Source organism: Rhipicephalus sanguineus, chromosome 4, assembly GCF_013339695.2.
Source record: "Rhipicephalus sanguineus isolate Rsan-2018 chromosome 4, BIME_Rsan_1.4, whole genome shotgun sequence".
Classification (NCBI taxonomy): Eukaryota; Metazoa; Arthropoda; class Arachnida; order Ixodida; family Ixodidae; genus Rhipicephalus; species Rhipicephalus sanguineus.
Genome location: NC_051179.1, coordinates 14,709,314 through 14,833,648, shown reverse-complemented (window position 1 = coordinate 14,833,648; position 124,335 = coordinate 14,709,314). Strand labels below are relative to the sequence as shown.

The 124,335-nt window shown below is 45.5% G+C and overlaps 2 protein-coding genes across 6 annotated transcripts; both read left to right on the top strand.

Moving 5' to 3' along the window:
• The first annotated feature begins 25,662 nt into the window (after positions 1-25,662).
• On the top strand, positions 25,663-93,768 carry LOC119389452 (transducin-like enhancer protein 4). Of its 4 annotated transcripts, none has more exons than XM_037656721.2 (21): positions 25,663-26,094; positions 52,727-52,876; positions 53,579-53,623; positions 53,709-53,771; positions 54,699-54,773; positions 56,286-56,315; positions 58,610-58,799; positions 59,736-59,752; positions 60,292-60,396; positions 60,792-60,833; positions 61,369-61,518; positions 62,290-62,416; positions 63,040-63,164; positions 64,780-64,865; positions 82,759-83,008; positions 83,927-84,028; positions 87,742-87,887; positions 88,460-88,571; positions 89,039-89,121; positions 89,754-89,934; positions 91,205-93,768. In XM_037656721.2, exons 1-21 carry the CDS (start codon positions 26,074-26,076, stop codon positions 91,310-91,312), a joined length of 2,208 nt encoding a protein of 735 aa, XP_037512649.1. In that variant the 5' UTR covers positions 25,663-26,073; the 3' UTR covers positions 91,313-93,768. The 4 variants fall into 4 exon arrangements, with proteins under 4 accessions (XP_037512649.1, XP_037512648.1, XP_037512647.1 ...); XM_037656720.2 differs by having other exon boundaries at positions 25,665-26,094; positions 52,712-52,876; positions 56,289-56,315; XM_037656719.2 differs by having other exon boundaries at positions 25,665-26,094; positions 52,712-52,876.
• A 1,695-nt stretch (positions 93,769-95,463) lies between these two features.
• On the top strand, positions 95,464-122,953 carry LOC119389450 (E3 ubiquitin-protein ligase RNF115). 2 transcript variants are annotated; one of them, XM_037656715.2, is made up of 10 exons: positions 95,464-95,623; positions 96,203-96,273; positions 96,952-96,997; positions 103,960-104,147; positions 107,159-107,199; positions 107,280-107,307; positions 109,373-109,445; positions 110,321-110,414; positions 115,592-115,707; positions 121,848-122,953. In XM_037656715.2, exons 1-10 carry the CDS (start codon positions 95,531-95,533, stop codon positions 122,208-122,210), a joined length of 1,113 nt encoding a protein of 370 aa, XP_037512643.1. In that variant the 5' UTR covers positions 95,464-95,530; the 3' UTR covers positions 122,211-122,953. The 2 variants fall into 2 exon arrangements, with proteins under 2 accessions (XP_037512643.1, XP_037512642.1); XM_037656714.2 differs by having other exon boundaries at positions 109,370-109,445.
• The last annotated feature ends 1,382 nt before the right edge of the window (positions 122,954-124,335 follow it).

Genomic DNA, 124,335 nt, shown 5'->3' with positions numbered 1-124,335 from the left:
TCCGCGAGATAAGAACCGGCAGACGAATGAATAAATGAGTCAGCGCAAAATAAAAAGAAAAAGGTTGGGAAAAGAGGCAGGAGAGGGGGAAAAGGCGAAAAGATGGAGGCCTGAGAGCAACCTAAATGATGGAAGGCCCGAGCTTCATTGTGAAACAAAAAAATAAAAGCTGCTTCGGAAGCACCGCCTTTTTCTCCAAAAAGACAAGGGGGTGAGGGGTGGCGCGGGAGATGAAAAGATAGTGCGGGATGGACCAAGAAATTGAACGCGAAACACCGTCGCTGCCGCAAGCCTAACAGAGCGAGAACGCGGGGAGCAGAGAGGGAGCGCGGCTGCTCTGTGTATACGTGCTTGCGCGTTGTCGGCCTCGACAATTGGCAAAAGAGCAAAACCAAAAGCAGCGGCGCTCATCAAAATGAAAGCGGCTCCACCCGACAGCAGCGGGCGAGGGGGCAAGTGCCGAGCGCGGAGGAGAAAGAAAAAGAAAATCATGATAAGCGCTGAAAAGCGGGTCGTAAAGCGCCGCAGCAAAAAGTTACTGCGCTGCACGGCTGATGAGACGAGAGCAGGCGTCGATCCCGTGCCGTTTCTCGCTGCGTCGTGCGAGGGGGGAACAGTAATAAAACGCACACCGGCTCAGCGAGGGGAAGGCTTCCAAGGCACAAAAGACAAGCAACTCCTATGGACGGGCGGGGAGCAGCAAGAGAAGAAAGGCTCTTTCAGTCCTCCCGCAGCTCTCGGCTGCACAAAGACCCCAGCAAGTACAGATAAATGGAAGGGGAGCCAGGAACGTTTTTAATCCCTCCTTTCTTCTGACGCTTTCTCGACGGGAAGCAGCGGAGTAACGAACAAGAAAAGGCAGAGAAGAACACACCCGCCGCAGCGAAGCAAAAACGCGCAACACAGACAAGACGAATGAAAGACAGGCAACACCCACGAAGCCGGCGCAAGACGGTGAAAGCAAACAACGCACAAAGAGCTGGGCTGCCTGTGCTGCGGCGTGTGATCGGGAAGCGGAGAGAAAGCGGGCCGGGATACAAGAGAGAAAACGCGCAGGTGGAAAGAAAAAAAAAAAACACAAAAGCTTCTCGGAGTGGAGCGGCGTGGTAGGGGGGGGGGGGAAGCTCCGCGTGTAGGCACATATCACCCTCGTAGCACCGGAATAATAATAACGCTCTATCTGCGCCGGCAAGAGAGGCACATAAGCAGAGGACCGGCCGGCAGTGCAGCAAAAAAGAAATGTCTCAAAAGGCAGGAAAACACGACTCGCGTCGACAGAGAGGAGCTTTTGCTCTCCCCCCACACACCCGTCTTGCTCCTCTCTCTAGGCACACTCCTCCCGCCGTTTTTTATCTGCGGCTCGGTTAGTCTCTTTTCCCCCTCGGCACACTTTTGCGCTTTGTGCGCTTTCCCCCCACGTTGTAGTCAATGTCTTCTTTTATCGCCGCTTGTCTTTCTTTTATCTTGCTGGTATTGGCGCGTCGCCTATTTACGTGTTTCCTGTTTTTGTACGTGCTTGCTCCTTGCAGCTGTACGCGATGCCTCTCCGCGCTTGCTTCTTTTTCGCTTAAATCCGTCCCGGTTGCGCGCTTCTTTTTAACGGCGTCGAGGAGTGAGAGCAGCGGCCGCGCCGACTTGGATGAAACACTCGCTCGAGCCCCACCTTTGCAAGTTGATCCCGCTGACAGGAGCACGTCAAAGTCACGTGGGGCGAGGAGGGCGTGGAGGTGAGGGAAGCAGCCGGCGGCGGCCGTTCCATTTCCATAGACAATCTGTATGCTAGGCAGCGAGCGAGTGTGCTCAGCGTGCGTGCGTTGCGTGTATGCGTCGTGTCTGGTCGGCGGCGCAGCGCGCTTTTGCTGCGTGTTTGGCTTCTATGAGTGTGTCTCGTTCGCAGTTGCGTTTGCCGTTGCTTTGTTTTGTTAAGCCGCCGCTGCTGGGAAGAAGGGGGCATCGCTTCGCTCTTCATTCCACCCGAACAACAACATCGTTTTTCTGGGGTGGTTTCCACCCCCCATTCCGCCGCGCTTTCTTTGTTCAGACGTTCCGGCTTCGTTTCTTTCTTTCTTCGACGGCTATTTATTCTGGGCTCCGCGCGTTCGTGTCTGGCCGACGCTTTATTGTTCCCCAGCTTTTCTTCGTCTTTCTTTTTCTCGCTTCCATTCGGAAGGCGTGTTCCCTGGCCGCTCGGCTGTGTCTGCCAGCGTCCGCGAGAAGGGAGGTGGGTTGAAAAGGGGGGGGGGGACTGACGACATTGTTTGGAGCCATGTATCCCTCTTGCCCGCACGCCTTCGCCAACTCCTTCGCCACCTAGCGAACTCGGTAGAGCGGAACGCAAGCCGAAAGAGACGCGCCGCTGGCGGCGTCTTTCTTCAACCGAGGCCGCGAGCGAGGCTCCCTCCGCTGTCGCCCCGTCGCCATCTTGAATGATACCGAAAATGCTCGAGATCACTGCATGCGCGAGATTGATATACTCGCTCGAGAGGGGGGAGCGCGCGGTAGCAAAAGAGATACAAAGGGCCCCGGCGCAGTGAACAAGGAGCGAGACAGGCTGCATGGTGGTGGTCGCCGGAGCGCGCGGAACGCATTCGCCGGGGTTCGCACTGTTTCGAACCGGGCTTTGGTTGGGAGGGAGAGTGGGCCGCCGTGGCGTATTATCCATTTGGTCCCCCCGGTCGCTTTTGTCGGCTAGATGGGCTGGCTAGATTAGCGCCTGTGTCACGCGCGGTGGGCCCCTCGGGACGGGTACGGTGTCAGGCGCGGGGAGAAGGGGCCTTCTCTTGTTGCCAGGTCGAGGGATTCGTGCGGTCTGCCCTTCGTTGCGGCGGCGACACGCCCCGCCTGTCTGCGAGCGCCGGAAATCCATCCCCAAGGGGGAAGACCGGGAGCAGTGGCCAGATGGCGCCACGCGTCGCATCATGCTAAAGCACCGTGGCCCCGCTTTGTCTGCGGTATGGAAACGGGAAAAGACCGGTCTGACGAGCGTCCATGACGGTGGGCGAGAGCCTTGTGGCATAAACCCCACTCCGCCGTAAAGACCGCCTGAGAAGGGAAACCGGGCTGCGGGTGACATGACACCGGCGACTGGCATTCCCTGGAAGTTTGATTTTCGTGCTGCGCAGATAGCGAGCGCAGCTCGACCCGAGGCTGTGAAACCATCTTCTGTCGGCAACTTCACGCAAGCACCGACATGCCTGTTTGACAAGGAGTCTGTCGTTGTCAACCCCAAATGATGTAACGTCGACTCGCGTAGAACTTGTCGGGACAAGGCACAAGTGGTCACTATGACTGCGAATACATTGTCCTTCCATGACACATTTACATGCGGAAAGTAAGAAGTCGCACGGATACTTCATCGTTATGCTTGTTAAAGAAATCGCAGGTTTCTTGAGAAGCATTTTTCGCCACAATGGGCATTCTTATATTACCATAAGTCGCAGTCATGCCAGATCCAGAACAGAAGTGTCATGACACTTAGATAGTCACCCTCTCAGTTTATTAGCAGGAAGTATTCGAGCTTTTCCAACTGCGTCTGCTCGTTTCGCGCAAATAATACTGTTGCGGCATGTACCGTCCTAAATGCAGCAAGTGGACGCGTTGGAAAGACTATGTATATGTAACAAGGCATCACTCATGTGCTGGTCAAAAACGTTCGATTTAGGTAAACCATGCAGTGGCAGCATGTGTTTTTCGTTACATGTTGATTCCTGTAATTACGTCTAGCATATATTAGAAAAGTGCCTACGAATTAGCTTGAACTTTGAGATTACATGGGCCGCACTCATATTAGTGATTGATGAGCCTTGTTGGCTCTCAGGGGCGAAAGCTGCGCGCATAACAGCGTACGCCTCCACACTCGAAGAATAATATGGTGGTTTGATTCTGGATAAAGTTAAAGGGACACTAAAGAAAAAAAAATATTTTGTTTATCCGACGTGGCTAAAATACGAAAAAGCACATCGACGTCTGAAACGCCAAGCTGACATTCATGTGCATAGGTTTCTGCGCGAAATTGAAATATGACACTTTGACCTTCATTGTCTCTTTATAATGAACCTATGATCGCAGAATTAACGATCGACAGTAAAGTTCTCGGAGAATAATTTATCATTTTAAACAGGATTTATTGCTTCATTTTAATGTCTCTTTAGGCAGGAATTAAGGAGCTCAGGATGACCATATCAACACACCACATGGCAAATTCAGAGTAAACGAACTAAAGGAGCGCGGTTGTTCATATGTATAGTCCACAAGTTTGACCAGAGGTTGTTTGGTCGGAGACCAATTAAGGCACAGTACACAGCTGACATTAAATTACGACATATGTCTGATGATCATACCTAAATGATCCTGCCTACCCGTGATTGTCACTATGAAAGCACTATAATTCAAACAGCACGAGTGCTTTAATATTTTTAGATATTATTTTCGCGGAGCGTTGCCAGATAATTGAGGCAAGACTGACACCTTTGTGCAAGCGGTCGTGGATATACACGAATAAGCTCGCGCTGCAATACAGCTTTCAAGTTACCAAACACCATGCGAAATTACTCGATGTACCGTACGTCCGCACACTGCACATCGCCTGCTTTGCGGGAGACGGAGCGGGCGTGGCAAAGCGAGTTCCATTGTGTCGTGCTTGCTTCAGGGCGTGTGGGTCATTGCTGCGACTTCAATAATCGTTGCAAAACGCGCACGGGTTGCCGAGAGGCAGATGGATTTTAATTGTGCTGCCCAACTCGGCCGAGCACTTTGTCGCGGCGCCGCCTTTTGACGAAGCGGGCCCCGCAACGAGCGAACGGTGCCGCACATACAACAGCACTCTTTCCGGCTGCGCACGTGTGCACTGAAGCGGTCGCCGATAATGCGGCCCACGTCGTGAAACAAAGAGCTCCCCCTCGCACGCGGCTTGCCCGACCATGTGTCGGCAGCTCGGCACGCTCGACCGACTGCAGCGCCGCGCCACGCGAGCGTGCAACGCAGGAAGAGAGAAAAAAAGTAGGGGTGTGCGAATATCAAATTTTTCGAATACGAATCGAATACGAATATCCACGTTCGAATATCGAATCGAATATCGAATATCAAAGGAAAAATGCCTGCACAGTAACAATATTTTATTTAACATGTAGCTATCTGAAAAAAAAAGACATTAACAGCCTGACTGGCAACACAACATACACTGCTATCTCCAGAACACAATGTCCAGGCTAGCACAATGCACATCACAACACAAGCAAATATCACGGCACAATTAAAGTAATGACTACATGTTATCATGAAGAAATATGAGTTGCTCCACATGATCAGGCAGCAGGCGCTCCCTTCTAACAGAGACAATCCCCCTACCCCCCTCTGCCACTGAAAAGGCACGCTCGCTTGGAACAGAAGTGGCTGGTATAGGGAGTTACACGGGGCAAAGCTTTGCCAGGCTGGGGTATCTGAAGGTGCGTACAGGCCGCCACCAGTCACGTGGGTCACTGTCTTTCTTCAGAAGTGGTCCCGCATAGTGAACGAGTGGTAGTGCGGCACGTTACGGCCGCATAATATTGAAAATGTACGGTTACATGATCGCCAACAGCGCTGCACGTCGGAGATGGACCAGCAATAAATCATACGTATTGGGGCGCTCGTCGCAGGCAGATACCGTGCCTCCGTGTACTTACGATGTTCATCGCTCCTCTCGGCAACGTTTTTAGCGATACGAACGCAGCAGAAATGTGGAAGACGAGTTATTTTATGCATGATAATCGAATCGCATATTCGAATTTTTCGAATATTCGAAGTTCTTCAATATTCGAAACTTTTCGAATACACGATTTTCGAATCGAATACGAATATTTCGAATGTAATATTCGACGAATATTCGAAACTTTCGAATATTCGCACACCCCTAAAAAAAAGTCATTCTTGCTGTTGTCGCCTGTAGCGCCGCTGACTTGAACCAACGGTGATACCAAAATACGACGTGCCACATTTGTGTGTCCTTATTATAGATGGATCACAGAAAGTATACAGTATGCACATATATGCATGTAGTAGATATTAGTGGCACAAAAAATGTTATTGTGCACCACATTCCTGGTGAAGCGTGTGTATATAGTGTATTTCAGCACACTTCCGAATTCATCCACCTTACACAATTTTGGCATCTTCTCTGCGTGGTTGGATCCAACGAGGATAACCTTCACAATGCCCTATATCCGACGAGTGCTTTGTGTATATAGTATACAATGCCCTATCCGGCGAGTGCTCGCGTGCTCAGCATAAAGTTCCTTCCTACATAGTATATATATAGCTCTACATTACGTCCGAGGGCCTGCCATTATGGCATTACGCGTGAGTGGTGTTCTGTTTCTCCCCCTCACACGCACGCAATATATATATATATATATATAACGACTACACTATACTACCTGTAGTATTTCGATATTGCCAAAAAAAAAAAAAAAGCTAGTGGTCTTGATCGTAAGGCAGATGCCTGCAGTGACCAAAGCCGCATCGCATAGTGAGAATCTCGTCGCACGAACGATAGCAGATTGCTCATGAGCAGCGTGACCGCCATGTAAATATCTAAGTGAAATTTGCATGCCTTCACCGTTAATTCTGGCAGCATGCATATCGTTTACCGAATGCCGTCACGAAAGTCGACCCGTGAATTCTGCCTCTTGTGTGATCTCACCGTCTTGACTTTTTAGAGACCCGTTTTCCAGCTGCTTCTCTATACAGAACGTTAGTTTCCATGCGCAGTGGCGTAAATCCAGTTAAATCACAAGGGGGACACACATGTTGCCATGGCGGCCATTTTGTTTTTGTTTTTATATATATCAAAACTAAAATCATGGTTTGAAAAAAAATTAAAAAACGAGCATGGGTTCCCAGCTCATGTAATTGCATTGTTCTATACATAGCTTGCACGTGACGTCATGGACGCACAACATAGCTCCAACATGGCGGCTTTGATGACGCCAAGGAAGCACGCGGCGATCAACCTGCTTCAGTGTGATAACGACGTCGCTGGGACGTTATTGGGCCTCTGTTCTTGAAAATCGAAGGAACCTGCACGCGAGGTACTGACAACACAAACGTGACGTCACAGAGTTCGCGTCCCGCCATGTTGGTGCTCCAGCCTGGCTGTTTCAGTGATGTCTATGCAATGCCTCATGCCCTTTACACAATGCCTCTGCGAGGCCTGTAAGGTATTTGTAAAAAAAAATGACATAAAGAATACTGAGTCTTCTCCGGAAGTGGTCAAGCGGCAGTTACGTTTTCAATAGTCTCACACGGCTGAAGGGTATTTGAACACAGGCCTGCACACACTGCAAAATAAACAGGCATTAACAAAAAAAGTTGACTGCACTATACTTAACTCTCAAGCAATTAAAATATATTGCGTTTGAAAGATAAATCTCAAGGGTGGGACAGTGCAACCGGTGTCCCCCTCAGCCTGAACACAAGGGGGGTCAGAACCCCCCTGACCTCCCCCCCCCTCTCCCCGTGATTTAGTGCAGTGTCCACGCGTGCTCTGCAAAGGCCTGCGCTTTCAGTGCACAGAAACATTTTCCCACTGCTGCATCAAATTAGCCCTGAAACAGGTCCAGGAAAGTTGACGTATATAAAGCACGGGATTAATCGGGAAGGTCAATGGGTGTGCAGTGAAAAGCCATACCGCGTCTCCTTACATAATCATGCATGGAAAGTATTCACTCAGCTTATATATAGCCTACACTCTTGGAAAAAAAGGTCGGCATATTCACTACCTAAATACTAACCATTTACTTGTCACAAAAAGCACGCCTCTTAGTAAGTGAAGGTATAAATGCAGGTTAGTGAAATAGTAAGTGAATAGTGCTGACAGTTCATTACTAAATTGTTAGTAACCGCGCTAGCAACTTAGTAACCGTATTAACTGTAGTAGACTACAATCAGCCAAGTAGAGGTTTATGCCTATTTTGTTTATATGGGCGTGTGTGTTGCCATGTCAAGATGAAACGACCTAGCATTGTCCTCGTACATTAACTAATGGCCGCTAATTGCTTAATGTAATTAACGTGGTAAGTACGCATTACAGCAACATACATGTAGAGGCATGAACGGATCACAAACGAGAACGCAAACGCACACGCGGAACATCAAGACTGTATACGTGATATCTCTCAGCAGCCTGAGGACAGCATACCGTGTACTCGTTAGCAGCCATAGAATTTAGAAGAATAATTGATGTTTTCTACACATCATCGTGCGCCCTTCTATTTGCTTATACCGTATACGTGGCACCGTGCACGTAGCACGAAACTTTTATTCCAAGGTGATCAATAAAATTAAAGTTTGTCTAAATTTCGCTAGACTGCTACGATTACGGCAAAATGTACTGCGGCATCTACGAAAGATCTGGCAGAGTAGGTGACTTAGTACTTACTTAGTTAAAAACACCAAGAAAGCTTCGCTAGTTAGTTACGGCAAAACTATATATATATATATAATATATATATATATAGTTTTGCCGTAACTATATATATATATATATATATATATATATATATATATATATATATATATATATATATATATATATATATATATATACATATATATATATATAGCTCGTTCGTTTCCTTTTAACTGCCCCGTATTTCGATGTGTCTCCAATGTTTACATTTTTTTGGACATACCGACAAACGACGCGCAACTCTTTGGGCGGCGTCGCCGTTAACAGCTATAGCGTCAAATTCAATTCCGTTCAACTTGGACGCACGTAAAACGACGCATTCCAGTCCAGAAACACGCTTGTGACATATGGCAAAGGTCCCATACAGCTAAGGGGCTTAAAAATGATTTACAAAAGGAGGTCAAATAAAATAGCTGCAGATGGAGAAGGTCGTTTGGTTTCTTGTAAGCATTGAAGTCTCGATGTCAGAAAAAAAAGAAAAGGATCTTGTACAGGTGTCCGGGGAAAGCTCCCACATGCATTTCGAATATCGACCCTGCAATTTAGCACGCCTCGCTGATGCTTCTCACTTAATTAGAAGTTCTCTCTTTTCAGGGGAAATGCTACCGCTACTCTCTTTCCTCTTCTTGCTTGACACAACTCGGTACTTCCTGCTCGTCTTAATTAACACGTACCTCTCCCTTCGAGCCAAGAAATTCCTTTGCTCCGCGGTTCATGAAAGCGTCTCGTGGAAACCATTGGTATATACCGGGTTGTATTAAACTTGTGCTGCGATTAGGACTATAGTCAGTCAGTGTCCTCGTCCACTAATTCAGTTGCCCACGATATGCTATGAAATATATATATATATATATATATATATATAACTAGAAGAATAAGGATGGGGATGGGGCTCATTCGGCAAGCATTATCAAATCATGAATGGTAGTCTACCACTATCTCTCAAGAGGAAGGTATATAACAGCTGCATCTTACCGGTACTTACCTACGGAGCAGAAACCTGGAGACTTACAAAGAGGGTTCAACTTAAATTGAGGACGACGCAGCGAGCGATGGAAAGGAAAATGATAGGTGTAACCTTAAGAGACAGGAAGAGAGCAGAGTGGGTCAGGGAACAAACGGGGGTTAAGGATATCATAGTTGAAATCAAGAAGAAGAAATGGATATGGGCCGGGCACGTAGCACGTCGGCAGGATAACCGGTGGTCATTAAGGGTAACTGACTGGATTCCAAGAGAGGGCAAACGCGTAAGGGGAAGACAGAAAATTAGGTGGGTAGATGAGATTAAGAAGTTTGTGGGTATAACGTGGCAACAGAAAGCACAGGACCGGGTTGATTGGCGGAACATGGGAGAGGCCTTTGCCCTGCAGTGGGCGTAGACAGGCTGATGATGATGATGATGATGATGATATATATATATAATGAGCACTAACACAATAATGCCAAGGAAGTATAGGGGATGTTATTAGTAGTAAATGTAAGGTAAATGTGAAGAAAGAAAAGTGGACGAAAAGATAACTTGCCGCGGGCAGGGACCGAACGCATTATTCGAAGGTCGCAGGTTCGGTCGACCCATGCGAAGCAGCGCATGGGTCGACAAAGTTCCGTTCATCACGGGCACCTTGCCGGATGTTAACGCGTCCTTGCAAGTGGAGCACACCATGAATTCACTGTAGTTGCTGTTGCTGTTACTCGTCCCGAACTCTTATTGGAGCACGCCACGCGGGTTCATCGCGCGTCTGCTGAATCTCGTTCGCCGACGCCATCACGTCATTGCTGAGAGAGTGTAAGGGGGAGAGGCCATAGCGTCTTATCCAGCCCCTTAGCCGTGCTCCCAATTAGAGTTGCAGAAGTTGCGCCTTTTCCTTTCCTCATCCTCTCCTCCTCCTCCCTTACACAGGCCCGAACGCGCTAGCGCGTGCCAGCACAGATGGTTCTCTTTAGTGGGAGATGAGCGGTCGCCAATGGAAGGACGGACACAGCCCCGAACAAAAGCTGCTTCGCATCTAAAATCTTCGGTCCCATTGAGGATCGAGCCCGGGCCGTTTGCGTGGCAAGCAGGTGTACTACCACAAAGCCATGCCACGATGTTACTTGCATCTGCTTCGGAAAAAAACACCACATAAATGCCATATAGTAGAAGGAGTCTCCTTAACGCATTTTGTTCGGCAGATGTTACGACGAAAATGAGCCCATTCGGCGATTTGTAGGTGCATTGGCGAGGCCATCAAACTACGTTTTTTGCTCGACGGCATGCTTCGAAAAAAGCCGGGATAGTGCACTTATCGCCGCTAAAAACACAAACTTGCAAACAGCTCCAAAAATGGACAACTATGTATGTCCATCTAGCGGAAAACATATCAAGCAAACAGTAAACATTAGATAATGTGCTGCCATCGGTGAGGCCATTGTGAGAAACATGTCTCGTCTCTCTCTCTCTCTCTCTCTCTGTGTGTGTGTGTGTGTGTGTGTGTGTGTGTGTGTGTGTGTGTGTGTGTGTGTGTGTGTGTGTGTGTGTGTGTGTGTGTGATAACACACATTAATAAGTATACACTTAGTGGTTGAAGTGCGCACTATAGGGCCGGATTTCGCTATCGCGTTCAACTCTTAAAGGCGAAGCTTAAGGGCCCCCCAGTTTTTTGTCGTTATTGGCAAGATCAGACTTTTGTTTACCCCCGCCTGCTAAGACTAACGTGCCGAGCATTTGATAACGGTCCATCAAAAAAGCGCAATATAGTCCCGAATACATTGCTGTCGAAGCGTTAGGACATAGGTCTAAACAAATACAAGCGTCAGTTTGGAACTTACGGGCCAGCGCACGACGACGACGTGATAAATTCGAGGCGCACGGCACATGATGCAGCCACGTTCTATTGTTTTTGCCGTCTGCTCATGGTCTGCTAAAGGCAAATATTAAGTCGATGTTGATTGTTGAACTAACGGTCCAGAAACGTCGTAGTGCTACTTTTGTGCCAAAGAAGTGCTTATTTTGAAATAGAATCACGTTTTAGTGTTCCGCATCGCGTTAGCGCACTTGAAATCACCCGCCTGAAAGCGGTGTTTCCCACGTCACTGCTGCCTTGCCCAGCGTTGCCCGCCTTTACTGCGCGGTGGCGTGCACTGGCGGCGTGCGCCATTCGGGCATCCGGCAACATCACATGCATGCGGCATTTTGTCGAACTTTCTGTCAGAGCGACTTTCACGAGCGCGCAAAACACACGCGGCAGCACGCGATACCGAAACTACCAGTGAGACGCGACCGCGTGAGCGAGGCAGGGCGCCGGGAGAAGCGCAGTTCGACGAAAACGAAACCTTTGAACCACGCGCGCCGTTCCCCATAGCAACGCCAAAGAGGTTCTGTTTTCCATGAATCAAACCGAAACGGACAAGCAGCATTTTATTACGTCTCTTGATGCACAGAAAGTTCTTTTTTTTTATTGCAGCTAGTTTGATTACGTGTTATTAATTGTAGCCGAACTCTCTCACGCCATCGGGATAATTTCCAAAATGCGCCTCTCGTGGCCCTCATCGTGTGATACATTTAGCTTAATTTCTCGGTAAGTATGGCACTGCTGTTGACAATATTGCTGTTTTAGACGTTCATACGTTGAGCTTTCACTCTGACATAAATTGTTATTTGCCTTTAGTGTCCCTTTAACGCCCGACGGGGGCGCGCAGACGCCATGGGGATGCTGAGTAGACGACGCGGCACGGATGAATACATCGCAAGGGATTTTCGCCTAAAGGACCCTGCAGCCTTCACAGTGCTGTGAGGAACTTCTGAGTGCGAGTGCGATATATAGAGTGCAAGTGGACTACATACAAATAGTTTGAGTTTAGTGGCTCGCTCAGCACTCACACCTCTCAGCGATCACTTGTTACTTACATGTAATAAAAAAGCCCCCCCCCCCCCCCCCCCGAGCTATTGATCGTTTTGATAACTGCTGTATATGGCGAAGCTGTGTGCGTTGAGGGTATTTTTCCTGTGCACCAACAAATACGTATATGTGTGCCACAGAAAGTGGGCAAACCCCACGGGCCACTGCTCGCTACTAAACCGGACAAGACGACTCATTTCGCGAAAGGGAACTTGAATGTGGCAAACTCAGGAAAGTATCGTACGCTGCTCAAAGGGAATGCTTTGAAGAAACATACGATAACTTCTATAAAGGGACTAGACACTTCAGATTTAGTTCATTTATTAAAGTTAACTTTTTCTGGTCGTCCACCTTCACAGTGTGGAAGAGCTCGCTATTCTTCTTCTTCTTCTTCTTCTTCTTCTTCTTCTTCTTCTTCTTCTTATTATTATTATTATTATTATTATTATTATTATTATTATTATTATTATTATTATTATTATTATTATTACTATTACTATTATTATTTCATTGATGCTGTTGTGTTCTGGGCTTGTTACTATATACCGGTAGATTTGACATGTTGTACTGGAGGAGGGACGGCGCATACAGGTAGGTTTAAGGCTGAAAGAAGTGGAATTCCCGGGAGAAAAGGAAAGCGCGCTCTATAGTTACTTACATCCTCTCATTGCGGTGCACGTTGTCGCTTGCGCTACGTGCGTATAGTTATACGTATGCAGTGGACTGCAGGGGCGTAGCCAGAATTTTTTTTTTTTTGGGGGGGGGGGCGGGGGGGTCAACCATACTTCATGTATATCCGTGCATGCGTTTGTATGTGTACGTGCATATATGTACGCAAGCAAAATTGAAAATTTTCGGGGGGGGGGGGGGGTTGAACCCCCCATACCGTCCCTTGGCTACGCCCCTGGTGGACTGAATGCAATGAAGTGGCCGATATAGAACACATCATGTGGCCCATCAATAAATTCTGCGCTGAATGTAGGAGGCTTTTGAACAACAGAGAGAAAGAGGGTTTCCCCGCGAGATCGTTGAACGGATTGTGTTCCCAAAGGCCGCGGATGGTGCGCAAAGAACTGCGTCTCATTCTTCCAAGTTTTGCCCGAGAGACTGGTATGGTGAAATACACGTGGGAAGAGGCGCTAGGCAGGATCAATTACCTGTCAGGTCGGCCAGGCTATATGTAACTCCATCTGTATCAACATCGTCACCACCACCATGGGCCTACCTCCCCCTTCGCCATGGGTGTTGGCAGGGTGGGTGCAATTGAGGAACACTTGCCCCTACCCCTCCTGTGCGCACGCATATGATGACCATGAAAGCCAACGCCTTTATACAAACCGTATTCATGACACAAGTACAATTAGATCCTATAGAGTAGTCATAACACCAAGTTTATAGCTCGGCTCATCCAAGTTTCAATATATATATATATATATATATATATATATATATATATATATATATATATATATATATATATATATATATATATATATATATATATATATATATATATATATATATATATGTATATATATATATATATATATATATATATATATATATATATATATATATATATATATATATATATATATATATATGGGTCATTCCATGCCAAGTGTCCCAGAGGTGGCGCGCACATCGCCGATTTTGCTGATAAAATTTGTGCCCTTTTCCTGTGCCACATAGAGTATTGTGGCAAAACAGTTTTGCTGGTAAAAAACTTTGACGATCATGGCGCCCCCTCGAAGTTCGCTTGTATTTGTTAAACTGTGCCTAATAGAAAAATGTGTATAAAATCTATTTTTGCGTGTTGAGCTTCGAAACCACGCTTACGTACGCTATCGCAGAGGTTGTGTTTAGTTGTCCTGTTGATTAATTCCGAAATTTGTGTGTTTCACTACGAGCTGCGTATCTTCAAAAACTACGAAAATCTTCAAAGTTCGTGATTTTTTTCTTGAGCTATCTGGAACTCTCTTTAACCAATCTCAATAATAGTAAGATTTTCAAGAAAGTGTATTTTAGTACAAAAATGTTTAGGGGCCAAATAGACTTCAAGTCTTCCTGAAAAAAATTGTGAAATTAGAGAAAATGTGCGATTTGTCGCATGTTTTACCGTATTTTTAATACTGATGCGGTCCAAGTAAAAATCCTCGTCATGCGGCTATTGATAGTAGACTACATAGTTAAGTAATGAAGAAAATCTAATCAAATAATTTTTTGTTTTAAGGAAGAAAATAATTTTTGAATTTGGCCCTCCGAAAGCGTCCTGCATTTCTTTTTGTTGGCGCGTCGCCGCAAAGCACGTGGTCGCCCTTGCAGCTGACACTCGTCACAGGCAGCGGCAAGATGCGAGATATATGTCAGTGGCTCGTGAGTGGTCGAAAGTGTTGTCGCGTTTATGTCAGGGCGACGAGTAATGAATTCGCGTTACGATGTGAGCTTGCTTGGCCGCCCCAATGGGAAGTATGGACGCCCGAGAGCAGCCTATGGCGTCGTTGGCACACAGTGTTAGAGGGCCGTCTGCACAACACGTATACCCAGACAAACAAGTATATGCAATGTGCATTATTTCTTTCAGTATGTGTATGCTAGTTGTGCTGACGGCCCTCTAGCACATTGTGCCAAGTTGGCACAATCTACTATCAAACGCCGCATACTATCAAACGCCGCATGATGAGGATTTTTACTTGGACCGCATCAATATGAAAAATACGGCCAAACATGCAGCAAATCGCACATTTTCTCTATTTCACAATTTTTTTTCGGGAAGATTTGAAGCCTATTTGGCCCCTAAACATTTTTGTACTAAAATATACTCTCTTGAAAATCTTACTATTATTGAGATTGGTTAGGGAGAGCTCCAGATAGCTCAAGAGCAAATCACGAACTTTGAATATTTTCGTAGTTTTTGAAGATCATGACGCAGCTCGTAGTGAAACATAAAAATTTCGGAATTAATGATTAGGACAACTAAACAGAACCTCTGCGATAGCGTAAGCGTGGTTTCGAAGCTCAACACGCAAAAATAGATTTTATACACATTTTTCTATTAGGCACAGTTTAACAAATACAAGCGAACTTCGAGGGGGCGCCATGATGGTCAAACTTTTTTTCGAGCAAAAATGTTTTGCTACAATACTCCACGTGGCACAGGAAAAAGGCACAAATTTTATCAGCAAAATCTGCGATGGGCGAGCGCCACCTCTGAGACACTTGGCATGGAATGACCCATATATATATATATATATATATATATGTATGTGTGTGTGTGTGTGTGTGTGTGTGTGTGTGTGTGTGTGTGTGTGTGTGTGTGTGTGTGTGTGTGTGTGTGTGTGTGTAGCATGTTTGAACAAATAGGCATGCATTATTAGCTTTGCCCCATTAGACTGACGGATGCATCTAGCTGTTCCTGATATAGTATATGTGTGTCGCACTGTAGTGTATGTGCGGCTTGGACGTGTCTTAGGTGTGAAATGACGTGTTCTAGGTACCTGATGTTGCACACTAATGCTGTGAAAGACACGTGTATAATACGTTGAAATACATGACACGTATCACGTCGCTGGGTATTCGCAGCAACGATTGCATATGTATTGTGTACATGTGCCACCTGACTGGAAATATGTATATAGCGAATGGGCTCGAATGCGATGTCTGCAGAAAACACCTCAAGTGAGGATTCATAAAAGTTCTGTTCATTATACACGGCTCAGGCCGTGTATAATGAACCGGCCGCATCACTTCACGCTTGTTCTACTCACAACTTGATATTCTGCCCTCGCTCGGAGAACGTAGTGGAATGCGGTGCACTTAACGTGAGTCGACGGTGCCCTTATTTTTCCTTGTTTTTGCTGAAACAAGATACCGATGAAAACTAATTGAGCTGCAAAAGTATTATGGGTGTTGCGACGTCAGTGCGCTTACTGCAGCTAGATACGTGACCGCAATGTTCGCTCACTTCAATTCCTATGTATACGGCCACCTGTTGCGATCACGGGCTGAAATAAAACCTCCGACATCTTGGTATACGCTTTAAACGGAACTTCACGACCCACAGCTGTATAATTACGGCGTTCAGAGGCGTCGGTTACACGGGGGAAAGAAAGGGGGAAGCAGAGGTGCTCTTGCGGACCGTTTCGAAACATGAGCTTACTTTTGTACGGCAATTAATAATGAAAATAAATTCAGGCAGTATCACGTGCCCAAGCCATGGTGCGATACTGTGTGCGGTATGGACGACAGTGCACGTCGTGGAGACTCCGGATAAATATAGTGGCTACATTAAGTTTCGTTACGCACTGAAAGTTGTACGCTGCCATTGGGGTGCCTTTTACTGAAGTAATTTTTTAAAATATGTTCAATTATTGGAGGCGGTAGAGGAAACTGAACTTTCCTAAATAAGTACACAGACAGCTCGTGCTACAGAACGCATATATATATATATATATATATATATATATATATATATATATATATATATATATATATATATATATATATATATATATATATATATATATATATATATATATAGCCACGGTCTTGACCTGCTATTCAGGGCCTGTGGGAGTATTCCTATAGTCTCCAAAATTAAACACTTAACATGAACAGAATACGTGTAAACTTACGGTGGGCATAGAGGGCGTGGAGTATATATCCTTGGGTGCTGTGTAGCATCCACATTGTGCCGACGGCCCATACGATATAGATAAGCACAAGTCAGTTACGCAGAAGGGACGTCGGCTGTTGCCAGACTGCAGAGTGCGCTGCAGGTGCTGTATAAGCGACTGCTGCCAGCGCATGGGGCTCGCGATTTCTACAAAGATTCAGGCGTACACGTCACCACAGGGGCGTAGCCAGAAATTTTTTTCGGTTTACGGGGGGGGGGGGGGGGGCTCCTCCTTGATCTGAAGTGGGGGTAGAGCAGAAAAATGTGATCGAGTGTCATTTTGAGCTCTATGTGCCATGGCAAAAAAAATTCGGGGGGAGGGGGGGGGGGGCACGGGAATGCGGAATCCCCCTGCGCGTCACCCAGAAAAGTCTGTCTGACAGGGCTGTCCAGCCGCTCACGGAGGCACAGTTATGCTGCATTTCGAGCACATTATGTATATCTGGACGCTGACACAGAAGGATGTCCTGAAGGTGATGGTGTCGCTCTTCCAAGTTACCTTCAGAAGGAAATCCTGGGTGGTTTACCAGCTGCTTACCGGGGAACACGACTTCTCGGAAGCCATGGACAACACATATAGCAGCTATAGCAGTCGCCTCTGCAACCTTGCTCTACTCGACCACCGCCAGAGGGATATTATGACAAGCTCTCACAGTCACTGAACAACTCCGCGTCTCTGCCTCGACTTGTCGACATGTGGCTGGGCTGACGCAGGTCAAACAGGGCTACTCTTCTTCCAAGCACCGTATATAAGTGTCTGGTGCAGTTATTCTATGTGGTGCAGGGCTACTCTCCTTCCAGGCCAAACGGGTGGCCCTGCACCACATAGAGAAACTGCACCGGACACTTATATACGGTGCAACCCTCCTGGTTAGGCTGTTAACCAGACGGTATACTCGCAGATATGGATATGGGCCGGGCACGTAGCACGTCGGCAGGATAACCGGTGGTCATTAAGGGTAACTGACTGGATACTCGCAGATGGACAGAACGCTCCAGTTCTTTGCGAGTTGTTTCCCAACCAACCACCGGACGCGTCCGAGTCGCTCGCCACCAATCAAAATGGCGTCATTTGCAGTCCAAAACAGTGAGTTTCCCGTGACGACGCTTTCCAATTGCTCTGCTCCAGGAGAATATACAGGATAAATGCCGGTTAATCTCATTGCCAAGGTCTTCCACTGGAATCAATTAATGTGCAGGAGTGACCAAGGCTTTTTCAGGAACTGCCATGGAGTTGACTGCATGGCTGTGACATACACGCTGACGTTCTAACAAACATGCAGGTGGGGTAAAGACCCTTAATTGCTTTCCAAGCAGAGCATTGTCCTGAAGCTCAATCTCGCGTGTCTTGAATGGTTTCGATACAGCTTCCTGGGGAAGTGGAGGGGCTTGCAAATATTGTATACCCACATTTGTCGAGGCCTGAGGTATGCAGCCGCAGACAAAACTAGGAGGTAACGCTCTTAGAATATATATTTTCTTCAAGTTGTTTTTTTCATCCTTCTCTGCTGGACAGGGGCGTAACCAGGAGGTGACACAGGTACATGGCGTTTGACCTATAGATATCCATGCTACATGAAATTTCTGCCCGTGGTGGCCTATAGCACATATATAGACGTGTCACTCTACTATAAGCTCGAGGACGCGGTTTCGATTCCAGGCCACGGCAGCCGCATTTCGATGTCGGTGAAATGCAAAGAACACCCGTGTGCTTTTAGAGATTCAAGTGTCGAAATTCCAGGTGGTCGAAACTCCAGGTGGTCGAAATTAATCCGGAATCCCCCTCTACGGCGTTCCTAATAATCATATATCAAGGTCTTGGCTCGTAAAATCCCAGTAGTGTTACGACCGCGTATTCGGATCCATCCCACCGCTGCCACCAGTTGTTACTAAAGTCACTGGAACGGGAAAAGTACCGCGTTCCTTTTCTCTTCGCCGCCGCGCCCTTTCGGCGGCTTCGCCACATAAATGGTCCAGGTCGCTCGCCTCGCTAGTGTCTCCCGGCCGCAGACGCACGGCGCTTTGGAGGGCGATTGTTTTTATAGGCTTAGGAAAGCGTGCAGGAACATTACGACATCCCGTATCGTTTTGAGACTTCATCGAAAGCCTACCGAGGCATCGAAGAATGCCCGGGTGCTGCGCTTTTGGGTGCAGCAACCGGCGGGAGACGGGCAAGGCCCTCTTTGCCATTCCCAGTGGGAAAAAGGATGCCAAGCGACGGGCTGTGTGGCTGCACAGAATAAGGCGGAAAAAAATTTTTCCCACGTCTGATACCCACCTTTGTGGGGTAAGCGCTTCATTGAGAATTCGCGAATGTTGTTTCGGGGAATGTTTGCGCCTTCCCTGAACTAGTGCAGCTTGTTTCGCGTGGTTGTCGCAGGCGGTTCATGCACAATAACATTGCCGGGCGGCTCTTTATTATGTTTGGCGTAAAATTGACGCCTTTGGGCTCACATATAATGATCAGCGCGCCATGAAAACTGACTCCTACAGATTGGTACTGCCTCACGTATGACGAGCACAAATAACAAGTGGTAGCATAAAAATAATGGCTGATGCTCTCGCGGCCGGTTCACTTGTTTGATATGCACCAAAATCGGTACTGCGTGACGTGACTGTACGACGAACATAAATACCCCGCGGTAACATGAAAGTAATGGTACGCATGTCATGTAAGGCATGATTTACATGCCATGCTCATGATGCTGTCGCGGCCGGTTCGCTTGTTTGATATGCACCAAAATCGGTATTGCGTGACGTGACTGTATGACGAACATAAATACCGAGCGGTATAACATGAAAATAATGGTACGCATGTCATGTAAGATCTAGTTCACTATACAATGCATGTTTGACATGCATACATGTTGAATCACAACGCGAATTAAGCGTACGTATATTCTGGTATATACAACGCATGACCTCTAATTTATGTTCGTCACGCACCCATGTCATGCCATACCAAATTTGCTATACATCCAGTTAACAAAACGGCGGGAAGCGCGCCAAGACAGTGTAATGCAAACCGTGCCGTAAATGTGCATGTTATTATTTTCATGCTGCCACCTGTCATTCATGTTCGTCACACAGTCAGGGCGCGCAATACCAATCTTGCTATATATCAAGCTAACGAAATGGCCGCGAGCATACCAAGAGCGTGCCATCCAAGTCATGCCATACAGACACACAAGTCATGATTTTCACGTTACCACTTGTCATTCGTGTTCGTCATACAGTCACCTCACGCTATACCAATTTGGGTGCATTTCAAGCTAGCGAACCGCCGCCATCGCAGCATAAGCGTGGCAAGTAAGTCATGCCGTACATGACATGGAAGTCATGATTTTCATGTTACCACCTATCACTAACGTTCGTCATACAGAAATAGATCAAGCTATCGAAGCGGCCGCGAGTGCACCATGAGCATGGCATGTAACTCATGCCGTGCATGGCATGCATGTCATTATTTTCATGTTATCACCTGTAATTTATATTCGTCATACAGTCATGTTATGCCATACCGAATTTGGTGCACATCCCATTAACGAAGCAGCCAGGACAGCACAAAGTCGGGGGCGGCTAGATAGATAGATAGATAGATAGATAGATAGATAGATAGATAGATAGATAGATAGATAGATAGATAGATAGATAGATAGATAGATAGATAGATAGATAGATACGTACAAAGTCGCAGAAATTCGCGAAGAAATGTTTCGCATTTAATAAATGCAGACAGCCGAGCGCGTAAATGCCGCGCAGTTACCATTTCTTTATCGCGTTAGTACGCGTGCGTGCGCATGTAGGCAAGTGGAAACTGCCGCTATTTCTTTCCTAATCAGTCAGAGAACAACGGTATGCTTCATTCGGGGCTGCAAAAGCGCACGCAATGCGTAAAACATGCGTTACTCCACGTGAAATCAGCACCGCACCGCCGCCGCTTCGGCCGCGCTGGACCAAATATGGCGGCGCGCAGGATGGTCGCGGTACTTTTCCCGTTCCAGTGACTTTAGTTGTTACGAGCGGCGACGTTGGCCGACGCGGACTCGTGGGGTAGCGTGGAGCTGAGAGGCGGGGGTCGTACCGCAGGCCCAGGGATGTCCAGAACAGCAGGAAGCCGAGGCAGAGAGACTGGCGTTGAGGAAACTTAACAGAGGTTTATTTACAACATCATAGAGGACAGGATCGTCAGAGCGACATCTAGTCCGATCGATCCGTCCCGAGCAGACGCTCTGCTGCTCCTTAAATACGCTTCATTCCCAAGATAGGGAAACTCCTTAATCGGCAAATGTCCAATCACAAACGTGCATGCCTTTGAAGCTGCATAACTAGCAAACGTCCAATCACAAGCATGCATGCCTTTGGAGGGTCCGTCTCTTCGACACATAGGTCACCGCCCCCAGGATGGCACGCCAGGGACCACTGCGCTCTCACTCTCCACGTCCGACCAGTTCGGAAGAAAAGGGGGGGGGGGACAGTGCCACCTCGGGGAACTGATAATCCTTTTACGAACAAAGGCACCAGCTTTAACCAAAAGCACACTCGATGCAAATACGCGTCCCACGGAGGGGACCCGCGTGTAGCAACCAGCTTCCCGCCGAAGCGCTCAGTTCAGGGAAAAGACAGCAGGTGTAGGTAAATCCGTCCTCCGAAATGAGGGGGGGGGTGTCCAAGAAGCAGCAAGACTCGTTTGGAGACAGCTGGCCCAGGACCTTCGTATCTGCTTTGTAACAGTAGTTATTGTTATTAAATATCAGTATATATGTATATGTATATAGGGCACCTCAAAACGACATGCAACAACACCCACCTGCCCAGAACCTATTCAAAGGCGCCTCCGCCTGTTCCCAAAAGAAATTCCTGGCAAAAAATTTGCTGTTGTACGTTCAACCGTGAAATTGTCGCGTTTCAGTGACGAACTGCTCAGCCCGTAAATGTATACGCCCTGTAATTATTTCTAGACACATGTACAGACGGGTCCAATATTAAACGGAGCACTTGCGTGCCGGACATATCTGGATTCCGTTCTCTCACACTGAGCATGGTGGCTTCGATTTGCATAATACTACTGGTGGTTGACAGTTCTGACTCCTTTTGACAGACTAGTGTCATGTACAAATGTTATTTCCACATCAACTTATCGTTGGGGGGCCAACAATATGAAAGGTACTAATCCAAGTGTTTTCTTTAACAGTGGACCGGACTGTACAGCAAGCAGATAAGGAAGAGCCAACAACCATTGAGGAACACATCCTGGAATGGGCCTTTGTCGTGGCCAAACGTCCTATAGTATAACGACTTCTGGTCTGTAAGAACCACACAAAAAGCATTCCTCAGAGGTGTACACGTGGAGTCTTGAAACACAAAGATCAGCGCTACAGCTTCTTGGTCAAGTTAATGGCAGTAATTCTTCTCAGCGGATTATATCAGTTGTGCGAAGTCTATATAGCTTAGGAGCTGTATAGTCGCAGAAGTCACCTTGCTTCTATTAATCAACTGAACATGGGTTTGTATTACGTCTAAATATGTTTTACAAAGATATCCATCCTCCTTTTCTATATTCATGGGACACGTAATTAGCAGATTGTTAGAGGTTCGCAAAACTGAAGATAAGTTTAGCAAAGCCTTCCTGTAATCCACCAAGCCAAGGAAACTCACCAACTCTTTAAATATGGCCTGCATGGTCGTTGGCATCAATGACGTGCTGCGGAAAGTTTTTTTTTTCCTTTTTGAGCAGGTGACGCAGACTACCTATATATGTACAGAACGAGGGCAGTGCATGCGGGAAGGTATTGTCCCACTAGGTTGTTTTTTACCAGGTTATCCTGGTGTGGGGCATAACTTCGTAAAGGGTAGCGGGCAAGTGTCTTGTGCCAGCCATAACAGCTACACAGACATAATGGATACAGTTACATAATAGACATAATACGCGTACTATACAAATAACAGACACTGGTAATTTTCCAAAACCAAGCGATATCGACCACTTTCCCCAGCGTATCGATAACGTGGGGGTAGGTCCACCCTTCCCACGTTTTTCACTTTGTACATGTATACATACACAAATACACACACGTACTTGAATCGGACCCCCCCCATCCGAAATAAGATCCTCAGTACGCCGCTGATCTATAAATGGTTGTATTTGTCGATGAAATAAATTGTACAAGTTATGACCATTTTTTTTTATCATGCTGTTACTTGTGCACTGCATAGAACTCATATGTGCATATTGTTTCGCTGCACCATGACGATGACCTTAAGAGAATGAAGACAATGTCATATGTTTGTGGAACACCGATGGCGCACATGGCGTCATTTTGATGCCATTTGTGATGTTTTTGTTTGTGTTTTGGAACATAATTTTAGTGATTCTCCGAGCTTGGAGCATACAGTGAAGTTTACAAGGCATCGTTCATGACAGCTCCATGCTCGCTCAGATGAATACCCTTTCGAATAGGGCAATTACTGTAGTATAGGGCAATTACCGAAAACATGTCAATATGGGATTGTCACGGACTGCGATTTTTGCGACCCGGCGTCACGGCGAATTAACGGGCGCCGCTCTTCCCCGCTGACCGGCGGGAACCGCGTACTCTTGGAAAGAGCCGGGAAGTGCTGAATGGGGTGTCCTTCTTCGAACGTCGCCGCTGACGATTGATCCTTTGTACCTACGGCGGCGGCGGCAGGATCTTGCAAAGGCCGCGAGGTACTCCGAACAAGCTTTTGACTTCAAGACGCTCCGGCTGAGAGCCAAGCAAACTGACCGTTCCCACGGGAAAAAACTTCTGGTGGACAAGCCGTATCACCCCAACAGATTGTCACCCTCGCTCAGTTGAGGACCCTCTCCCAATTAAAAGGGGGTGTGGTCATTGTAATTTTAGGGCGGAGTTTCGAACGATGAAACGCGCATGATTGGACCCAGGTAGAGGTCCCTTGTTCCCCCAGGAAAAGGATGAGGGGACACGAGGATGATTTAAGCGCAGGATTTGGCCCTGCTAAGCAGTCTAGTCGCTTACCAACATGGTGTAGAAGCAGATCAACAAGTATCCCTTCTGGAAGTTTTTAGTGTGGCTCTGTATCGGCTGGCCACCTAAACTTAGCCGTTCGTTTAGTTGTGACGAGAAATTAACGTCCGCATCGTAGACATCGGAGCTTCCTCTCGGGTTAGCTCAACCTGCCCGAGATCGCCTTCAAGCACTAGCCTCCCGGAAACACCAGCGTTGCAACACCACCGACATCGCAGTCGTGGCAGAACTCTCTCTGACTTCTCGCATCCGATCGTCGTGGACTCAACGCTGCCGGTCATCACACGTATGCCTTCCCCTGTTTATATCTTCGAACTTTCGCATCAGTAGTTTTAGTGTTTGTTAGTTTTGTGTAGTTTATAATCCTTCTCTCCTGTATCTGATTTATTGAGTTTGTATGTAGTTGTTAGTTTGTAATAAGTGCTGTATTAGAGTTCTTGTGCCGCAATATCCTTAGAATAAAGTTGTTTTGTTTTGTTTTCCCACGTCTCTGATCTCTTCACTGTCTCTGCTTACGTACGGAACGAACTAACCTGCTGTCATCCCGTCGCCGACTTATTTAATGGATCGTAACGTTAACGTAATTAACGTTAACGTAATTAATGGATCAAGGGCAACGTTTCATGCGTTATTGTAAAGGCGCACGCACAGTGCTCTGCGGTACTGCTGTTTTCTCGACCTCGCATTTGACATGAAATTACACATTTTCGCCTGAAGTTGGCGACAGCATTCGTAAGGGTACTGCAGCGACACCAGTCGTCGTCGTGAGCTCGACACTCTCCATTTGGGTCGTGTACAACGCCCATGCTGCCTTGCTCCGTGGAAACGCCAGTCATTATATAAAAGTTGCGGTTCGCGACCCTCCGCGAGCTTCTTGAGTGTCTCGGAAAAGGCTGGTTGTGAAGAGGGGCAGTGTTCAAGAAAGGCAATTTGGCGAGAACTTCTCTAATTGTCTGTCGCGCTGAACGACGCGGAGGCGGCGCGTCACCAGAGAGGGTGACACTTCACCACTCTGCTGGTGAGCGAAGCCGCCAGACACCGCAGAGGCGAAGCGAGAATTATGAAGAGTGCGCGCTCGCCTAGTCCGTCAATTACTCTCCATTATGCCGGCGGCGGCGCGCAATTAGTGCGCTCCCAGTGCCACCACAATGTATCACCACCTAAGTGGGTTTACAAGGCTCGCGGAGCGTGGGAGAGTTTATTTAAATTAAGCCCATGCGGCAGAGCGCGGAGGAGGAGACGCGACGCAGTGAGGGAGGAGGAGGGCGCATTCTTGTTTATAGTGGAGAACGGCGCGCGGTCGGCGCTTCTTCTTTTGAGGCCGACAGGAGCGAAAGACGACCAAGTTCGAAGGGCCGGAAATCTTGCAGCGGGGAAAACTGCTCGGGCCGGTTATCTCTCGCGGTTGTATTTACAGATCAGGGGCGCCGCGCGCCGGTCACGCGCTCCTGACGCGCGGCTGTCAGCGGAGGTGCCGAGCGGCGCGACGATTGGCGCGCGTCGCGCGGAGGCGGGCGCCCCACGTGCTTGCCGCGTCCCGCCCGCGAGCTCCCGGCGGCCGCCAGGGGAGAAAGTGGCGCTGGCGACCGGTCATGTTTGTTGATAAGGGCAATCATACTGTGAGCCATATTTGGTGTTCCGATTTGCCGGTGGTCGTCGGGTTGAGCCCCGCCGGGAGGGTGTCACACCCTCCTCCCCATCGCGCTTCTCTGCTTGTGGATTGTTGCGCCGCTGCGCCACACCGCGGCCCACCGAGGAAACAGCGCGCTCTTTCGTCGACCGCCGAGGCGCCTGCTCGCCCGCTGCTGTCGCTGCTCGCCGCCATTGCTCGCAGCGTCGCGGCCTTGTGTTGTGTTTTGGGAGACTCCACACCTGGGTCGCGTTGTGCGGTGCTCGCGAGAAAGCCGGATACCTTGAATCGTGCGGGATTTTGACTCCATGGCGGGCGCCTGAAGAGCCCGGTGCGTCTTCCGCGCCGGCGTGGACAGCAGCCAGCTGAAGGCGGCGCCCCCCGACGGCCGTCTCTGGCGGCTGCATCGATCCGCAATGTTCCCCAATAGGCATCCGGTGAGTGGCCGCAAATTGCTCTTCTTAGCGGCGGCGCTCATTAAAAACGCCCTCCCCCCTCTTGCCCGCTTCCCCTCTCGTGAAAGCCGCCGCCGGCAAGGCGAGCTGGCGGCTATAATGCCCCTGCTTCCGCCGTCTTCAGCGCGCGGCTAACTTTACCCGCCGTGGCGCCACCGCCGTCAATCCGTAAATCGCCGCCGAAAAAAGGTCGCCACCACGCCCTCGAAGCATTGCGAACACCATGCAGGGATCACACACCGATCGCCACCTCTGGCAGCGAAATCTGTTGTCGATGTATTGACTTAATCAATGAGCGCGAAATGGAGCCTTTTCTAGTGAAACTGTATGTACTATCATGCAGTGGTACACACCGTCATGTCTTTAAAACGTTTGTCTGAAAATTGTGTGTTTGAGAATTGTGATTATATGCGGATGATAGTGTTGTCGTCCCGTCACCGCACTTTACTGCTCTTGTCTATTCTACACATGACAATGCAGATCGACGAAGGAGGCGCCCTCAAACTAAAGTTGACGGGCTTTACAGCAAGTTCCACATGGAAGTTCGTAATTGAGTGCGCGCACAGTTGGCTAAGTTCTTTGACGAGCGGGGCCGACTTCCTTGATCATCGTCGCCAGGCGCTGTGCTTGCGTGTTGCCGCATTTCAAATAACAGCGCCGCGGCAGCCCAGCGAGAGCAGCGGTTTGTTTATTGTTTTCTGGCGGGGAGTTCAGCGAGGCTGTCCACCGAGCCGCGCGCTGCTGCCTACCCCCGAGGCGGACATTAGTCACGGTCCGATGAGCCGCGCTGCCGTTGCCGCCGCGTGCGGTGAGGCGGCAGCAGCCGACTCGCCCTGTCGGTTTCGAGCGTGGCGCCACCTCTCGCGCCCTTCCGTCACTGTTCGGTAGTGGTAGTGGGGAACGCCTCGCCCGGGAAACCGAGTCGGCTCATGCGCACCCCTCGGCGCTTCGATACTACATACTCGGCAGTTGGTTTGTATGTGGACTCATTGGAAGCTGCGCATGGCGGATGCTCTTGCCTCTCCCCTCGCGTGTTCTCACCTCTCCTTCTGTTTCTCTTGCGCCGCTCGCCATCGCAGCTTGAAAGGGGGCGACTGTTGTGAGAGCGCGCGCCTTCGACATTGCGTGTTCTGTAGCAGGCGCATGATTGTTTGCGTCGTACTCGCCTAACGATGCACACATAATAATTGGTCACTTAGTTATACTGCGAAATATTCTACGCTGGAATGGAGGGCGGTGTTGAGGCATATTTTGTTTTCTCTTTACTCCAACAATCAGTCGCTGTATGAACAAAATCTGCTAAAGGCTGTGACCGGTTCATTTATTATTATTTTTTTACGTTTTTGCTCTTACCACTTATGTAGCAAGCTCCAGAATACATAAAACTGAAGACATTTTGTGTAGAGAATCATGGGCAGAGAAAGAGGCGAATAAAGGGAATAATTGCCAGTCAGATTTCCAGCCTAGGACTTCCCCCTCAATGCCTAAATCAACCAACAGCTATCGTTTTTTTCGTTTCATATTTGAAAACTAGCTTAGGACGCATGAATAATGCTTGCCCTTTGACTCTGATTGGAACGATATCATATGTTTGCACCACAAACGTCTGCATTATAGAAGCAGCGCAAAAAGACGTAGACGAAGAATAAACAAGCACACTGGACGAGCGCCACATTTATGATAATCATCCTTGGTGCCGTTCGCTGGCACACGCGAAGCAACCTCAGCGCGTGCCAGTTTTTTAATTCTAGCCGAATAACTTCGACATTCGAGCATTTCAGACACCCGCTAAAATTGTTTATTCTCTTCTCTCGCCGATTAAAAATCGACAGCCACCACTTATGCGAGTTTTAGGAGGCGACTGTTGGATTACCCGTCCACCGGTGTTTAGAAGAGCGCTATTTCAAACGCGGTGCCAAAGTTTCGAAACGGCGTTTGTATGATATTCGCCGCCTTCGGTCGTACTGCGGCGGCGTGTACCGGCACAGCGCCGTGCCAAGGCGCGACCCGCGCGGAATGCAAATTTCCCTCCCGGGCACACCGATCCGCGGCGGCGGCGGCGGGCGTTCTTCATCTTGTCGCCAGCTCATTTCGAGCAGAGCAGGGGCGAGAAGAACCGGCGTCTGCAGCGGTGCTGAATCGATTGGCTGCCCTCCCTCCCCCCACCTTTATTCTTCCACCTGCTTCCGTAGAGCGCAATCGACTATTTGCGTCTCCCGCCTGTTATTCTGCGGGCTCGCCTTTCTCTTTTGCATCGAGTCGTGCTGCGGCGCGGTTCGATTCCGTGTCGTGCGGCAGAACGCGTTTTCCGTCGTCGGAATGTGCGAGAATTAAAGAAGGCGCACGTGCCGAGATTTCTTTGAATGATTTAAAAGGCTCGATACCTGCGACCACTCTTTCATCTGGAACTTTTTTTTTTTTTTTTTTTGAAGGACTCTCGAACATTAGAAGTGGTTGTAGCTGCCACACTCCCCGCAGCTGAGGCCCCCCGCCAGTATGAACCTCGACACTTTATTTGTTGTCCCCACCTCCGATGGCGCTGAGCCCTGCTCCCTCTGCAGGATATAGCGCCATATTCATATCCTTGAAGAACCGCTTATCTGCTAGCCAGCTATTACAACACGCTGTAAAATACCTCAAGGCGTTGCGTCCAGATGTGCTCGTCAGGAAGCAAGGTATTAGCTGTCCTAAATATGAATTAACGACGAGGCATGCTGCCCCCTCTGTTACTATAATCAATATTATATTGCGTAGCACATAGACGTTTCTTTTCCCGTGGACCCGTATTTCTCACTAGTGCAGCAAGTAGGCAAACCCCTTTGTAACGAAACACTTATGCCAGTCACTTCACAACGTAAATCAACCTTCGTAAGTCTTTGTTATCGAGGGTGAAAGTGAGGGGTATTCACGCGAGGGAGAAATCGGCGGGGGACACGGGGGATTGCGGATCACGTGACCACGTCGTCACAGATTAGTGAGTGGGCGCGAGCCCCCCGCGACTCCTCGGAGGAGACGGGGACCTTTTCCCCGACAGGACAGACGATCCCCCGGCGGTGGGGGATATGGCGGTATTTGGGCTCTTGTTTGGCCACATTGTTGCACTTGCTCCTGTACTATAGTGGTAGGGTGGCTTGTACCGCCACTCTGGTGGCGGTACAAGCTACCAGAGTAGTCTGGTAACACTGGTCTCCCCCTCCGTTCGCTTCATCCATGTCAGTAGGGAACATTTTTTGGGAATTCTCCTCGTGAGCTGACGTCAATAGGCTCCGCCTTTATCCCCCGAGGATTAGTCCCCTGTGTGAATGCCGCTTCCACGCATCTTTCAGCGGACAATATGCAAACGCGACGCGCCTTTCTCCTCCCGCTAGCGGGGGCGCATTTCACCAGGTGCTGAAAAAGCGTTAGTAAGAACATGGCTACCGAAAACGAGCGTTGCGCGAGACAGACGGTACGATTTACCATGCGATGCGACGGCCTACGCGGCGGTGCGGCAGCCAGAAGGGTATGAAAGGTCACCATTCCGGTTTCCCCACCGCCGCGTCGGACGTTGCATCGCATGGAAAATCGTACCGTCTGTCTCGGCCTTTAGCCAGTGAGATTCGTCGGTGGCGCTTCAATGGTTGGCGGTAATTAGCAAGGAAGAGAGAAAAAAAAATGCGCGTCCATGCAGCCTCCGTTATGTGTTTGGCGGTAGCTGAGTGGGCTAAACGCCCTTCAAACCGTCGTCGCGGACCGAGAGGTCATGGTTTCGACTCTTGTCAACGGAACTTTTCTGGAAGTTTTTTTTCTTTGCCATCTGATGGCGTTTAGCCGTGACGTATTTCCGTGAAGGAAATACGTCATGAAAGTCTCGGTTGACCCCGGCATAAAACACTTTCGTGTTAAAGAAAAAATCTAGGGACTTTAGGTGACAGCAGCTCTCGCCAATCTCAGTGCTCCGCCAACCAGAAAGGGTGAAAAGGGCCACTCCATACATCCGTGGATGAGGAGTATGATCGAGATGTGCAGTTGGGATCACAAGTGCACCGCACAATGAAGACATACCAGTCTCACGCCTCGAAGACTCGATTTGGTGAACACCAGGCGAGGAGGTTGATTCCGGAGGGGAGGTGTCATTGACTTCGGAGGAGATGACGGCCATTTTCTCGATCACCTGAAAACGCTTATGATTGCGTTAAAGTGAAGACAGGTCTTGGTTCTATGGCAGCCACTCCACCGGCTCCGTCCCACGTTGACACCGCGCCGGGTTCGTTATGGTACATCCTTCTATAGATGCCACGGCAGAGGATAGGCGACATACCATCCCGACATCCTGTACATTACTCGGAAGGCAAAACCAATGAAGACATTTTCAAACAACCAAGAGGCGCTGCTGTGTCTCGTTATTTTTTGCTCGGAGAAACGACGCTTACAGATGTACTGGTACATTTTCCATAGTCCAAGCGCGAGCGAGCACTCGCTCGTGAAAGGACTAGGCATGACGACCATATACCAACCGTTCGAAAATAATATTGATCACGGAATGCCGAATCTTTGTTTCGTTGTTGATGCTGTTGTTCGTGCACGTTGTCATATACTCCCTGCAGAAGCAATTGAATACATGAACGGCGCTTGCCGCTCATCGGAGTTTCGAAACGTCACAACAAGCACAACACGAATGTTTTAACTTAAGTTGATGGGTGTTCATGTTTGTCAGCTGAAGAATTTGTGGATGAGGCGCTTGTCTATATATATATATATATATACGGCTTCACAAGAACGTTAAACTAGACGCCTGCAGTGCAACATTTCAGCTGTTTAGTATTTCGCAGCCGAACGCGGGACAATCGTTGCGGTGGTTTTAGAAACAGGGAACCGAATTTATGGACGCCATAGCTGGTCTTATTGACGAAGCAGCTCTAAAGACAAGTGTAATGTGTGTGTGCGTGTGTGTGTGTGTACGAAACTATATACCCTGCAGCAGTGAGCCGAATCACCTTTTCTCCTTATTGCGCTCTTCTTTCGCGTTTGCTTGCGCGCGCTCTCTTCTTCTCTTGTTTATTGCTTTTGTGGTCGCACTTATAAAACTCATGGGACCTGTTTCAACCGTTCGCTTGTATTTTCCGCTGCCAGAAAGCACCGCGTGGTACACGGATTAATCTTAGACCGGACGTAGCGCTCCTGAGCTGGGCCGGAAATGTCACTTAACAGAGACGTCACCACGTTTTTTACCCCTAAAACGCCACTTGTCCTGACTCTCATTGGGAAACCGTGAGTGAAGAACTGTACAGTAAAAAGAAAGTATTGCGACAAACAGGAAATTTGATGCCGAGTTTTAAAAAGCAAGAGGCGGTGCGCAAAAAACCCGTCGTCAATCGTTGGGATAGCCACGATTTCGATGTGGGAACAGGATGCTGTGCTTGCTATAAGGCCGACAGCGGATAAGAACTCACGCTCGCTTCGAATTGAGATTGCCATGCTCTGTTACGTAATGTAATGAGACAGTCGCGAACCTGTTCTCAAGCATGGATGCTCGCTCTTTATATTTTTTCTTTGGCCCTCGGGTGAAGATCAAGCGAGATCCTCTTTCGCCTGCTTTCTTTGTAAGTTGACGAATCGTAAATTGAGTAATGAACCATTGCCGTTGAGCAAGTTTAGGACGAGGCTTAATTGCATCACGTGGCCACTGGAGTTTCTGGCACGCGTGTGCGTGCTTATTATACGCACGCCGTATCATAACGGAGACTGCTTCTGTTTGAGCGGGGCGCTGTAGCCTACACTAATAATAATAATAATAATAATAATAATAATAATAATAATAATAATAATAATAATAATAATGTAACGATATCTTGTTGTCGATTTGCTGGAAATTGGGAAAATTCACCAGTAGACATTATCTCTAGTTTAAAACTGAAAGAAAGTATGGTATCAGAATTTTCTAAACTACAAATAATAATACATCTGCGGACAGATTGATGTATTTAGGTAGTGGCCGTGGTATTGTACACCGCTCTGAGATACATGCCACGAAAACGTGAGCGAGACTGTTGCAAAAGTCTCGTAAACATTTATAACAAGTTAATATAAACTGTAAGTTATTGTGTAAAACTTGTCTTAAATGCTCGAACAGACGAAATTTTTTGAAAAACTTGCGCGCCATAAATGCTTCAGTATACGTACTAAATAAAACAGGTAATGTTCATTCGTTCAATGCATTCTCTTATGAGGTATATGAAATATTATGGGCTATTTTCGCCCAGTTTCCAGCGAGATCTACAGATCTTTGCGCGAGCAAAGGCGTGTGTGCGAGAGGGAGAAAGAAGGTCAAGCTATATAAGTGTGCAGTGCCAGCATAAGTTAAACGCGAATACTGAAGTCCAGAGCTATATATTCTAATGCGCTGTGGTAAAAATGTGGCCGTATCCTGTGTATGTGCAACCCGAAGCCGTACTCTTGGTATTTGTATGCTATGTAGCCACGGCACCTATACACTGACTACAACATGAAGGGAAAGGCCGGCGTCCCCCGATTTGGCGCCCAGTTGTGTGCGAGGTGTATTAACGCTTGGGGAAGCGCGCACGCACGCACGCACACACACACACACACACACACACACACGCACGCACACACACACACACACACACACATGTGTGTGTGTGTGTGTGTGTGTCTGTGTGTGTTTCCGCACGTCCTATATGGGCAACCAGTTCCGAACGTTGCAACTAAAGGGTGGTTGGTGTGCATTCTTTTTCTACTTTTCGTTATCCATATTGGTATGGATAACGAAACGCGGGCTCGACATGCCGAAACGCTGCTTCGCATCGCCTCATTGGCCCCTTTAGCGGGAGATGGCATGATTTTTTTATTCCCCTTGTACTGTCGTTGCCCTTAACATCACTGTCGTGCAAGCAAAGCCGCTAAGATATCACTTGCAAAGCTAGCACGTGGCAAAGTTACTCAATGACTCACGCAGCCCGAGCAACGTCTACGGACGAAGCTGAGCTACAGCACGGAAATCTTCCTGGAACTGCCACGCATTACTAAATGCAACACGTGCAGTTCGGCGATCGTACGTTTTACTTGCGCCCATCGCAAGGGGTTGTCTAACACACGTCACACACAAATTTAATCGTTTGCTCAACAATAAGCAGGCAGAATGACAAGAAAGAATGCATACAAACATCGATGGTGATGGCCCATGCTTCGATGTTTACGCTGGCTGGCCGCGCGAATCGCCCTTTCAAAACACTCCGTCGCACGTCCGTGCTTTCTGTCACATCGAAAACATGATTGATTCCGTATAATTCGTGCTTTCTCTTAACCTGAGGCCCCAAAAGAATCCTGCACTTCCAACTTTCTGAAAGCCTAGCCGTTTTATCAAATTTGTCGCCTTCGTGCGAACCGTGGTACTTGCATGCAACGCGGGCAGACGGAGAGACGACGGTGCGTGGCATACCAGTTGAAGATGACGTGGCCACTCGTGGCGCTGGCGGCGCAAAGGGGCTTTAATTGGTGCAGTGGACTGTTGCGCCACCTGTAGGTGCTGCACGTTTCCCATATACAGCGCGATTGCACGTCGGACTTCATGTAGTTAATTGCGCGGAGCAGACGGTGTGATCTCTTATTTTCTTTTCGCCTTGCAATTAGTCCTGACTGTACAGGCACTTTTGATCTCCAAGCATATGCATTTCATTGGGGGAGAGAGAGAGAAAAGCAAGTTGGGGGAGGGGTAAATCGAAAACTGCATGTCATGTAGTCGCAGCGGAACTGGCAGTCTTGCGTTCGGTCGTTTGCGGCTTATTGTGCAGCCGCAGGAAATGTTAAATGTCATAAGACGACTATTTTTCTAAAATAAAAAGTCTACTATGCCGAAAGGTGGAGATGACAGGTTTAGCACATTTTTGGCTTTCACGTGGAAGCCTTATTTGTTCGATGATTTATCTTTTCAATGAGGCCATATCGTATTCAACATATAAGCACATCCGTTGTGGGTCGCCGTCCTGCTGCTTCTTTTACACAAATTCTCGACCCGACGAAGTGTCATCAAACCGCCGTTGTATGAATATCAGCGTGTGCTACTGAGCTCTCGTTCTTCACGTTATAGCGACGAACATTTCGCGGCCTTTGAGTTGGTCGACGTGTTTCAGCCGTTCTTATAAGGCAAGCTCTATAGTTTCGCATGAGTGCAACCGTCGGCTGGAGTGGGCAGACGCGTGGCATATTGCTGCGAAGATTTGCAGCAGTCACATCGTATAATTAACAATGTAAAATAATACATTGTGCCGTAGGGTCATCGGAAAGATTTCTCACAAGATTTTTTTTTCACCTCGCGTATAGTCATTTAGCAGCTTTAGAACCATTTTTCTGACTATTAAAAACAAAAATTATCATTATGTTTTCTACGATGAGGATATATAGATCGGGCGGTTCTAACCAAGACTGTGTGCATATATATACGTTAACAAACGAAGACGCACCTTCTGTCTGTGATAGCACTCTTTTCCACTCTGCTAATGTCACTGCGATACAGCTAAATATTGTTTTAACACACCTTATGTCGTTTGGTTTCTGCTTGAAGGAAAGAAGCACTAGAACGTAAACGCACTAGAAAAATTTGCTCTGAAGCGTTCATAGCTTCTCAAGGCTCGTGCTTTCTCTCTCTTTTTCTGTTCCTTGGTAAAATTCATTTCTCGAGAGTTACGCATAGTAATCGCGGCGGGACCATGGCGTGCCACGTCGGTTTCTGCAGGCCGTTGCTGAACCGCCGCCTCGTGGATGAATCAATCTAAACGGATAAATTAGTCTTCGAAAACTCTACTATCGTTGAGTTCACCATCACAGGTTTATTAAAGGGACACTAAAGGCAAATATTAAGTCGACGTTGATTGTTGAAATAGCGGTCCAGAAACCTCGTACCGCTGCTTTTGTGCCAAGGAAGTGCTTATTTTGAAATAAAATCACGTTTTTAGTGGTCCGCATCGCGTTAGCGCGCTTCAAATCTCCCGCCTGAAAATACGACTCTCATACGTCACTGCTGCCGTGCCCAACGTTGCCCGCTTTTACTGCGCGGCCGCCGACACTAGTAGCAGCCGAGCGGAAGTAGCGGGACCCACAGTAGCAACAACGGCGCTGCGGCAAAGATTTGCTCGGATGGGCACATTCAAAGCCGTCACCAAGTTGCGGTTGGTCTCGTAATCCTCAGTACGAAAGTGCAGCGAGCACACACGCAGAGGTTTTGACTGTTTAGCACACTGGCGCAATGGCATGACACTAAGCCACTTCGAGCGTAAGGGTTCATTCCGCGGCACCCAGTGAAAAGACACACCGGTTTCCTTGCTGCAGCACTGGCGTTGTGCACCATTCGGGCATCCGGCAATATCACACGCATGCGGCATTTTGTCGAACTTTCTGTCAGAGCGACTTTCACGAGCGCGCAAAACACGCACGGCAGTACGCGATCCCGAAACTATCACTGAGACGGGCGAGGCACAGTTCGGCGAAAACGGAACCTTTGAACCACGCGCGCCGTTCCCCATGGCAACGCCACGGAGGTTTTGTTTTCCATGAATCAAGCGGAAACGAACAAACAGCATTTTATTACGTCTTTTGATGCTCGGAATGTTCTTTTTTTACTGCTGCTAGTTTGATTACTAGTGATTTATTGTAGGCCGACTTCCCTACGTCATCGGGATCACTTCGAAAATGTCCCACTCGTGGCGCTCATCATGTGATACATTTAGCTTAATTTCTCGGTAAGTAGGGCACTGCTGTTGATAATATTGCCGTTTTAGAAGTTGTCATACATTGGGCTTTCACTCTGACATAAATTGTTATTTGCCTTTAGTGTCCCTTTAATAACAGAAAAAATGAAAGTCAATGCTTTTGAAATTTTTGAAATTTTGCTTTGAATCTCTGCACATGGAAGTCAGCGTGACGTCAGAAATTTCGAAGTGTTTTGTAGCGTTAGCTACACTGGCCGAGGTGGAGCAGTTTCGCGTGGCAGTCCGAGAGCCGTGCTGCGCATGCGCGAGAAGCAGTGACGTTACACGGTGTACTGGAGCCGCCGCCGCCGCGCGCGCCTCGAAGGTCTGCGCATTCCAGTGGAGTGACGTCGTAGCCGCGGCAGACGCACTGGTGCCGGCCCGCGCCCAGCTGTGTGCCTCCGCTGCGCAGTGGCCGTCTGACGCTGCGCCAGAGCCGCTTGATATCGCCTCTCATTTTGCGCGCATGCGCAGACGTATCAGTGGGGGTATACATATAGCGGGGAGGAGGAAAAGAAAAACGGAAGGACGGGGAGGTAAGCCATTTGTCAGACCGGTTGGCTGGCGTTTGCCAGTGTAGTATAACCTTGGAGAAAGAGAGCGCAAATCCTGCTAAGCGGCGCAGAATAGCGAAGAAGCTTGACAACCAGGAAAGCAAGGATAATCAGCTGAACCTTAGCTAACGCTACGTATATACTGGCATAGCCGAGCTAAGCCACTGCAGACCTTTTTTTTTTTTTCATATTTTGGCCACTTTGGGTCAGCGATATTGCCTGATACTTGGTACAGTAAGTGTGTGCCCCCCCCCCCCCCCCCCCCCACACACACACAGAAGACAATGTACTTCATTTTACCGATTAAGGAATATGTAGGCCATAGTAGAACCCGTCAAAAATCTGTGACGTCACGGCGACTTGGTGCAGGAACTTCAACGTGGCGTCGCCATCTGCATTTTCTTTCGCCGCGTTTTCTCGCTTGCCAGGCGTCTTCTGTGGTTGTTGTTTTGGTATTACGAAAAGGTGATCTACTAATACGAGAAAAATCGTATTCCTCTTTAGTTGAAACATTATTGGGTGGTGAACAGGAATGAGTCTCTAGAAATTAAAAAAAAAAACAAGAAATGAGTGCGTGTCTGTCCTATATCTATAGTTGGCATTTGCTAAAGAACGTGTTAACAGATGGAAAGACGAAACGTGAGGGTGAGAAAACAAGAACAACGACATTATGGGTCGGCACAGCTGTGCTTACACGGGACATCGGTTTTCGTAGTAGTGCGGTCATGTAAAGGCTGGGGCTCTGCAGACTCTCTGTCATGAGGGTACGGCGCTAAGCTCCGGGGGTCGAGCGGCATTATCTTTGTTATAGAGCAAAGACTGTTGTCGCTCCGTTAGGCGTCACGAAGTTAAGACGAGGAGAATTACTCGACAGCGACGGGCTAATTCGAGGCACACAGAAATAGGGCGCTGAGGGAGACATCCGGGGCATCTTAATTCCTCGGAGCGTTGAGTGTCGCGAGCCTCTGAATTGCTTCAGGTCAGGGAGTCACTGCGACGGCGTCCTCGCAGTTGAAGCATAACGCATGCACTCACACGTATACTCTAGGAGCTGGCCAGTATGGCGTGTTTAGCGGATGCGCCGTCCGCATGGAGCAAATGCATGCACGTCGTTGTCTTCATCATCATCATTATAATTAACATAGTTAACTGAGTAATTCATTTGACTTAACGAGTGATCCAATTAAAGACCGCGATGTGTTGAGCCCCATCGCTGACGAAACGGCCTATTTTGCTGCACCGACTGTAATCTGCCAGGATAACAACTATCCCTTTTTCCCTTTAATTCGTGCCTCTAAAGCTTTTGCCTTCCCCACTCACGCTCTGTTTTCCTCCCTTTCTTTCTCCTGGTCGCCCCCTATTTGAGTCATCTTGAATTCGAATCATCATCAGCCTGACTACGCCCACTGCAGGGCTGGGGCCTCTCCTTTATCCCTCCAATTAACCCGGTCCTGTGCTTGCAGCGGCCACGTGATCCCCGGCCACCTAACTTTCTGCCTCCCCTTCGCACGTTTGCCTCCTCTTGGAATCCAGTCTGTTACTCTTATTCACCAGTGGTTATCTTGCCATCTCGCTACATGCCCTGTCCATTGAAATAATAAATGAACGAATATTAAAATATTACAGTAATAACAATGAAACATTCCAAGGTTTGCCACCTCCCCCCCCCCCCCCCCCAATCCCCTCCCTTTTTCCCCGTCACATTCCTGCATACATCTTCCCAGGTTGCCTAGCTTCGCGATTTTTTTAAATTTTTTTTCTATTGCTTTAATTTCCACTTCAGGTGAAGGGAGCAGCTGCTTGATATATTCGGCAGTCGATTACAGCTGACGTATTACATTACATATATTAGGGCTGACGTATTACATTACAATTATTACAGCGGACGTATTACATGCACAGGTGTCTGCCTTAAGCACCCTGTCATCTGCCTTTTGCTATAAACAAAGAGAGAGAGAAAGGGAGGGGGAACACGTGCACAACGTTGCAGTCCGGCAGTCTTGTGCAATATACGTCATCACTATCAGTCTACAATCGCTCGTGCAAGTAAATTGTCCTTAAAATTGTTTAACAATGCCCTCGTTGACTTAATCCTCGATGACTCCTCCATCCCTTTCCCCTGTGCCGGGTGGCATATCAACATCCCTGCCTTCCCTCCATCTCCAGTTTTCCTTACTTTTCCTATAAACAAATGCTGCAGTTGTACGGGTCTTTATTGTCGCTGAATTCCCGTTAAGACACGACAACTGTTTGAACAGAAAAGAAACTCGCGGCCGTGAGCACGAGGGATGCTCATGCGTGCACGCTGACGAACATCGGGCCGCGCTATATCGAGAGCAGTTTTAGAACGCGACACGGCGCTGTTACACGTATATAACTGACCTCCATTACACAGACGACATGCCCTCGATGCAATCGTTTAGGACAAAGAGGACGCGCCGTGCATGACAGTCGAGAGCACAGCGCGACGCTTTTTATTTTTTTCGCAAGTGGCACATCTGCCTTTAAACCGCGCGTTGTCAGGACGTTTACCCCTCCTCGCCCTTTTACTCTCTCTCTCTTTTTCTGCCTTGCGCTTGGTATTTGCTACCGTGATCGATCACCGTCTGCCTGCCATGTAGGTTGATCACTTTCCCCTGCCAATTAATGCGGTTATACGACTCGGCGCCTGTTGCTGCGTGCGCGTCCCGGGAAACGTGTGCGCGGGAAAAAGCGAGCGAGCGTACAAAATATAATGAGCGACCGGTCGAAGTTTTAGATTGGAACGTGGTACCTGGAATTTCGAAAGTTTATGACCTATAGATGCGGGGGATAGAAACGAATATTCTGCGAATAATAGACATAGCCACGTTGAGAAATATCTTTTGATAGAGAGGGTATTTTTTCGCACTGGCATTAACGATTGTACAAGGCGTCATTCATGCGTACGAGCGCCGTTTAACCAACAAAATGCGGCACTCCGTTCAAGCGAGAAGCCTTACGTATAACTCGCAGGTGGAGGGCATCACGTGGCAAGTGGACGGCAAGCTCATTATTGTAACGCTTACGCTTTGTTTTACGCTTTTTGCGCCTGGGTGAAAGCTAAATGTATGACAACGTCTAAAACGGCAATATTATCAACAGCAGTGCCTACTCACCGAGAAATTAAGCTAAATGTATCACACGATGACCACCACGAGCGGGACATTTCGGAAATGATCCCGGTGACGTGAGAGCGTCGCTACAATTAATCACTCGTTAACCAAACTAGCTGCAATAAAAAGAGAACCTTCCGTGCATCAAGAGACGTAATAAAGTGCTGCTTGTTCGTTTCTGTTTGATTCATGGAAAAAAGAACCTCTTTCGCGTTGCCATGGGGAACGGCGCGCGTGGTTCAAAGGTTCTGTTTCGCCGAACTGCGCTTCGCCCGGCTGCGTAATCGGCTAGCCCGCTCGCGCGGTCGCGTCTCAGTGGTAGTTTCCCTATCTTGTACTGCCTCGTGTGTTTTGCGCGCTCGTGAAAGTCGCTCTGACAGAAAGTTCGACAAAATGCCGCATGCATGTGATGTTGCCGGATGCCCGAATGGTGCACGCCGCCAATGCACGTCGCCGCGCAGTAAAGGCGGGCAATGTTGGGCTCGGCAATAGTGACGTGAAAAAGACCGCTTTCAGGCGGGTGATTTGAAGTGCGCTATAACGCGATGCGGACCACTAAAACAGATTTTATTTCAAAATAAGCACTTCCTTGGCATAAAAGTAGCACTACGAGGTTTCTGGACCGCTATTTCAACAATCAACATCGACTTAATAGTTGCCTTTAGTGTCCCTTTAAGGGTTTACATTAAAGAAAGCCGTGAATTAAAGCCGCTCTTGCTTCACGCAAACAGAGGTTATTCGGGGAAATATTTTTAAGGGAGCTGGATGTGTTAGCATATAGTGTAGTTCCTGGTATGCTGCTTCAGACTATTTAGAATTTAAATGAATAATGGAAATAAGAATTAACAAAAGAGCCGAATGAAGGTTAAAAAAAGAAACGGCGAACATGGGCGCCGAAAGCTGATTGTACGAGGTTGCAATACCCGGCCTTATGTACGCACGCCGGTCCCAGCTTTATATATAAAAAAAGAAAATAAAAAGAAAAACGTTGCTAGCGTTCGTTATTCAAGCGAACAATGATGGACAAGTGAGCGAGGCAGTCTATAGCCGACACAGCTGCTCGGCCGTCACTTCGGTCAGACAACTGTTTATGCGCGAGTCGAGTTGTATTCGAGGCCATTATTCAAAAGAACATGTCACGCTTTTGACAGCGGTGCTACGTCAGGCAGAACAGTCAACCTCTGAATCTCTGAGCATGTAATTTTGGGGAAAGTAGAGTCCCCGTTAATAGCCGTAGTAAACGCGGCCGTAAGCGGTCGATCGATGAACTCAAAGCAGCATATAATTGCCGATGAAAAGTACACTCGCATTTGTGTACAGAATCTTGATGAGGGTATCAAACTCCGCTGCTGCCTTTTTTTCCCCCCCGCGAAACACGTTTAGAAATTTAGGGGCTGTTGTAGGCCGCCGGTAAAAAGATAGAAAGAAGGTCTGCGTCCAGAAATATCTTAGTAATATGAACATCTATAATATCTTAGTCATTTTAATATACTGGTGCTGTGTGTAAATAGCATGCATGGGCGAAAGAATGGCCGAAAGGATGGGAGAAGGGGATATGCAACGCTCAGAAAATTTCGGGGGGTGTTCTTAGGGTCTCACCTTAGGGTCTCGGCGTGTCGGCGTGCATCGTGCATCGTCGTGTGCTGTCCATTTACTTGAGCGCAAGAGAGGGCGCCACCGCCTCAGCGCTCGCCGTGTGGCGAGAGAGAGCGAACGGCGCGCGTTGACTATGGAAACGCTCTTTCTGCGATGAACGCTGAACTACCAGCTCGCGAGGAACGAGAAAGCGCCCTCGCCCGCGAGAGACAACGCCGACGCAGGTAGCGTCCGCTAGCGAGTTTCTTGATTGAAAACATTTCTGCGTTTAAGTTTCCCAAATAAAAAAACCGTCTGCTCGCTCTGCACAGCCGTTCACCGGCCACCCCGTATATATATAGGCACTGGATCTTGACCCGCAATGTAACGCAGCGTGCTCGTTAAAAGCGGACTGCGGGTCTCTGTGTCTAATCTTTCTTCTGTCTCTCATTGTCCATTAGCAGGGATTTTGCTGTGGGAAACACCGGCGCACACTGCATGCCTCGCCCCTCCACAGGTTTCACGTTAGTGGAGCTGAAACACCCTTCCCTACATGCTTTGCCCCTCCCCATATTTCTTACCCTCCCATGTTCGATTGCGTTTTCGTATACTTCGTTGAGTGCGCGTGCGGCTTTTATGTGCAGCGAGCACACATTATGGTTGCGGCAAGGTGTCGCTGCCCTCGTCGTGTGTGCACCACCACTGGCTTCTACCCGAGCCTTCACGGTGTATATAGCTGCACGTCGGTGAAAGAGACTATGGAGACCGGTGGCGTGCTCAGTCCTCGCAATATATATATATATATATATATATATATATATATATATATATATATATATATATATATATATATATATATATATATATATATGTACTCAGCTGTGCGCTCACCGCCCTTCTCTTCACGGAGAGGGAGCTGTTTTGACGAAGCGCGGGTGTTCTTTAGTTCGCGCACTGTTTGTTCTTTCGCTGAAGAGGACAGGCCTCCGTTACTCACACTCCCCCCGTATTGTTTACCTTGCATATTTGCACTTACTGGAGCAGGGATATGAGTGGCAGTCATGGTCGATGTTTTCCTTTTCGCGTATATCATAGTTAAGGGGAAAAAACGGCGACCTCATCTTCTTGTGGCGAGCTACTTAGCGAGCATGTGTGGAAGCTGACTATTATCGTGGTTTATCTACGCACTGAGTTGACGCACTCAGCACTGTATCGGGTTGGCTAGTATTTTGAGTAAAGAACGATTGTCAGAGTGCAGTAAGGCAAGAATAATAATAAAAACTCGCACGATACCTTATCCATTCGCCTAAGACGACTTGAAGGTGAAAGCCATCTTCTTTTTCTTCGAAGTCGACGTACTGATTCCCCCCCCCCCCCCCCTCCAAAAGCTTGCTAAACCTAACATGGTTTTTGCACAGCCTCCAGGATCGGAGGCAGTGTAAGCTTTCTGCGCCCCACCTGGTTTTGCACTGCCTCCGTGATCGGCCCGCCTTTGACCAAGCGATGATGTAATGTGATGGCATCATCACGTGACGTGATGTGATGATGTCATCATGTGATGAGGATTTTTGCATCACTCGATCGTGTTGACGCCGCCGACGCGGGACGCCGACGGTCAATTTTCGCGTTTGATGAGGCAGCTAAGGCTTTTGCCTTAAAACAAGAAAAAAAAATTATCTTTGGCGGTTTTGGCCAAAGGTCGAAGCGTATGGTTGTTTAGCTTAGGGATCAAAAACTACATCCTTGGACGGTTTTTCGGCCTCCATTCGCGGTTTAAGAAGTGCACCGTGGAGTTATTAGGCTAAAGTTCATGAGAATTCTTTAGATAGCAATATTATGGTGAAAATTTTATTGCAGCTAATGAATTATACCTCTTCACGTAGCCTATACGTCTGGAAAAATAGCAGGAGCCTGGATATTGTGGTCTTGAAGAATTGGTCCTTGTAAGACGAAACAGCTGTTGTGTATCCGATTCGCCTCTGCATAACAAATAACAAAAATGCCATCCATTACGGTTCATGCTCGTAAAATAACATAACAAGTCAGCACAGGCATTTACGTTTCATGCGCAGAGTAACTGCTAAGCACCGATTAATCAGGAGGCCAGGCCGCGTGAACTAGCATACGCCTACGTGTTCGAATACCTTGCCGCCTGGGGCGTGATGGAAGTTGCGCGGATTTGGAAAAATTCCCTGTGCCACATTTTCCATTTGTTGGCTGTCTCCATTGTACTGACTGTCTTCAATGGCTGATTGCATGCAACACATCTAGTGTTTTCCCGCAGAATCTCAAACATGCATTTTATCCATTGGCTGCATGCTACAGACGGGCGGTTGTCAACGATCCCTTTCTTAGCCCTTATTCACCGCCACCTTGCGGCTTTCCGCAGAACCGATTTGCAGCACTCTGTCTCCATGCCCTTCGATTTGCCGATCAATTCGCCCTCGCGAATTGCTAACTTCCTTGTTAGCTCATTCGGGAGAGCGACCGCCCCGGGAAGGCGTGGGTCCCGGGTTCGATTCCCGTACCAGGACGAATTTTTCGGCAACTAAGAAGCTTTTTTTTTCCCTGAGAAATCCGCATGGATTTCCTTGTGGCTTCGTGCTACAAACGGGTGGTTATCGACTTCCCTTTCTTAGCCGTTTGTTAAGTACGATAAAGCAGCGTTGCGGCCACGCAAAGCCAGCTGCTGTACGTACATACGCGCGCAGCTGTATATTACGTCGCGCATGAGAAGAGAGAAGGAGTGTAGGAAAGGCAGGGAGGTTTACTAGACAATGCGTCCAGTTTGCTGCCCTACACATGGGGAGGGGGAATAGGGGAGTAAAAGAGAGAGAGAGAAGGATATACACATGTCACATCACACACACAGTGCTGAGTTTCACAGGCGGTCGCTCAATATCGCGCATGAGAAATTCTAGCAAGTTGCCTGCAGGCTTGCCTAAACCGTTGCAGTAATCGACGATTTAGCAGTTTCTGTCTGCTGTCATCTTCCCTTGTGTCCCCTGCTGTCATCTTCCAATGGAGCCCTGAATGCTTACGTATTTACGCGAGGAAATTTTCATGGCAGTTCGCGCAATACGGCTTTCCACGAAATTTTTGGAGTGATTCGCGGGTTGCCGCACATTGAAAAGAATGGTATCTCGCACCGAATACTGTTGGTCGAAGGCGCACTAAAACGTTTTTAGGTAAATATAATGAGAATATTATACTGTTACATTTCACCGTCATCGTCATATCTCTCACCTATCACATTTGTGCACGCACAGGTGCAGTGAAATGGAATGAGGAGTACCTATAGGGAGAGATCTAGCCTGTAATTTTAGGACCAACTCACTTCAATTTCTGTTTAATGTAGGTTGAATGAGCAGAAGAAAGTGTCTCAGACAGGCTGGCGGACGTTTCGATAGGAGGACCTATCGGACCCAGGGTCGTAGCCAGGCGGTGGCTCACCGGGCACGTGCCCCTCGCGAAATTTCTTTCTGCCATGCGATATGCAGAGCACAAAATGACACTTGCCTGCCCGCCGCCCCCCACTTCGGATCAAGGACATACCCCCACCGAAACGAATTTCTGGCTACGCCACTGATCGGACCCTTTGACCAGGGGCGTAGCCAGAAAATTTTTTCGGGAGGGGCGGAGTTCAACCATACTTTATGTATGTTCGTGCGTGCGTTTGTATGTGCGCGTGTATATATACGCAAGCAAAACTGAAAAATTTCGGGGGGGGGGTGGGTTGAACCCCAACACGCCCCCCCCTGGCTACACCCCTGCCTTTGACCTTAGGAGCTATCACACCTGCTCATTCAATTTATCCGCACTTTGTGTTTCCATCCGTCGGCTCGTCCTTTACTTTGTGCTTTCTTAGAAGCAACAAGACAAGGACAGTTAACACTTCTTGAGAACATTGTTTTCACGCTTTTTGGCAATAGCCTGCTCTTGCGCCATAAAAAAATAATATTAATAAAAAAAAAAAAACATACACATGAAAAGTTTTTTTCGTCAACTCGTTACGCTGCTCGGCCGCTGACTCGGGTTCGATCCTGGCGTTCGCATTTCGCATTTCCGGAGCCCTCCACTACAGCGTCCTTTATAATCGCATCGTGGCTTATGCACGTAAAACCACAGGAATTATTGTTATTAGTTTTCTGAGAATTCCGTATGGATTACCTGATATATACCTCCGTCATAAAAACAGGTGGACGTGTTTTTTTTGTTTTTGTTTTTTTTCGTGTCCTAAACCTTCTTCCACCTTGCGGTTTACAGCGGACCCGATTGATCATAATATATGTTCACGTGTATGTATGTTCTCCAACCCTGTAAATATGAATGTTCCGCAGCAGCGTTCTGATAATAATCGCCTTTGTCTAGGCTGTGTTTGCATGTATACGCCTCCTATATATATATATATATATATATATATATATATATATATATATATATATATATATATATATATATATATATATATGAAAGTCAATCTCTGCTGCATAGTAGAAGGCAGCGCGTTCACCGTTTCAAAGTCGTCGTTCACGCCACCATTTTATAGCGGCATGCATATGTTCACCGTAAAGGACGACGGGATGTGCGCTCGCGTACATGCAGCGCAGTGGCGTAGCACACCAGGCTCGTGCCCCCCCCCCCCCAAACAAATTTCTGTCAACTCCACTGATTCAGGGGTTGCGCATTTAATTTTCATTCCCGGTTGGAAACAATGATATAGCCGAGATGTGTATCATATTGAGTTCCCCAACTGTATAATGTACACTAGCGGCTAGCGAAACAGCGCTTCACGCGTGGTCATCCAGGAATAATCAATCGCGCGTCGAACAGTGTCCATCCCAAAACGAGCAGCAGCAGTCTCTTTCTCTCTCTCTCTCTCTCACACACACACACATTATATATATATATATATATATATATATATATATATATATATATATATATATATATATATATATATATATATATATATATATATATATATATATATATATATATATATAGTTGAAGGAGTGGTTGCCTTTGGTTGCCGTATAAGTATAAGTATGAGAGGTGGCACTTCAAGAAAACTTCATTTATTCGTCGACGTTTCGGTCAGAGCCTGACCTTTAAGGTCAGGCTCTGACCGGTCAGGCTCTGACCGAAACGTCGACGGAATAAATGAAGTTTTCTTGAAGTGCCACCTCTCATACTTATATATATATATATATATATATATATATATATATATATATATATATATATATATATATATATATATATATATATATATTATATATATATATATATATATATGAATAAAAAGAGAGTTCTGTAGGTCCGGTGCACATATAGTCAAGAAATGAAGTAGCACACTTACGAAAATAACCAGATATTTTACTGGCCATGGCATTTGGCAGAATGCCTTCTGACGAAGGCGGTGCCACGGCCGAGACGTTAACCAGTAAAAATATCCAATTTTCGCAAGTGTGCTACTTAAATTCTCGAATGAATGAATATATATATATATATATATATCATATATATATATATATATATATATATATATATATATATATATATATATATATATATATATATATATATATCACTGCACTGACACAACACACAAGAACACGAGACGGTGCATTATATGTAATCGATGAATGCGGTGATCTCACCGCAGTACGGTGACATCAATATCGATGCCCTGAACAGCGGTCGTTTTGAAACTCGTTGCTACCCACGCAGGCGTGCAACAATATATATACACATTTATCGACATGGTTTCTCGCAGCCCGTTGTAACAAAGCTGCTGACAGCGACGCCGACGATCGTTACATTGGAAGGACACTCGGCCAACTCGGCGCTGCCATCGCATCACGTTGTTCACGCGTGCTGCGTACATTGCAGCAGCGTCTCATTTCGCATCACCCCGTACATGATCAATGAAAGCTTATCGTGTTCCACCCAGCGAACCTGCTAAAAGAGGGTCTTGCCGGTTCCATCGAACGTGTTTTTTGTAAAACATTCGGCAGATCCCACGCGTTCTGGGCAGTTTTGCAGTTTTGCTTGCGTATATATACACGCGCACATACAAACGCACGCACGAACATACATAAAGTATGGTTGAACCCCCCCCCCCCCCCCCCCCGAAAAAAATGTCTGGCTACGCCCCTGGTTCTGGGAATCGGTTTCATGCGAAGCCGTGAGCGAGTACTTCTATGCTGTATTTTATGGCCTTGAGCCAAGCGTTACGAGGTGGACCGACGTTTTTGTAAGTGTAGTAGCCGCGTATGTGCACATCGTGGGCTTACCAGGCACGTCGACAATACTGGCGTTTTAAGGGTAACTTATGGTGTGACGTAACGTCAGCCCTCACGCTAGAGTACATACTTCAGTATTATCGAAACTAAGTGCACTTTATGGTGCGATCATGTGAATATCATACGTAACTTTCGCTAATGTATTCCTCCGTGGTCGAGCAATGCTTCAATATAGGTTGCTGAATCATAGGAACACAAATGTAATGTTTATTAGACTGCTATAAAAGCGGAGCCAACACGCCTGTATCGTAGGAGTGCATATGTAGTGTTTATTGCTTTCTTGTAAAATTAGATAGCCAGCACCACAACTACAATTGACGTTGCACCGACATTACGTATGCATAGGCTGTTTTTGCAAATGAGTTTATAGACCTGGCGTGGCTCTGTGGTGGAATACCTGATTGCCACGCAGAATGCTTGGGTTCGATTCCTGCTAGGATCCTGATTTCTATTCTTTCCATTCGTCAGGTCAACGCTGCTGATGTCGGTTTTTAGGGGCGAAGCTCCTATACAGGGCTGGGCAAAGATACTTTGAAATTGTATCGCGATACGATACAAGATACTCAGGCAAGAAGTATTTGAGATACAGATACAAGATACTGTCTCAATAATTGTATCCGATACGATACTTGGCAATTGTATCTTAAGATACTTCGATACATTCGCAAATTTGTTATAATGGATCCATATAATGTAGCCGCAAACGCCTATGCACGAAAATGCCTGCTTGAATATTTCTTAACTGTGATCAACATTGTTTCATTTGAGTGAAATGTCTGTTTGTATATCACGTTGCGCCCTTCATTCTCAAAGTACATTAGTCTCCTTCCGAAACAAGTTATTGGTGTTTGTTTTACCTTCCTAACAGCACAGCTCTGTATGCACTTCGCTGACAGCGGTTCTTTGTCATTTTTCCAATTGATGGGAGTCGTTGCCGAGCTTGACGACCAGCTAGAGGGTTGTCATCTAATCAGAAGGACTTTAATAGGATGCCTTCGCACAACGGCTCAAATACTAGTTTGGACTCTTACCTTGTCCATAAAAGACCGTTTGCGCAATACCGCATCACCGGACAGGAGCACATCAGCAACAACGCTGGTAGTGACATTTGTTTTGTTTTCGTTATTTCTTGCGACACATTATGTATACCAGGGGTCTCAAACACGCGGCCTGCGAACCTCTCAGCGGCACGGCCTGCAAATATGACTGTCTTCGTCCCATTGGTTTTTATTTTCTTAAGAAGTACGTGCACAAGCTACACAGACATGACTTGTCTCAAGCATTTATTTCGTGAGGATATGGGGTCACCATGTGTTGAAACATAACCGCGGAACAAAAACTCGATATTTCAGAATCCACGTCCAGGTACCTGTCGTTCTGTAGATCGGTATCGATGTTGCTCGAATCCTGACTCCAAATCCAATTCAGAAATGGCCTATATATGAGATATGGGGAAGGCTTATCTTCAAATAGCAACGTTAGCTGTTGTCATCTTGTTCAAGCCACTTCTCCCCCCCCCCCCCCTTTTCAACCTTCTTCACTTCACTGCCCTGGCCCTTGCGGGACTGCATTTAGTGAATGCAACCTGCTGGCTATAAGGTGAGATTGAGACCCCTGGTGTATAAGTAGAGGACGTAAAGCTGCAATGACTTTTCATATTCTACTTATTTGCTGGCGTAAATGATTATTTGTTGATATACTCACTAAGGTGCAATCCTCTAGCGATTTTTCTTTAACGAGAGAATATGTGCAACCCAGAAACGTCTCAGACGTATTCTATAGTTGCACAAAGCGTCACAACACACTGCCGCTATTCGCGCTCTTGCCACGTATAGCTCCGATTACGTGGCGATTAGTGATAGTTGCGGGGTTTCGTGGCAGCGGCTGGCCCAGAAACCCCTCAGCGACGAGGGTAAGACAGACTAGCAACCATCTTTACTATGCCAAGCCTCGGCCGCAACTGCCCGCTGCCAGCGGCTGCTGAGCGCGAGTAGTAAAAAAAAAATTAGGAAGGCCTAAAACATCAAAACAAATATAAGTAAAATATAAACGCAGTTCCCTATCAAAAATTCACATTGAATGAGTAAAGAAACACAATACACACGGCGCCCAGCTATGCCAATTAAGCATGAAGTATCGTCAACTCACTTGCTAAGGTGAGACAATAGAAAATTCAGTGCCTATGGAAAATTGCCTGAAACGGCTCGTTGGGACGCTCATGAGAAAAACGGAGCATTCGGTATAACAACGTTTATCGAATCCCCTTCGAAACATTTTTATGGTGGCTCCCTATAATTTCTGTTATTATAATGCGAACTCAATTTCACTATTTTTCTAAGGGTTAAGCAGAATTCTTTGTGCTGCATACTCAAGGCACTCTCACATAATTATATATTTGTCTTCAAAATCGCCTTGCCAATGTGTAAATGTGTAAACAGTATTGGAAATAATGCGTATACAGTTAAAATAATAAAGCAGGGATCTTATTTTGGTAGCCTGTTACAAAAGACATACTGCAGTGACCAGACCGGATGAAAACAGTACAGAGACTTATGCAATGTATGCGATGCAAAATGAGAGCTAAGAAAACACTTGTGCTAACAATCAAATTAGGATTTCATAAATTATTTGAATAACGATAGCAGGAAGGAAAAAGTACGGTATGCCAAGATATATTCTGTTAGGTAAATGCTTGCTCTATTAGATCCAGTATCAGTACCAGTGGTGCTAGAGTTGTTAGAATGTTATTTGCATATAGAGTCATTCATGTAAGTCAAACTTACATCAACGAGATCCTTCAAATCGCTGATATGTAAAAGCCACGAGACGCAAAGCAACCTCATTCTTGCGAGCATCAGATTTCGTTACGAAGCAAACGCAATAGAATCTTCAACAACGACACTATAGCAACATCAGAACTTGCGCGATAGACGCCGCACGCATTGGACTACGCGGCGCAGGACAGTGGCTAAGAGCAAGTGTCATGGAATTAGCGCCACTAAAAAGAAAAAAAAATCCAGAAAACTGTGTACGTGGGCTGGGCGTAGACGTCGGCGCGCTTGTTTCTGTCGAAACTGCGCGAGCGCTGGCACGTGACTCTGCTCATCTTCTGCGCTCACTGGAGGACTCTGGTGGAAAGATTAAAATTACTTCACAGTCCTTAGTTTTATTCAGATAACTTAGTGGCGCCAGCTTAAGGAGCGGTGTTTGGCCAGCGAATATTGTTGCGCATGGTTGTGTTGCAGTATCTTGTATCTTAAAATACACGATACATTATCGAATGTATCGGAAATACAGATACAGATACTCGTCTTGCGAGACGTATCGCGATACAGATACAAGATACCCAAAGAGTATTTAAGATAGTATCTAAGATACATGTATCTTCGATACTGCCCAGCACTGCTCCTATATAAGCATCACCTGGTCGGTCGTCGCTCCATGCGGCGTTCCCCCGCCGTCGCGTCTCCCGTGTCATTCAATAGATGGCGCTGTCCCATAGAGATGCATGCAAACTGCAGTTGGGTGACGATATACTAGATGGCGCTGTCCCATAGAGATGTGTGCAATATGTGTGCAAAAAAAAAAGAAAAAAAGAGAGAAAAAAAAAAGCAGCGGCACCCTGCAAGCTAGATGGCGTGCAGTAATCTAAGCGGCGTATCGCTTTGATTACTGCTGGGCGAAACCACTGAACATTTCACGGTGTAACCATGATTGCTTCAGGAGCTTCGCCCAAGCTCTTCATCATTCACTTGTGGATATGCTGTGATTGTTTTTTTAACGCTCTCGCATTTAAGTTACCAATGTCTGGTCTCGCCGTTCCTGGGTAGATATAAACTGCAATCACCTGTGGCGCATACCCGTATACCGCGGCCCGCGGGGGGGGGGGGGGGGGATGATTCTTAAAAGGAAGAAGGAAATGAAAATGGAAATTGGGTGTGGAGTGCACGATAACTGTCTCTCAAGTGAGGACACCTCAACCGATACACTCACGGGGGATTGGGGATTAAAGGGACAGTGAGAGTGAAAAGAGTATGGTAAAAGAAGAAAAAGAAAGGTATGAGTGGAAAAAAACAGTGAGGGGGTGGGGGGACGGGTATGTGCCACACGTGTCTGGGTGAAAGGGTTTGACGACGTACGCGAGAGGATTTTCGCGTTATTCATGTCATGACCAGACAGTCATATTCGTCAAATCCTCTTACCCTCCCATGCCAATTTTGGTCTACACCAAGTTAAGGAGGCGATCACGAGAGCACACAGAAGACGTAGGCGGCTATATAGATAGATAGATAGATAGATAGATAGATGGATAGATGGATAGATGGATAGATAGATAGATAGATAGATAGATAGATAGAAAGAAAGAAAGAAAGAAAGAAAGAAAGAAAGAAAGAAAGAAAGAAAGAAAGAAAGAAAGGAACGCTCAAAGTGCCTATAGGTTCGCTAAGAAATGCTTCGAATTTAAGAAAGAAGGAAAGAAAGAAAGAAAGAAAGAAAGAAAGGAAGAAAGAAAGAAAGAAAGAAAGAAAGAAAGAAAGAAAGAAAGAAAGAAAGAAAGAAGGAAACGCTCAAAGTGCCTATAGGTCCGCTAAGAAATGCTTCGCATTTAAAAGGCGCGCTTACGTGAAGCACAAGCCTGAAGTGCATGCACCGGAGCAGGGGTGCAGCCAGAATCTTTTTTTTTTTTTTCGTATGTGTGCGTGTATATATTGACATGCAAAACTGAAAAAAAAGGAGGGGGGGGAGGTTTCGACCCCCCCCCCTGCTACGCCACTGCACCGGAGGGCCACCACTGTAGTTTGCAGTTGAAAAAACAAGGAAATATCATGCTTTCATCTCTCCATGAAGCAAAGGAACGTTCTGATCTTGCATCATCATTGTCTTCGCGTCATTCTGCAAAGTTCTGGAGCCACTTGCGCGCAGTTATTATTTCCTTTGGGACATTCTTCCTATAGGCCTTGCAGAATTTGTTGAATTTCGATGAACAGCATTCTTTGGCAATTTCACAAGAAGTGTGACGTACATTCTTCGCTCCACCTCACCTCCCTTTCGTCGAAGACCGAAAACGGTATTACACATAAAGCGCTCGCATTCAGTTCCGCTTCGCCATACAGCCTTCCGACTCATATGCCACTCTTTACCACTTTTTGCTTACTGGGTGCATGAACTGTTGGGACGGTCCTCGTGCGTACACGAGATGGCACACGCATGTTTTGTGCGAGAGAGCTCAGTCTATACGGCGGATCGATCGAAATGCTTATCGGCCCCGCACGTTTCGTGCGCAGGGACCTCCGGCGCAGGCGGGCCAGCCATTCAAGTTTACCGTATCCGAGACGTGCGACCGCATCAAGGAAGAGTTCAACTTTCTCCAGGCGCAGTACCACAGCCTCAAGCTCGAGTGCGAGAAGTTGGCCAGCGAGAAGACCGAGATGCAGAGGCACTACGTCATGGTGAGTGATCCTCACTTGTCAGCATGTATCCCTGCTCACCGCACACATCGCGTCCTTCCTTATATAGGGAACGCACAAGGGAGAACGATAATGAGTGCGAAAAATTAAGGAACTGTTGTATTGGCTGTGCGAGTCAAGAGGCCTTTTTTCATCCGTTATGCTGTGTACAAGAAAACGTTCGCAGTATTTTCGGCCACTTGTCCATATCAATAAGTGTGCCTCTCGGGGAAATAACAGTGTTTTGTATAGTATGTTGTCCTTGGCAGTGAGTGGTCATGGGTGCGGTAACCGCTTGCATCGCACGCCCTCCAAGGAAAGGATGTACTACATGCGTCCTTCAGCGTTCGTGTGTGACGAATGAGCCAGCGATTGTTCCAATTATAGATGTATTCGAATCCCTCAGGTGCGCGAACTGCAACAAAAGCTTTGCAGTTCTTACTGAAATTTGCCGAAACTTGTGACTCAAACGAGAAGGTGTATGTATGCCGCTTTCTGAAAACGAAGAGGTTCACAAGAGGTTCTCGGTACCAACGTTGCTCGGTACTGCGTCTTACTTGTACACTCTAATGAAGGTATACCAGCTCTGTTCGCAGGCCGCACTGCTGATATTAAGTTCAGTCGAGGGTTATGGGATTTGAATAAAGATGGAAGAAGGAAGGCGTGAGCTTTTCTTTAACCCATGTGTTCTCTTACTTTCGGCAGTACTACGAGATGTCGTATGGTCTGAACGTCGAGATGCACAAGCAGGTGAGCGGAGCCTTTCTATATGGCGATAGCTACGCGCATTGTCCGCAAAGGTGCAGCTAAAAAACTTGTTCGGTCTTTCCTGCAGACGGAGGTGGCCAAGCGGTTGAACGCCATCATCGCCCAGATCCTGCCATTCCTTTCTCAAGAGGTTAGTTTATTCAGATTTTCGAAGGGATAAAACGGCCCATGCCGTTCAGAGACCGACGGTATCAAGTGGTTCTGTTCACGGATAGGTTTTGGGATGGGGTGGAGCCAGTCGTCTGGCTGCTAGAATTAGATGTCTCGCAAGTATACTATGTTATGACAGTGTTTCGTACCTGTCTCACGCGATTACAGGATTAATACAAAATGTATCTGCTGCTATATTATAATGCGGTAACGTAAGACGTAATGTCAGAGCGCTGATGTCATGTAGGTCAGAGATGCTCCAGCTTCAGTGACTGATTGCACCCCTTTGCACGTGCAGTGTGCTCCTTCTCTCTCTTCCTCTTTTTGTTCCCCATTCCCTTATCCCCAGTGAAGGGTAGCAAACCGGATGTTCGTCTGGTTAACTTCCCTGCCTTTCCTCTTCTCGCTTTCTCTCTCTCTCTCTCTCTCTCTAAGATTTTCGGGTGCATCGTCAAAATGCCCCCCCCCCCCCTTTTTTTTGCTAGTTTGTAAATGTAAAGGCCTCTATCTCTTTACACTGGCAGGTAAGCTCTACCGGCATGAATGAGGTCGGGGGCGTGCTTTTCTGTCCACTAAAGTGTTAGCCCTGCTTTGGGTAAAAAGATCGGTAGTATGTATCTGCCCACAGAGTATTTACAGAATGTAGTAATTGTTAAAAATCGACATCCGAGTGCAAAGTCAGCGCATGCAGTGCTTATTTTTCAGTCCACATGCGTAGTTCGCAAACTGTATGATCTTTTTCGGGGTCTCCGGGTTCAAGAAACATGTACACGAAGCGTGCGATGTTGTGCTGGCTGACGGTTGCGAGCTTGGTTGACACCAACAAGTGATGGCTCGGCCTCATTGGACGGCAGTAGTTGCTGCATTGCAGCTCCCTTTGATGATTCAACTCTTCTCTGCAACGCAGCATCAACAGCAAGTGGCGACCGCCGTGGAACGCGCCAAGCAGGTCACCATGACTGAACTCAACGCCATTATCGGGGTACGTGAGTGGTTTACGCGTGTTGTTGCTGTTAAGCCACTAAGGTCACCCGATAAGCAGCAGTCGATCTCATGGTCTACCAATTTAGACTACCACGAGAATAATGAATGCACAAGTGTCAGAAAGAGTGCGGTACACATCTTGCATTTTGCATTTATTTACCTTGTCAAAACTGAGCGCGCGTCATGTTTTAATAATGTCAAACAGTTTGTAGTGCGCTTTACTTTTTTTTTCACAAACGATGTTTATTGCATGTAATGACCCTTCTTATCACACTGTCCAAAGTTATAATGTTCTTCCTCTTTTTTTCCTTTGGAGGAGGACGAGTGTGTGTGTGTGGGGGGGGGGGGGGGGGTGAGTAAAATTTTTGTAGTTTCCTGAGAACGCGCCAACTCGAACCGTTTATCGTGAAACCAGAAACGAAGCCACAAATGCGCCACGCGCAGCACGTACTCTGAAAACCCCGTTTTTAAGAAGGGAAATTTTTTTACGAGGGGCTCGTTTCTTTTGGTAGACACAACCAAATGCATCCAACAGACAATTAGGCCAAGGAAAGCACACGGGACATTATTATTTTTAACGCAGTGTCATAATTGTGACATAAATTAAAAGGAATTAAACTGGACGACAAAGCACCCCTTCCGTCGGAAGGATCCGAACCCACAACCATCGAATTACACGTCCGATGCTCTACCAATTGAGTTTGTGATATAGTACACGACTCTTCAGATCTAAAGTTTACTCTACTTGTAGCAATCCTGCAACAGCACTCTGCCGGAGTAGTAGAGGCAAGGTAATTTCGCACAACCAGGTCACAAAACACGCTATAATAAGTGACGTACCGTGCCACCCATGCATATAGCTCTGACAAGCAGCTATCCTTGACACCCTTGTTGGAAGCGGCATACGCTGCCGCACTACGCAACTCCCCGTCTATAGTGAGATCAAACTTAGGGGTGCAGTACTTTGAAAGAGCCTAAACGTGCGCTACGTCCTCCGCAACCCTGATGCCCTCTCGCTCGTGTCTCCGTCGGATAAATTCGGCGGAAATGGGGCGAGTTGGGGGGGAGGGGGGGTCTTGCTCGGTTGTTCCATTGACATCGCCTCGCTCCCTCGACGGCTTGTCGATGTACGCGGAGTTGCGAGTGCCGGTGCCCCCCGATCTCTCCTCCTCGGTGAAGGCGCTTTGTGCCTCGCATGGGGAGACGGTGCGCGATTACCGGCCCCGCGAGGCTGGCAGGCGCGACCCGCGGAGTGGAGGGCGGCTCAGCCTTGCGCAATAGCGGTTGCGGCGGCGGAGGTGTGGAGGGGAGTAGCGCGCGCGCGCTAATCCGCCGGTGGCGGTTGGGGAGGTGAGGCATCGATCGCCCCCGGCGGCGGCGAGTGCTCATTACGCGGCTTGTCTGCCTCCCCCTGTTCCTCCGACGCGGCCGATTTAATTATCCGCGCGGCCGGCGGCCCCGCGAGAAGAGAGTGTGCTGCGTGGTGACCGGCGTGTTGGTCTCTTTTCAGCAGCAGCACACCGGCTTGGCGCACCTCATGGTGAGTAGGAGGGCTCCTCTCTCTCCCCTTGCACCTTCTCTCTCGTGGTGGGGGCGTTGCGCTGCTGTACGTAAACCCCCTCTGTTTCTACGGCTCCTATGAATGGGGTAACGTTGGCCGCGCTGGGATGAAACCGCTCAGCGGGACGCGCAGTCCAGTTGGAAATAGTGTTTGGATTGCACCGATGCTGGATCCCTGCGGCAGATTAAAAGGGCAAAACTTAGTTAAACAGCATGCACCCAGGGGGAGAAAAATGAAGAAACGGGAAATAGCTCGTTTTTCGAATCGACGTCGACCACCCAGCTAAGCCGATTTGAACAACACTGGAGCATTTAAAAGAAACCGAGATTATACGGGGCACGTTTCTTTCTGTGTGTACTCGATTATTTTTAGGAAAAGTGCAGTAAGAATGGTGAGCAAAAAAAGAAAGAAGTATCACCTTATTGATACCATTTTGCAATTCATGTAATTCGTGTAATTCATGCAGCAATACAAGAAGATATGATGATCACTACTGTATCAAATGCAGGACGAAATTCGCACATAATGCATCGTTTTGATGTGTCAATATAGGGCATGATGAATTTGTGCAGAGGGCTTTTGCACATCTGTGCACTGTGGTGGCTCAATGGCTATCGCTAAATTTCCACTGCCTGCCATAGTAGGTGGTGACGGGTGGAATGCAGAGGGTATTCGAAATTATTCGAGAGCACCCCGCTACTACATGGCACATCTGTTATAGCCTGTGTGTTGCTTTGCAATGATGAACATTGTAGTTATTGTTTTTTTCAGTATTGGCAAACATGTTGAGGTATCATTTAGATGCTCTAATACATATAATAGGGTGAATTTCAGTATGTGTATTGGTGTGTGGAGTTAGGGAGGTAATTGTAAACATGATGTTTACATTTTTCTTGAGCCTCTTGATTTCAATGGCAATTTATAAGAGCCTAAATGAAATGTATGCACGCAACAGTGACAGGAATTGAGCCATAAAAGAACCATCAAAGCTGATTTTTTAATTCAGTGTTCGAATTTCTTGTTGCACAACTATTTGAGCAGAAAAACCATATGTTTGACATCGAGTGGGGAGGGTGTTGTGTTGCATGCAGCACTAGATTGATATCTAAGAAGCTTCAGTGCTGAACAAAATAACTTATGGTTATATAAGAAAAAACAGCTGGTGCAGGTGAAGCTAGTTATTTCACCACCACTGATTCGTTAAGGGTGCAAGTGCACTGGCTAAGCAGATAAATGTGCTACTGCTAGTGAAACAATGCTGTATGAGTAAAATTCTGTAAGGACTCCAGATTAGTAATTTATAGATCTGACATGACGTACATGATTTTACACTTGACGTTTTGACGTCAAGTGTCAAAAAGGGATGACTGTCGAGGGCCTATTGGTCAGGTTTGCAAAATGGCGCCTCAGCTGTTGCAAAATAATGGCTGTCAAAAGCACATTTGCATGTCTTGTTCCCTTTATTCAGTGCAAGTAGCCTTCACAGTGATGTGACCTTCTGTGTCACACATTGCGCTGGTCAGCACCAGGCCCGTAGCCAGGGGGAAGCTCTAGGCCCCCCCCCCCCCACCCTCTGAAATTCTGATGGAGGGGGGTGTTTTACCGAAAATAAATTATGAAAATAGGTGTTTTTGTCAAATAATCAAGGCCTTCAGCAAGTGGGCCCCCCCTGAAAAAAATTTCTGGCTATGGGGCCTGGTCAGCACACTCACCACAGGTACTGAGCACAATATGTTTACAAATCCAGCATGTCTTATTAGTCCAACTGTGGCATTACTGGCATGGTAAAACCCTATAATTCAATGAAGCATCGGTTTAACATGAAGACGAGAGTATTAAAATATCTGGCTTACAGTTTTCTCTCCTGCTCTGAGTGCTGGTAGTCTATAGTGTCACCTGAGCTTTTGCAGGCACACATACACCACAGTCTACACCAGGGGTGTAGGCAGGATTTTGTCTTGGTGGTGCAAACCCATTTTGCCTCTTGGTGGGGGGCGGGGGCAAATGTTGGTGTGGGGGGGGAGTACCCCTTTTGTGCCCCCCTGCCGATGCCCATGGTCTGATGCTTCGGACTGTGCAGCACTCACAAAAAGGACAAAAGACGGAACAAGTTGTGAGCGCTGCACAGTCCTAAGCATGAATCCATACCAACTAGCTCAGTTTTCCATTCTAACCCATGGTCTGCACTGCACAGAATATACGCATGCACTGTTTCCACTGCACATTAACGATTTTGCCCCCCTCCCCCGTGACTTTCTTTTCTTCCACTGCAGCAACAGATGCAGGCTCAGCAGCTCGCACATGGGGGCCCTGGTGCCATGGGTCCACTGATGCCACATGCGTTGGCCCTGGGGCCCCCCAATAGTGCGGCCAGCCTGCTCGCTCTCTCCTCGGGGCTGGCGCCCGTGGCCGCACTCAAGGAGCACGACAAGCGGGCTGCTGCAGCTGCTGCTGCTGCGCAAGGTGTGTACATCTGGGCCACTGGTCTTGCACCGCCTCTTAAAGGAACACTAAAGAGAAAAACGATTCTCCTGAGATTAGGAAATTGCCCTTTCATAATACTGATAGCGCCACTTTTTCTGAAAGACGCATGGTAAGCGAGAATATGCACAAATTGATCACACAGGTAGATTACCTTGGGGTTCCTGCACCAACTCACAATGACGTCACAGATTTTGATGGGGTTTGTTGGGGCTGACATAATTTTTATCAGTAAAAATTAATTACATTGCATTGTAAGGGAGCAAGAAGCTTAAAATAGCAAGCGTTATGAAATTTTATTGAAACAGTTTGGCCAAAGCATGAAAAAAAAAGACATTGAAACCTGTGGCGTAACCATGATATTCAGGTGCTGAGATTTTGGCATGAGATTCAAAAGTCACACCTTGCCATTCATTTCATTTCTTACTAATGACCTTACAATGGCAAAATTAACTAGAATGGAGTTCTCGAAGAATAATTTCTTACTATAAACTTATTTAGCTTTTCACTTTTGTGTCAATTTAAGGAATAGAGATAAATGCAGAAGTTTTTCAGGAGGAAATACCTTGGTTATGTAGCCATTGTATTATAACTGGTGCAAGGAGCAGCACTGTCATAACCTGTGCATCACTGCAAATTATTATGAAAATGACTTCATGTTTCCTTACTCAGAAGAAGAAAGTCAGATGTGTTAGCAGCATTAGCTGCAACTTTTAACATTGATTGTCCGTAGTCGGTGCTCATTAAACTAGTGCTTCTTTTACGCATAAAGATTTCATGGCCATCTTAATGCACTAAACCTTTTTTTGCAAGTACCTATATAGTGTTTGATAATCATTGCCACACTAGACGCTCATTGCTATTTGAATTTTTTCTCCTATCCTTTTCTTTCAAATGGCCTTCCTCCTGGATCAACAGCCGCAGCTGATGATAGGGTGAGTGTAATACCCAGTGATCAAACTATGAGCCAGTATTTTAAGGAGTGTTCTCCTAACTGAGAAAATTAAGTGAACCGTGGGTTGATAGATGCATTACGGATCGGTTGACTAGTGAATTATGACTGCGACTGCAGTCACGTGACTAAAATATTGAGCACTAAGCAACTGACCCAAAACAGTCTCTTTTTATTAAAAGCAACTGTTAATGACCTCTTACGTGACAGCTTGCTTCGCAACCAACTTGGTTTTGTGACCTCTGCAAGTCGGTGGTGCAAAAGAGCCCTGAAGCTTATGCTTGAATGTCTCTATTAGATAAAGCTGTCATTCTAAGCTTGTTTCAGTTTTCATGGCATCTGTATAATAAGTTGTTTCATGAAAAGAGGAAATGGCTGTTTAAGTGTTAAATTGTTGACATGGTAGTGATTATTCATTATGCATTCGTGCACACAAGAGGAAGTTTATATGGATAGCGCATTTCTATCCCTGTGCTGCCAGCCCAGTATGTCTAAAAAAAAAAACTTTTGTCATTTGAACAGAGAAATTCGCCTTCTCCACGTGATGCAAAGTTGAGAACACGGACACCTGACACAGAATCTGACAAGAAGCGACGGAAAGAAGACAAGCACGATGTCATTGTTCATGTAAGCCAGCCACTGTTGTGTAAAGCCAGCTGGTTGTCAAGTTCACTGTCAGTCTTTCCTTCATAAACCAAAGCTTGAACAAGAATCGCACATGAACTTCTAGTCCTCTCTGATGCATGTTTTGTCCCGGTCTTTATTGGGATGCGAACATTAAATTTGGAGCAACTGTACACTTTCCCTAATGCTCCCATTGGAAATTCTATATTGAGCTTGTAACACAACACCCGCCATATTAAGCACTGGTTAAGCTATGATTCTTTGAATAGAAAGAGAATAAGAGCAACTCACTGTATGGTAAAAGATTAAAAGAAAGCTTGGTAATGCTTCTTTTTTTTAATTAATTTTTTCTCTTGCTTTAGAGCCTCATATCTGAAGTATGCCATTTTTAATTCCAGGACAACGATGATGAAAATCAGGAAGTTGACGTCGCAAATGAGGTGAGCATCTTGATGCATATAAAGGGTGGAGGTGGTGGAGTACATTTCCTTTTAACGTAATTTTTAACTTTATCTAGTTGCGATAGTTCAGTAGCTGAGTGGCTATAGCATTATGCCACTAAGCCTGAGGTCACAGATTTTATCTTGGCCACATTTTTATGAGGGTTAAATGCAAAAAAAAACTCATGCTCTTAAATCTGGGTGCACATTAAAAAAAAAAAAACCCAGGAGGTCTAAATTAATCATAGAACAAGGGACTCATACAGATAAAAAAAAATTACACTGATCGGTGACCTGTTTTCTGGTAATGCAGATAGTACTGGAATATCCGTGTGCCAATGAAATGAGGACTGCTGAATGTGTCCCTCCGACAACTGCATTATTAAGATTCCTGCAGGAATCCTAGGGCGTAGGCGTTAGTGTTTCTAGGATTAGGTGCACATAAAATCCAGGGAGAGGGCTCGCAAGTGTTTCAGTTGCCTTTGTCATTTTGAGCCTCTCCTACCATCGAGTTTGTCTTGTTGTGTTGTTTCAGGACCCTGTATCTCCTGCTAACAATGGAAGCTTGTCACCACGAGAGAATGGCAGCGAGCGCCCCATCAAGCGGGAGAGGCCACCTAGTCGCTCAGGCTCCTCATCCAGTCGTAGTACCCCGGTCTCCTCAAAGTCCACAAAGGATGGCTTGGTGAGGGCAGCCATGATTTTGTCAGGTGTATGGAACATGAGTCTTTTTTGGCAGATGCAGGCTTTTCATGTTTAGGAGCAAGATATTCACAAGCACTCGAACTTGTTTGAATGAACTGAAACGTTTAATTATTCGATTCGGATAGAGAATTTCCAAACCTTTCTATAATCATTTGATATGCATGCCTCAGTGTGTTTTCCTGGCTTCTGCACCAAACTGCTGCCACCAATCTACTTTTGTGAGAAATAACTCTTGCCTTTTGTAGTTGCTTACCTCTTCAAATTCAGCCATTTCTGTGCATGTATGCAATCCTATTTCTTTGGGACCATTTATTATTTAATTTGGAATAACTACAAAAGGAATATTGTCCCTGTGGATCCGAGTTCCCTAATGTGAATTGACTGTATTTGAGTGCTACCTTCCAGTACAATGCACCTGCATCGTCTGTCTTGTAACATATAAAGGTGCTGAAAGTCGTTATATTATACGAAGTTTGCATAAAGGTATGATTAACATTGTTTCTTTTTAAATATATTCTTCGATGTTCCTTACACAGAAAGGCTTGTTACAAACAGCCCGTTGGCCCAGCTGTCTTTTACCTTGTGCACCATTGTTGTTTGCCTTAGCTTGCAGTGTCTGTTTCCCTAACATGCCTTCTGCAGTAAACATTTCATTTCATGAATTTGATGAGAATTACTAGCTTTGCAGTCCCACTGCATCTGCCTTTTTGTGCAGTGTACCTAACTGTCTGCAATTTCTTTCTTTCCTAAGGGTGATAAATCTCCCACCCCGGTGTCAAAATCATTAACTCCCACAAGTTCAGGCTCTACGACTCCTGGCTCCAGTGGTGCAGCCAAGCCATCCCTGCCCGGTTCCTCTTCCAAATCAGCTGCCCTTGGTGAGCCATTGCATTATTACAAGTGGCCACGGTAACTTGTTGCAGGATTTTTAACAGCTAGCACTTACTTTTTGCACAGTAATGTAACTCTTATGTTTCGTTATGTTGTATTTTTTTATTTCAGTCTCTTCAAGACTTTTAAATCTCGTGTATACTAGTAATATTGTTAACATTGTTGTGGTGCCTGTATGCGTAGCTTCTTGCTAGAAATCCTAGTAGTTTTCATAATCTTGCTGCATTCCTGTGCTTTGTTCTTGCTTTTGGTCTTCCTTGCACCTACAATGCCTGAGAAGTTTCAGAATTTCTGCAAAGAGGCACAATCAGAATTTTTCTCTTTCAGTGAGATTGTGTTTAAGAGGGCTGGTTGGTACATGGCTCATGGAGAAAAAGAAACATTGACAAGTCATGGTTTGAAGGAATAATGCAACAAAAGCATGTGTTTCCTCCGTGTCTTCGTTTTTCGGTCGCCTCGTGCGTAAATAACGCTGCATCAGCTATACCCCATCGCTTGTTTCTTTGTGCTGTGTTTTCTTAGGCCTCTTGAATGTGCAAGGGGCAATATTGTTGTAGAGAATCACTTAGTGATGCTCCCCCCCCCCCTCCCCTCCTTCTATCTGTTGCAGGTCCCTACCCATACCCATTGGCAGGTGCACCACATGCATTGGCTGCAGCTGACCTGGCAGCCGCCAACCCGGCAGCCTTTCCTCAGCTGCACAGCTCAGCGCTCAGTTCCTACTCGCGATCTCTGGTGGGCACCTCTGGCGGCCACCCCATGAACCGGGCATGGCTGGACATTCCACGCCTTTGTTTGGCACCACAAGCTTACAATAGAGAGATAGGAACTTGTGCCTCTCGTTTGCACTTGTTGCTGCTTTGATTTTACTCAGGCTTCATAGCAAGGTGATATGTCTTAGTGTGCCTTATTTGACAGTGCATTACAGCCTTTTCTTAATTTATCAGCTGGGAATCAAATCTGCAACCTGCTGCTTAGTAGTGCGGTGCCATGATTGCTAAGCCACCACAGCGTGTCTAGGAAGCCACTGTTTGTGAACAGGGTTATCAGAGCAGAGAGCTGCTGTGGAAATGTGGGCAGGTTTGGCTGCTTGGTGGCAGCTAAAAGGTTAAGGTAAACGTTGATGTAGAATCCCTTTTCAAATTATGCAGATGAAAGAAAACATTTCTCTTGCAAAACTTTCTGAAAACAAAGCAGCAGAAAGCACTAATTATCCTTTTAATTTGTTAGAATAAAAATATAGTTTACTGTTACTAGTGCTAGAACCACAGCCTTCAGAGCAGGTTTGTGGGATGGGTCCTTTTTGGTTAACTGCATCTTGAGGCAATGCATTGGTGATGGTACAGGCATAAGAGATTGTGTTTGTTGTTTCAAAGGAGGAACAGGAGAAAATAAACTTGCCTGCCAACAGCTCAGCAGACAAGCTTTCCGAGATAAACTTCCCTATCCTAAGTGAGAAGAACATTCTTCAGTCATCATGGAAGTACATTCCATATAGCCTTATGTTGACTCTTGATTTTTAATTTATGATATAAAAGAGGTGAAAACATGTCTACTACAAATTGCAGTGCTCCTGCTGTTGTTCTAGCAAACTCATCTTATGCATTACTTATTGAAGCGAATGCTTGGTTCCACCCACATCTAATTGCTGTGGGCAAATTTTGGTTCTCATGTCTATTTGAATACATAAAAGTTATGATAATTACAATAAAACCATAATGTTTTTTTAGCAGGTGCATATGATGCTAAACAAAGCTTTTCTGTTACTTCTTAATCTCTACATGGCAGAAGCGTGAACTCTATGAATAGTGCTTCAGCTTTTACTGTCCCCTAGATTGGTCTTTGTTTAGCAAGTAAAGCTAGACTAGCTCTCTTATAGTTTCAGGTTGAGAACGATGTCTGAAGTGCTGCTAAAGTATTTCCGCTAAAGTATTCGCATTTCTGTGTCTTTGTTATTACCAGCTTGGGAAAGCGCATAGCAGTGTGTTTAGAAGTGTAGCCTGGATGTAGCACTAGAAAATCTCCCCCGCACCATGCCTTGAACCACAAAGGACTCACCCACAAAGCAAGTGAGGTCTAAAAAAAAAAAAGCCAGATTTCTTTATCTTGGGGCCTGATGATGTCTTCATTTTCACTCTGTCTATAGCTGCTATGATGCATGATGGAGAGTTGGTACTTCTTTTTTTCTTTTTTCTTTGATAATGAGTCGAGGTGTGAAATCGAGAGAGGAAATAAAATAAATGGAGGTATGAAAGATGTGCCATAAGAACTTTAGTAGTGGTGCCACTGCCTGGTCGTGGGGTCGGCCGTGTTTTGCGCGGAAGCATGGTTGACCGACGCTGAATTGCAGTTGTCCTTATCGCAGGTTGCAGGCTTTGATGCGCACCCCTCCTTGCGGCCACCACCTCATTTTGGCACCATTCCTGGAGGAAAACCGTGAGTGCATGTTTCAGTTGCTTCAGTCACCTTAACTAGTCACTGACCCACACGCCACTGTCCACCTAACAAAAAATAATTTCTATACATAGAAACACCAGTGAATCTTGTTCACTCACTTTTGTAATGTCATGATGAAGACTGACTTGCTTCAGTTTCGGTGCTTCTTCAGAAGCACGTTTTGGTGCACACAAGGTAGGTGCAGGAATTGCATTTTTGTGAGTGGAGTTTGTACTGAATCCCTGTACTTCTCGTCAAATATCAGAGTGCTGCATCAACTATTGCACACACCACGAATTTACAAACACTAGTGGTAAATAAAGTAATCCATAAATTCTCAAGAACATGTGCGGGTAGATTAATGCTGCGAAATTGGGTAATGCAGTAAAAGCTTGTTAATTCAGATTTTAAGGGACTGGAAGAAATGTCCGAATTAACTGAATGCTGAACTATTGAAAGTAGCGAGAAAACAATACACAAGTGTCTATTACATCAATGCATTAAAATTTTTTTTATGAATATGTAAATCCAGTACTTATTTTGCGTAAGAGCAGTGTAAAAGCTGCAATTGTCGTCATTGGTAACTTCATTCACAATGTGACTGTGGCTCAGAAACGTGCTCTGAATCTATCCCTTATTGTGTACTGCCACCACCAACACCACCACGTGCATGTGGCGATAATTTTTTTGCCGGCAAAATGGCGAGCAACTGATAGTTCGTCCATCAAAATGTGGCAGGCAAGTTTTATGCCAAGCATGCGGACCACGGCTGTAGCTATCAATGCGATCATAGATAGCGCCCACGCAGTTCGCGTGTGCCTAGTAAAATCGAAAACGAAACAAATTTGCCGCAGTCGCTGAAACCTTGGTCGCCAACACTGTGATCGTGGTAAGATTGTAGATGGCGACCATGCATTTCTGAAGACCCACGACCGTTTTCGTTGTTCGTGAACGCCGTTTTCGTTCCTTTGCATCAAACATTTGCGGCACTTCATGCTTGGCGCACTCCAAGGATCGTTCTAATTAACTGGGTTGCGGCCAAATAAGACCGAATTATCGAGAGCTTGATGCCATTAAACAATACATATGCTTTGTGGGACCAGATAGCACGTCCGAATGATCCGATTTTCCAAATTAACGGGGGTTGAATTAACGAGCTCTTACTGTATACCCACAATGATACTAAAAGAAAAACAATGGAAGATAAGTACCTTAGTGGTTGCTTGTGGCACCAGTGTGTGTTTAAGTAGTGGGCTTTCTTCTTTCGTTTTTGACAGTAACGATTTATATCAGACTAATCTCTCGAATGACCATGTTTTTTTCAGTTGAATTGATTTGACCATATGAAATATGGCGAAAAGTGAAGTATGACTTGCTGTTGTTGTCTGGTTTTAATAATTCTCAAATATGTCATCTCTGTGTGAGAACACTAAATATTTATCAAACAATCAAGTCCTGCCTAAGGCAGATATGTTACAATGTAATGGTGTTTGATAGGAAAATAGACGTTTGTAGTATATTTGACTGGTTGTGCTCCAACATCTGAGAAACCCGGCAGCAGTTATTTCCCTGGTTTTTTAATTTTATTTTTTTTATAGACTGGGATGTATGCAGATTGAAATGAGACGCAGTTCAAAATTAGTGGAAATATTTAACTTCTTCTAACAATGCTGTCACACTTCTGCGATGCACTCGTGAATGCAAGCAAGCTCATCAGAGAGAGCCTTCATTTGGATGTCATGTGTGGCCACCTAGTAAAAACCTGTCATCATGTTGACATTTCTAATGTAGGGGAAAAAAAGAGTGCATTACACATGGTGCCATCAAGGAGGGTGAAAGCTTAAAAAAAAACAAAACACTCATGTGGCTCTATCCATGAAGGCGCATACGTTGAAAACACAATCTCTACAATACTGAGTGTTTTTCAAATTGCCTCAAAATGAGAGTCTGGTTCATACGCCAAATTCTCGAAGGGCTGTCTTGGATGCAGGATTGAAGCATAGGCTTGCAGGACATATTGCCATTTACAATGTGGCTTGAGCTTTAGAGAAAACAAAACTTTGCCACACTTTAAAAAGAAAAATGCACATAGACATTAATAGATAATACAAATTTGTCTTCTTTCTTGTGCGTCCACCTAAGGCTTCCGACGTGGTTATCAAGTAATCGTTACGATGGTTGTACCAGTATTGGTGTTATTGGTTCAATCATGTTCCTAATTGTCAAGGAATTATTCTGGAGTTTTGCAAAGGTGCACTTTGGTTGCACCGTAGCCTTATAAAGAGCATGGTGACTGGAATTGTGCAGGTCAGCGTTATATTGCAGTGTGAATGAAGGGTCGTTGTTTGAAATCTTGCAGATGAGCCAGCCTCCCTTGATCACCTGTTCCGAGTCAGGTTGAAGAGGTTCTCGGTGAATACGAGCTTGAGCTTTTTAGGTGCATGAGGCCAGCTGTAAGGCACAAAAGAGGCCGTGGACCAAGAAAGACACCCTGTAAATTTCACTTGAAAAATAAAAGGCCCGGTTTTGTTGCAATTTGATTGGGAGTGCTTTATTTCGTCTCGGTGCATCTCAGTCTTGACCTTGGCAAGTCACTCCTGAAAGGGCCCCGGTGTCTGTTTGTGCCACGAGCCTCTTTGTGTAGGCTAGAACTGATAGGAAAAAGGAAAAGCTCAAAGTAACTAGGAAGTACTCAGTACTCCTCATGCAGTCTATAAATGCTGGGTATTTCTCCATGCCTTTAGTTATTTAAATAAAGGCAGCACTATAGTCACTACCCACTCATTCACTATATGTGAGTGTCTTGTTCAAAATTGGTATCAGCAGCTAAAAAAAAACAACAACCCTGACTGAGAGGTTCGTACCATGATTTGGAATTCTAACCACAAGCGCACACTGGCAGCATGTACTTCATCTGCCGAGGTGATAGCTCATCAGTACTCTGTTCCATGCACCAAAAGCTATGGGCCATATCAGCCAACCAGGAACTAGAAACGGTAAAATGTTCATCCATCACCTATTGCCAATACCCATCTTTGCTACACCAGCTGAATGGAATACTTGTAGGAGAGGCTAGTGGTGCTCTACTTCCTGTGCATTGAGCTTGCAGCTGCATCCTCTTTTTGATTGGCTGGAGTGAGAAATAGCTTTTGATGCTCTGCACAGAGCTAATAAGACAGACTACAGGCATCTTTTATGTGCCATTCCAGCATGTATACTGCTGTGCTACTGCAGGGCCAATGAGTAAAAACATAGCTGTTATATAGGCTGGCTTTCTATATAGCTACGTTTGGTTCTGTCTATAGATGGTCGAGCTTCACTATTGCAAAGGTCTAAACCGCGTTCCTCTCCAGTATCTTAGCTGCTGCTACCATAGAATAGTTACTTTCTTCCTGGTGTTGGTTTTTATCAGTATTTCCAGCACTTTAAAGGCAATATTTGCTTCAACTTTACCTTAGAGCTTCATTTTTGATATAGAATCGGGCACATTTGGCACTGAATAGTTATGTTTGAAGAAAGAGGTATTGTAAACTCGATCAGAGGAAGAAATGCAGAAAAAATTATGCAAGAAAGCACTATCTTCATTACTCTTGTGCATGCATATTGTTTCACTTGGATTGCAAACATGTTTGGCCTTGCTCCTTGTTAAGATAGCTTTAAAGGTTAGTAAGTAAAGAAAGATTGAGTTTAATACTTTCCTCCTTGCCAAAGTGACTGCCATCTGCATCGAGGTGTCATTGTGGTGTCTGGTTGTGGTGCAGAATTCTCCTGTTGAGGCGCATAACCCAGGCCAAACAGCAGCTTTTGGCAAGTTGTCTGTTCGCACACTTGCCCATTGGCTCGTGTCTGCTCAGCAATACTAACCGAAACGTACCTAGTGGCCCAAACTATTAGAAGCACTGGTCATTAAATGAAAGAGGTTGGATGTATGCCGCAGAGCAGGTAAAGCTACCAAAGAATGTTAATTGCATTAATAAAAAATAGTATTATTAGGAGAGCTTTAAATAGTGATTTTACCTCAAACGTGTAACACCAGAGAATATGCACTCCAGTTTGCATATGATTATGTTATCTTACTGCATTTCCTTCGCTTTGAATGATGGCCTTAAGAGGTTACTTCTTTGAAGGGTAAAACAGGTATTATTAGCAAAAACACACATAAGCAATACCTGTCCTTTTGTGTTAGGCTCAACACCTTTACAAGTTATGAAACTTTCCAGTTCTCTCTGATATGCATGTGTTAGGAACATAAAAAGTAGGGTGTGTGGCATTCGCGTGTGAGTATTCATCATCTACGCATGGGAATCGCAAACATATAGCACGCTTAAATTGGGCAACACACTGTCCTTCAAAAAATTTGCAGCGGCATGGCCTCTAAGGCAATAGTTGCTTGCCTATGTTGTGGTGTCCCTTGACATTCCTGGCATTTTGAAGCCCTGCACAGCTAGATCAATTTCTATAACACATATTTACACCGTTACAAAGACACACAAAGCAGAGTTAAAAAAACATAAGCAAAATGGCACTTCTTTTGTCTCTGCATTGTGTGTTGCTTTTTAGTGTTAATCATGTCTCATATCAAGTATCTACTAGGACAATAACAAATTTTATTGAAACAATTTTTATATTCTTGGAGCACTTAGAGGTCCTACCACGTATCACAACTTGTCTTTGGGGCTGTAGTCGGTTTCTCTCGAAACTCTAGACAATTTAAGGATGAACTGTTTTATTAAGGTGCTACACATCTTAAAAAATTGCACACTTGGCCTTCCAAATACCATACACACAATAAGACTACTTAAATGTCATCAGTATGGATCTGCTAAAAATAAATCTGCAGGACTGGCATTGCTGGAGCAAAAAGAGCACATTCTTGAGCACTTACATTAATTCTTGGAAGGCTGTACCAGCATCACACACCCACTGTGCCACAGTACTCTTTGATGCCTGCGCCATACACTCCATTAGCATCTGGGGCTTTTCATTCTGCTCCATTCAGTCATTGTACCAATCATCACCCAGTCCTTAAACAGTTTGTTCACGGTTGAGAGGTTCAGGGACAGGTGTCAATCTGCCCGATACGATTGCCAGCCAACCATGTGCTGATCCAAGGGAAATGCACATGTCCTCCTCTCCCCCCCCCCCCTTCGGAAGTTTGTTTGCACAGCACCAGAGTACTGCTCTTGACAAGCTCAAGAAGCCTTTCCTCCCCATTGCTGCAGTACTGTTAGAATGCTCACAGGAGTGTGAATAAATTTGTTTTTATTGTTATAATTGATCATAAGAATCATCTGACAGTTATCATCACCAACCACAATGAAGTCACTCACCCACCCCTCTTTCTCCAAAAAAAAAAAGCATGGTCTGTGCCTGTCGCCATATGACACTCAGCGCTGTCTGCGGCTTTCTTCACACATTAGATGATGTGCAAATGAAATCAGTTCATCACCAGCATTCTCTTTGGCTTTAGAAAATTGCTGGGACTCCAGAGCCAGATGAGGAGAAACTGCTTAATCAAGGACCGTCTGCTCAGTGACAAATCCTATCTCCTTCACGTGAACAATTACTCTTGGATGGAACTTTTCCTTTATGCGCAGTCTCCCACTTGAATATAATGAAAGGTGGAAGTCTATGGCTGTCAGCTATGCAGCACTGAATCAATGTAGAAAAAAAACAGCAGAAGCTTGGGCAAGTTGGTTTGGAGGGTAATGACAGGAGCCTGATGTACAAGACGTGCAGCATACAAGAGTAGAAGCTTGGACGAATTGGTCATGTATCATTGTAAATTGGTTATATCACTTATATGTGTTACTCGTTGTGGTTACGTTGGAACCACAATGTGCACAAGCTGCTTACCTTAACTAGTCCTATTGCCCGGCCTGTTGAACCACACAGGCTTGATTGATATTACTAATTTGGCCTAGGAAGAATGAGTGGTGCGGCCTCCAAGGGCTACCGCAATGGAATTGCACTTTGGTTAGTTTGTCATAAATAAATTGTACATACCATTTGTCAAAGCTGCATGGGTCACTCTGTGGTCTAAAATTTTCTAATAGCCTTCAGATGGCACCTAGGCAGATGACGTGTGCCCCTAGTAGTTGTCGAATACAAATTAAGATCCAGCTTGTTCTCTCCAAAATTGTACAGCACACTGCGCGCAGCTGCGGGCACCAGCTTATCACAGAGGGTATGTTGTGCATCACTTTTAGTGAGCAGCAATTGCACCTTTTTCCCCCCAACAGAACCGGTTTGTCATAGTCAGTGTTCTTGTGCTTCAAGTTGTCTATTCACCCTCGAGCTTCCACCTTCTAGCCTCCTGGTTTAGTCATATGGTAGACCGACTGCCTCAGAAAGGCGTAGATCCCGGGTTCAAATCCCTGACCGGGATGAACTTTGCTTACATTACATTACTTTGAATGTGATCGTGGACCATCTGTAGTCATGATGTCTCGCATCTAGTGTACTTGTATCAAATAATGTAGAGAGCTGCCGTGGTGGTACCGTAGTTACAGTGCTCAGCTGCTGACCTGAAAGACGCATCACTGTCGATTCCAGCGGTGCCGGTCGCATTTTTATGGAGGCGAAATGCTATGTGCAAACCCATGTGCAAACCCATGTGCAAAGAACACCAGATGGTCGAAATTTCTGGAGCCCTCTACTATGTTGTGCCTCGTAACCATATCATAGCTTTGGCACGTAAAACCTCAAAAATTATCAAATAATGTAAAGAAGCCTTTGCTACCGAAGGCTTCACGAAGCCTTTCATATTAACTTTAAAGACCAGCTGTGTCGAAATTTTGCACTCTGCAAAAAACCGATTTATAGGCAATCTAAGTGGAGACAATGCTACCTGCCAAATGGGGCCTTTGAAACGCTAGTGGATACCTAAGGAAAAAAGCTTGCCAATAACACTATTCTTGATACCAAAAGTAGAAAAAACGACTTCGTTACAGCTGACTGGAAGTGACGCAATCCCTGCCCGACAGACAGACCAATGCAGGCGAATCGTCTGCTTTGGGCTCCACAAGTATGTGTCACAGTCGTGCCCCAGAGTATTGTCTCTTGTCTGGTCATTGCTCGTGCTGCTGTTTGTCAGCTCCGTCATCTCAGCATTCATCATCGTCGAGCACCTCCCATTGTCAGCCTGGTTGTCGTCAAGCAGCTCAGTACTCGTCGACTGTGTGCTCATGCCCGTTGGAAGCGTGGACAGCTTCGACATTCACGAGTGCATTTCTTATGATCTTAATAATTCTTCCGTACGTACGAGCGTCACTCAGTGGCAGTTTAAAAGTGGAGCTCTTAAAGCCAGGTGTTAGGTGTGGGCCGTGGATTGGAAAAACCTCGCCGAGTGATGACGTCGCTGTGCGTCGCCTTGGCAACCAGGTGCAGCCAATGAATACCAAATCAATAATAAAAATGGCGCAAAACGTGTGGCTATGCTCGCTTGAGCTTGGATACATGTTTAATGCTGATGAATATCTAATCAACAGCCAATCAATACTGATCGATAACCAATAATTTATGGCACAATAATTTATGGAAATGCCGCAAAATGCATGCCTATGCTTGCTTAAGCTTGGATACACGTTTAATACTGATCAATGGCCAATCGATACACAATCAATACTGATTGATAACCAATGAATATCCAATAATTAATAGAAAATGCCACGAAATGCATGGCTATGTTCGCTTGAGCTTGGATGCACATGTACGGTAATATCAATCGATAGCCAATGGATACACAATCAGTAATGTTCTATACCAATAAATAGCCAATAATTGATACAAAATGCTGCGACATGTATGGCTATGTTCGTTTGAGCTTGGATACAGGTTTAATACCGATCGAGAGCTAATCGATAACCAATCACTGATGATTGATAACTAAACGATGCCGATTATGACCTCGATGAAACGAGATGAGCATTACTTGGCCAATTTGGACTTCTTTGGGCCAATCCATACCGATCAATTACCAGTCAATGTCGATCGATATGCAAACCTAATGGAACACGATACCGACATAGCATAGCCATATATGGTATAGTACAGCAAGAGGTGGGAAAGGGAATTGAGGTTGAGAAGGAGGGAAAGGAGGAGGGGAATGCCACCAGCTCTGCTCAGTCTTCACACCACTAGTGCGTAGCTGCCCCAATTGTTTTAGTGCCGCTTAAAATAAGTTCGGAAATACGAAAACCTCTTGTCGGTTCCCGCTGTTGAGTTTGCAGTGGCTGAATAATAAAGGCACTATGTCAGGCTTCAACATTCTTTGCCTTTTCAATGGCATTTGGGCGAAGGGAGCCCGGCTGTGCACGAAGCCATCTTTGAAGTGCGCCGTGCAAAGCACTGTACTCTTCCATGGCTCCCATTTATTTCTTCTCACAGCAATAACCCACGGTTTTCAGAGCTTATGCGTTTCGGAAAAATGTGACAGCTAGTCCTGGTTGTGGCATACATGTTCAAGCAGCCCACGGCCATGCATTTCGTTGGCATCATACTATGAAAGAGTGAAAAAACGCCATGCCTGCGCGGAAAGCGCAGCACAGTCACAGCGAAAGCTGGAAGAGCGGCTTTTCTAGAGCCCGTTATAAACTCTCCTGTGGCTACTAATACAGGTACATTAGCAACGTACCCACTACGCCACAAAGCGTAATTTTTGGGAAGTTGGGAAGCACCCAGCACGACATTATTCGTTGTTCTGCGGAGAAGCGAGGTACCATATGTAAGCGATTATGTGCAGTTTGTCGATGCGGCGGTTGATGACGATGAATAATTATGGTTGCGCCCTTTGTAATGGGTTGGAAGCGTTAAACGACCAACTAGTTACGTAATGCATATTGTGTGACGCCCGGTCGTTATTTAACTGTCCCACCACGCTTTATAACACACTTTAACCGGAGAAACGTAGAGCGAGAGAGAGAGAGAATTGACTTTATTGAGACCCTGAGGAAATGGATCATGGGAGCCTTATGGGCTTCCTTGGCAACCAACAGAAGTGCACTTGCGAGGAACCCACTACGCTATAAATCATTGTAATTTTTTGAGAAGTAGGGCAGTAGGCATTGTGCCATTTTTCGTCATTTTACAGACAGCCGTGGTACCTGCTAAACGCATGTAAGGCATTATGCGCACTTTGTTGATGATGTGCGTGATGACGATGAAAAATTATGGCAGAGCTCTTTGTAATGGGTTCGAAGCATTAAACAACCTACTCGTTGCGCAATTCGCATTGTGTGACGCCTGGTTACAGAATTCGCGTTGTGCGACGCTTGGTGCTTATTCTACTCTTTTACCACGCTATATTGCATATGCTAATGTGGTTCCTTCCCGACATGAAGCCTGTATAGGACCTTTTTGCAAAGCAGTTTCAAGCACCGGCATGGCTCAGAGGTTGAATACTGGGCTCCCACGCAGACGGCCCAGGTTCGAACCTCGTTGCATCCTGGAATTTTTTTCTTATTTAGTTTTTTTTCTTATTTCGAGCGATACTGGTTACGGACACCGGCGGCGGCGGCGGACAACTACGGCACATCTTCGGGAAAATGTGCAGCGCGGCACGGACGAAGGACAAGAAACGCACAACACGAGCGCTGACTCTCAACTGAAATTTATTTCGAGCGCAAACATAAAACAAAAATATTTAAACCACATGGTGATTGCCAGATAAACAAGAAAAGCGCGGGAACATGCCATTCAAAAATTCTATTTCTTTTTTGTGCAGTGCGATAGAGGTTTGGCTGATACAACGAGCGGCATCCACGTGCATATGATAAGCCTCGATTATCTCACGGCTTGTTTGATCCTTATTTTTGTACATCACGGCTGTTTCCTGAAACAAGGGTTCACATTTGCATGTTCTGCAGTGGGCGGCCAAATTAGAAGTCGTAGAATTTTTTACAGCACCGAAGTGTTCTCTGAGGCGAATATTCAAACATCGACCAGTTTGCCCGTAATACACCTTGCCACGAGAGAGCGGAATTGCATAAACTACCCCAAAGGAACAAGAAACGAACTTACGCGTGTGCTTAACCTGACACGATGTGATTGGCTTGCGCTTAGGTTTGTTGGCCAGATGACATAAGCTGGATAACCTGTTCTTTGCGGAAAATATGACTTGAACTTGATATTTAGATGCTACCTTCTTTAAGCCATGCGCCATCCGGTGTGCGTAAGGAATAACGGCGATTTTTTCTTTCTTTTCTCTTAGGGTCTGGTCATGTTGAGGATTGCCTTTCTTAAGCTTTTTCAGGAGCCCTTCACAAACGGAGACAACTGTGGCCTGTGGGAAACCCGCTTCTTTTAACCTGTCTAGCTGCCGAGAAAAGCTAAACTGCGCGACGTGGTGGCACGACTTTTTTTTTTGGACATTTTAAAACTAGGACCGAAGTTCTGCATGGAGCCTGACTTGAAACCCGTTGAAAAGATAGCCACTGTTAGGTGTGTGACTAAGCATGTTGAAGATGCGGAAAGGGCTCGATGTGTTTCTGAGTGCATAGACGTGCTGTGTAAGTTCCATGGAAGCCACTCTAGAATTGGTAGAACCTGTCGAATTCAGCCAGTTGTGCATTTCTTAAGAGAGAATAAGTTCAAATTAATGACAGCTGATAAGGAAGGTTTCTTTGTACTTTTGAACGAGCAACAATTTTCGGAAAAAGCTTCAGTCGCGCTGGCAAAAAACTTTACAGAGGTGGTCATCGACCCTACGAAAGTAAAAGAGAAAGGCAAGAAGCTGTTGCAAGATATGAACCTAGAACGGCTATCTAGGGGAGTGTCTCAGACAAAAAAACATAGTTTAGATGTCTTTTTCAATATAAAAACACATAAGCCTGAACTTCCTTTCCGCACCATCGTCTCAGAAAGAAACACTTGGCAGCATGTGGTTTCGGGATACCTGCAAAAACACCTTACAGGGCTTCGCATAGAAGATCCCTTCAGGGTGAAGAACGCAGATGTCGATTTTTTACGTAGAGCAGAGCTGCGATGTTGCACAGCCTTAAGCGTTGATGTTCTTTATTACTCCCTTCCGCAAGAACAGCTCATGTCTAGTGTCAAAGAGTGTATCGCAGAAAATGATGAGTTGAATTTCAGGAATGAAAGTGGTGTACCAGTGGAGTCCTTTCTTGAGCTCCTCTCGTTTTATTTGCAGTCCACTTTCGTCCTTTGGGGTGAAAAAGTAATGATTCAGAGGCAGGGTGTGTGCATCGGGTCTCAGGTAGCACCCGTTCTGAGTGAAATTTTTCTCGGCAAGGTTGACCGAATTTTGGAAGGCACAGCAGGGATAGTGAAAATCTTCAGGTTTGTAGATGACTACTTAATCATTACGCGATCGAACAATGGGTCTGGAGAAGTTAACACGATAGTTTCTTCCTTCCAAGAAGGCGGACTGGGTTTGGCATTCACTTACGAGTTGCCTTCTAATAATGAGCTCCAGTTTTTAGACTTGAAGTTAAAATTCAGTCCGCAGCACTTGTGTTGGGAATACAATCCTAGATCATGTAAGCCCATACTAAATTTTTCGTCGGCTCATTCCAAACTGGTAAAACGGGGCATAGCGGCGACATGCCTGGGTTCCGCCCTCAAAAAGTCGTGCCACCACGTCGCGCAGTTTAGCTTTTCTCGGCAGCTAGACAGGTTAAAAGAAGCGGGTTTCCCACAGGCCACAGTTGTCTCCGTTTGTGAAGGGCTCCTGAAAAAGCTTAAGAAAGGCAATCCTCAACATGACCAGACCCTAAGAGAAAAGAAAGAAAAAATCGCCGTTATTCCTTACGCACACCGGATGGCGCATGGCTTAACCCTTTGCGGTCCGTTGTCGGGCAGCGCCCGACAACGCAACACGGCCGTAGCGGTCCGCTGTCGGGCCCCGCCCGACAAGGGTGTTCGTGGTTTAAATTTTGCTGTTTTCTCACCGCGAGTCGCGCGCATTTTTTGTATACATGAAGGGCCATCTCTTGAGGAATAAGTGAGCTTTGTTTGTTGAGGTTTTACTTTTTTGACACTAGGGTGCAGCACTATGATCAGCACGGGGCCTAGAGCGTACCCACTCGCGCGCGCGGTTCGCTGAGAAGCATGGCCACGTTTTCACCGCGTGCGTTTTACGGCGGTGCTTTTAGCGAAAGCGAGGATGACTTTAGTGAGGAAGAGAATTACGTGCCTCCACCAGACAGTGATGACAGTGATTCGACAGAAGTGAGTGACGAAGACGACGACGGCGGCGGTGGAAACCTGCAGTAATAACCCTGGCCTGCACACAGGGGAATGATTCTTAAAGAAGGTAGCATCTAAATATCAAGTTCAAGTCATATTTTCCGCAAAGAACAGGTTATCCAGCTTATGTCATCTGGCCAACAAACCTAAGCGCAAGCCAATCACATCGTGTCAGGTTAAGCACACGCGTAAGTTCGTTTCTTGTTCCTTTGGGGTAGTTTATGCAATTCCGCTCTCTTGTGGCAAGGTGTATTACGGGCAAACTGGTCGATGTTTGAATATTCGCCTCAGAGAACACTTCGGTGCTGTAAAAATTCTACGACTTCTAATTTGGCCGCCCACTGCAGAACATGCAAATGTGAACCCTTGTTTCAGGAAACAGCCGTGATGTACAAAAATAAGGATCAAACAAGCCGTGAGATAATCGAGGCTTATCATATGCACGTGGATGCCGCTCGTTGTATCAGCCAAACCTCTATCGCACTGCACAAAAAAGAAATAGAATTTTTGAATGGCATGTTCCCGCGCTTTTCTTGTTTATCTGGCAATCACCATGTGGTTTAAATATTTTTGTTTTATGTTTGCGCTCGAAATAAATTTCAGTTGAGAGTCAGCGCTCGTGTTGTGCGTTTCTTGTCCTTCGTCCGTGCCGCGCTGCACATTTTCCCGAAGATGTTAGTACACCAACTCGCCCAGATCGCCGTATTAGTTCAACTACGGCACCAAAAACGGCCGGTGAAATGATCTCATAACAGCTTTCGCTGTAAAACCTTTCTGAATCAGCCGCTCGTAGAGGGATGTCACGCAGAAGAGGAAGTCATGTGGCGACAGGGAGTTCTCTCACGAGCGGTAGCGGTCTCGGATTTACGTCATTTCTGGTTGAGTCCGATTTGCCCGGGCACACTGCTAGACCTCCTGCTAGCTGGCAAATAGAGCACTGATTATAAATTAAATATGCAACTGCAAGACTTTTCACTCTGATTATCATTACATACCCAGTAAATACTAAATATTTCCAGCCGATTCGACCCAAGCCAAATTTTGTTGCAGTTGGCCTTTAAGAAAAACTAGGAATATTCCGCATTCAGTGGTCATTTTTGCCGAGTATTCATATTCAAACCAATATTGAAAATTTTGCTATTCAAATGCCCCTATAAAATTTTGTACTTTTGCCAGTACTTCGTACGAATATGAATAATGAGAAATGCGGGAAAGGGGTATGCAGAGATGGACATGTCGAAGAGCAGCAGTGGTGGCCAAGCGCGGTAGAGCACCTGCCTGCAATGTGTGTTGTACTGGGTTCGATTTCTAGTGCCACCGCGCACGTACCCACTAGTTTTCCTAATGGGGAGAGAGGTGCGCTCACCTGGTGCTCAGCGGTATGGGTGCCCGTGTCTAGAAGACAGCTGCTCTTTCCGCTGTCTTCAATTTTTCACTCTCTGACGACACTTTGCTGTGCTCCCATAAGGTTTGCAGCAATTAGAGTCTTTCCGAACCTCAAACCACTATCATCACTGCCTATAGTGGGTAGAGTAAGGTGGAAAGGCAGCTGTAACTATATAAACTATTGATAGTTATGTAGAAACTTTGATCACTGTTTCCCATGAGCCAAGAAGCCAATTAATTTTTTTCTTCTGACAAAACTAGCGCATACATCTTGTGTACAAGCCAATGACGCCACACAACGTCAACATTTCGTAAACCACTACAAATTTTTCCGAACTGGACTGAAATGTAAGTGCATTGAATACGAGCTGGACTGGTACTTGCATAATTTTCGCATCCTCAAAATATGATCCTGGTTATGAAATAAAAAAAGAAAGCTTTTTCTCACATATATTACACACCCTGTAATGCCCGCAGTGTGCGCAAGGCAGGATTGGGTGCAGTTCTAGTTCACTGTACTTGGGGCATCAGGTGCACTTTAATTAGGCTGCATGCGGAAAAAATTCAGGCAGACATTCCCTATTGGAAATTTTCATATACTGTACAGGGGTGGAAGTGCTGCGCCATCCTGCTCCAAAACGCATTATTGCGCCGAAACTGCTCCCAAGCGGTCTTTGGTGGACGGCCTCCGCGATGGGCTCCGGTGCACTTCCGGAACCGATCACAGAGGCTACGTTTGGTGGCTTTATGTGCCGCTGTCATCCGTGTCATGGCGCGCCTATGCGAGCTTATATCATCATCACATCACTTGGCACGCTTTCATGACGTTGTCGAAGGCGCAAAAAAGCTAGCGAGCCTACAGGAGCTAGCTACAAGAAAGTGAGTTGTGCGGCCATAATTCGATCGTGACGCCGGCAGCAACGGAGTATTTAGGCGCATCGCGCACGAGGCAGTTGCTGTCATCGTGGCCTGGGATTGCGAACTTGAATAAAAGTAAGTGCGTTGACGCCTCATATTGTTGAAAAAGGTTCTATTTGCTGCGAATATTTAATTTGGTGTGAAGCCATGAGTATAGTGCGAGCAGCTGCCGTGGACGTAAACGCGCGACCATTATTTAGAAACTTTGCATTAAGGAAACCGCTGAGTGTGTAATATGGATTTTGTGTCATAAGTCTGCATGAGAAAGAAAGATTTGTTTTATCTGTTTGCGGTCAATGAAGCCACTACCAACTGCGAAACCACACACAGGGCTTCGGTTTGTGTAAGTCGGTTGGACCATTTCCGAAACTCATTTTTTTTTAGTGAGAGCGTGCCTCTCCATGTGCAGAATTTTATTGCGATAGCAATTATATGGACAGTCTCGGCTGATTTTTGCCGTCGCCGTCGTCATGCACCGTATATGTATATGTGCAAAGAAAAATAATTCAGAAAAACTTTCCGACGCGCGGAATCGAACGGGCGACCTCGCGCGCGGCGTTAGACGGTTAGGCCACCAACAGCACCGTCTTTCAGCCTGCTAACTGCGAGCTATTTATACACACCATTTACTTCAGCATGCTTTCTTAGTCACCATATAGATGGCGCGAAGTGCGCGCGTGACGCGCTTTAAAGATCGTCGCCCCGCTCCTGCGAACGCCGTTGCTCTTCACCCTACAGGGCGTGGTCGCCTTTGTGCGCTTATCTCGAGGAAAGAAGTGGGCGGCCGCGGGGTTAGAGTGGGGTTTGTATGTCTTGTGCTTTCCCTGCGATGTCCGCGCTGAACTCACAGAGCGTACGATGGTCACTTCGCTCGCTGCAGCAGCCGCGTTTGCAAAAAGAGTGCGCTGTTCAAACAGAAATAAGTAACAACTGTGACAGTTAGTTCGCGCTCGTCCTGTGTGTACCTGCTCGTTCGTTTCGTGCGCCCTGCTTTATGTTTGAGCAGTGCACTTCAAGTGTCGAGCTGCGACGCATGATAGTTTGCGCTCGTCCTGTGTGCGTTCTTTTCGTGCGTCCTTTGGGTTCGAGCGACGCGCTGGCAATTTCGAGCTGCTTTCCGTTCTTCGCGTTACATTCTAATTTATTGCTATCGCATTCATTGCTTCGCCGTTGCGGCAAAACTGTGACTTTTTTTGCATTGCACACAAGCCCTTAGCCGTTATAAATGCAGCATGTAAACGCGCTCGTGCAGCGACGAGCTTAGTCTCGCCTGTGCGATCGGTCGCGTTCGATTTTGGCTCGTCAGAACCAGCGCTCGGCTCGTGGTCGAGTACGCTGTAGCTCGTACCATCCGCAGCACAACATGACATGCCGCTCGCCGCCGTTGCTGTGTGTGGTTTGGTACATGTGGCGAGTGAAGTAATATACAAAAAAGAACAAGATAGACACTTGGAGCCTTAATTACTGAAAAGACGAATGTGAGGTAGTACGAAAACAGAACCACGGTATACAAATTGTGCTCTTGCAACATCTAGTATCATCGCACCTCAAATACCATATTTGCGTGCGTATAACCGACACCAATAATTGACAAATCTTGGAAGGAAACTTGAAGAGATAAGGTGGAACTGCATGGCGCAATTTTTGGCGCGATTTACGCGCATGTGGAGGGATGCGCGTATTTTTTGACGAACGCCTTCGCGAAATCACGCCGTTGCGTCCCAAATGGCTTGATTTCATGCGCGACTGATGCGTGGTTGGAGGGTTGTGCGCGTCATTTTGACGAACGCCATCTCAAAATCGCGCTGCCGCATCTTCCTACTCGAAGTAGAAAAAAAAACACCTCGCGCGGCTCATCGCCCGCTCATCCGACAAGCGGAGTTTAGGGTGCAGACGCGTGTTTGTTTGGTTTCTTCCAAGGAACTTTGTGAAGGCGGTGTAGGTTTTTGATGAAAATGTAGCAACCCGGCAAACGCGGCGCGGAAACGCCGCTGCTGAAAAACGTTCATTACCATGAACGTTTTTTATTTGTCGGTCTAGTCAAGTGTAGGTATCCAAAACATCTCTTATCCCGTTTTTCTGAATCATTGCTCTATCACAGCTGTGATGTTTCAATGATAACACGTACGTGTGTGTGTGTGTGTGTGTGTGTGTGTGTATATATATATATATATATCATTTGTGTTAAGTGTGGTTGGTTCATCAGTAGTGAATGTTTTCTAAAATCGTTGGAATTTCTTGTGTTTACCAGAAATAAAAAAAATTAAACCACAGTGACATTTGACCCTAGAATTCTGCTCCAAAACTAACTTGCATTGCTCCAAAACACATTTTGGTGCTCCAAAGCTGCTCCAAAACAGCATTATTCCTGCTCCCTGAGCTGCTCCAAAACACTCAAGCCCGCTTCCACCCCTGTATACAGTAAAACATTGTTAATACTCACCCGTATTAAGCAGTAGTCATGATGAATCCCCTACCCAGTCTACATAGTATGACCGTTAGTGCATATCGTGATCACTTATTAGGTTAACTGCACCCGCGATCACTTATTAGTTAACTGCGCTCATGGTGTGGCTGATGCCACAATCTGCTGCAAGATATCTGTTGTCTTTTTGGCAAGTCTGGACTCCACTGGACCAATGATTCCAACTTCAAGTGAGACTGCGACAATATGCAATGGAAATTCTCAGAGGCTTGATGATGGTCACCAACGAATGTGCCAGTATGACCTATTTCCAACAACTATATATCACAGTAGCAGCTGTGTAAGGACCACTGCAACCATAGAGCCGCAAGTGCACGATCGCTTGCAGAAATGACAGCACTCCGTCACTGTGTTGGCCCAATAAGATACCCTTGACCTGCTGAGTGGTCGCACCTGCACACAATCAGAAGTGGTACGCAGGCACAAAGAAGTTTTACTCACAGACACTTCCATGGCAAATGGTTGTGTATGGTATAGCAGGTGCCCAAGCAGTGACTGCGTGAACTAGCTTTCTAGACAACACGCTGCAGGCAGGTTCAACACTTTGATTACAAGAAGTGATATGCGCATTCCCTGTCAAGCCTTGTCATTGCTGACTGAATCTATACCCTTCAGCAACTTTCCTTTTGTTGGTGCTCTGTCACCTAGCCAGAATGCAAAATCAATGTTTTGTCATAAAAGCAAGGGCAGGAGATGAGGACGTGTAATGTTCTATTGTCATAATCACTAAAATTGTTTATAGCACAGTACATCATGCTGATGTGGAAACAATGGGCATTTGTAAAGGTCATGCCCAGCAACAAGTAACACAGGAATGTTGCACCAGTTCTTGTACGCGAATTCTATTCCCAAATTTGTTTCCTGAAGATTCACCTCTCCATGTACAATCTTGCGCAGGGCCTATTCATTCCACGTGAGTGCAGAGGGCCAGATGCAGCCAGTGCCGTTCCCACCAGACGCGCTTATGGGTGCTGGCATTCCACGGCATGCACGACAGATCAACACGCTGTCTCATGGTGAAGTGGTATGCGCAGTGACCATCTCAAGCCCCACCAAGTATGTCTACACGGGGGGCAAAGGATGTGTCAAGGTCTGGGACATCAGTCAACCAGGATCCAAGAGCCCTGTTTCACAGCTTGACTGTCTGGTAAGTTCTGGTCTAAAGTACATAATGTGAATAGCATTAACTTTTACATGTTTTCACATGTCTCAAGGTTGCAATATTGGTTTACTTCACATAAAAAACAGTGCTAAAAAATGGCGGACAAGAGAAAGAAGGACACAGACGGCGGCGCTGCCATCTGTGTCCTTCTTTCTCTTGTCCGCCGTTTTTTAGTGCTGTTTTTTATGTGAAGTATGTCGTACCAACTCGCCCAAGCAACCACTTTAGCTGCAATATTGGCTCACTTAAGTTTACTGCTTTGTTTAACTAAAGCTGAATATGTTTGCAAGTGTGCTCTGTGTGAACATTATGTATAATACTGATCGTCTGTGAGTGTTTGCGTTATACTGACTTTTATGTGGACTGCATGGAAGATGTTAAAAAATTTAATGGAAACAAGTGTTTTTGATACAGCACCAATTATAATTGAGCTGCACACTCACACTTACCAATAGCTGAAGTTGTGAGGCCACATAATTGTGCAACTTAAACAAACTTATGTACATTTTTTATATATGTGCCACTTTCTTGTCTCTAAAAGAATGGGCTAGATTAAATATGATACTGGTCTGCTAGAAATCATTACAGAAAACTTGGTGATGTATATTTCCAGATCTAAAACCGAGTGTCACAGAAGTTCTTGAGCTAGTCAAGAAAGCATCCTTGTGTCTTGTTTTTGAGCTTGTTGAACTAAGATTAAAATTCTGTCAGTGGAATCTTTTCTTCTCTTCTCTCTGCTTTTATCTTACACTTGTCAGTAAGTTCACACGTCTTTTTCAAAATTAATGTATTCTAGTTCATACACTTCAGGGTTAACATTGCATTTGGGGAGAAATTTAGATTGTTCATGGGGGGATTACTGTGCTGCATGGTTTTCTTATCTTTTATGTCTGTGTGTTGCAGCAAAGGGACAATTACATCCGATCCTGCAAGCTCCTTCCTGATGGGAGAACGCTTATCGTGGGCGGGGAAGCTAGTACCATATGCATCTGGGATCTGGGTGCGGTGAGTGCACTGTTGAAGCTTATCTATGATGACCAGCCAAGAATGCACTGCATGCCAAATATAAGTTGTCACGTAACACAGTATGTTCACCTCTTGCTCAGAGTTAAGCACGGATCGTTTGTTAGCGCGAAGGATGAGTCAAAGTACAATGCAAAAGTATAAGAATTGTATTTGCTGGTAGCACCAGCAAGTACGCAGGTGAAAGAAACCTGTTGCAGGAACTCATTGGCTATGGTGTTCAGTTACTTGAGCACAGGCTCACGGGTATGACTTTTAGCTATGGCCTCATTTAATTTAAGAGGAAATGCAAAACATATGTACCTGATGCTTGGTTTGTCTCTTTATATTCTAGGCATTACAACGATAGATTTGTGAGGCAATTGAAGCTTTGTGCTCGTTGTTGTCTTTAATTGTACGTGCTGTACCTCTGTTCAGGAATACGCATGTGTGCATGTAGAAAATGCCTGTTTGCAACCTGCTCTGACCATGGCAGTGGCGGATCCAGGGGGGGGGCGATTGGGCGATCGCCCCCCCCAAAGCTATAAGCCAACCCAACCCCCCCCCCCCCCCCCCCCCCCCCCCCCCCGCTTTTCACCTCATCGAAGGCCATTTTTCAGAACGTAGAATTTTTTCAGGTGGTCGCTGTCTCCATCCCAATCCGAGACTAGGGAAGCACCCCTCACACAGCCCAGCGCTTTTGTTAAGAGCGAAACAGGCTTTCTAGAAAAGATTTCTTCTGCGTCCTGCATCTTTCAAATAGGCACCGACGAGCACAAGCCTCAACTATTTTGCTAAAGCAACTGCTGCCTTTATGGAAGCGAGCTAAAGTTTCCTCCCCACTCCCAGGGCCATCAGCTCTTCAGCAAAGCGAGGGGTCTTCAAATTCTCCCATCTTTTTCTCAGAGACAGGAGTCTGTTCTGTGTCATTCAAACTGGCATCTTTCGTCCCACCACGGCCGGGCTAGACTGCACGTGCGCGCTTGAGCGCGCACGTGCAGTCTAGCCCGGCCGTGGTCCCACAAAGCGTGCAGAACAAGTTACCTTTTAGTCAACCTTCAGCGGCTGGTCCAAAAAAAAAAAAAAGAAGGAAGGCAGGCAGTGGTGCTGTGAATTATATTCGCCGAAGTACCGAGCAAGCCTCCGAGAGCACGTGCGCGGGGTATAATCGAGCGCGACTCCGAAAGCTCCGTTTGACCGTCCTTAGGCTGCGGAGATAGAAAGGGCATTTTCTGGCAACACGACCGGCCAGAAAAAAAGGCAATGGGGAGGAGGGGGCGGGGTAACAAAGGGAGGCTTACTCCGAAACTACGTTCAAGGAATACTAGAGCTCGCCGTTGTGGGAATACTCATTTATCGAGCAGGTGGCCTGCCCTTCCCTCTTTCACCCTCCTCTTACCAACAACACTGATACGTGTTCCCCAATGTTTAGCGGAAATATGCGTTTTCTTCTTCATCAAACCAATACTGTTCATTCATTAAGTGGCAGCGCCAACCCAAGACAATGAACGAGAATGGAATGCAAGGGACCAGACAAGCGCCGACTCGTTGCTCAGTTTACTGCGGAAAGGCAGTTACATGAATATGCAAACTCTAGTAGCGCACGTGAGCAAGGCCATACAAAAAAAAGGTATCACATTGTACAACCAATTTGCAAAATAAAGTATTTTGTCTACAAAAACCACAAAATAATCACGTGACACTGCCACGGGAAAATTCTTCGTTAGTAAGCTTTACGGCTCGCTTACGCAGTTATCTGAACGTCTCCTGATATGTAAGGCTTCTGTTATATTACGTGCAATTTTGTTTCTGTAAGCAAAGAACATCTTTGAATCAGGCCAAACTGGCTCACAAATTTGACACTCTTTTGCAATGATCAGCTAAGTGTGAGTAATTAATTATTTTTGCCTGGTGGTTGTCCATGCTGTTTCAACCGGCTGTTATTATACCAGCCGGTCTAAACGATGTAAACATTATCGTAAGTTGGTGGCTACATGTAAACTACATCCAGCTGAATATCTTTTGTTTTAAGACGCACAATTTTCGTTGTTTCTTTTGTCGTTTTTTTATCGCCCGCACGGCAGATTCGTTTAAAGGTATCGGGGGCATTAAAAACAAACGTTAATGCCGAAACGGCTGCTTGCGTGCTTAACTCCGTGGAAAATGAGATGTATACATTTGGTTACTAACGTGAAGTTTTAAAGTTGGGCAACGCCCCCCCCCCCCCCCCCCCCCCCCCCCCCCCCAACAACCAACCGCCCCCCCCAAAGCAAGCGCCTGGATCCGCCCCTGGACCATGGTAATTGGTCCCGACGATGTCATTCTCGTTGCCAGTGCTCATGAGATACCTTGGAAATGGCTTTCCTATTACTTATAGTACAAATCAGGCTCTATTTGTGTACACCATAGGTCGTATAACTTAGCAACGTTGCTTGTTGGGCGAGTTGGAACGAGTCAGTCATAATGTAGTTCAGTGCAAAAAGCAGGCAACAGACGAGCGAGAGGACAAGCACCTGTCCTTGTCCTCTCGCTCGTTTTTTGTGCTGAACTACTTTATGATCATAGGTCAGCAAACTCACCACTCGTGAGTCGACTCACTCAGACTCAGATTGGGCCGTGAGTCTGAGTGAGTAATATATTGGGGAGCTTGAGTCCGAGTGAGTCCGGTTGTGAAAAATTTTAGTGAGTCTGAGTCCGAGTGATTCCGGTCGAGGAAAATATTGGCAAGTCTGAGTCCGAGTGAGCCCTAACCGCAAAATTTATTTCTTGAGTGAGTCTGAGTGAGCTCAACCTCTCATTGCCGACCTATGGTTCTATCTACTCATCTTGAGCATTACTGCCAGCTTTATATCGGCTTACGCTTAAACTCAAGTCTATTCACGCATATCTAAATGCACTTACGTTCATGCGCTGCCTCAATATTTATTAATAAGAGGCATGAGTTGGGGAGGGGGGTGCCATGACCTAGCCCAGCAAACTCTGTCACGGGAAGTTCTTGATAGGAATATCTCGTGCGAGTCGCGTATTTCATAAAAATGTTATTACTGAATTGAAACAACTGATAATTTGCATTTGAAACGGTACAAGATCAAAAGGCATATCGTAGAGCACCGAGTATGTGAGTACATGAGAGTCTGAGTGAGTCCGGCTGGGTAATATGTTGGTGAGTGTGAGTCCGGGTGAGTCCAGATGAAAGAAAGTTTAGTGAGTCTGAGTCCGAGTGAGTCTGATTCTGGAAAATTTCGGTGAGTGTGAGTCCGAGTGAGCCATCAGAGGAAAATATATTTTGTGAGTGAGTCTGAGTGAGCTCCACTTTATTTGCCGACGTATGGTGTACACGTGGCAGAATATCTTGCAAGTCAATGAGTGATTGCTCACTTACTGTTAAGTTCCCGGCAGGAAAGAAAAACTTGTTTATGTTTGACTTCACTGCTGTCGAAAGTGAAGTTGCTTGGGGGTTAGTTGCACATGTGGGAGGAGGACAGTGCCGACTTGCATCTTTGTCGAAGTTTGGTACTGTGTGATAATTTGTACCAATGGAAGCAGTAACACTGTGTATTTGCATATGTGCCAGCATCCGCATTGCCTGGCTCACTTTATTCTATATCCTGCATTGTTTAACTGTATATTGTAAATACCATAACTTGTCTAAGTGAGGAGCAAGGCATCTTTGTCAAATGTCTGCACCGTGGTGACTCGAGTTTATCTTACCACAGCCAACTCCGCGCATCAAGGCCGAGCTGACTTCTAGTGCACCAGCTTGCTATGCCCTGGCCATCAGCCCTGACTCGAAGGTTTGCTTCAGCTGCTGCTCAGATGGAAACATTGCTGTCTGGGACCTGCACAATCAGACACTTGTCAGGTGTGTATGAGATAAATTTTCTAGATCTTAGCAGTATAATGAGATTGGCCCATTGGTGCACAACCCTTATCAACCTAAGAAGGACGTGGTTTGCTGGGCAAGTTGGTACTGCATATTTGAAGAAGAATGCACCAATTCAAAAGTGCATTCTTATTCTGAAGTGTCTCCTTTCAGTTAGAGCACTTTTATACGTAGCAACTAATGTGAAATAAAATTATTCAGTGCAAAAAAGGAATAAGTTGCTTTATATTGCTGAAAGGCTATGGTAATGTAACATTATTTACCCAGGAGCAGTTTGCATTTAGTATGACCTTGAATTGGTCTTATTTGCCTGTGTCAGATATGCTCTTCTGAATTTATTGGCTTTCATATAAGCTATGGTAACTTGCGTAAATGGTCGCCAAATATTCTTTTCTGAACTTGTTGGGTTTGATATTAGCAATGGTAATTAAATGGTTCTCTAATGTGGACGCTTTGTAGGAAATATTTGCATATGTGAAGTTGATTTCTTTGTCATGTACGTGGCAGGTAGCTGTGCCCATGCATTGAGAGCCTTCCGAATTTGAATGCAGGCAGTTCCAGGGGCATACTGACGGCGCAAGTTGCATCGACATCTCGAGTGATGGCACCAAGCTGTGGACTGGTGGTCTAGACAACACTGTGCGCTCTTGGGACCTTCGTGAGGTGAGTACTCTTTATGTCCTGTGAGAAGCATATCACTGTAGGTGAACCTTGTTGTAAGAATGTCATGTCCAACATGAACACACCTTTGTTGTATCTGCATAGTATTTGTTACGGGCACTTATTAACTATGTGCTGATACGAGTGAAACAAGTTTTTATTTAGTTTATTATATCTGAAAATTTTTTATGTTCATGTTCATTAAATCAAGGTAGGACAGTTCTTTCCAAGACATCTCCCTGCGGTTAGACGTTCCTCCCTCTTTCTTTTAAAACAAAAGCCTTCCGTCCATGTCCTTGTTTTAAGCCTACGAACCTATGTATGACCTGCAAAGCAAAGTCATCAGAAAATACATAGCGAAATAACCTGCCCCTGCAAGAACACCACAAACTTCATTATTTGTGCCTTTCTGACTTTCACTGACTGTACCTTTCCTTACCCCTGTGTTTTTCACGTCATTGTGCATACAGGGGCGGCAGCTGCAGCAGCATGACTTTACGTCGCAGATCTTCTCATTGGGCTATTGTCCCACAGGAGAGTGGCTGGCTGTTGGGTAAGCTTTCTTTACTCTTTTCTGGTTTTTTTTTTCAGCTCTCACTTTAACTTGAAACACAAAGGGGTCTAGTGGGTCGGTGTCAGTGGCTACATATAAATGGCTTTCATTGTATATCACTGCTGTTGATAAACTAATTTGTTACTGACACTTTCGTTCACGTAGCATCCTGCCATTTGTTGAGTGAATGCACAGGCAGTATTTATTTCAAGTTCAAGTCGACCCTGCCATTTGTTCCTTGAACGTCAAAACTGGAAAGAAATTGTCTATGTGCATAGCAAGCCTTGCAGACAAGTTGTCTCCACATATTTTACACATTGGAAATATGTGTTCAGCATATGTACACAGTGTTATGTGTTATTCTCTCACCCTTGGAAGTAAGGAAAAAAACCCTCCGAACTCATCAACAATATTTTTTCTAACACAAGGTACCAGAACATTCATTGTGAAAAAAGAGTAGGGTAGTAGGAAAGTGGTTAGGAATTGTTGTGGCAGGAAGTGAGCCATTCAGTGCACATTTGTCTTATTTTTTCTCGCAATACTTGTATGTGCCTGACTGAGTCTGTGAAGCTTAGTCACCTGACATGATGAACAACTGGGCAATGGCTTGTGGCTCTTATTTTTCATTGCAGCATGGAGAGCAGCAACGTGGAAGTTCTGCACTGCAGCAAGCCCGACAAATACCAGCTGCACCTGCATGAGAGCTGTGTCCTGTCGCTTAAGTTTGCATCGTGTGGCAAGTGGTTTGTCTCCACGGGCAAGGATAACCTGCTGAATGCCTGGAGGACACCCTATGGTGCATCCATCTTCCAGGTTTGTTTATAATTTAAGGCCTACGGCTAGTTCACTAGAAAGTGTCAATAGGTGCATCAGATTGTTTCTCTATTACGTTTTTTATTCTGAGTTCACTTACCTCAGTAACGTGTTAAATGTCCCTTTTTAATTTTTCACCATGCTTAAAATGGTGTTCTTATTCCTTGTGTGCATGTTTCCATGCCCTAAAGAGTGCAATAGCGGAACTTCCAGTTGCCATCACATGCAGGGGAGTCAGATGATCTGAGCATAAATGTCACGTATGACATCGTACTAGCACCAAAATTTGAATGAAAGGGAAAGGTTCTGTCTGGCTTGCGTAAGTATTGCTATTTTGCCAGTGTCAATAGTTGGTCCATGTCACTGTGGGGCCAGTGACCTATGTTGTGCCACTTTACGGCTCTCACTTTTTTCCCAGCATCACTGCTACCAGAACCAGAGTTGACAGCAATGTGCCTTTCTACCATTGACGCCATACATTACGTTTCTGCTTAGGTCACGTGACTCTCTTGCATGTGACAGCGGCCGGATGTTCCGCTATTGCTCTTTAGGATAAATGCTTGTCAGTGCTTGTCTTGTTTGTTGTCCTTTCATTCTGCTCCCTATCAACCATGAATAAGTATAATGACCTTACGAAACCATTCATAATCGCACTGCTTCTGTTATTGTGTTTTCTTTTACGCCAAAGGAGTCATGAGATGAAACTGCAAAGCTGGTTGTCCTTGTGACTTTAGTAATGCCGTACATTTCTGTCCACAACATGTCAGAAGTCCCCTATATCCGAAAACATATCTAAAAATCCACCAGCTTTAAAGACATGCATGCCTTGATTCAGAGCTTCCTTCAGCTTCAAAAAAAAAAAAGAGGTTTCATATGTTGGTTAGAATAACAGAGAGCGGAGCTAGTTGGTAAGTATTCATTCGGCGTTCATATGTTGATGACAAGTGATTAGGATGTGCTTGCCCAGCTTCCTCTCTTGTAGCAGCAGCAGCATTCTTTCATTCAGATTTATTGCTTGTCATCAAAGAAGCTGCACTGTATCATGTGTTCCCACCTTGTTTTGCTCAGCAAGTCCAATTCCTTGGTTAATAGAGAGAGGCCTGTTGACAAAAAGTTGCGTTTATTTTATAGGGAGAGTTGGAAAGGAAACATTGACAAAACTCATTTCAGTATTCCGTTTGTAATATTACCTGCTGATTTGGTTTGATGCGCTGTTTTTTCTACACTTAATTAACAAAATTGTGGCTTTTCTACATGCACATGTTTACAGTCCAAGGAGTCCTCATCAGTGCTGAGCTGTGACATCTCTTCAGACGACAAGTACATCGTCACTGGATCAGGAGACAAGAAGGCCACCGTGTATGAAGTGATATACTGAGCACCCACTATGCCCCGTTGTTCCTAATGTGTTGGCCAGCAGAGTGTTGAGGCTGCGCACACTGTACAAAGCAGAGATTTCTCGTCTGCCCCTTTTCTTTGTTTCTGGCAGAGAACTGTTCGTGGTGTGGCTGCTAGTGCCACCAGCACTGAACCAAGAAGTCTATCCTGAACCATGGCTTTAATGACAGCACAGTCAGCATTCTTGGGACAATGTGTATGTGCTGCCAATCCTGCATGTTGCAGATATTGTGATCATGAAAAGTTGATTGTTCCTATTGCATCAATAATGGCATGGTGGTGTTGAGCACATAATACTAAAGTACATTGTTGATGACCATGCGGAAGAACAAACTGTGAAGAAACGAATTCTTGTAATTGGACCTCTTGGCCTTCCGCTATTATGTATCGAAGATGCTGGGATTTCTTTGTGGGAGAGAGAATATGCAGGGATAGGTAGCATTTGTTACTCACCTACCACGGTGTACTGTCCGTTGAGAGTGTCCGCATATGGCAACCATGCTTAGGACTTTGGCATATGACAACTGCCTTTCCTGTCATATACTCCCAGCTTCAATGCTGCTGCTGCTGCCATATTCTACACATACCACTTGATTTGAATGTAACGAAAGCTTGGTTTATGGGCATTACTTTCTGTGTTTTTTTTTTTTAAATTAAAACTTGCACAAGATGACTGATTTGCTCACTGACTGCATTTCACTTGTGGTTAAACACTCCTTTCAAGCAGACAGTGCAATTGCAGATGGTCTTCTGCTTTCACATGAAGAAACATGTTGGTATGCTGGCCTGGCACAATCGGTAAGGAACTTTCCTTGCTGGAAAGATAATGATGTGTAAAGAGATAAGTTCTTAGGTGCAATGCTGATTAAAATTGATCACTTTTGGTACCTTGTCTACCTCCTTCAACTGGTTGCCATAAAGAATTGAAAAAGAAACTGTTTCCTCATGACTATGCCTCTGGCTGTCGCATATCACAGCTCGTCTGAAAAGCGCACACACAAAAATAAGCTGTTTTGAACCCACGCACTATGCCAAAATCTTCCTTTGGTTCATTACATTGTTCCAGCTTGGCTTGTGTAATAATAAATGAAATCATTAACACTTGTTCAAGAAAAGACTTCTTGCTACATTTTTGTTTTGCTGTTCCATCAACTCATCAGACCATTAGGTGTGTTTCTTTTAGTTTTATGCTGTCAATTTGTGACATGGCACCGACTTGCACTAGCAGTGGTTGGGCTGTCTTGTGTGAAATAGTGTTCTGCTTTCTTTTCTACTATAATACATTTGGAGCTACACCATCACTTCATGAATTGAATGCACGTGTGTCCATGTTGGTGTGAGTGTGTGTGTGTGAATGCTCATTCAAGGCATAGGGTATATACATTGTGCTCTTGGCCACCTTCTGCACTGTAAATAAAGACGTTACAGCATTTCAAGTCTGAACTTGGCACGCTGATGGTGTTTTTGTTGAAACAAGTTTGGCAAAAGACTGATGGCGTTCTGTATTCTTGTTGGAGCTACTAGCAACAGGTTATGGACGTGGTCTGTATGTGAATGCTTTGATGGAAGCACACCTTTTTGATGTCACCTTGGATAAAAGGAAGCATGAGTGCCGGTGTTTTGCCCTTGGGTGATGTGCAACACTTCTGTCCTGTGTTGAACTATGAGGGATCCTTGTGGATAGTGTCACCAGGGCACCATCTGAACAACTTGCTGATATTTTAAGGACCCTAAACCATGCTGCCTCAGTATGGCGAGGTACAATGGAACAAAATTTACACTGTGAATCTTGTGCTCATTCAATGGCTTTGTAAAGCTACATTGATCTTTTAAAATTTCATTTGTTTACGACGTAAACTGATGACTACGTAGTCATTGCAGAATGTGTTGGAATTCTTGAAACTGACATTTGGTTTAGTGGCAGCGGTACACTCTCAGGCTTATCTGGTACTTGGTATCAAAAGACATTACTTGTTGAATGAGTTGTTCTGTACAGATCGGAAATACCTGAATCTGTTGCTGACAGAAATAAAGCATTGAATTCAATGTTTGCAATTATAGCTAGCTACTCATTTTCTTGAAACAATGGTGCTCATTATTATGCATCTAGTCTGTTGAGTTTACGGCTGTGTGTGGCTTGCACAGTACAGTTAAATTTGAGTGTAGCAACTAGCTTAAAATTAATGGGAAATGTTTGAACATCCACGCTAGCACATGTTTCATAAATATTGTTTTCTGCCTGCATTTGAAGTCAACAGGAAGGAAGGAAAAATTTGATTTTTTTTTCTTTTCACATATGTTGCTTGTAATCCATTTGTGTTTGTTTCTGGTCATTTGATATTTGATGTCTCATCTCTGTGATCTCCATCATTTATGTCTACGGTGGCTAAAAGCATGCGCCAGCAGGGCCAAAGCTTAATAAATAAATTTTTTTATGCAGGAATGTCTGTATAATTTGTGAATATAATTTGTGTTCTATGATGAGTAATTCCAAGTCCAAATTTTTAAAACTAGTTGCTGACTGGTACAGTGTCTGCAACAATTGTTCACACTAAGGGTAGACAGTATACGCATATCGTTATGGGTGTTCAGAAATCGGTGGCGGATAAAAATGCACACAGAAGGCACATCCTTTTGTTGGAACAATTTGTGACTAGTTTCAACTCTGGTCTCGAGAACATGCACAGACGTGCACTAAAGATTGTGCTGTAAATAGTTTTTTTTTTTGACACTTTATACAAATGAGAAAGGATGAATGTTTTTGCCATCTGTATTTTTTTTTTTTTTTGCTGGGATTCTGATGTGACTTAGTTGCTGTAAATATGACATTTGGTTTCATAAAATGTGTTTGCACAAAAGATTTTCTTGTGTCTTATGCTTGTTGGGAAATCATTTTCCACAGTGGTAAAGGCATCTTAACTTGATCAAGATAAGATATGCACTGCCAATTATTTAGACATAGCAGCACTTAAAAAAGGTCGTGGTGCAATGAAGTTCTGCCACAATATATACACAATCATTTCATAGGTTAACTTTGATTCACTATATTTATGGAAGCACAAATGCCAAGTTGAACAAAAGGTGAAACATAGGTTTATCATAAATTATGTATTTCACAAGTATTGCTGCACTTCAGTTGCTGCTGCACCAGATTCTTGAGCATTTATATACTTATCGTGGGATATGCTGCTTGCTACTATGGGTAATTGCGTAATGCCGTTTTTGTTTGGAACACCTGAGGGAAGTTTTTATTGGCAAACTATTAATATTTATTTGAAAAAGAAAAGTATTGGGACATGCAGAAAACTGGCAAGGGTCTTGAATGTGCGACGCAAAGGTTGATTTTCTGGCGTTAACTTCGCCGCAATACAAAGTTGTTACGTGGTGAAGCTTGCACAATGTATCATGGTGAAGCATACACAATACAATACACAATGCGCTCGGTGGTATGTAGGGGCGTAATCAGTATTTTATTTCATTACGGGGGGTGGGGGGAAAAGGGATGCTACGTCCTACATGTATGCGCGATTGCATACGTTAATACGCGCACAAATTGGGACGGGGGGGGGGGGGGGGCGCAATAATCTCCGAGTAATTAAATACATCGTGCAGCCGGTCATATTGCGTTTTTGCGCTCAAGGCATTGCATCACTGACCCAGAGTACATGCGCTCGAGTTTTATTGGTTGCAGGCATTACGAGGAATATGAAACAAAATTATTTCGCCATTGACAGCTGTTTTTCGCGCGCGTCACGCGTAATGCCGTCGAACGGATACTTTACCAAAGCGATATCAGTAAAAAATGCAGTTCACTACAAGTTAAATGAATACAAACTGAGTATGGTGGGAATGATTTCACACAAAACTCAATGCCTTTTCGCTTTTTCTTTGCCACCGCTGGTCACAACTGACTTCAAGCCGTGTACAAAAATGTGCAAGGGTTCAATGTGTAGTTCAGATAAGTCAAAACTTTAGCTCACAGTTTTTCGAAAAAGCAGTGATGACGACGAGCAGCATGAAAATACCACTACCACTACTAAGGATATCGTTCCCAGTCTTTTTCAGCTGACGCTTACACGAAACCGAAACCAAGGCCTCCCAGTAATGGCGGAACCGGAAGTGGGTGATCACCTGCCGCTGCCGCCCTATCACGTTTCAGACGAAAACTTGCGGGATAAAGTGTGTGGAAGGGCCATCCATGGATAGAAACATGGCAGAGGCAGCAGTTGAAACGCCTGCTGTGCGGTTTTTCTGCCACAAATGCAACCAGGAAATTAACCCCGTATTACCGGTAAGAACGCTTTATCGCACAGTGTGGTTCCTAAGGCTTTAAGCACGCTGACTTTCTTCGGCTGATAAGTTTACTGAGTGTGCATCTAGGCCTAAAATTGCTATCGCTGCAGCTTTGCGGTGATGCTATGTAACTGCCTCATTAAATCTGACGGTAAAAATGTGGATGCAAGCGCCGAGGTGTATATTCATGCTTGATCTACTTCTAAAAGAGCCACGTTATGTGCTGCCTGAACGTGCGGACAGACCAAGTGCAGCGGCAGTTGGTTTATAGTGCTCAGATTTCTGATTAAATTTGTAGGGATAACCGGTGTAAAAGTGCGCGACTACTTCGTTTACGCGTTCTAGTTGCGTTTAAACGTAGCGCACGGTGCGTCTGCTCGCTCGTCGTTGCAGTGGTAGTCTTCTCGGTTTACTCCATGGGGCGTAAGAGGCGCCAAGGGCGATGTGCGCAGATTCTGTACAGGGGTGACGCTTGGCAGCGCAAGCGGGCTGGCGCATTGCGTGGCGTGCGCTGTGCGCGCGAGTTTCGCGAGATCGGGCTCGTAGTTCAGCGCTGTTGTTCATGTGTGTGTTGCAGGACTACATTTGCCCCCGGTGTCAGTCGGGTTTCATTGAAGAATTGGCGCAGGGTCCCCCGGAGCACTCTATGTAAGTTTCCTCTTCTGTCGGGCTGCTTTGTCTGACAGCCCGCGTACGCTGAACCGTCCTCGATGGAACATTGACCTATGTGTCAATCGCAATCGTATACGCAATGTTTAGCCTAGAGCGGGCAGTGCGTGCCCATCTGTCGCTTATCATCATCGTTTATCTCGGAAACACATACACTAATACGCGCATTGGGCTTCAGAAACTAAATTACACGATATGTAAAAAGGAGTTGTGGCACAGCTGTGCCATTTCGAAAACTTGCCTCTACTGTGCCCACTAAGCTTTAAGCTCCTGCGCTTTTTTTTTTCCTTTTTTTTTTTCAGATAGTGCTTACCGAGTTGTCTGCTTTCAACTAAAAGTATTGTCGAGAAAATTATTTTAAAAGTTACGTGCAGTTAGTGCAAAACTTAATCGCACTATGCCAGAATCATTAAATGGAATTTTTGCAATTGTGCCTTGAATGGATGGATGGATGACAAGTGTTGTATAGACAGTGTTCTTCCGATGTAATGCTTCTTGCTTAAGGGTGGATTAATATTTTTCATCTTGAAAGATATGTGCATTATTTTTCTTTCTAAGTCGTCGTGCGCGAAGCAGGGATACTGTGTAAGTATTCAAACATGGTGGGAGTGTACAGCCCATGACCTGAAATTTTTATGAGGTTCTCTTCTTTTGCAGAGAGGACTCTGATGACGACTTAGACCATGCTGCGCAATTTAGAGAGGTGAGTTTGTGTGGAACAGTGTGTATGGGTGTTGTTAAAAAATGCACACCTGACATTTCTTAGCCCACAAGTGCTATGCTGAACAAATCATCACCCGTGGCCTATTCTGCACTCACCGCTGGCCTCTCCCCATAATCGCCAATTTACTCTTATCGAGTTGATTGCATTTTGTTCCTGCTTTCTTGATTTCATCACCCTACCTAACTCACTGCCACTCTCGGCTGTGTTTCCCATCCCTTTGTATCCATTCTGTTGCTTCGACTGATTGCCGGTTGTAATGTGAAGACTGTAAATAGGCTCTAAAAATGACAAAGGTTAAAGGGATACTGAACAAAATTTTCGCCGCCGAGATAAATGACTCAATTGAAAGATTGGGTGCTGAAATTTGTTGAAACAACCTTCATTTCAGCCAGAGACTAGCAGAAAATAATGAATTTAATGCATTTTTCGCGAATTGGCGCGTCTAGCGGCCGCGCCGCGAACTAGAGAGGAAGTGACGCGAAACTCCGCGGATAGTGACTCGCCAACCGTGCTCGCAGCAAAATCGCTTACCAATCGACATCGCAAGCCGCCACCCGCTGCCGCGCGTCTCTCCCAAAACGTGTTTTCACGGTCGGGAAGGTGTTCTCCGTGCGTGTTCTCAACCGGCAGCCAACGACGCCATTGCCGCGCTCTCGGCCGTATTACGGTCCCTAGAATAGACTGTTTTCTCAAGCGGAGCTTGCGCCCACGTCTACGAATTTGCCGTCTGTGTTGTGTGCTGCTACGTAATGTGAACGGTGAAGCACCTGACACAACGCAGAATGCCTCAACGCTGTTCTGCGCTAGGGTGTGCCCTGTCATACATTTCCAACAGAGCCGAAGCTTCGAAGGATATGGATTCGCGCTGCGCGCCCATCGCAGCCAACGTAGGTGCCTTCAAAGCGTGACTTTTTGTGCTCCGAACACTTCGAGGATAGTGACTATGAGTTACTGTGTAAATTGCTGGTCCCGGCTGCCGACCCACGTTGGGCTATGGCGGCTCGTCTGGCTCGTCGTCCTTGCTGTCGCTTGACACAGCAGAACGGTCACATGCATATGGTTGTATTTGGCGCATCCGTTTTGGAGGCCCGTCGAACTCGGAGTCGCAATGACCGCTCGTGAAACCACTGTCACTCGCACCTTGCATCTTTGCGCTCTCGCGACACGCTCGGTAGTTGTAGCGGTTTTTGAGGAATAAGCGCTATTTTGTTTCCTATGTGGGGAAAAGAGGACAAGGCTCAGCTATGCTCAGCGCCACACCAGCCACCCTCGGTTCTTGAGAGGAGAGGTGGAGAAAGGAAAGTGGCAGGGCAGGAGAGAGCGTGCCGGTTGCCCCCCTCTTGCTGGAGCACTCGACGTCACGTCCCGCCGACAAGCGCAGTGGCATGCAGCCGCCGCGCTCTCACAATCCACTAAAAATACGGCCAACTGCTCGAAATTACGTGAAATAAACGCTGCGTACAGGAACAGTCGTGTCGTCCGAGTCGAATGTAAGTGTTTTCGTAGCTTTTTCAAATTTTTGTTCAGTATCCCTTTAAGATATGTTGAAAGGTCTCGTGTGCTTCTCTTGTGCAAAGCGCATGTTCCAGTTATCAATGCGTTGAGGGTCAATTTTTTTGCCAAGTTCAACACCACTAAGTAAATTTCTTAAATTGCAGATTTAAAATCTTCAATGACCTGTATTCGCAACTTTCACGGCCTATAGGTGGCGCGACTGTACATCCAACATGGCGGTCGTTGAGATTATCGGTCCGCTGCAGACGATTTAGGAACGTACTTGTTTGGCGAAGAGTTCAGTTCTTTGCGCTTCGGCTGCACTCCGATTTATGTTTTAGTGAAAGCAGGGTTGCGGTGACATATTATACTAAGTAAAGGAATGTCGGGTACGTGATTGGAGCTTCATTAGGAAGATAAATATGCACACAATTGTAAATAAAGCAAACACACTAGTCGCGTTGCTTGCGGCGCTTAATCGCGCGTTGCAACCCCCGCTGTGTTGTTAGCACGATATGGTAGTAGGAGACTCAGTAAAGATGTCTCAGTAATATCAGAGACATTCTCGGAGACATGCTTTATCTCATTTCTGCTTGCATTGGATTCTGCCGCATAGCTAGCTCAGCTCCCTTCAAAGCACGAAGTAATGTAAGTAAACGAAAAAAAAAAAAGATGTGTTGCCCTTCGATACCAAAGCACAAGAACCACTTGAGGCATGTGCGATTATCGGAAATACGATTTTATTGCGCTTTCTTGGTAAAAAAGAGAAAAAATAAACAGTGGAATGTCACAATAGGTCGACAAGCAGCTAATGAAACCAGCGCAAGACGCAATTTTCACGTTTAAGATGTGACGTTCCTGTTATCATCCTACGCTTTCGGTGTTTATGAGAAGTGCAATAAGAAACATCGTACGGGACAGGGACGAAAAAACAGCGCCATCAGCAAGTAATACCGAACAAAAAGAGCTGGAGATGTGAAGGTGACGGAGGCACTTCACAGCCACTTCAGATGTGGAATGGTGCGATGGACGCTTTGAAAGCGGACTTTTCATTATATTCTAGAGGCGGAACGCATTCCTTATCAGTCCTGGTACTGTCTGCACAGCGACTGTGTCGAGCGGAGGAACGAAGCGCGAGAAAGGTGATATGAGGTAGTAGACATATACTCACACATAAAATGGGATTCTACATACATTCATGGGCCTTGGTTATTTGCTTGCGAAGTTTAACCAGCTTAACCACTCACGGCTTTTCGAGGCGCTAATCTGAAGGGGAGGCTTCTGCTTTGCCTCCCGCTGTACGCTGTGAGCACCGAGGCCCGCAGTAAAATCAGTTGCCTTTTTCTTTTAGTTACCGTTCACATTGAGGAACCGAAAGTGTCACGTATCGAGACCGTGCACACCGTCGCAAAACGACCCCAAACGAGACAAAATAAGTGGCAACATTCGCTGACTCAAGCGGGTCCGACATTTCAATAATCTCAACAGAGCTTCCGGCGGCCACCACTCGGCGGCGCCACGGTACCTGGAAGTTGCGAATTGAAAAAAAAGAATTACCGTGAACCTCTTAGTGGCCATAAAGTGACAAACATTTTACTTAGGTGCAGATGTGCTGCTCATTCATGAATAATAATAAAAATAAAAACTTAAATTAATAATTAAAGTACTTGAATTAAGCTGTAGATTATTCACAGGCATAGCGAAATTTCTACATCCGACTACTTTTACCTTTGCGCAGTCAGCATTGTCGTGTTATGCACACCCCTGTCTAATTCTGAGGCCGAACTGGTTATTAATTTGTCTGAAGTGTTGTCATGCAGTTATCCGATTTTTTGCGTTTGGCAATAGTCGGCATTGTAGCAAATGCCACTTGATGCGCTTGCAGCAGAACAACCAATGAACAAGTCCATGGTGCAGTTGCTGCGTATGTGAGTGCATGCAAGAAAACTGATTGTGCATGAGTCAAACAATATGAGTGAGAAACTTCAGTAACCTTTCAACTTATTGTCACTGAAAGGCAGTCAAATTCTCTATTTTCAATAGAGGAAGCGTGCAAGCACAAGAGCGTCATTCATATACAGTGGCATTATTTGTACTCCAACCACCACTCTGGGAGTAAGAGTAGGAAGCAAACACCTTTTGAGAGACGAGAAAGTAGATTGACATCAGTTTTTGTGAGTCCAACAAATAATATTAATATCTGGGGTTTAATGTCCCAAAACCACGATTTGATTGTGAGAGACGCCGTAGTGGAGGGCTCCGGAAATTTCGACTACCTGGGGTTCTTTAACGTGCACCTAAATCTAAGTACAAACATTTTCGGCCTCAAACATTTTCGTTCGCCTCCATTGAAATGCGGCCGGGATTTGATTCCGCGACCTTTGGGTCAGCAGTCGAGCACCACAACCACTAGACCACCGTGGCGGGTTGAAAACAAAACTAATTGCTGTGTGCCCAATTCTCAAGTTGTAGCCGATGCAGCAGTGCAAATGAACGTGGAAGGAAAAATTAAGAAATATGGACGGAAGAAAAATGTCCTTTAATTCCCACAAGGTGGCAGCATTTTATGAGCAATAAAGGAGTTAGTGTGCTTCTCAAACATAGAGAAGATGTGGTAAATACGGGGGGTGCTGAAATGTTGCTGGCTTTGTCACCTACCATTTAGAATTTGAAAAATAAATGTAGAACCATATAAATGCCTAATGTCTTGATAAGTAATTGTGCAAGTATGATATGTGTGTGAATTTCATAACTAGTCTTAATTTCTAACGAAACATGAATGGCAGGGGCACAAGCTGGTTTCTCGCCTGTGGAGTTACCGGGTGTCATGAAGCTTTTGTTTCTTCAAGGAAAGTCCACAAAGGACATTCACACTGAGATGTTGAAGACACTAGGGGAGAAGTGTGGGGAGAAACTTGCGAGCTAAGGACAGCGTGGGTAGGCGGGGAGAAGATTTGCGTTCTAGTTAAATTAACTAGCATGGTGTCTGGTAGCACAGGCAAGCTTGAACACATCTCACTTGGTGACCCCAAACATTTCCTTTCACAATGCTGGGTTCAAGGTGCAGTGTGTCTGCCCACTTGTCAGCTATGCTACCAGCAAAAATGAGTGATTCTTCACTCCGTGAACTCGGGCAATATGCAAGTGAATGGGTGCCGTCGCCACTGCCAGAGATCAACGGAGCAGCTCTCGCGTACCTGTACCTTTTTCCCTCTTGCTCTCTGGTGGTAGCAGAACTGACTGATTCCGCATCTGCACTGTGGTGTCGCGCTACAGCAACAGGGGCTCAGTGCTTTGTGTGTGTGATCATCAACGAGGCGTGGGCTCCCATGGTGGAGCAAGAGGTTCCCGAGGCTGACGTAACATCCGTTTGCAGCAGCTACCGAGGTTTGCTTTGGAAAGGTCAGGCCCCACCTTTTTCAACTTCCACTGGGTGCGTGTATCTGCTCAAGCCACCTCACTTGCTCAAGCTCAACTCTGTTGAGAAGACGCTGATGTCCCCCCGGATATCATTTATGCAAAATTGGTGGCTTCTCCACAGTGGCAGCCAATATGGCATTCAGGGGCCATTGGTGAACGTGTCCATGAAAACAGATATCGTGCTCCATGCACTCCCTCAAAACCTTGAGGATGACAAATCCATCCTGGCTAACCTGGAGATATTTTATGGGCAATGCACAAGGGGAAAGTACCCATTTGCGTGCGTGTCACCCGTGTTCACAGAGTGAAACGTTACCGTAACCATTTTTTTTTAGATGTTAGATTTTTTTTAGATTTTATCAGTCTGAGGAGGGATTATGTTGATAAGTGTACTTTGAAAACTACAACTGTTCTTTCTGTGCAAAACCAGGAACTTTTCAGCACTCCCTCGTGTACGGCATCACCTATTTGCATCATTAACTCTCAGGGATGCTAAACGCAAATATTGAGTTGATGTGAACTCCTAAAATACCATTCCAGAAACCTGGCAGCGCTTGTTTCTCTTAAGCTTTTCTTTCCGAGTATCTGCTTGTCCTTAGTGCAGTACAAATTGCCTGTCCTTAAGTGAGAAGTTACTATCATTGCCCTCAGCACGCACCATTATTGCCCTTTACTGCCTGACTGCTGGCACTATGGTTTACATACATCTCAGAGAATTGGCTTTTTGTCTCACAGTTATAGCGAGTTTCGCTGTTGTACAAAGCCAGCACGGCACTACACAATAGTGAGCCTCTGAGAGTGCATATGTACAGGCATTGAAAAGCCAGGTGAAAGCAAAACTTTACGACTGCCTTTGTTGTTGCCAAAGGTAGCAACAAAATGTTTCTTTCAGAGAGTGAAATTGCATAAGTAGCATTTTATTCCATCTTGTAGTGAACTGTATTAAGCTTCTTATGAGTGATTTTGGTGCATTTTAAAGAACCCCAGGTGGTCGAAATTTCTGGATCCCTCCACTACGGCGTCTCTCATAATCGTGCTAAGTTTGAACAGCCCAACTGAACGCGGACAGAGTGGACCACGCACACACACACACACAGCGCTGTGCGTGTTCTACTCTGTCCGTGTTCAGTCGCGCTGTTCAAACTTGGCATGATAAACCAGCTGCCCCGCCGACACACTTTGGCTCATAATTGTGTCGTGGTTTTAGGACATAAAACCCCTACAATTATTATTTTTAGCATGAGTGGCTGTGTACTAGAGTGACAGAGTTATACTCTGGAGTTGTTTTGTTTGGCTAGTACTAGAATGAGCCACTCAAGTCACAACATTGCACATTAGCTTAATTTCTCGATAACCGAAGCACTGTTGTCGATAATACCGGTGTTTTAGATGTTGTCGAGCACTAATCTTTCCCTTTATTAATCTAAATTATTTTTCTTTGGCACTTTAATGGGAGACAGGGGTCTAAGAAATTTATTAGTTTGGGTGAACTGAACGAAATTTAATATGCGTGTTCAGTTTTTTCTGCCGACTCCTAATCTCTTAAGATTTTTAATAGCTACATTAGAACAAAATAGATGCAATTTCTAAAATATGAATTTTGCATATTTCTTACGGGGCTTTTCAACAACTTACATGACCGCTTAGGCTGTGTGCCAGCATCGGCCAGTATATCACTGTAGAGTGGCAAGCTGCGACTACTGAACTCTGCAAGGGATGGCATCGTTGGCATGTTGCCAGTAATGTTTCTTGTATCAGTATAATGAGTTAATTAGGTGGAGCATGTGCAAGTGAGCATTCATATTTCGGGCTGTATGGTGTCCATAGAGAAAGAGAAAAGTGATGAGAAAGGTACAGAGGTTACCCATACTAACTGTCTTGTTGGCTGTCCTGTATTGCTGAGGGGGCAATAAAGAAAATATGACCAGAAAGATGTGTTTGTATGAAACAGTGACCACGTGGGAATTCAGAGGGATCGTGAGGAATGTCTTGAAATGTGCTGCTATATGCTTACTTTTACTGTGCAGCTTTGGAACAGTACGATAATGGATGTGCTGCGAAGGCTTGATCGCGGCCCTGGTGGTATGGTGGAAGACAACCTGTCACCAGATGCACCGTCATCGTCAGCTTCGGACTCCATGATGCGGCGAAGGTCACCAGGACGAGCGGGCCGCAGGCCACATCCTGATAGCCAGGGGAGGCAGCCCCTGGAAGGGTAATACCCTTGTGATGTTTATTGTATGTGAAGGTAAAATAGTGTAGCGTATTGGGAAATTCGTACATGATAATGTAAAGAAATGGTAAGGCGGTGACCACATTTTCCGGATTATAAGTTACACCTTTGTATAATATTAATGAGAACTAACAGACAATAATGCCTTGGCATTATGGTCTGTTAGTTCTCATTGATATTGTGTCTAACAAAGAAAAACGAGCCCTTAAAGTCACCTTTGTATAAGATGCACCTCTTTTCTGCACGATCAGCATGACTAATCATGATTCGGCATGCACTCAGTTTTAGATGCAATGTATTTACCCATTCCGGATCAATCGAATCCCCCTAAAGCATCAGTCAAAGTGCCACAGGTTACGACAAAAATGCAACGAATGCTTGTGAGTAGAAAAAAAAAAATTTATTATTCACTGCGCATTACCTCAAAACCATCAAAGGGCTCATTCTCCGATGTGCTGTTGAACAGTTCGGCCACTTCTCTAGGCAGGGTCACAGGGACATCTGAGTCGCTGCTGCCTTAATCGCTAGCAGGTGCAGACTCAACAAGGCCAGCTTTTTGAAAGCCTGCAGCTATTGTAGACCCAGAAACGGTAGCTCATGCGTTGACCCACTTGGCCACCTCGCCAAACGTTGCGTGTCTCATGTGTCCAGTAACCCTAAAACTATGGTCGTCATCAGTCATCCAGCTTTCCCACAAATGCTGTAGTACAGCTTTGAAGCTGTGGTTGACGAAGATATCTAAAGGCTGTAGAATCTTCGTCATACCACCTGGAATGACGGCAGGCGTGCAGTTGACAGCCTTTACCTTCTACAGTGTTGCGTCGGTAATATGCGCACGCATACTGTCCATAACGAGCAGACCTTTTTTTCACATGGAAGAAGCCATCTGGTCGTTTGACAAAACATCTGCCAAGCCAAATGGTCATCATGTTTTCGTCCATCCATCCTTTTTCATTTGCCTGGATGATGACACCTGAACGAAAGCTGTCCTTCGGCAGTGTCTTCCGCTTAAATATAAGCATTGGTGGCAGTTTGGTTCCATCTGCGCAGCAAGCAAAGACGACTGTAAAATGAGATTTTTCGTGCCCTGTTGTTCACAGCAGCACCGACTTGTCACCCTTTTGAGCAACAGTTCGTCCCATCGTAATGTCAGATGTCAACGGAATTTCATCCATGTTGACAGTGTGATTCTCCGAGATCTCATTTTCGTCCACTTGCTTCTTCACGAACGCCTTGAAGTTCTCCAGCTTTTCAGCGAAGTCTTCGGGCAGCTTTTGGCAAAGTGTTGTACGCGTTCTGATGCTCAGGCAGTTGTGCCTCATGAATCTGAAGCACCAAAAAGGTCCATCGGCAAAGCCAACAGCTTCCATCTCTTGGGCCAACGTGCACGCTTTCAGGCGCAACTGCACATTTGACAATCCTCTGCCTTCAGCACATCGTTCCACGTCCGGCCCTGCCGTGGTGGTATAGCGGTTACGGTGCTCGGCTGCCGACCCGAAGGTCGTGGGTTCGATCCCGGCTGCGGCGGTCCCATTTCGATGCAGGCAAAATGGTAGAGGCCCGTGTACTTAGATTTAGGTGCACGTTAAAGAACACCAGATGGTCGAAATTTCCGGAGACCTCCACTACGGCGTCTCTCATAATCATATCGTGGTTTTGGGACGTAAAACCCCAGATATAATTATTATTAATCGTTCCACGTCCACACGTGCAGACGGGCTTCAACTTCAGGCCATCGGGCTTTCAGTCCTCTGTCAGCTTTCTTCGTGCTTCTCATAGCCCTCAGCTTCTCCGACATACACCAATCGCGTACCGTCTTTTCACTCACACAAAAGTGCCGTCCAGCGGCATGGTTACTGTTTTCAAGCGCAAGCTCAACCGCTGTCAACTTGAACTTTGCTGTGTAGCTCTTCCACGATATCCGAGGCAGCGTGGTGGAACCAGAGAAACGAAAGAAAACTTATACACACTTGCGAAACAAACCGGACAGAGTGAAGATGGTGACAGAACAGCCACACAGCTAACACGCTGGGCGAAGAATGGCTCGACTGAGCTCGGCTCGTCTCAACATCGATGTAGATTTTCCCACTTTGTCCTTGCAAGTGCAACAGCACCTTCGCTGTCGGCCCTTTCATACAATAGACGGGCTTAAAACATTCTAAAGGGCAAAATAATAATAATAATAATAATTAAATAAACAGAAAAAAACATCTGGCTTGCAAGTTCGGAATTTATTGGTTTAAAATTTGGTAGCTTGTGCAAAGCACAGCAGCCGTTACAACCTCGCGCTCACTGTTTTGCAGCCTGAATCATCTTATGCCAGCTTCAACTGCTCGCTCAACGACTGCAGTTTAAAAAAAAAGAAACACAACTTCATTTCGAAAGTGAAAGGGGAAAAAGTATATATATATATATATATATATATATATATATATATCCTAACCTAACCTAACCTAACCTAACCTATATATATATATATATATATATATATATATATATATATATATATATATATATATATATATATATATATATATATATATATATAAAAGTTGCACCTTTATTTAAGACGCACCGGAGAAAAATCCAGAAAAAAAACTGCATCTTATACTCCGAAAGATATCATATGTTTCCTATTTCCTAGCATGTCCTCTTCTTCTCCTTTGCTTTTCTGTTTCTTGGTGTGTGTTCTTCATGCTTGGCTATGACTCCAGATTAAGCAGGTTCAGGTATTTTTTACAATGCTTCAAGTCGTGCCTGCTGAAAGAGTGCTATGGCTGGTACACTGGCCACCTTGTGCCGGTCAGATGTGCATACTACAGACTCATGTATATCTGATGGCCAGGATGTTTATAGTGACCTGGTAAAGCAACCACGTTCATTTACAGTGCTAGAAAGTTTCAAGTCGCCTTTAATGCTTAAATTGCCCATCCGCTGGGAAAGCAGATCTGCTTGAACTTACGATACGAATACCACGCTTCTTGATTTTTCAGCATCATTCACCAGATTTTTGCCAATCTCACTGGAACTACAGGTAAATACCTATATGTAGTACATTTATTGTGCGAGTGTTGGTAATTTAATCTGAACTAAATAGTCTTTTTAACATTGCAGGCTTTATCTCCAATCAAGGCCTTCCAGTGTGAGTATCAACAAAGCACATTAGCCAGGTGTAATTTTGTGGGCTTGCGTGAAAATTCGATGCTTTGGAATGATACATTGAATATGATGATATTCGAAGTATGCAAAACAAATGAGTACTATATGCATTTTACATCGTGTAACTCGGCTGAAGAGATGTTTTCACGGCAGTGTGGGCCCTCTGTGTGAAACCACTTTTACAGGGAGTACTCTGCGCTAAAATATTGAAATTTGCTTGGCTCTTTCACTTCCACATCATCTTAAATGAGCGTCCAAGATAAAGAAATACATCAAGAGAACTAACAGGGCTAGCGCTGGTTACGTCCTTGTGTGCGCATTTTTTTCCTGTATTGATCTGGCTTGCACAGTTTAGGCAATTAATGTTGAGCTCCCACAACCTATGATCCTTAGTCTGTCAGGTGTGTGGATTGAAAGATTGTGGGAGTCCAGTTTAGCTGCGCATCATTTTGTATGTATTCAAGGCAACCTTGTTTGCTTTTTGGGATCAATGTCACATGTTTCATCGTCTCATGATTAAACAGTCAAAGCTTTATGAAACTTATTTGGTACTCATATACAGTCGATCCCGGATATATCGAACTTGAAGGGGACCGCGAAATAGTTCGATATATCGATAATTCGAAATACGAAATATGCGTATGTAAGGCTTTATTTAAAGCACTACAGGCCTCGACACAGTTTTCTGAAATTGTAAAAAGCACGAACGTGACGATTCGCTCACATATGCTAAAGAACAAGGCGAGAACTTCTTTTGCAAGTTAGCGCACTTTATTTCGCATGAAAAAAGTCCGTCAACTTGTCTTGCTTCTTGCGCGCCGTGAATTCATCAAGTCATCGTCAATATTATTGAAGCTTTACAAATAAGTAAATTCAACACCTTCCGCCACAGCAGCGGTGATCGACGCTGAACGCTGATGCGAGCTCTGTAGCGCGGTAAAGGGTTTAGCGGTGGCAACGGCGGCTGGCATCTTCAAACCACATGGGTCCATTTCCGCAGCACCGGCAACGTCAGCTATGATCTCGGCATTGATGCAGTAAGAAACAGCTACGTCGTTATCTGCACCGATGAGTCGCTCGCTGTGCTCCCGTCCGATACGGCGCCTGGAAACGCTGTGGCGCAAAATTCACTGACGCACCGTACGCCGCAGTCGGCAGTCATGACGCGCCCAAAGTCGTCACCTGGCACCAAGGCCTGTAAGGAAACAGTGCGCGACGGTGCTTTACTTGACGTCGCTCCAAGCACCGGTCATCATTTTTATAGCTACGAGCGGGACAATGCTTAGTTCGACTCCCGAATGACGATTTATCAAGAACAAAGCACGAAGTACACATTCTGCAAGAGACAACGCTGCACGAAGAAACATTTCTCCACCGTCGACATGTTGGCGATACCGATGGCACTTGTGGCTTTGCAGACGGCAGACGCTACTTTGGCGAGAAATGCGAAAAAAAGCGTAGCCTCTGAGATCGGCATTTTAAAACCGAAAACTCTAAAAATACGTCACGAGATTGCGGATCTCAAAGGCCATGCTCCGCGGGCCCGCATGCCATCGTGCAGGAAGAGACAAGGAAGCGAATGCAAACGTTACAACAAGGCTGCCAAGTCACTTCGAATTCTCATTTTGGTGCCCTCGGCAATCGGCCTCTTTGAAAAACACTAGCCCATGTGTTAAAACCTGCGGACCGCGCGTCAAATATACCAGTGAACTGACAAGCGCTGCGCAATGAACTAGAGCAACGCAATTTCGTCACCTGCGCGCGACGAGGGATGCAAGAACGCGGCCGAAAAATGCAAATGCACTTTCTGGGCTTCGGCGCGGGGCAGCGTTCGATATAGCGGATGTTTCGCTGTGCGGGAGTTCGATATATGTGCACACCAACCCCATACTTTTGCATGGGAAATTCAAGGCGATTTCTCAACTGTTCGATATAGCCAATAATTCGATATATCCGGGATCGACTGTAGCAGCTGGTAGTTCTGTTCAAAGGCCTTCATGCGATTCACCTTGTTGCTGACTGTTTGTGTCTACTCCCTTACAAAGCAGGCTGGTCAACTTACATGGAAACCCTGGAGACTATGCCTGGGGCCGAGGGGGCCTGGATGCTGTCATTACGCAGGTGCCACAGTTTTTCTTTAGTTACTTTACAAGGTTTTGCAAAGTTGCAAGATCGCAATCCATCGTGATGGAGGGTTAGGATGAGAGGGGAGGGAAAGAGTGGATAACAGAAGTGCATGTGGTAAAGAAGACGAGATGAGCAAAGTGCATGCTCAGAGGAGAGAGGGAGGCATGGAACCGGAGAGGGAGACATAGGAACCGGAGAGGGATGAGGGTGGAGACAGTAATTCTACTTTCACGCCAGTTGCATCAAACTGTGGCAGAATGATTTTCTGGATTCGATGATATATGTTTGAGGCCCGTGTACTTAGATTTAAGTGCACGTTAAAGAACCCCAGGTGGTCGAAATTTCCGGAGCCCTCCACTACGGCGTCTCTCATAATCATATCGTGGTTTTGGGACGTTAAACCCCAGATATTATTATTAATTGGATTCGATGATAGGTATCTACTGGCAGCAATACATGGCCGGCATGATGAAACGTGTGCAGCCTGAAACTAGGGATGTGCTGTGCTTACGGCAGTTTTGCATCGTCCCATCAAAGTAGTGTGTAATCGGGGTTCCACTCTATAGTACTAAAAAAAAAATATTCGCATATTCGAGATCTATGCACAGATATATGTAAACTCAGCAAGTTTAATCAAAATTGATAAAAAATTAAAAAAAAAAATATCAACACCCATGTCCCCTCTTAAGGTCTCAAGAATCGAGGACTCTCTTTCACCTACATAAAATGCTGTTAGACAAAACTTCAGGCAGATCCACACTGTGCACACAGCACATTGTTGAATGGCAGCATTCAGGCAGATCCACACTGTGCACACAGCACATTGTTGAATGGCAGCTTTGACATGGGATTGTACGTTCTTTTTACAGCTCCTGAATCAGCTAGATGGGACAGGGCCGCCTCCTTTAGCAAAAGACAAGATTGAGCAAATCCCCACTGTCAAGATTTCCCAGGAGCAAGTTGGTGAGTACATGTGCACCCATAGTGTTACAGCTGAAGTTAGTTCATTGATTTTGTGCATATTTCCAAGCTATGCCTATTGTATGCTTCTCACCCCAGTGAGCACCTTTGTGAAGGAACTTGACTGGATGTCTGCTATGGAAAGTCCAGTGAAAAATACTGGATAATACCTACTGTCCTCTTTTGTTGGCACAGTAAACTAAGCAGTAACCAGTGCAATTTTTTTACGTTGTGGATTGCTATTGGCAAAGAATCTTTTGAAGAGCTGTATTGCAGTCCACGCATCTTTTACAAGTAGATGATGCCTTACAAAGTGCACAGTATTTGTTGCTGCATTGATGATGTGTGCTGCACTGCACGGCATACTACCTTTCTAACCACTAACGAAAGTGCAGAAATATGCGTTCCACGGCGGTGCACCAAACTATGCCCCAGTGGTTAACAGCGACTGTTCGAGATGGCTCTCCTGTAATTGCAACTGTATGCTCAGTTCCGAAGAACTACTGATGGTTCCACTAGGTCTAACCTGCTGTGCTCTGAAGCAATAGCATACAGCACTTGAAAAACAGTCACCCACAATTGCAAAACATCGTTTGGAGGACACCTAGCTTCTCATATCACTTATAATACTCAAAAACAGAGCGATGGGTTGTTATCTCGGCTTCCAGGCTACAAAGATTGCGATGTGGTCGGGCAGTCTTGTATGTAGTGAAGTGGGGAACCACATGTGGGCTTATAGAGTCACAGGGGCTAATTTAAGTCACCGCTGTCACAGGGGCTAATCTAAGTGCACTGACAGTGAGCGCTCTTTATAGCTACACTCAAACCTCATTATAACAAAGTCACATCTGCCACTAAAATAACTTCGTTATATCCGAAAGTTCGTTATAAACGTTTATTTGTAAAACTGTAGCTATGACAAGACTACCGTATTTACTCTATTCTACCGCGCCCTCGATTGTAACGCGCACCCGTTTTCAGCGACAAAAAAAAAAGGTAATACATCGATTGTAACGCACACCCATTTTTTCGTCAGAGAAAAGAACAAAAAAGTCCGTAGGAGTCAAACTTTGCACATTCAGAAGAACAAGTATTTGGGTTTTAAAGAACTAAAGTTTCAAAAAAGTAAAACACAAAGTCAAAAAGCGGGCCTTGCCGCTAAAGCTGTCACCACTACGGCGGCGATACGAGTCGCGTAATGGATCAGTCCTCGTCGCTGTCGGACAACTCCTTGTTGCTGTCAACGCTCTTCGATTTCGGGAAACCGGCCCTGCCTTGGTCCACTGAAACCTTTTCGTGAAGCTTTGCTGTAAAAAATCTTCTGCTTCTATTTGCACCAGTCTCGCACGCACGTTGCGGGAACTCCGAACGACCGCGATGCGGCCCGATTTCCGCCCGTCTCAGCACATGTAATAACTATTCTTTTAAATGCTGCAACGTGGTGCACTCATCGAGTATTTGGAGTCGGCACTTCCATGCCGTCGATGCGAACGCAGAACGGGATAACAATCTCCTCAGCACACGTACGAACTGAAACAATAATGGCAGAAATGGCCAAGGCGCATAGGAGGCGGCCATTTTGAAATGCCGATGGCAATACGATAACCGAGTTTCTTTTTTTTTTTTTGTTTCGGTACTCGATTCTAACGCGCATGTGATTTTTGGACTCGTTTTACCGGAAAAAAGGTGCGCGTTAGATTCGAGTAAATACGGTATTCTTCATTCACTTCGCTATAACCGATAATTTGTTATATCTGTGTTTTTTATATCGAGGTTTGAGTGTAGTGTCACGTTTTCACAGGGGAACGCATTGTGACAATTGCTTGAAAGGGCACTCACTAGAAAAAAACAAAAAACTCGATATTATGAAGTTGGTAAAATTGGCAATTTACTTTGTTATATTGAAACTTCATTAAATTGACATTCAACCTTTTATGCAATGTATAGCTGCTGAATAATTTTAAAAAATATATTTTTTTAATACGTAAAGTGCCACAAGTATCTTAGAATAATGTCAGTATGGAAAAAAAAAAAAAAAAAACGCTGCAAGGAAAGTTTTGTTGAACTTGAGATACGGTGACCCTGACTTGATGCTGCAGCAGTGATGTCTTCCTCACAGTGGCCGTACGTCACGCGTAAAGCCAAAAAAAGAAAAAAAAGAAAAGCACTGCAGTAGTATCGGTTGAGTGAAGCTATCTCGCCTGTTTGCAGCTGCAGTTTGTCATCAAAACTGCAGGTGTTGCCAGGAATGGTGCGGTACTGAAACTATCATGTTCACCGCACTGTACTACTTGCCCTTTGTGTCCCTGCTCTACACAGAGTCCTTTGAACATACAACATCGAAAGCTGTTGTGCGTCACGAAAACAAAACAGCTACGGTCTAAAATTGCATGAAAGCAAGCCGACAACTTTGAACTTTAGCACCCCTGCTTCTGGTGGTCACGTTTTCTGTTTCGTGACATTGCACGCACATATCTTCGAAGAATCGAGCAAGAGCTCTTGAATTTTGATTGCCCCTATGCGTTGGTTCCACAAAAGCTTTGTAGGTCGGCTTTAAAACAGAACATCCTCATAACTTTTAGAGCCAGTAGGGTTGTGGCTGGCAACTGAGAATTGCTTCAAAGAAATCGGTGGGTTGTAACAGTGCCCTTTCTGAAGAAAAAAAAAAGAAAAAAAAAACTATTTGGAAGTGTGGTAAAAGCACCTGATCCATTTGCTTTTGCTGGGAATTTGTTCTCTTTGAGTTCAGGGTGATGAAGAGTGATCTCTGTGATATCCCGAAACAAGTGGCGACATCTTTTTTTTTTTTTTTTTTCTCGGAGATAGAGAACACTTGCAAGGTAATAGCCTTGTTGGCGAAACTCATTTTCTGAATGATCGCAGATGCTGGCAAGATAGGTTAGAACTCTTAGCATTTAGGACTACGGCTTCTACGTCTGCCCATGCTTGTTACTCTACACTAGCTGTAATAATGAAAACATCAAATTGGCAACTGAAGTATGGCACGTGCGGTGCAGAATATGGAACTACGCTGTGTAGAGATAGTAGAGTAGCACACAATACGCTGCACCAGGGTTCCCACTATCCGCGCAACAGCCACATGCTTTCCCTCTCTGCTACTTTCGGGATTCACCCTTTCCCCTGCAGCCACTGCCAGAAAACACCCTGCTACACTTCAGTGGCCACCCTCTGTTACACGGCATGCGATTGTGAAAATTGTGATTGCGAAAGGTGTGTGCACCTCAACCGTATGTCTACTGGCACCAGCAATAGTTTTTTATTGCCTGGGTCTTCCCCTCAACAACAATGGAACTTTGTTATGCTGAAATAGTGGATAAACTTGCTTCATTATGTTCAGGTTTAAAATACGTGATGTTCTATGGACATGAAGTTGTAATAAGTGAAGTACTTTGATACGTAGAGAATTTCATGATACTGAAGTACATTACATCGAGCTGTAACTGTATTATGTAGGGGTGTGCGAATATTCGAAATTTCGAATATTTTTCGAATAGTGTTTGCTATTCGATTCGATTCGCACTGAAATTTTACTATTCGAACTATTCGAACTTCCCAAAGACAAATGCAGTCAACGTCCGGTTGAAAGTGACCCTTTCAAATTTTTAATATGCTTCACCTCATTACACTCTCGTATTGCGGCAAAGCTGCCTTTCAAGCTCCGTTACGGTCGAACTTGGGCAAGAGACAGTGAACGTCTGATTGGAAGTGGTCCCTAGATTTTCAATATGCTTCACCTCCTCACACCCCCGTATTGCGGCAAAGCTGCCTTTCAAGGTCCGTTACGGTCGAACTTAGCCAAGAGACAGTCAACGTCCATTTGGAAGTGGTCCCTAGATTTTCAATATGCTTCACCTCATCACACCCCCGTATTGCGGCAAAGCTGCCTTTCAAGCTCCGCTACGGTCGCAAATGTATTAACTCAAGAAAACGCTGGTTCCAATATGGAGATGAAAGATGTGGCAGAGTTGGGGGCTCAATTAATGCTGTTTTGGACCTGAAATTTGGGCAGGAAGTCCGAAAAATCGGACGCCGAAGCTTTTTAGCATCCAAAATTTCAGATGTTCTTATATATCGACGTCTACGAGACAGACTTGGAACTCCGGACTTGAAGGGAGCACACCCTTGTCCGCCACATCAGTTGGCCTTCCAAAGAAGTTGAAAGAGAAGGAGAGGCTGAGGAAATGGCATCTCTGCCTATCACGTGTAAAGTGTTGTCGGCAACACTTTGGTTGCACCAAATCATGTATAGTCGGGTACAACTTTAGAAAAAAGGAGAGGCCCCGCCCATATGACAGAAGCGCGGCAGCCGATTGCCTCCGCGGCAAAGAAATAGTCCCGCTTCTTCTCCTTGAGCGGAGGCACCGGCCGTCCGGCTCATGACGTCAGTCTAGAGCGCGCGCCCATTGGTGGAAGCGCGTGTGCATCCGCCTTTGAGGTGCAAATGCCGCTTTTTTCTAAAGTTGTACCCGACTATACATAAATACAATTCGGCCTCTACATTGCCTCATTCTTGATAAGAAAGACAACTATAAAATATGACCCCACCAGCGCTTCATCAACCTGGCGAAAAGAAACACTTTCATGTTGCTATCTCACAAGAACATACTTAAGGATTCTCTGCAACTTTTTCTGTAATTTCACTTCGAATTATTCGAAAAATGTTTGAGAAATATTCGAAAATTATTCGAAATTATTCGATTCGATTCGCACTCAATCTTTATTATTCGAATTCGCTTCACACCCAAAATTTTGCTATTCGCACTGCTCTAGTATTATGTACTGAAATGATCTAGATTATAAAAAAAATGGTTTACTGTTCTTGCTCTCAGGCAGTTTATGGCCACTGCTGCCAGGGGCATGCCAATGGCTGTGCCGTGTAGTGGTCGCATTGTTTGTCTGAGCAGTCGATGTCATTTGTACCACGGCTCATGGTGATGGATGATGTTAATGTAGCTGCAATGATTTACTTGATTTTCCCTTAAGTTTAATAAATTTTAAGTTTAAAGATGTCTTAAGTTTAAAGATGTGCCTTTTTTTAGGCATGTATTTATTGATCTGAGCCTGTGCTGGCGTTGTCTTAGACTTGGTGCCTCAGGTGTGCCTCAGAATTTGGCTGATTGAGGAGAAATTCTAACTTTGCACATCCTGCTTGATTACAGACAAACTGCTTCAGTGCACAGTATGTATGGAGGAGTTCAAGACGGGCGAACAGGTCAAGCGACTTCCCTGCCAGCATCACTTTCATCCAGACTGCATTGTGCCCTGGCTGGAACTGGTCAGTGCACGCACTGTGCTTGGGCACATCTAAGAATGCACCATATTAGTAAGGCTGAACTCATTGATGGTTATTTGGAATACAACTGCAAAAACTGGATGGTACTTTTTCTTGAAATTTCATACTAATTGCCAGTGTCGAAAAACACGAGTTTTCTAAAAAATTATCGATTTTTTGTTTTCGCCTGTTTTGTCAAGATTAGTACCTCTACTGTTCTGAGAAAAAAAATCAATGTCGAGACTCAACTGGAAATGCTTTAAAATTGCATTTAAAGAGCACAAGGTGGCTGTCAAAAGGCCGAAAGTGTGTCATCTTCGAGCACCTTGCCGCCGATAATGCGCCGCCGCTCACCATTGTCGACCGCATGAGGCGAAGAGCCGAGCCTCACTCTTCAAATAACAACGGTTTCCCGCGCTGCTGCAGCGCAAGAAATAATAAAGAGAAGCACGCTTTTGCCGCCTTCTTCGAGCGCCGCGACTGGCTTTAAATCACGTGGTACGGATCGGGAGCCGCCATTGGCCGCTGCGCGCCTCTGTGTGCTGTGAAGCCTACTTGCAGGATCCGTGTCTCGTCGAGCAGCGCAGCTGAACAACGCTTTTCTCGAGTGCTTATCCGTTATTGATGAAGAAAGCCGTAGGAAGCGCGGTCAGCGGCCTGTGAAGTTTCACGCGACGCACAAATTTCGAGGACGCCGGCGCAAATCAAAGCCGAACACTCAAACCACGAAAAGATCGTCTGCTGCCGCAAGGCGTAGTGGCAGTGACGCCGATGCGTCCGACGAGTTTGCCGCGGCATTCGAATATGTGAGTGCCTCCCAGAAAAAGATCTGACTCTTCGAAGACGAAGAAAAATCGCAGGACGACGAGTCTTCGTTGATTGCTGATATGACAGCACTGAACATGTTGGTTTAATCGAGGGCACTCCAGTTTTGAACGTGTTCTGGAAGAGCTTGGCGTGCTCCCATCTCATGATCTGGTTGCTCTTGGCACATCACGGGACAGCACACGCCAGAAAAAAATGTCTCAAAAACTAACAGGAGAAGCAAGGGCCCGTCGCCGTGCGCTGAAGAAAAAAATCTCTTGTCGAGGAGTCAGCTCGAAAGAGCCGTGAGGGCCAAACCTATGGTGCTGGCGCATTTTAATGGCAGTGGCCACAACAAGGAGGATTGTTCTTTCTTGTGTACAAATTTCGTTGCATTCAATGACATCTTTGATAAATAAACTTGCAATTTTGACTTTAAAACTCGTTTTTCTCAAAACACAAATTTTGCCATTTTTGTCAATGTGCCCCTCCTTTTTCGGGTACTTCTGGTGCTCAGATCTGCATGAAATTTTTCCCAAAGTTTTTCCAAAGTACGAGAAATGCAATTATCTTGTTTAAGTTTCGATATTCTTATTATAAAATAAAAAAAAAGTTATGTAAACTTTTACTAGGGTAGGAGAAATATGAACTTCCAACGTTAATATTTTTCACGTCTAGTACATATTTTGTATGGACTTCCTAATTAGTTATTTGCATTCCACACTTTATTTGAAACATTATGAACTATCAATTGTAAAAAATTATTGAAGTTTAGGTCTGAAAAGAGGGGGGGCAAAATGCTTCAGTTTTTCACTTTGTCATGTTGCAGAACTAAAAGTATGCAACTTGCAAGAAAACTAATTATATATTTGAAATCAGCATAAAAAGTTCTATAAGCAGCTCAAGTTTCATTGCTCTAGGGTGAATATTAAAGAAAAAGTGTCTTCGAGTAGCATCTCCCCTTAAAGGAAGGTAACGCCTGCTTGGTTGTTTTGGGGTGCTGGATACACATGCGTGTCTTTACTGCTCTTGTTGGAGTCGGGCTATGAAGCTTTCACACCTTTTAGATTTCACCATTTATCTTAAATGACTGCACCTAACAATTGCTGTTGTGCATGAAATTTGTGTATGAAACTTGTAATGTATTACAATCCAGTCAGGTGGTGCTCCATGCATTTTCTGCCACCTAGTTTAAGTTGCGCCAACCCATTCTCCTCATCTCAATATTTATGCTTCTTACCCTACCTATGGAAGTGAAAAACTTACTTAGCAGCAATTTAAGATGAACCTCAAGATTAAAAACCCAAGCACGCTCGCACAACAGACAAGACTGCTTTCTCTTGTGTACGCTTGGCTCGTGCAGAAACAAAATGGAAGGAAAGCTCCGGAACTGGAACAAGGCGGTGACGTCTGGCGCTGCTTAAAAATGCGGCAGCAGGCGTCATGAAGGCCTTTAATTGGAACCACTCACTTCGTATGCTTTTGTTGCACTGATTGAGCACTTCCCACAGGACGTCCAGCAGATGTGTGTTGCATTAATTTTTAACACTGAGGAGAGAGAAATAACAGAAGGCTTCGAGTTCAACCTGATAGCACTAGCTGTAAACACACATGCATGATGACAGTTTAGAGACTCGTTGACTTATTCAACACTTTCGTTCTCGTTGCTTTTCGAACCAGTAATGCCCACAGCTGTGGTTCAGGCTAGTAATCACATTACTCTGCTTTTAAGGGGGCAGACTGGTCTTTGGGACTGAGAAATGTAAAAAAAATCCATTTTTCGAAAATCACATTTTTGGTTTCAGCAAGCATTTTTCTACATGCCTGCGAATTTTCCTGCTTCAGGATGCAGTATTTTTTTTGTAATATCATTTTGACTGCCCAGATTCTTGGTGCCGCCAATTTGCAGCAGCAGAAAAAAAATGGGGAGCCTGCTTCGAGGCATCTTTATAATTTGCCAGCACATGTGTCCATAGCTCTGGTACCAATTTATGAGAACCTTGGCAGAAATAGAGCTTCTAGAAATGTGTCAAAGGGGTAAATGAAAGCCTTCGTTCACTTATTTGGGCTTTGGCGTCTAAGGAACAGCATGCTTCACTATTTATGGTTGAAACTGTAATTGCAGATGCAGTAATGAAGATCAAATGTGGCAATTTGAGAACCTCGTTAGGTATCTTGGTAGAGCTCAGACCAAAACCCAGCCTAGCATCAGATTGATGAGTGAGGAGGACAGGCACCAAGCAGCCGAGTCTAATCTCAAACCTGCCACAGCCAAGAGTCTCCAGCTGGCACTAAATAAGGGCCATTACACCATTAAGCAGCAATCAGATTATACTCATTGTGTCTCTTGGTGTCTGCACTGCAAAATATGCACATTCTACTGGTTCTTGTTTAAATGAACAGTGTGCTACTTCATTTTCGCACTTTTCTCAAAATGTAAATTTATGGCCGTTCAATTTTGAGGCCCATATATCTTGGCATGTAGGGCAGGTACAACGATAATTCTTCTTGCAATGGAAACACCAATATGTAGAGAATGCAAGTATGGGAGCGGAATTTTGAGCACAGTCCTTTTTAATTATTTAGTCATCAAAATTGTAACAGGATGCCAAGTGCTTTTCAGAATGTAAAGTTCATTCTGCTCTAAAATAAATAAGAAAAGCAAACAAAAAAGCTGCTTGCATACTTTCAATCTTTAGTCGTTAGTGAACATTCTCATATCTTAAATTTTGCTTTTAATTGAGCACTTTAATTTATATAGAGGCCTTAAACAATAGGGGGTGAACTTCACTTATCTCGGGAACTAGACGAGTTAGAGGAAAAGTAATTGCATACTTGAAATCAGCAGAAAACGCTGCACAAACCTTTGCAGATTCATCAGAATTGATGGAGAAATAAAGAAAAAAATGCCTAAGATGAGTCCGCCCTCTTAAGTGGGGACGTGGCAATGTGAATGGTAAATTTCGTCCAAATCTTCCATTCAGTTTTTTGTTTTTTTTTCGCAGTGCCCAGACCATCTTTTATATCATGGTGAAATATTAAAACAAAATAAGATGTAGAAGTTGAGAAAAAAGCACTTTACTAGTGTGCTACCATCAAAAACTATTAGAAAACTGGTCTTTAGAAGATACACATCTTCGGAGCCCTCCACTACGGTGTCTCTCATAATCATATCGTGTTCTTGGGACATTAAACCCCAACAATTATTAAAATGCAAATCTTGCAGCTTTCCTTTAGCACAGTGCTGCCATCTTGGGATTATCGTAGAGAAGAGATCGGTGGTCAAGGTAGCCATAATGTTGCATTTCTCCAATGAAAAATAAAACCAGCACCCTTCCGAGTTCTGTTTTCTTAGTTTTGAGCTCCATTTTCTTTGAGTTCTGTTTTCTCTGCTTTCATTTTATGTGCAGTGGCTGTCAGTCATCCTTCCACAATTTCACAACAAATAAATATACAGTCGACGTCCGATTTCCTGGACGCCCGAAATTCCGGACATGCCTGATTTCCCGGACTCATCTGTGGCACCGTCAAGTTCCCCGTAGAGTCAATGTATTAAAAAGTCCGAAATTCCGGACGCTTATAGCCTTCGCCATCCGATTTCCCGGACTTTTTACTGTTAAACGCCGACCCACAGTCGCCACCGACGCCGCCATTTTGGTTGTTTTCATTTTCATATCCTTGAACCCACCATACTCGCATCGCAGGTGTGGCCAGCAGTACCGCCGCACCGCGCCGCGGCTGCCGTAACCTCGAAACCGCACGTGTCAATCCGTTGTCAGCCGTAGCTTAGCCAAGCCAAACCTCACTGTGTTCGTTCACGTGTTGTTTTGTCAGCTGTGCCAGCTCTGCGGTCGTGTCTGCGGTTGATCGTTTGCTGCTGCGCGCTACCTTCAGTGATCACGTTTCCCGACCTTCAGCATCCACCGAGTTCCTAGCTGTTTCGTGCTGCGCTTTTCGTCGAGCGGATTCGCCGTTTACAGCAATGGCACCGACTGCTCCTTCGTCTTCGTCCGCGCCTTCGAAGCGCACAAATCCACCTCGTAGGCTCACGATGACGAACTGCCATCCGCGGACGTTGCCTTCGACGATCTGCGCGCTGGCGGCGTGTTGATTCCAGCCGAGATAACCCTTGAGGGCTTCACCGACGCTGACAAAGACCTCGAGCTATGTGCGGAGTTGACCGATGACGAAATCATTCATCAAGTTACGGAGGATTCCGATGACTCCGACACCGAGAACGAAGAGCCAGCTCCTACACAGCCAACGAGCTCGGAGTTGACGCGAGCACTGATGACACTGTCATTGGTGTACAGCGGCAACATGACGTTGACTGAAATTGAGTCAGACATAATCGCGGGCAAGCGGACCGTGCAAAAGAAAATAAGCGACTTCTTTGCGCCCATGTGCTGACCTATGAGGTAGTGCCGGCCACGTCGTATTTTTTTTTTATAAACGGCTCCTTTCAGAGCCACCTAAACGATGCATTGGCTGAATTGCTATGGGAATCTTGTATTCCGGCTGTGACCGTCTCCGTCAGCGAAAAATACCTATCAAAAAGGTGCGTTTTTACGTGCATTCGTTTTTCCGGACTGCCCGATTTTCCGGACGTTTTCGCGGTCCCTTGAGGGTCCGGGAAATCGGACGTCGACTGTATAGCCATTATGTTTTTTTGCACTTAGATCCTGAAACATTGGTAAGTGCCATAAATCTGTCCATATTTGTCTGCACATCATACAAATTTTTATAATTGGCCTTTTGCAAAAGTTGTTAGTAAGACAATATGTACAGGTGATTTCAAAAATTTTTGTGTGCTTGTTTGAATATTAAAAATAAACCAAAAGCTTTATGGCACAGAATGGACCCCTGTGAATATCCTCATGCGAAAATTTTGACGAACTAATCTCATTGATAACTTTGGGATGACAATGAGGCCCTATCAAGTGTTGTAACTCAAGCACTACAACAGATAGCTCAAAACCAATTTCAGTTATATCGGCATAACAGATCACATCTGCACACAAAATTTTATCACTTTATCCTTGTAAATAACCAAAATAGTTCTCATTCCCACGCCCCCCTTTAACAGTGCTGTACAGAACATGGGCGTATAAAAAATATAGCATTACATGCACGAAACCTGCATTAACATTTTGTAAAAGTTGTTATCCATAGGGCTGTGGAGAATTATGCCTAATGTGCATTCACTAATCTGCAGAACACAATCCCCTTGCAAAGTTTTCTTTTGTGCAAGCTTGTGATGATGAATTAGCTGGTCATTGTTGTGATTGAGTGTTCATTGCTTAGTACTAGCCACTAATCGTCTTGCTTGTGGTTTGCAGCATGGTACCTGCCCCATCTGCCGCAAGCTGCTGAGTGAAGAGGCTGGACCAGAGTCGGCTTCTGCAGCCGGAAGCAGCAGTGGCTCGGGCACGTCACGGGCAGCGGGGCCACGTTCTCAGAGCAACGATGCAGCCATGGCGGCACTATTGCGCATGCACGCGGCAACACCCAGGGGTGCCCGCTCGTCCCACCAGCCGCCACCTGCGGCATCGTCCTCTTCGTCCTCGTCCTCCGCATCCTCACAACCGCCAACAAGCAGAGCTCGACGGCAGTCGCCTGCAAACTCAACGACATCGCGGCGAGGAAGCCACCCGGGAGGCAACCAGTACTCGGTGTACGACTTTAACGACGAGTGTGACTGAAACTTCTTGGGACACCAACAAAAACACCCCATGGAACTCCACAAGAAAAAAAAAAACGACACTTTTCCCCCTCTCCCATCGGTGTGTTGCAGCTGGGACTGCAGTGCCGTGGAGAGAGAAGACTAGATTGATTGCTAAGAGAAAAAAAAAGTGAAGGGAGCAGGAGGTGTCTGGAAAAAAAGAGAAAAGGCCATCGAGGCTCTGCCCAGTGTGTGGCCCAGTGTTCTACCCTTTCTCTTGTTGGACCTAGAAGAAGGGTTGTTACTGTGTGTGTATGTATTTTTTTTTTCTGTCCACTTCGCCTTGTTGCAAAATTTAAAAGGCAGGAATGGCATATTGCCTGTGGCATAACAAGCGTGCAGACTTGGGAGAAAGCAGCAGACAGATGCCTGGAACTGGCTTTCAGTTTAGGCTAAGGCTTTTCCTCGTGCATTGCTCTGCAGGCTTGTTAATGCGCAGCACTTTCTTGCATTCTGTGGAGCAGGCCAGTTTCACCCCATGCGGAGCTAGGACATGGCGGTGTGGATCCCATGCGTAGGCTCATGCGAATAGGCCACATGTACGCAGCCGGGCTCGTTACGAGGCACGGCAAGCTGTAATTGGCTGTGTGGGTAAGTTTCCACAGATTGCTGCCTTCTTGGCAACTGTTGCGACCTTCAGTTTGCCTTTGCCACAACCTCTGTCCAGCAAGCCTGAAGTAAATAAAGGAAAAATGGGTGAGTGCCTGTGCTATACTGCTGTCGGCTTTTGAGGTTTTATTTCTGCTGCCAGTCACAGGTGAAAAGCAACCTGTCTGGCACATCACATTACACAAGTAGCACAGAAACACTTCGTAAAATGTTCAGTTCAAGATACTTAGTATCTGCCGTAGTTGTTGCACATCTAAGGGAAATGCATTAGAAACACTTGACAAAAATAAACTTACTAAGTTCTTTCGGAGTATTCCGTATTTTCTATGCAGAAAGAAAACACTATTAGAATTTAATAAGCCATTCTTGAAATGCCTAAACATTTGTGTTGGTGAACGAAGCTAGTTAGACTTTCTCGTTTTTTAAAACCAAAGTGCACAGAAGTTCATGGGCACTGCACTTGTATGCAATGCACTCATTTCCAGTGAGAAATAAATCTCCAGCAGACCCTTCTAAACCTTATCTGTCAATCAAGAGCATGGCAAGAGGTCTCCTGTATTGTTTCTTGTTTGCCAAGGCTGTGCCTCTTCTGTGAAAAATGGCATATTAAACCCGTTTGGTCATATTTTGTATCTCCCTCCCCTAAACATGAAGTAACTGTTGTGGTGAGATGTCCAGAAAATCCAAACGTGCACTTTTGTGCACTTTCTTTTTTTAAGCATTGCAGCTCTTGATAATTGTAAATTGCAGTGCCCGTTATGACTTTGGGCAGCGCACCTGAAGAAATTGGTAACTTCTGAGAATACAGAGCACCAGTCGTGGCAGTTTTCTTTTTTTCTTTTTGCGCACATATTTAATGAATCTGAATTTGTTAGCTTAAAGAGGAACGCATTCCTACTTGTGATCAAAAACCTTACTAAAAATTTTTTGCGTAGTACTATGCCGCCACTGTAATACTATGGCCACTACCATGGCTGCTGTACTAAGCTGGCTGGAAGCTACACAGTATGAGAACCTCAGGAATAAAGAAAAAAAATTTTGAAGTCGTATACCGCACATTTCATTGAGACTTATTTCTTCTAGCATCCATCATGTGTAACGAGAGTTCCCGGCTGGAACATTTACAGGGTGGTGGGGAGGGGGAGGGTAAGTGCACATGACTGCAAAGGGTTAACTTGGCCTCTTTCATAGAAATTTGCACCCAATACAAAGCAGCCTTACATTTCAGTTTTGGCAGTGCACACTTTTTGTGTGAACAGTGTGTGCTCACCATTACAGCAAAATGGTGTGCTTATGTTGGGCACTTATTGTGTACAAATTTCGGGGCATTTTTTTGCAAATGTGACAATATGGTTATCACTTCTTTAAAGAGGCTCTGCAACACTTTTTCAAAGTAACCATCGAATGGTTTCATTAAAGCAGTTTATTGCCTCAAAAATGGACCACTGCAAAAGTGTTTAGAATCCATCAAGTATGAGCGCATTTAAATTGTTGCA

Bases quoted from the DNA above. Each gene is read 5' to 3' on its own strand.
- LOC119389452 (XM_037656719.2), top strand. From the start codon at position 26,074: ATGTTCCCCAATAGGCATCCG. The intron at 60,397-60,791 runs GTAAGCCAGCCA...TTTTAATTCCAG, and splicing joins AGCACGATGTCATTGTTCAT to GACAACGATGATGAAAATCA. The intron at 60,834-61,368 runs GTGAGCATCTTG...GTGTTGTTTCAG, and splicing joins AAGTTGACGTCGCAAATGAG to GACCCTGTATCTCCTGCTAA.
- LOC119389450 (XM_037656714.2), top strand. From the start codon at position 95,531: ATGGATAGAAACATGGCAGAGGCAGCAGTTGAAACGCCTGCTGTGCGG. The intron at 96,998-103,959 runs GTGAGTTTGTGT...TTTACTGTGCAG, and splicing joins ATGCTGCGCAATTTAGAGAG to CTTTGGAACAGTACGATAAT. The intron at 107,200-107,279 runs GTAAATACCTAT...TTAACATTGCAG, and splicing joins CAATCTCACTGGAACTACAG to GCTTTATCTCCAATCAAGGC.